Source organism: Sciurus vulgaris (genome assembly GCF_902686455.1).
Source record: "Sciurus vulgaris genome assembly, chromosome: 16".
Classification (NCBI taxonomy): Eukaryota; Metazoa; Chordata; class Mammalia; order Rodentia; family Sciuridae; genus Sciurus; species Sciurus vulgaris.
Window position 1 is genome coordinate 18,234,043 of NC_136477.1, and position 120,834 is coordinate 18,354,876.

General features: G+C 53.7%; 6 protein-coding genes across 9 annotated transcripts; 2 read left to right on the forward strand and 4 right to left on the reverse strand.

The window, feature by feature from the left end:
• The first annotated feature begins 927 nt into the window (after window positions 1–927).
• UPF1 (UPF1 RNA helicase and ATPase) lies at window positions 928–37,783 on the forward strand. 2 transcript variants are annotated; one of them, XM_079116698.1, is made up of 24 exons: window positions 928–1,445; window positions 14,332–14,471; window positions 16,036–16,125; window positions 18,224–18,391; window positions 18,790–18,970; window positions 20,481–20,642; window positions 21,301–21,418; window positions 21,571–21,669; window positions 22,238–22,346; window positions 22,507–22,666; window positions 22,768–22,886; window positions 23,440–23,604; window positions 23,708–23,822; window positions 24,420–24,563; window positions 24,955–25,168; window positions 28,351–28,468; window positions 29,102–29,258; window positions 30,372–30,514; window positions 31,454–31,628; window positions 32,283–32,364; window positions 34,422–34,583; window positions 34,747–34,964; window positions 35,297–35,419; window positions 35,975–37,783. In XM_079116698.1, the coding sequence occupies exons 1-23, from the start codon at window positions 1,215–1,217 to the stop codon at window positions 35,414–35,416; spliced, it is 3,390 nt and encodes a 1,129-aa protein (XP_078972824.1). In that variant the 5' UTR covers window positions 928–1,214; the 3' UTR covers window positions 35,417–35,419; window positions 35,975–37,783. The 2 variants fall into 2 exon arrangements, with proteins under 2 accessions (XP_078972824.1, XP_078972825.1); XM_079116699.1 differs by having other exon boundaries at window positions 21,301–21,385.
• A 283-nt stretch (window positions 37,784–38,066) lies between these two features.
• On the reverse strand, window positions 38,067–40,122 carry GDF1 (growth differentiation factor 1; the record flags this gene model as incomplete). The annotated part of the gene is made up of 2 exons (XM_079116760.1): window positions 38,067–38,929; window positions 39,519–40,122. The coding sequence occupies 2 exons, from the start codon at window positions 40,120–40,122 to the stop codon at window positions 38,130–38,132; spliced, it is 1,404 nt and encodes a 467-aa protein (XP_078972886.1). The 3' UTR covers window positions 38,067–38,129.
• CERS1 (ceramide synthase 1) lies at window positions 40,110–60,785 on the reverse strand. Of its 2 annotated transcripts, XR_013760103.1 has the most exons (8): window positions 60,426–60,785; window positions 57,861–58,020; window positions 50,742–50,922; window positions 49,625–49,786; window positions 49,130–49,277; window positions 48,821–48,930; window positions 41,288–41,452; window positions 40,112–40,250 (listed from the first exon to the last, which is right to left on the reverse strand). XR_013760103.1 is itself a non-coding variant. In XM_079116778.1 (7 exons), the coding sequence occupies exons 1-7, from the start codon at window positions 60,672–60,674 to the stop codon at window positions 40,208–40,210; spliced, it is 1,053 nt and encodes a 350-aa protein (XP_078972904.1). In that variant the 5' UTR covers window positions 60,675–60,783; the 3' UTR covers window positions 40,110–40,207. The 2 variants fall into 2 exon arrangements, 1 of the variants encoding a protein (XP_078972904.1); XM_079116778.1 differs by lacking the exon at window positions 41,288–41,452 and having other exon boundaries at window positions 40,110–40,250; window positions 60,426–60,783.
• A 3,221-nt stretch (window positions 60,786–64,006) lies between these two features.
• COPE (COPI coat complex subunit epsilon) lies at window positions 64,007–81,162 on the reverse strand. Of its 2 annotated transcripts, XM_079116782.1 has the most exons (10): window positions 80,992–81,160; window positions 74,710–74,772; window positions 72,849–72,949; window positions 71,689–71,841; window positions 69,683–69,736; window positions 68,829–68,910; window positions 67,544–67,699; window positions 65,402–65,470; window positions 64,361–64,435; window positions 64,007–64,210 (listed from the first exon to the last, which is right to left on the reverse strand). In XM_079116782.1, exons 1-10 carry the CDS (start codon window positions 81,115–81,117, stop codon window positions 64,163–64,165), a joined length of 927 nt encoding a protein of 308 aa, XP_078972908.1. In that variant the 5' UTR covers window positions 81,118–81,160; the 3' UTR covers window positions 64,007–64,162. The 2 variants fall into 2 exon arrangements, with proteins under 2 accessions (XP_078972908.1, XP_078972909.1); XM_079116783.1 differs by lacking the exon at window positions 67,544–67,699 and having other exon boundaries at window positions 80,992–81,162.
• Window positions 81,163–81,600: 438 nt separating this feature from the next.
• On the forward strand, window positions 81,601–90,679 carry DDX49 (DEAD-box helicase 49). Its single transcript, XM_079116230.1, has 13 exons — window positions 81,601–81,760; window positions 83,426–83,549; window positions 84,384–84,469; window positions 84,555–84,676; window positions 85,003–85,190; window positions 85,303–85,443; window positions 86,460–86,535; window positions 86,827–86,903; window positions 87,086–87,183; window positions 88,219–88,293; window positions 89,317–89,405; window positions 89,494–89,565; window positions 89,652–90,679. Exons 1-13 carry the CDS (start codon window positions 81,646–81,648, stop codon window positions 89,838–89,840), a joined length of 1,452 nt encoding a protein of 483 aa, XP_078972356.1. The 5' UTR covers window positions 81,601–81,645; the 3' UTR covers window positions 89,841–90,679.
• A 140-nt stretch (window positions 90,680–90,819) lies between these two features.
• Window positions 90,820–99,347, reverse strand: HOMER3 (homer scaffold protein 3). Its single transcript, XM_079116231.1, has 10 exons — window positions 99,151–99,347; window positions 97,305–97,386; window positions 97,069–97,225; window positions 96,689–96,820; window positions 94,259–94,366; window positions 93,311–93,432; window positions 92,631–92,787; window positions 92,230–92,340; window positions 92,048–92,134; window positions 90,820–91,264 (listed from the first exon to the last, which is right to left on the reverse strand). Exons 2-10 carry the CDS (start codon window positions 97,316–97,318, stop codon window positions 91,073–91,075), a joined length of 1,080 nt encoding a protein of 359 aa, XP_078972357.1. The 5' UTR covers window positions 97,319–97,386; window positions 99,151–99,347; the 3' UTR covers window positions 90,820–91,072.
• Window positions 99,348–120,834: the final 21,487 nt, after the last annotated feature.

A 120,834-nucleotide genomic window follows, 5' to 3' on the forward strand; every position in this document is an offset into this window, starting at 1 on the left:
GGATTTCAACCCAGACATATGTGCCCAATCACTTTACTCTATACTGCCTCTCAATAATCATCGTAGCAATAATAAAAAAAAGGTAGTAAGTCTCAGGGTCACCAGGAGTAGCGGCAACCACCATCTTGGCGTTCAGGGCTCAGTGCTAAGACTGTCCCACTCCCCGCTCATCTATTCAACAAATGCACACCGAGCATCTACTGTGTGCCAGGTAACCTCTATTTCAGGTGCGGAAACTGAGGCTCAAGAAGCTTCTCCCAGACTATCATGCTAAGTGAAATAAGACAATCCCAAAACCCAAAGGCCGAATGTTCTCTCTGATGTGCGGATGCTAACTCACAATAAGGGGAGGGGGAGGGAAGAACAGAGGTTCACTGGATCAGACAAAGGGGGACGAAGGGAAGGGGGGATGGGGATGGGAAAGGTAGTGGAATGAATGGGAGGTAACTGTCCTGTGTTCACAGATGAATACGCGACCAGTGACTTCGCCACAAGAACGGGAAGTTCTACTCCATGTATGTACGATATGTCAAAATGCACTCTACAGTCGTGTATATCTAAAAAGAACAAATTTTAAAAACAGAATTTTAAAAAGAATTGGGGGCGCACTGCCCCCGCAACCTCCCCAGCAGGACCACCTGTGGAGGGCACTCGGCACTCAACCGCCCGACTGCACTTGCTCAGAACACCGCATCCGCACCGCCCGCCGCCAGAGCGTCACTAAGCACCGGTTGGGGCGGGGCCAAGTCCTCGAGCAGCCCTCGCCGCGGCCGTTGGGAGCTCCTCCCCTTTGCGCGTGCGCGTTGCGCGTCTCGTCGTCCCGCTCGGCTCCGGCGTCGGGGCGCGGTTGGCAGCGTCCGAGAGGAGCGCGCGCGCTTGCGCTGGCGTCGGGCTCGCGCACGCGCACCTGCGCCGGCGTCGAGCTCGCGCACGCGCACGGCGGTGGCGGCGGTGGCGGCGGTTCCTGCCGGGGGGCTCAGAGCGGCGGACAGCTTTGAGGGGAGCTGCGGCTCTGAGGGAGTCGGCGGCGGCGGCGGCGGCTTGGCGCTCGTGGCTCTCTGTCCAGCTTGCTTCAAGGCGGGCGATTCCGTCCGAACCGGGCGCGCGGGGGCGGCGGCAGCGGCGGCAACCCGAAGCCTGCGGCCTAGGCCTCAGCGCGGCAGCGGGCTCAAGTACGCCGCTCAGCCGGCCTGAGGGCCCTACCCGGCGGCACCATGAGCGTGGAGGCGTACGGGCCCAGCTCGCAGACGCTCACCTTCCTGGACACAGAGGAGGCTGAGCTGCTTGGCGCCGACACGCAGGGCTCCGAGTTCGAGTTCACCGACTTCACCCTCCCCAGCCAGACGCAGACGCCCCCCGGTGGCCCCGGCGGCCCCGGAGGAGGCGGCGCGGGAGGCCCGGGCGGCGCGGGCGCGGGCGCTGCGGCCGGACAGCTCGACGCGCAGGTGAGGGCACATGGCGGCGCCGGAAGCCCGGGTCGGGCGTCGGCGTCCGGGACCTGCCTCAGCTCCCCCACTCCCGCCGGACCCGACCTGACCCGCCCCGGGTCCCCAGCTCTGGCCGGGCCGGCCTGACGTGCCTGGTGTCGCTCACACCGGCCAGGGCTGGAGTAACCTGCCCCGCGTCCCCCGCTTCGGCTGGATCCCAGCTGACGCGCCCCCGTTTCTTCCACTGCAGCCGGACCAGGGCTGACCTGCCGTGGGTCCCTCGCCCGCCTGTTCAGTGATCTGCCTCAGGTCCCTCCGAACGGCTGCGTCTGGTTCTTGCTCAGATCAGCTCTTAGGTGACCTGCCCTTAGTCCCCTTCCGGGTGCGTCTAGGATGACCTGTCCTAGGTCTGCCCCTGGCATAACCCAAGTTCCTTGCGCTGGGACCGTGGCCTGCGCAAGCCAGGTCGGGAGGGTTCTTCGCGGGCCTCCGTCTGGCAGGACCAGCCTCCAGGTCCTGGTATCTGTGGTCGCAGCGGTCTCAGAAGACCGCCCCCGCCGCATTTCCCGCCGGGCCATTCAGGCACACTAAGCTGCCCGCGTTTAAATTTCCCGGGGTTCAGGGACCCTGGCTAGCGGAGGGTCGAGGCTCCCGGAACAGAGACAGACTTTGTGACTCGCGTGGAAGAACCACACACTCGCTGACTCTTGAGATTATTCAAGAGGCCGGTTGCGTTTTGTTTTTCCTCCTTGCATTGCTTGTTGCTGAAACTGACCTGTTACATAACTCCACAGCCCTGCCTTGGAAAAGTTTGGGTTTGAGTTTTGTTTCTCCAGTGGGCAGTGAGAGCGGTTTTTACATAAAGAAGTGTGCCACGTCGGAAATTCATTTTTAACGAAGTGGAAGTTGAACGAAGTCTTCTTAGGTGTTTTAAATTAGGATTTAGATTGTGAAAATATCAAGTGTGCACTTCCTGGGCCTGGGGACCTGCTTGGGATTTGCGGGGGGGGGGGGGGGGGGCGGGGGGGTGATTGGTGTCTTGGGCCGGGGTCCTGAGAATGTGGTACCACCCTCTGGATCTCAGATTGCCTTCACCCACTGCTTGCTTTGTGCCTGGCACCTCCCTCAGGTTTATTTTCCTGAATTCTTCACCAGGGAGGAGCTACAAAGCTCAGCTTGTCACAGGTGTCCCTGGGCACATCCTTGTACTCCAGGTTTGGGGGAACCACCCAATCAGCTGGAGTGAGCTCAGACTGTTCTTGGGTGGGGTGGGGGGGGCCTATGTGCTAACGATTGAGTCACCCTTGTGGGTAGACCACCCACTTGGGAGTTCTTTTAGTCCCCTAATAAGAGGCTAAAACATTTGACTCATTCTAACCCCAGATTCCTTAAAATAGAAAGCTTGCTGGCTTGGGGCATCAGGAAGAGCAGGTATGCATGTGTAGATTTTTTTTTTTTCTTTTTCAGTTTTGTTTACATTTAGTGAAGGGAGGTAGGGAGAGGGAAGAGTGTGCATGGAGAAGTGAGCTGAGCTGGGTAAATCCCACCTCCTTGTAGTTTCCCTCCTTTGTGGATCTCTGCTTTCTCAGCTGTAAAATCAGGGGGTGGTAGTTTTATTTTTATTCCTTTTACATATAAGGGCATCTGGATCCATGTGTAAATTGGCCAGACAGTTGTCTCTGTAAATTGTGTCCATGTGTCAAGAAGGCTGAGGATAAAGATCTCTTGGTCCAGCAGCAAACAGTGGTGGGGCAGCTGGGGTCGGGGTGCACAGAGGGGGTAGTCATTTTATTAGGAATTCTTATAACTGTAGCTAACATAAAACAACAAACCTGCAACAGCTTTGAGTTCTGCCCTCTGTTGGCAGTCAGTCATGGGGCGTGTCCTCTTTGATTTGAAGTGATCGGTTCACTTTCCTGCACTGGAATACTGAACTATACAAAATCAGACCATTAAAATGCTCCATCAGAGGTAAACATTGCAGTTGAGCTCATTGGAGTTCTGAAGACATCAATGAGTACGTCTTTCCTTACTTTTAATTAAACTTGATGACCCACCCACCTATAACGTTACTTTGCATTCATATTTTTTTTTTTTGCGGTGCTGGGGATTGAACCCAGGGCCTTCGCAGGCACTCTACCAACTGAGCTATATTCCCGGCCCTTGGATTCATATTTAATGAAGGGGAGTACCTTCCATCTGTTTGTATCACTGGAGGACCTTAATTCTGGGGCAGGAAAATCTAAATATAATTGTAAAGCAAGAGAAAGTTGATTGTCCCCTGTGCCAGTTTGGTGGCATCAGCTGCCTAAAACATTTGGGAAGATTTTCTTTATTTGTCCTCATGAGGTGACTGTGTAACCACCCGTTCACCAGGGGCCACCAGAAGACTCAGCTTCTGATTTTTTTTCTTACTGGATGAGTGGCTGTCAACTGTCAAGGGCAGGCACTTTTGTGACATAGCTGTGTTGGAACAGAGTTCATATACTCTACAATTCACCTGTTGTACATTTACAGTTCAGTGAATTTTAGCATATTCAAAGCTGTGCAACCATCACCCAAATCCATTTTAGAACATTTTATCATCCCCAAAAGAAATTTGTGTCTCATCCCTTAGTTCCACAATCCTCCCTTCCCTAATCCCAGGCAACCATTTATTTTTAACTTTCTGTCCCTGTAGATTTGCCTTTTCTGGACATTTCATATTAATGGGATCATAAAATATGTGGTGTTTTATATCTGGCTTCATGTTTTTTCTTTTTGCTTGGTGTTGAGGCTAGAGCCCAGGGCCTCTAGCATACCAAGGCAAGTACCCTACTGCTGTGTTATAGCCCCTGCCTTGTATCTCGCTTCTTTGACTTGGTATAATGTTTTCAAAGTTCGTTCATATTATGGCATAAATTAATGCTTCATTTATTCATTCCATATTATGACTGAGTGATATTCCATTGTATGGATAGACCACATTTTGTTTACCCGCTTGTCTGTTGATGACTCTTGAGACTGTCTACCTTCGGCTATTATGGATAGTTCTGCTGTGAATGTGGGTGTACTACAAGTTTCTGTGTGGATGCATTTTTGGCGAGATCACTGGTCCTATGGTACTTCTGCATCTAACCTTTTGAGGAGTCACACTGCTTGCCTCTGTGCTGCTACTCTTGATGGCAGATCTGCTTGTGCCATTTTTGCAAAGTGGATTTTACCTTAAATTCTCCATAAAGTTGCAGTATGCGTCCTAGTCAGGGGTGGAGAGCAGCAGCAGGGGTAACTCCTGTTGAAATGGGAGCTTGTTCAAATAACATTTGTTTTGATGGTTGTCAAAGCCCCTGAGATCCAGGGATGAAGAGTGCTCACAATTCTGCCAAACATCCAGAAGATAAAGGGACAGTTTTCTTCTTTGAGTATCCGATCCTTTCCTGGGCCCTTCCCCCACTGAAGGTAATTCCTGAAGTTGTTTGCATGATAGCTGGGGTAACAAACTTTTTGGTCTGCACAGTTGGAATATTTCCTCTCAACTGTGGGTGATATCAGGTTTCCTCCAAACAGTGGATTTACAGTAAAAATGTAAGAGTTGGAAACACTACCCAGTAATAAAGAGGAATGAACTACTGATGCACCTGACAACATGATGCATCTCGGAATAATCACTCTTGAGTGGAAGAAGCGGTCAGACAAGGGTATACGCTTGGGATTTCACTCATGTGAAATTCTGGAAAGTACCATCTAACCTACAGTGATAGCAAACCAGTGGTGGGGAGGATGGAAAGAGGGTAGGGTAGGGACAGGGAATGGCAAAGGGCACTAGGAGACTTGGGGTGATAGCTGTGTTCATTATGTTGATTGTAGTGACAGTTTTGTGTTTACATATGTTGGTATATGTCAGTTTCTAAAATTATACACTTTCAACATGCCATTTATTGTGTGTCAGTTTTACCTTAGTGGGACTGTTAAAAGAAAAATCCCATAGAGATACCAGTGTGTGCCTTTTCTAGTGTTCAAGTGGCTGCACTTCTGGCGGGACAGTTCCCCACTCACCTCCCTGTGATCCAGCAGAGAAATGAAGGTGTCTGTCCACATAGGGTGGTTGGAATTTGATAGCAGCACCTTTTTTCGTGGAGAGGTCCTAAGTGGAAAAAGTCCCAAATGACCATCAACAGGTGAAGAGATAAAGTATGTACAGTCAGCTGGGGACAAGGCCTGCCTGTTGGCTTGGCTGACTTTTCTTCACTTTAAATCTCCTGGAGGGCTGGGGAGATAGCTCAGTTGGTAGAGTACTTGCCTCGCATGCACAGGGCCCTGTGTTCAATCCCCAGCACCACAAAAAAAAAAAGAAAAGAAAAGAAAAGAAAAAATCTCCTGGAAATATTAAGTTTGTGGGAAGGTGCATTCCTTTCAGAGAGGACCACAGTGTTTTGGAGCATGTGCTCCAGGTAACCCTGAAGGTACTGCTTGAGACGTGGGGAACTCGTTCCCTCATCCTCACGTTAGGCCTGTGGCAGGTGCTCCCTTTTTACTCACAGCTTCAGCCATCATCCCATACTCAGATTTTACTTTTAAGTGCAAGAACCACTTATATTTAAAAAATACACCATCTTTCTTCATTGCATGAGGGACATCATCTAGCAAAAGCTCCCAGCTGGCTTGTGGTCCAATAGAACTCGCTTTCCTTCCCACCTGCTAAGCTCTTCACTTGCATTTCCTCTCTAGTTCTAGTCTTGAGGGCATAAAATAGGGTTTCCTTTTCCTCTTCACATGGCAGAAGACTTAGGATAAAAGTTGCCTCATGTTCACAACTGTGTTCCTAACTACCTTCAGAGTTCCTGGATGGCTGTCTGGATCTGTCCCCAAGGTCAGTAAATAGACCCTTTTCTGCCTGCTGATCCCATAGTCTATGATCATTCCCCATAGTCCTAGGTTTCTTAAGAGTTGTGTATTTAAATGCACAGGTGACTTTGTCCCTTGGGGCTTTGCAAACTCTCAGTTATAGTTGTGATTCACTGGGCTATGAGAGCGTGGGAGACAAGGTGCTGCTCACCTGGAGAGGCTCTGCAGGTGCTTGGTCAAATACTTAGGACTTTCCCAAGAGAGGGAGCCAACAGTGCAGTTAGTGGGAATGTGTGAAACAACTCCTTTTTTCTTCCAATTAATTTCTTCCTCCACATTTAGGATGATTAGGGGAGAAGTTAATGCTATGCCATAATCTACAGAGTTGTGCAACCATCACGAAGTTGCTCACCGACTGATTTCACTCCACCTTCCTTCCCCTCTGTTTTGTCCTGCTGGTCCTTGTAGCCGCGCTTCCACAGCTCCAGTGTCTGTGCATGGTTTCATGGTCTGACTGCCTTATCAGATCTGTGCTCGCTGGTCATTGGTCACATGTGAGGGAGATGTGCCCACCTGAGGGGCGGGGACCTGCCTCTGAGACCTTGCACATCTGTTCATGTTTACTTTCATACTCTCCATCCAGCTGCCAGGCCAACCTCTCCCTTCTGACCCTGGACTCCAGCCCCCTGCTGAGCTTGGAAGGCTAAGGGCAATGACACCAGCTGATAGAGAATAAGATCTTGGCCAACTGCTATTTCTTTGTTAGAAAACTGCATGTGCTGCCCTGCTCAGGGAGTGAGCTTTGAAACTGAGAAGGCCCTAGAACAGGAGTGGTCTGCTCTGAAGGCAGGTGTGCAGTGGTCCTGGAGTTGTTCAGAAGGTGAACTCACCATGTGGGGAGGTGGGCATGGAGTGTGCATGGGGCTTGGCATGGAGGACAGTTGGGTGTGGAGCTCGCAGGGGTACAAGGCTGGTGTGCTGGGTTGAGGGAGTTAGATGGTATCCTAAGCCTCAAGCTGCTGAGGGAGACACGAACGAAACTGGGGGCCTGGGAAAGGACTGTGGCAAAGAGGTCAGGCAGTTTGGCCAGCCTCACAAACATGGGGGAGCTGGAAGGGTAGCTGAGACAGAAGAGGCTGCTCAGTCAGGGCTGTGTACACAAGTTATACGTATACACGTGTGAACACGTATACATGAGTGAATGTGCGTGGGGGAGGGGGCTTACCAGGGCACCAGACGTCCCTTCTCGGTGCATGTGCTCAGCATTAGGGTCATCTCTGTGAGAGGCTACCGACTAGAGCAGACCTGAGCTCCTGTTCACAGTTACTTCTGGGCTGCTGTCTCCCCTTTGGCAGAGGAGACCCTGAGAGGGCTCCCCAGGGCAGAGAGTACGGAGGCAGCAGGGGCCATATTCAGATCAGTGGTTTAAGCCAGGGGAAGTTTGTGGTTGTTACCGTGGTGGAATGCTCTCATTTTGTTGGGACTGTCGAGACTGGCAGAGAAGGGCCATGATGTGTGATTGTGCTCTGTAGAGCCCAGAGCCAAGAGGCTGTTCTGGCCAGGGAAGCCAGGTGATGACTCTGGGCCAGTTCCCAGTGCTGTCTGCAGCTCTGCTCTCATATAGTTCACAGCCTTGAATTTTTTTGTGTGGGTAGGGGGTTGGGGGGTGGTTACTGGGGATTAAACCCAGGGCACTTTACCACTGAACTACTTCTTCAGCCCCCCCCCCCTTTTTTTTTAAACTGGGGGATTGAACTCAGGGGCACTCCACCATGAGCCACATCCCCAGCCCTGTTTTGTATTTTATTTAGAGACAGGGTCTCACTGAGTTGCTTAGTGCCTTGCTTTTTACTGAGGCTGGCTTTGAACTCTTGATCCTCCTGCCTCAGCCTCCTGAGTTGTTGGGATTACACTTGTGTGCACAGCACCTATCTGCAGCCCTTTTTATTTATTTATTTTTTATTTTGAGACAGGTTTCTTTTAAGTTGCTTAGGGTTTTGGTAAATTGCTGAGGCTGACTTTGAACTTGCAATCTTCCTGCCTCAACCTCCTGAGTACCTGGGATTACAGAAGTATGCCACTGCTCCTGGCTGCCTTAAACTCTTGTTGAGCAGAGAGCTTTCTTTTGAGAGCAACATTTGGCTTCCTTCCATAGGTAGGGGACTACTGGATCCTAGGATCCCATGACTAACAACAGGTCCTTGTGTCTTTGTGTATGTGTTGGTCAAATAGCAGCTTGGGAACTGGATGTCTGAGCTGAGCTTTTCAGGATCCCTTTGACTGTTGCCAGGCCAGCATGTCATCATTCAGGTGATTTGGGTTGACTGCTAGGCTCTGGGTAGCCCTTGCCCTGACCCCAGGTAGCATTCCTCTCAAGAATCAGCAGCTTAGGGGCACAGGAGTTGGGCCACAGCAACCCAGGGAGGTGGCTCCTGGTCCTGGGTAGAGGCCAGGGCATTGGGGTTTAGTTGTACTTAACCTTCTAGCAGTTGTTGCCCGCTTTTGAGCACTGGATTCACAGAGTCTGCTGCCTTATTCTCCATATAAAAACACTGAAGACCCATATTCTAATGTAGGAGAGAGGATGAAAGTTCAGCTTATGTACCTTTTCCATCTAACAGTTGGGAAGATTTTCTTCTCCCTCTTTTTTTCACTGAAGTTCCAAGTGTCTTTGCACCCTTACTTCTAAGGTCAAGCCATTTGAATTAGCAATACTCAACTCTTTTGACCTATAATGTTTAAGATGCATATCTGGAAGTAGAAAAGGGCATCTTGCCTTCATAGCTGCACTGCTGTTGTCAGACAAACAGCATCAACAGTGTGTTTTTCAGGATCATCTAATACGTGGGGCTTCCCATTCTCCACCATCCACTTCTTCCCTTGGATTCTGTGGAGGTCCAGTCTTGAGATGATCTCTGTTCTAGGTTCCACTCTCCAAAGCAGCCCCTCTGCCTTCTTTTCATGCTACTGAACTGAGGTCCAGTCTGAGTCATCCTGTGACGTGTCCACCTTCTAGACTGGGTCTCCTCATTATACCCTAGCTTCTCCCCAGAGGTGAGGTGGGATTTATCTCAGACAGTGGCTGATCCCAGTTCTAGGCAGGCAGAGTTAAGGTGATCTGGAGATACTTTAGTCACTGCTGGCCATATGGAGGGCCCTGTGAATCAGGGTAGGCTCCAGAATCCTGTGTAGTTCAAGGATCCTTGTGCCTCATAGGTGCCCAATGGTAAGGGAGAGGAGGGAGGGGCTTCTTTTTTTGTCAAGAAGGAACATGGAAAGCCGGACTCAGGAACCACCACTTGTTGGGCAGTACTATGTGAAGTCACCCTCTTTGTAGATCAGAAATGGCCAAATTCCAGTGTATTTGTGTGGTTCAGACTAATAAATTAAAGGAGGCTAAAGACATATCATGGATCATATCCATTGTTAACTGAGTCTTGGATTTAAAAAAAATGACATGATCAGGACATTGGGAAATGCAACTGTGTATCAAGACCACAATGTCACAAGCACAGTAAATTGCCCCTGCTCACAGGAAGGGCCACAGTCTGGCTCCATACTCGGTGGTATGCTAATAGCAGGGACAGAAACTGGCCCCACCAAGTCTCCTGGTGGTGTCAGAAGACGTGCATGGGAGGAGTCCTGTAGACCAAGACCTTGAAGAACTTCAAGCCAGCCATGCTACGTTGAGGGGCAGAAAGTGCAAAGGGCCTGGGCGCTGGTAAGTGCAGAGACTAAGCAGCATGAGGTGTGGAGTAAAAGTCTGGTTTGAGAGTTTATACTAGTACATTATGGTGTAATTTATTGATTTCTGAGCTTTTTCTCTGTGGGAATGACATGATTTTTGTGATGCTGCAGTGAACAGTGTGAGTTTATTTTTTCGGGGGTAGGTAGTGGAGATTAAACCCAGGGGCACTTTACTGCTGAGCTATATCCCTGGCTCTTCCCTCTCACCCTAATTTTTTTGAGACAGGATCCCACTAAGTTGATGAGACTGGCCTGGAACTTGGAATCCTCCTGTCTCAGCCTCCTGACAGGCATGCACCACTACGGGAACTGTCTGAGTTCTGTAGCATCTTAAAGTAACTGACTCTGGGTAGAAAAGTTCCTGCAGGCCATCATTAGCATAACAGCTCTTAGGTAAACTTTGAATGTGGACTTAGTTGTGACTGGGTTCACATGTGGAGCAGAACTAAAGAACTTAGGGACCCTAGTCCTGGGGTTGTTGTATGGGGCCAGGTAGCTGGAACTTCTAGAGTATGCCTTTAGATACTGTATCTGGAGCAGAGATGAAAATGGGGACTGCTTTCTGGGCTTCTTGGCCAGTCACATGGTGCCTGGAGGGTGGGGAGTGAGGCGGGCTGCAGGGAGGTCCTGAGTCTCCCTAGTAGTATGAGGGCTTGACACATTCAGAGGCTTTCAGTTCACAGACTGGCAGGGCAGTGATCCTCTTTCTCACCCATTGTGTCACCTGCCTGTGCTCCAGGCACTTTTTGCCTATGCATCTCTTTTAACTCAATGATAGTTTCTAGAGCCAAATATATTTTTGAAATTAATGTTTAGCTGAACTTGTCAGAACGAGGGAGAAACTAACAATAGCTATAGAAATCAGCTTGTGTTGTCACCAGATCATTGCTAGGCAGCAACACGGGCACACACATGCACAGGAAGAACACACCTTTAATCCCTAACCTGGCTGGCTGGAGGGGTTGCTGGCCTTAGGGAATCTGGACTCTTCCCTGCAGCCCCCAGTCTTTCATGTGGGATGAGGGAGCATCCACCTTACCTTGTATTCATAATGCATCCCTGTTGCATTGTCTCCTGAGGGTTCCTGGAAGGGACTTTGGTTTCCTGTTCCTTTTTGTGCTTGGGGGTAATTGTAGGGTAGCTAGAAATGGGCTTACCACACTCTGCTCAGGCTCCTGTCTCTGTGTCCTCCTGCGGAGAGGAGGGAAGTGCTGTGTGCTGCAGGAATGGGCAGGACAAGGGTGCCCAGGAGGTGTTTTTTGCATCACTCCACATGCAGGAACATACAGATCCACAGGTCACTATGGATATTCCTTTTTTGTTGCTGTCATTATTGTTTTTATTTTTTTTAGTTGTAGATGAACATGATACCTTTATATATTTTTAAGTGCTGCTGAGGATTAAACCCAGTTTCTCACACATGCTAAAAAGTGCTGTACCACTGAGCCACCACCACAGCCCTAGGATGTTTCTTTGTATGTAAAGATTTTTGAAACGTGTCCTCAGAGGAAGGGCATTTGCCTAACATGCATGAAGTCCTGGGTTCCATCCCCAGTATTATAAAATACAAACCACTTGTGGAACCTGGTTGGGGATTTTAGGACCTGGTCTGGACTAAAATTCAGTGGACTTTATTTTTCCTCCCTCCCTCCCTCTTTCTTTCTTTCTTTTTTTTTTTTTTTTGACTCTACTGAGGATGGAACCCAGGGTCTCACACATGCTAGCCAAGTTCTCTATTGCTGAACTATATCCCCAGCCCTTTTTATTTTATTTTGAGGCAGAATCTCCCCAGGTCACCCAGGCTAACATCAAATTCACAATCATCCTGTCTCAGCCTTCCAAGAAGCTGGGATTACAGGTGTGTGCCACCACATTTGGCTTGCAAATATTTTCTTGAAGGACTAGATGGTAAGTATTCTAGGCTTTGGGAGACAAGGAGCAACATTGGGGCTGTTACTAGATATTTAATCCAACCATTTGAAAATGTGAATACCACACTGAATTTTTGTGGCCGGGCAGCCACAGGCTGGTGCCCATTCTAGACTGTGCTTTCAACCCTCTCTCTGCAGCATGTTTCATAACACCTCCTTCCCTGCCCTGAGGCAAGGCCTGGCTCCAGCACTTGCCAGCCCACACTTCAGAAAGCAGGCCCATGGGTGCCCAGGCACAGCCACACTGATAGACCCTTCTGATCATACTAAGTGGCAGGAGCATCTTTACGTGGAGAAGGTATGACCAACTATCCAAATTTCAAACAAGGGGCTGCAGCTGTAGCTCAGTGGTAGAGCACTTGCCTACTATGTGTGAGGCATTGGGTTCGATCCTCAGCACCACATAAACATTAATAAATAAAAGTATTGTGCCCATCTACAACTAGAAAAATTTTTTTTCAAACAAAACGCAATGGCAAAAAAGCAAATAACACAGTTTAAAAATGGGTGAGGGAGCTGAGCCTGATTGTGCATACCTGTGATCTCAGCAACGCAAGGGACTGAGGTAGGATGACCGCAAATTCTGGCCAATTTAGCCAATGCCCTATCTCAAAACTAAAAATGAGAAAGACTGGGGATGTAGCTCAGTGGTAGAGCACGCCTGGGTTCACGCCCCAGTACTAGGAGGAAGAAGGACTTCTCTCTAAAATAGATAATGATGGTGAGCAAGCACACAAACAGACACTCAGCATCTCTGTTAGGGAAGTACAAGTCAGAACAACAGTGAGATACCATATCACCCCATCTGGATGCCTGTAAGTGAGCATGTGAAGAAATGGGAAACCTTGTACACTGTTGGTGAGAATGTAGATTGATGCAAGTGTTGTAGAAAATAGTATAATGGTTCCTCAAAACATCAAACCTGGAATTACCATGTGATCCAGTCCTTCCACTGTGTATATTCAAAAGAATAATTCAGAATACGTGGAATGGAATTACTGGATTATATAAAGTATTTTTCCAAACAGCAAAGTATGCAGTTTATCCAGTGGTTGCCTTTCTCAAAAAGAGTATTTAAGTGACCACAGACAGTGAGATGATTTTGCAGTTTGTGCCCAACACTTTACATACAGGTATTCCTAAAAAAAAAAAAAAAAAAAATCCAGATGCACCTTGGCAATGTCCAGAATGTCCCCTGGGGGATCCCTGCCTCCATGAAAACCTCTGTCTTTAGTTCTTATAAATGACTGGTGAGTAGTAGTGGACAGGCTGGGTGCCTGTTTGGGCCCTGCATGGCCTGTGCCTCCACAGCCTTGGGTTTGGGTTTTGACAGATTCATACATTTCTGAGGTGGAAATACTGGGGGAGGGGGTGTGACTGGAGGGAGGGAACTTGGGGAGGTACTGAATGAGGCCCCTTCTTCACTCAGCTGTCTTGTTCCCTGCTGGAGGAGGCATCCAGGGATAGGGGGTGTCTGCTCCCATCTTAGAGATCAGAAACCTGGCCACCTGCCCTGAAGATTCCAGTCAGTCTTCCCTAGCCCAGAATTTGGTACCACCATTGTTTTCCATCTCTACAATGAGACTCCTGTTGTCTCATCTAGCCTTGCGTGGGGTTAAGTGGCCTGGGAGATTGATGGCAGGGATTGTTGATCTGTGGTTTGAGGTGGTGGTTCCTGGGGGCCACATTAGGAGCTCTTGCTTCGCTCTGCCAGCGGAGTCAGTGTGTTGTCAAATGGTGTGACCTCAGTGCCCATGTCCTGCGCAGTTCATGGATTAGTTACTTAAAATCGTCCTCTGTTGTCCTTTGCTACTATAATGAATAAAAGTATAAAGTTATATCCTGGATGAAAAGGATTCTATTAGCATTCCCTTTCTGCTCCACATCAAAACCTCTTTGTGGGAAAAGGAAGGTGGCAGTGGGTGTAGTTGAAGTTTTTCTGCATCTCCTGGCATGACAACCAGCATTCCTCTTGCTCGAAGAGCCTTTTCTGTGATGGGACTCTGGGCCTTCTGGTCTCACATTGTGTACCTGTTCCCAGGGTGGGCCAGATTGAGTTTGTAAATGTCATCTTGCTTCTTGTGACCTTCAGTGATGGGAACCAAGTGTCAGCCTCCTGGTTGTAGTGCCATGGGCATGGCTCTGTGGCCAGGCAGGGGTCAGACTGAGTGTGCAGTGAAGTGAGTAGGGAGGATGCACCAGAACCATCTTTTGTTGGGTGGGTTTGACAGGGAAGAATAACATGTGGAAAACCGACCGGTTCAGCACAACCATACTCTCAGCAGAGAGCAAACCACCTCCTGAAGAGTCACTGTGACTGCTTATTTTGGGAGAGGGCATGGGCCTGGGCCAAGTCCTGGCATCTGTGGCCTCCCTTAGGTGACACTGCCATTCTGCTGTAGGTTGGACCTGAGGGCATCCTGCAGAATGGGGCTGTGGACGACAGTGTGGCTAAGACCAGCCAGCTTTTGGCCGAGTTGAACTTTGAAGAAGATGAAGAAGATACCTATTACACAAAGGACCTCCCCATCCATGCCTGCAGGTGGGCGCTGGCACTGGGACTTGGTGGGCGGGAGGTGCCTCCATTTGGGGCCTGGGATGTTCACCTCCCAGGCATGGGAGCCCTTGTACTGTGATTGTGGCCTGCAGCACTGTTAATGTTGTCCTTGGGAGTAAGGAAGTTGCTCATAAGTTCCTTTAAAAGTTCTGCCTCCCTGAAGTTCATGATTCCAGGAAAATTGGAAGTGAATTTTCAGTGGATAGACCTGTATGCTGACCAAATTTGGAATTCTTATCTCGGGTAGGGCCATACCTTATATTTGGACTTATCTTGCTTTTTGTTTAACGTGAGGGAATTGAGACCATAAGAGAGAAAATAATTTTTGTGTACTACACCTGGCCAGTCAGTTCACACGTGGCCCTGGGCCAGGTTCAACCTGCCTGGCCCTGGGCCACACTGCCCATCAGCAAGTGATCTGTGCCCACTGCTGTAGCCTTTTTGGTTGCATGCAGGTCAGCTTTCTTGAACAGAGGGTGGCTCTTATCTCCACTTAGTGACTTACACTTTATTTTGGCTGTTATAATTCACAAAATTTTTATGAACATAGTGTTACTGCTGTGTACAGTGATGCTGGAAAATTGTCCTGCAAGTAGCAGGGGAGTAAGCTGCACAGTCCTCTCACCCTTCCTGCTGTTTCCATGGTGTGAGATGGGTGTTCCTCTCCTGCTCTTTCAGTAGCAGGAGAGGTGAGGATAAGGGAAAGAGCTTCCTAGCCTGAATGCATTCTATTTTGAAATTGACTCTTGGCTTTGTACAGAAGCAGAACTCTGTGGAGAGCCAGTGTTCTGGGGGTTTTTTGTTGGTGTTTTGTTTTTTTGATACTGAGGATCTGGGGGTTGAACCCACTTAATTACTGAGCCACATCCCCAAGCGCCCCCCCCCCCCCATTTTTAAATTTTGAAACAGGGTCTTGTTACGTGGCTGAGGCTGGCCTTGAACTTGTGATCCTCCTGCCTCAGCCTGCCAAGTCACTAGGATTACAGTCGTGTGCCACCACATCCAGCAAGAGCCAGTGTTTGGGATATGTTGATTTTCAGAAAACCCAAGCCAGGGTAGAGTAGAGGGCTGGATCCTTCTAAGTGCCCCACACTTGAGTTTCCATCTGTGGCCAGGCGCAGGAAGGCCTTCCACCTCAGGGTTGGTGCCCAGTTCCCTGGGAGCACAGTGCCCTCTGCCGGGGCCTGGAGCTCACTGCCCACAGTGTTGCACTAATTGGGATGGGATTCCTGAAACTTCAGGATAAAGGGGAGGGTCTAGAATGGCCTTGGGTATGTCACTTTCTCCTCACCTGGAAGGGGCTCTGCAGCTTGTCTGGGTGGCCCCTTCCCCCATCCCAGAGTGGCCAAGGCTCACCTGGTTCTTCCCTGTGTTACCAGCTTTGGGAAGCCAACAATTAACCTGCATGACTTTCTTACTGGGCTGGCTTTGAATATGTGCTTAATGAAAAACTTAAAAATGTTGTAAGAGGAAGGAATTTTACATTCTGCCAAATTAAAACCAGAGAGTACCCTTCCAGCTTTAACTATTGATGTTTGGACTTTTTTAGTTACTGTGGAATACACGATCCTGCTTGCGTGGTTTACTGTAATACCAGCAAGAAGTGGTTCTGTAACGGCCGCGGAAATACTTCTGGCAGGTAGATAATCAAACCGTGCATGTGTCTTTAATCAGTGATGTGCTCAGATTTGTGTGTAAATTATGGAAATGTTGAAGCGAAGCGCAATATAAAATCACACTAACAAATCTGGTTTTTTCCCTCCTCTGTGACTGGTTTAACTTGAAACAGATGGTAGTGTGTGAATGCCTTAATGTATTTACCCTTGATTTATTCTTTGTGGTTCTTTTTATTATGCAAGTAGGGTTGGCTTAATTCTCATTCCCAGTTTTTATTTCTCTTTTTCTGCAAGATGAGCCGCTGGCACGCCTGTTGGTCTTCCTTATTGGGAGGCTGTTCCCAGGGCGGTCTTGGGCATCCAGAGGAGCCGGTTCCTGAGAAGGCTCATTCTGGCCCTGGCTCATCTGAGCAGTCCTGAGGCTAATTCGGGCCAGATCCTGAATCATCGGATTAAATCAAGTTCACTTGACCGTCAGTGCTGAGCTTCCCTTCCTGCTGTTGATCAGCAGCAGCTGTGACTGGGTCCCTTGTTTTGTGTTTGGGATAAGACGAGCATCCTCCTGGTGCCGAGTTTCAGGAGTGTCTTAAGATCTTATCCATGCTCTGGGCCTCCTTGCTGGTGGGGTGGCAGCCCAGGGCTCGCTCCACTGCTGCCAAGAAATGGAGCAAAGACCTGGGGAGGCAGTGCTCCCGGAGCCAGCTAGGCGGCGGGGTCTTTTTCTGAGTATCCCATTGTGGAGGAAGTGGTCAAAGCTCGTAGGTAAGCGCATTTGCAGAGTCCTCAGACTTCTCATGTCAGCAGCAGGGACGTGGACAGAAAGGACAGATCTCCTGTTCTCACTGAGTTAGTGACTCACAACGTGGTGTTCTGAGTATGGCGAGGGAGGGTCTTCAGATTAACCAAGACATTCATGTTCCATATTCAGAGTATTGTGAATAATTCAAGTGTTGCTTTGTTGGCATGAATTCCTCTCATGCAGGAAAAGCAATTAAATAAAACTTTTCTTAGCTGGCAACCCCTGCTTCCAGTCAGCACAGCCAAGAACAGGGAAGCAAGCAAGGGCCTCTAAGGAAAAAAACAAGCCAACCACCATTGCATGTTCTGTGCGAGTCCTGGCCAGGAGTAATGGGGTAGCCACTTGGTTTCAGGGAACTTTGAATGCCATTGGGTGAAGCAGGCATAGGAAAGGCCACCGGACATCCCTGCTTCTGGTTCATTGTCCAGTGGTTGCTGCTCCAGGGAGGAGTCGGGACTTCTGGGATGCCAAGAGTGCATGAAGTTGGTAGGATAACCTCAAGGGCTTGGTGGCAGCCAGAGAGGGTAAGAAGTTGGCATTTGAGTTAAAGCGTGTGATGGAGTGGGGAAAGTAGGGCAGGGTTCCAGAGAGAGCACCTAGCAAGGAAGCCGTGGAGGCTGGCTGGCATGCCCAGCCCGTATAACCTGCCTGTGACAGGCAGCAGGAAGGCTCAGAGCAGTGCACTGGCACACTGGGGGCCTCCTGCAGTTAGATGAGGCCAGCGTGTCTCCGTATGTGGCTCACTTGGCGTGGAGCCCAGTGGAGCACAGGCCCTGTTTAGGTGAGCTGGGAGGGCTATCCTGAGCCCCACTCAGGTTTTGGGGTTTTTTGTGTGTGTTTTGTTTAAACTATACTCTAACTTCTAATATGTTCAGTTATCACATTTCCTGACTTGCAACAAATTTAGGGGCCATTGCTCCTGGAAGTAGTGATAGGGACTACAAGAAGCGACTTTTGGCAGAAGACAGAAGTGAGGCTAGAGCAGTGGCACCTCCTGGAGGCCCATCCTCTGTCCTGACAGTAGCCTCTGCCCCAGCATTGGTTAGGTTAGGCCTGAGGAGTTGGGTGGAAGAACGCAGGAACTATGTGAAATGTGTTATGGAAGTTTTCCTTAAAAGTGGTTGAAGTCGGAGATGATTTTTGTGCTCAGTGGGAGCCAGATCAGGGGAGGGCTGCTCCCAGGGGACACCAGATGGATGAGGTGTGACCGCCTCTGCTAATGGACCGTGAACGGTACCGGAACTTTTAGCAGGGGCCTGAAAATTGGAAGTGGTGAAAAGTCAAACTTTGGGTGTTAACTGTTTATCATTTCCTGGTTTCAGCCACATTGTAAATCACCTCGTGAGGGCAAAATGCAAAGAGGTGACTCTGCACAAGGACGGGCCCCTGGGGGAGACGGTCCTGGAGTGTTACAACTGCGGTTGTCGCAATGTCTTCCTCCTCGGCTTCATTCCCGCCAAGGCTGACTCAGTTGTCGTGCTGCTGTGCAGGTGAGGGGCCACTGTGGTTGGCCCTCCACCACAGCCAGGGTTCTGACCCAATGGTACTGTGCTTTAGAAAATTTTTTTTTTTTTTCTGACTGGCAGAGTATGAGAATTCTGGGGGGCTGGGGCTGGTTAGAGAATTGGGAATGTTGAGTAACTCTTTTGGGGTGTGTGCTGGTTAAATCATAAAAACAATTCTGTGAAAACAAAGTCTGTTCTGAGTTTTAAGAGTTCAGAGCTCAAGTGCACAGGGAGATGCAATTTATTACTAACAATTTAAAGGTAATGTGATCACGTAGTAGACAGCAGGGAAGTGCCTCTTTAGGTGAAAGGTCATCCCTGGGGGGTGTTGATCTTAAAGGTGGGCTCTTCTCTCTCCCCCCACCCCCCGGGGGCTTCTGCAGGCAACCCTGTGCAAGCCAGAGCAGCCTCAAGGACATCAACTGGGACAGCTCGCAGTGGCAACCCTTGATCCAGGACCGATGCTTCCTTTCCTGGCTGGTCAAGATCCCCTCTGAACAGGAACAGCTGCGGGCCCGGCAGATCACCGCCCAGCAGATCAACAAGCTAGAAGAACTTTGGAAGGTGAGCGCCTGAATGTAAAGCTAACCCTCTGACCTGCACTACCAGCTTCTGGTTGGACAGGAGGGTGGAAGAAGTGTCTTCACAAATAGCCTGACCAAATGAGGCCACCTGAGATTCTAGATGGAATTGAGCTACAGTGGCCTGGGGGCACCTGCAGGCCACAGGGGTTAACCCCTGTACGTTCCTGTTGGGCAACTCACAATGTTTAGGACCACTTCTCATCAGCAGGTTTCCCTGACTTGCTTGACCCAGGAGAGCCTAGCTCTGGGAGGGGAAGCTCTGACTGTTGGAATTTGTTTTCTTGCTGCCTGTGATTGAGGCCAGTGAGTCCCCATGTGTGTCTGGCTTAGTGTGAAGCAGAGTGCAGCCCAGGCACCGTTTAGGCAAGTTTTTGGTGGGGGATGGGAAGAAGTTTGGGGACCAACCTCGGCAGACTTACCAGTCTTGAGCAGTCAGGAAGACTGTGGATGCTACTTAAAACCAAGGGAGCAGCTGTAGGGAGGAGGTCAGCCAAGGTTAGCACAGGAGGATGTAAAGGGGAGAAGCTAGATAATAGGGTTCCTGCTATGACTGCAGACTCATGGTACACACCACCCCTTGTTTCTCCAAGGAGACCCTTCTTTTGTTCTGGCTGTTTAGGACTTTGTGATAAAGTTATTTCTAACTGGGTTAGAAATTTTAATTCAACACCCATTCAACCAGAAACCTTAAATAGGGACATTTTCGTAAGGTTCTATGGATAGAACCCAAGGCCTCACACAGGCTAGGCAAGAGCTTTACCTCTGAGCTACATCCCCAGCCCTCATTAGTTCTTATTTTGAGAAGTCACGCTAAATTACCAAGACTGGTGATTCTTATGCCTTGGCTTCCCTAGTGCACCCAGCAGTAGGATCCTATTTTTTTCAATCATTGTCTAGCACAGCACCTTTCCCTTTCAGTTTTCAGATTGCTGAAGTACTTCATTGTTCTCAGATACCATTCTGTCTATCAGTGCAGAGCTCCCCAAGAGCTCCTGGGAAAGAGCCGCAGGACCACATTGGGTCAGCTCAGAGGCAGCAGGATATGGGAGACAGGCCTCTCCTGCTGTGGACCACAGAGAGAAACCAGTGGGCTTCACGCAGGCTGAAAGAGGCCTTTGATGCTGGGTATTCTTGGAGAAGGCAGCCAGATCCAAAAGACCCCTTTATTGTAGTCCTATGTCAGGCTGTGCACCTGGAGCTCTGTAGCATATTCACGAGGGGGGTTAGAAGTGGCAGCTGAGGCACAGGCACATTACAAGCTGGCAGGGGATAGCAGCATGGAGTTCTTGCTACCAGGACTCTCCTTGCTCCTTGTGGTGTGGGCACCACTCACTACCTGAAGTGAACTTTGGTCACCTCTCTACCTGAAGTCTTCATGGACCCATTCCGAGGAGTGGGACTTGTGCTCTGTTCCTTGGGTGCCTTCCGAACTCTTGCTTATTTGCATGTGGGTGGAAATGGGGCAAGCAGTTGCTCTTCTCATCCTGTAGGAAAACCCTTCAGCCACCTTGGAGGACCTGGAGAAGCCTGGAGTGGATGAGGAGCCGCAGCATGTCCTCCTGCGGTACGAAGATGCTTACCAGTACCAGAACATCTTTGGCCCCCTGGTCAAGCTGGAGGCTGACTATGATAAGAAACTGAAAGAGTCACAGGTGATGTGGTGTGTGCAAGGGCTCGAGGTCTCTGATTCTCCTTTAACAAAGTATCTCTCCTAAGGTGGGGAGGGTGCTTTCCTCTCTAGGCTGCAGAGCTGGACAGAAATGCAGATCCCGGTCACATGCGAGTGATGAAGAACTAGTGCCCCAGTCATCGGAGTGAACACCAACCTCAGTGTTTTGTTTTAATATCCAACAAAAATCCCTTGCAGTCTGGTTTACAGCTTTGCTTACAGCTACAAGAGTTAGACCTTATGCCAGGTCACTACAAAGAACGTGCCCGCAAAATGGGAACCCCACTGCATGGCAGTCAACCTCTCTTCTCTCCCTCCTGCAGCCAATTCTCACAGCCCACGGTCCAGGAAGAAGCCTCTTCTGGAGTGAACGTTGTGTTAGGGCCCTCCTGTTGCTTGCTGCAGTCTGCCGATGGGTCACCTTATTATATGGGTTCTGGGGCTTCCTGATTGCTTCTCTCCCAGACGTGCTTTTGATGGAGTTTCAGGCTGTGGGTGTCACTTTGCACCCAGAAGCTACAGTGTGCAGCCACTGGCACAACCTTTCTGGAGGTTCACATCCTCAGGGCAAGCCAGACACATGGTGTCCAGGCCCATGTCTGTGTGCAGGCTAACCGGGCTTTTATTTTCCATGTGTTCAGACTCAAGATAACATCACGGTCAGGTGGGACCTGGGCCTTAACAAGAAGAGAATCGCCTACTTCACTTTGCCCAAGACTGACTCTGGTAATGAGGATTTAGTCATAATTTGGTTAAGAGGTGATTTTAAGTTTTAAAATATTTGTGACCATAAGTAGCATAAAATTCCTAGTTTCACCCTTGTAAAGTGTCCCTTGATTTGAACTCTTCATGGTGGAAGCCACGACATATGTTAAAAACGCTAACTCTCTTGCTGTCTCTTTCACCGCAAGACATGCGACTCATGCAGGGGGATGAGATATGTCTGCGGTACAAAGGGGACCTTGCGCCCCTTTGGAAAGGGATCGGCCACGTCATCAAGGTCCCCGATAGTATCCTTCATGTACTGAGGGCTGGGCCGTTTTGGCTGGGAAAAGATGGTTGTGGGGTCATGGGTTTAACGGGCACAGCTGTGCAGAATGGTAGGAACTGGTTGGTAGAACTCTGTTGCCCTTAGGAAAGCCACAGTCCCTTAACCTTGGCTGGGTAGGGTGGATGCAGCTGCTTCCCTTCTGCTCAAGTAGGGCATCCACAGTGGTGTCACCACATGTGCCTTGGCCAAAAGCTGGCCCCTCCCCACCTGTTCATGGGTGTGTGTGTGTGTGTGTGTGTGTGTGTGTGAAAAAGAGAGAGAGAGAGAGAGAGAACACACACAGCATGTGCACAACCTGCGCCAGCAAGTGATCATGGGCTCTCAGTGGGAAGTATCTTGGGTTCACAGCAAACGTCGTGAGTGAGAACTCTGATCTCTCTGTGTGTTGGCTCTGCATGTTTTCAGCATGTGGTACAGAGCGGGGTTCTCCTAAGTAACCAAATAAGTGTTAAAGACCAACAGCTGAGGTTCCCTAGGAGGGGGAAACCCGACTTTGGACAAGAAAGCAAACTTAACTCAGCACACAGATTATGGCGATGAGATCGCCATTGAACTCCGTAGCAGTGTGGGGGCACCCGTGGAGGTGACTCATAATTTCCAGGTGGATTTTGTGTGGAAGTCAACCTCATTTGATAGGTACGTCCACCCTCCTACCGGTTGCTTCTGCTGTCTGATTTGCAGACGCCCGCTGTTGTTAGGGTCACCGTCTGCCACCTCCAGTATCTCTGTAAATTGTCACCATGGCCAAGAATGTGGTTCACAACTGAATTTTGTTGACCGCATGCTTTCCCTACAGGATGCAGAGTGCACTGAAAACATTTGCTGTGGATGAGACCTCTGTGTCGGGCTACATCTACCACAAGTTGCTTGGTCATGAGGTAGAGGATGTGATCATCAAGTGCCAGCTGCCGAAGCGCTTCACAGCACAAGGACTCCCTGACCTCAACCACTCTCAGGTTCTTGCAGGTCCATGGGGACACGCAGGGACACCCTGCATGGCCTGTTGGGAGGGCTGCTGGGTAACTGCTGCTCCTAACTGCTGGTGCCTTACTTGAAGGTTTATGCTGTGAAGACTGTACTTCAGAGACCCCTGAGTCTGATCCAGGGCCCTCCAGGCACAGGGAAGACGGTGACGTCGGCCACTATTGTTTACCACCTGGCTCGGCAAGGCAATGGGTAGGCTGTCTGCACGGCTTGTGGATGAGACATGGAGGGTGGTGGAAATGAGGAGTTTTGTCTGCTGAGAACTTTGGATGCAGTTGTGTCCTCAGGCCCAGATAATATGAGAAGAGCAGCAGGCAGTGACCCTGCGCAGCTCGGCATTCTGCCCTTTATGTGAGTCGTGCTAGATCTGACCTTCACAAGTCCTTTTGAATAACCAAGCCTGCTGCCGTTTTAAATACACAGCTCGTCAGTGTGTCATGGGCTCTGTTGTGCCTTTGTGCTTCTGAGCACTCTGAAGGTCCCAGATAGTATATATGGACAGGAGGTGAGGATTCTGCATTCAGGCATGAGCGCGTTATTTCTTGTGAGTCAGAACTCTGAAGGCTGGGTGGGAAGCAAGAAGCTTCGACTGCTGGGGTTATAGCTCCTTCTGGATGTGTTGTTCCAGCCCAGAGCCTTAGATCCAAAGCTGGCTACACTGCCTGTTAAAAGCAATGGTCTTGGCTCATTAACATTCACTGAATTTCCTCTGGGCAAAAACTGAGATGTTCACATCTTGTTCCAGGCCTGTACTTGTCTGTGCTCCGAGTAACATAGCTGTGGATCAGCTGACAGAGAAGATCCACCAGACAGGGCTGAAAGTTGTGCGCCTCTGTGCCAAGAGTCGCGAGGCCATTGACTCCCCAGTGTCCTTCTTGGCTCTGCACAACCAAATCAGGAACATGGACAGGTGGGTGTCAGGCTGGCCCTGTGGGCGCCTCACTGGACCCTTGTACGTACTGCTGGTGCATACAGACTGCCCGCGTGCCCACTGACCTGATGTGTGATTGCAGCATGCCAGAGCTGCAGAAGCTGCAGCAGCTGAAGGATGAGACAGGGGAGCTCTCTTCTGCGGATGAGAAGCGGTACCGGGCCCTGAAGCGCACGGCTGAGAGAGAGCTACTCATGGTGAGCTTCTGGCTGGGCTCTGTTGGCTGGGAACAGCCTGTGAGCAGAGGGCTTATGTTTTGTTCCTTTGGACCAAAACGCCAGTCTGTGAAGCCTGTGATGGCACCTGTTTGTTGTTTTACTTTTGAAAAGAGAATTTTAGATACCTCTTTGTCTGCCTTCTTGCCCCAAACATGAATTCCTGGTGGTTTTCACTCCCTGCCAGACTCTGTTGTTGGGACCTTGGGAATCTGGTCCGCTGCTTGGGGGAGTGGGCCTGGAGTACTCTATTACACTCTTACAACGAATGAACCCACCAAAAGTATAATCTCAGCCCTAGTGTGGGGATTTCAGCAGCTCAGCACTGCCCCTTAGAGGTTGTCGTGAGACCTGGAGCTGTGGAAGGTTGCCTCTAAAAAGGCACAACCGTTTGGGTCATGAAGTTGCTGGTCATGGCAATCTGGACAGGAGATATTGTGGGAGGGGCGGCTTATTTAAATAATTGTCAGAGAGGGCATGGAACAACACCCTTGGCACCCCCCATTCTGCCTGCTCTCTTTCTCAGGTCTCTAGCGTTGACCATGTAGTTTTCCTGTTGCCTCTGTACCCCTTTCTCAGAATGCGGATGTCATCTGCTGCACCTGTGTGGGCGCTGGTGACCCAAGGCTCGCCAAGATGCAGTTCCGCTCCATCTTAATCGATGAGAGTACCCAAGCCACTGAGCCAGAGTGCATGGTTCCCGTGGTCCTCGGAGCCAAGCAGGTGGGATACCTCCCCTCCACTGCCAGTCTTATCTGAAATGCATGTTTTCTAAGGCCCCAGGTTTGTTTTTTAAAAACAAAATGTGCTGGGTGGTGCCCTGGCAGAGCAGCATAGAATACACAGAGGCCCCTTTGAGCATATTTGAAGAGTAGCCTGTGCCACTGTGCTCAGAGCCTCCATGTGCCAGGTCCTGAGTGCAGGTCCAGCATTGTAACCTTGTGCTGTTGGTGGCATACAATGTGCTGAGCAGTTTTCCTATCCCATGTTCTTCCTTTTGAATTTGAAAGGCCAGATGGTGTTAAATGGACCCAGAGTCCCCTAGTCCTCTGCTAATGGTGTTTAGGCCATTTCATGGTTGAGGTTTCAACTTGTGTGGCCTCTCTCACTGCAGCTGATCCTTGTGGGTGACCACTGCCAGCTGGGCCCAGTGGTGATGTGCAAGAAGGCAGCCAAGGCTGGACTGTCGCAGTCACTCTTTGAGCGCCTGGTGGTGCTGGGAATTCGTCCCATCCGCCTGCAGGTCCAGTACCGGATGCACCCCGCCCTCAGTGCCTTCCCATCCAACATCTTTTACGAGGGCTCTCTCCAAAACGGCGTCACTGCAGGTAGCAGGGGCTTTGGGAGAGAAGTGGGTCCAAGGGAATGTGGTGACCTGGGGAGAAGGATCCTGCCTGTCAGCTTCTCCCTCAGGGGCTTTGCGTAGCAGCTGGTGACAACAGGGCACTTTGTATGAGGTCTTGGGCAGGGCTCCTCACGTGGGCAGTGTGATGGTCAGAGGGACTGAGCAGTTGCCCTAGAGTGTGAGGCTTCCCCAGGGTGTGGACAGGGGAGCCTCTGTCCTCCGTGAAATTCAAAGTCACCTTCTTGGAATTCAGACCGAGGCTCACACAGCCTCATACTCAGCAGCAGAGACAGGAATTTGGGTACTCACCTTGCTTTATGCTGCGTGGCACGTTAAGTGCTTTATGGAGATCACTGGAGCCAGAGTGCATGTTCTCAAAGGCCAGAACCCCAAAGAGCCCCCGGCGGTGGAGTCCATGAGACCTTCTGCAGGCTTCCCTGAGGTCAGAACTACTCTGATATTAGCACAGAGGCAGCACTTGCCCTTTCCACCGTCCTGACACTCACACTCATGGTGATTGACCGGGATGTGACTGACCAATTATGCCAGACCCTTGGTGTCATCACTGCCACACACTGTTAGTTAAGAATGCCTTGAATGAAGAGGAGAGGATTCATCCTACTAACCCCTGAGCGCACAGCCTTTTCTCTTCAGTGTGACAAAATGGAAGTGCTTGTGAGGCCTGGCAGTGTGGGAGGCACTAAAGCGGAAGCACTTGCAGGTAGATATGTGCGGATTGTTCACACTGGGCACTGGACAGATATTTTCCTGAAAATGGTCCAAGAAAACCCATTATGGTTTCAAGGGAAAAAAACTGGCAGTGCTTGTCACCAGTGATAAAATCTAAGGATTCAAGTGAAAGTGAGAATTTTGGAGTCTTGTCACATGGGCTTGTGGTTGTCCGAGTGCCTAGAGTATTTTTTTGATGAAATCTGTGGTGGTGACAAATGGAATTCCCCTGCCTTGCCATGAAATGTGTGAATGTCGGGGCTGTTCACCACTCAGGGGTAGTTATTTCCAAGATAACTAGCATGGACTGAGGAGGTATTTCCCAGATACCAAACAGTCATGCAGAGGCCAGAGACCCGTAGTGTGAGGACAACCAGGGATGGGCATGACTGGCCTGCAGGAACCACCTCTTCTAGCTGTGGTGTAGTTTCAGGGATGGACAGCCATGTTTATCCAGAAAGTTTTAGGTTATAAAAACTTTGCCCTCCTTCCTCTCTCTGTGCCTGTGAGCCTGGCTTTCTTTGTGTCCTTGAGCATATTGCAGGAGTCTGGTGCAAAAGTTGGTCCAAAAGCAGGTCCCGGGCCTCCCGTTAAGCCACCGTACAGCGACGTATGAAAATGGAGAGCAGGACCATTCTCCTCACTCAACTCATTTTAAAATGTAGATTTTTCATTAAAAACTTCATGTGACACAAATTGGGTTTATTTTAAAAGGAATAAATGCATGTTTTAAATTTGTAAGTTTTAAAACACACTCACCCACATACACAAAAGCCTCTCAACTTTTAAGAACTCCAAGGGGTCCTGTTAAGAGCAGCATTCGAGACCCTTGCCACCTGCGGTGTCAGTGTGTCTAGCCACTTAGACACGGGGACACAAGCCCAAGCTTATGCCAAGCTGCTCCCAAAGGGCATGGGGTCCTGGCAGTTGTTGCCACTGTTCATATCACAGAGACTCTTAGGATGCTGCTATCCCATCACATGGCCATGCTAGCAAATGTGAGGCCATGAAGACCTGACCTGTGGCCTTCTGAGGTGTTTGAGCACTGATGGCTCAGAGCTGGCCCAGACCTCTTGCCAGCCCTGTTCTCACCACCATGACTGTCCCCCAGGTCATTAGCAACTTGGTTGAACACTATTTGTTGTTGTTCCCTACTTAGTTCTTATCCAATGAGTCGTGTTTTTTGTTTTCTTTTTCTTTTTTTTTTTTTTAGTTGTAGATAGACAAGTACCTTTATTTTATTTATTTATGTTTACGTGGTGCTGAGGTAGGCAAGTGCTTTAACCACTGAGCCACAACCCCAGCCCCAATGAGTTACATTTTAAGAAATTCTTTTTTCTTGGGGTTGGGGTGGACCTCAGTAGTAGAGCAGTTGCCCAGTATATGCAAGACCCTGGGTTCCATCCCAACAATTCAACAAAATAGAAAAGGGGGAAAAGCTGCTTTTCTTAAATTTATTGAACTGTAAGCATGTGCCCACGTTGTAAGAGTCCAGCTCAGTGAGGTTCATTAAGTGAACACACCTGCATAACCAGTACCCAAACCTGAAACAACCTTGCCGGCTCCTAGAAGCTGCCTGCATCCCTGAGTGGCCACCATCCGGGGCAGGGCTTTAGCGAGTCTTAACCAGCTGCTGAGGGCTGTGGTCACACGTGCAAGCTCCTGGCAGTAGCTGTGTGGGGCTGAGCATCTGCCAGTAGTCCCTGGGTTCTTGGGCCCCCAGACTCACCAGCTGACCCCTGCCCTCACTTTGACTAGATGGATGGACTGTGCTTTTTTTCACCTCAATATAAAGGTCCTTTTATGGTATGTCCTTGGTGGCCATAGTCGCTGTCAGTGTAGCTGTGGTAGCAACGTTGCTTTTCTCATGCTGATGAAAGTTCCCAAGGGAGTTGGGAACAAGCAAGTTGAGTGCATGCGAGATGACTGGCTGATGTTAAAAGTAAGGAAATGCTCAGGGCTAGGGACAGTCATGGCATCTTGAACTCAAGGACAATGGCAGTTCCCACTGTGAGGTGTTGGAGCACTGCCACTGTAGGCACTAGGGCAATATCAGACTCAGGAATGGATCCAGAGGCGGGAGTGCCTGTCCACAGGCCCAAATCAGTGACAGATGAAGCTCAGCAGTCACAGAAGTCAGTCATGGATTTATGGGTCTTCTGAAGTATGACAGTAAAACCTCTAGAAGGAAACAGAACACTTTTGAGATCCTGGTGTAGGCACACGTCTTCAGCGGATGCGAGGAAGCACAACGAGGACATGCCCGGTTAGTGCCAGCTCTGCCCCCGCATGGCCTTGCTCAGTCCTAGGTGTCAGACCCGAAACCTGGTTACCTTGCCCTGGAGCCAGTGCCCATTGTCCTCTGGGCTCACTTGAGACAACTGTGACTTTTCTTCTCAGATATGACATATCTCTTTTCTTTCCTCCTAATGTCAGCGGACCGTGTGAAAAAGGGATTTGACTTCCAATGGCCCCAGCCTGACAAGCCCATGTTCTTCTATGTGACCCAGGGCCAGGAGGAGATTGCTAGCTCAGGCACATCCTACCTGAACAGGTAAGCAGGACATATCTCCCAGCACCCATAGGCTTTGAGGCCACCTGTGGAGTGGTATTTTTCTTCCTTTCTTTTCCCCCATCTCTGCAGACTCTACCAACAGCATTTTATTTCCACCTTGTTTTCCAGTGTATTTGCTTGCTTGTTTGTTTGTTTGTTGCAGTACTGGGGATTGAACCCCCATTGGTGGTGCTCCTCCTCTGAGCTCTATCCCAAACCCATTTTACTTTTTGAGACATAGATTTCACTAAATTGCCTAGGCTGCCCTTGAACTTAGGGTGTTCCTGCTTGAGCCTTCCAAGTCACTGGGGTCACAGCCACGCGACTGCTCATGACTGTATTTATTTTTATGTTGGGCACTTTCTAAGCCTGCAGTGTGAGTTTTTTCCAGTTCTCTTGACTTCCTAGTAAAGGATGAGGGAGCCCAGCTATGGTCATGCTGGGTTTGGGGCAGGTGATGCCAGTTTGGCTTTCAGTGTCACACTCTCAGCTGTCAGCATGGCACTCATTGCCCCTGAGTTGCTGAAGGTCCATGTTACACTGGAGGTGGAGCTGCACCCTCTCCTCACAGCCTCCACCTGGGGCTGGGGATCTTGAAGGGGAGCCCTGTCACTGAGAGCCTGATTTTTGTAGGACGGAAGCTGCCAATGTGGAGAAGATCACCACAAAGCTGCTGAAGGCGGGTGCCAAGCCTGACCAGATCGGCATTATCACACCCTACGAGGGCCAGCGCTCCTACCTGGTGCAGTACATGCAGTTCAGCGGCTCTCTGCACACGAAGCTCTACCAGGTATGTCACACTGCAGGATGCCCTGCCGTGTGCCACACGCTCGGTAGAGGTTTGTTTCAGGCCTGGCCTCTGGGTCACACTATAAATGTTGACTTTTGACCTTTAAGTTTGCCAACATGAGGGGCGCCTGTCACATGCAGAGCTCAGAAGCACGAGTCTGTCTAGCCTCTCAGGAAGGGCATATGATAGCACATTGCCAGTGTCCTTGCCAGCGTCCTGGTGTCAGGCACTAGGCTGAGGCATGTCACTAACATGCTGGCACTAATCGGGCATGTTCTCGTTGTCAGTGCTTCCTTGAAGTTCACTGAAGACATGTGCCTACACCAGGATCTCAAAGATGTTCTGTTTCCTTCTAGAGGTTTTACTGTCATACCTCAGAAGACCCATATATTTCAAAGATCAGAACCATGTGTGCATGAAAATGTGTTTCTTGGGGCATTTTTTCAGAGTAAACTGAGAATCGACTCTTACGATTAGAACAGTAGGGAACAATGGGTGCCCCCGTGTGGTGGAGACAGCATTCCCACCTTTATTAACATCCCAGTACAACTCCATGTGCAAGTGATCCCAAATGCAACATCTGGGAGACGACGTTTCAGCTGGTTTCTGTCCTCTTCCTTAGGTCTTCCAGGAGCACGTGTGTGCTTTTATTATTGGGGAACAAAATAAAAAGGATGAGGGTGTAGCTCAGTGATCGAGTGCTTTCCTAGCCCTGGGTTCAGTCCCCAGCACCACACAAGAGAAGAAAGAAAACAAAAAGTAGGAAAGGCCAGAAGAGCTGGGCATGGTGGTGCACCCCTGTAATCCCAGGGACTTGGAGGCTGAAGCACAAGGATCCTAAGTTCGAGGCTTGCTCCGCAACTTAGGCCTTGTCTCTTATCTCAGGAAAAAAAATAAGACTGGGAATGTTGCTCAGCACCCCTGAGTTCAGTCCACAGAACCCCCAACCCCACCCCACCCCCACCCCCCGAATAAGAGTCAGGAGAGTGATGTGAGCAGTGCCAGGTCTTAGCTTACCAGTGGCATTTGATGGTGTGTCTTGACATGTTCCATGTGGTTTTGGGGATCCCTGGGGCAGCCTGCTGACTGACAGGACAATGCCAACCCTTTCAGGAGGTGGAGATCGCTAGCGTGGATGCCTTCCAGGGACGTGAGAAGGACTTCATCATACTCTCCTGTGTACGCGCAAATGAGCACCAAGGAATTGGTTTTTTAAATGACCCCAGACGTCTTAATGTGGCCCTGACCAGAGCTAGGTATGCTCCCCCTTGTAGCATAGGCCCAGCTTGGGTTGGCCTGACAGGGCCTGGCCAGTACTAGAGGTCATTGGGCTCCATGTCTCATCATGGGTTATCTTTGTTTCCGTGTCCTAGTTGGTTGTCTGGGGCCCACGTGTCTCAGTCCAGCCATAATTATGTGTTGGGGATTCAAGGCTGAGGTTCAAACCCTGTGGCTTAGGTTTGTGGGTGACCTTGTCGTGCCCTTTAATCCTGAGTACTTCTTAAGGTTCTAGAATGTAATTGTTCTGAGTTAATAGTAAAAAGGACCCTGAGACCAAGGTGGCCAGTGTGTCAGTCCCTGTAGCAACTACCAAGCAGCAACTGCCCACTTGTCAACCAGAAATGCAGGCATCTAGCCTATGGCTTGCCAATAACAGGAGCTGGTTGCTCGCACCTCCTGGTTCAATTTACATGGTCATGTTGGCCTTAATTTGGCACCTTACTTTCTAGGGTGCTGCCTTGTTTCGTGCCCAGTATTAGGTGGGGTTCTTGACACACAGCTTCATTTGGGTGAGCTAGAGGAGCTGGCCGTGTAAGGTGTCCCTCGGTGGCTCATGCCCCAGTGCCTGGGAAGTGACTGTTGACTGCAGACACTTGGTGTCCAAGCTCCTGTGCCGGGCAGGTGTTTGACATTGGGCTGCTTGGAGTCTGCCACAGAATGAACTTGTATGCAGGGTGGGCAGCGCGGGTGCCAGGCTCCAGGGCTTGCCTGACCTGGCTTGAGCCTGCTGCCCTCCACCCTGGGCTCCTGCTCGCTGCACGCGTGTGAAGGAGGGAGCTGCACGTTAGGTGACGAGAGCTGCCCTGTGTCCCTTTGGGTCTTGATTTGAATGTGCTCAGTCTCCCTTGGCGTGCTTTGCAGACGAGCCCCAGCCCCCTGGCACTCAGGTCCTCAGCACCAGGTTCTTGTTGCAGGTATGGTGTCATCATCGTGGGCAACCCGAAGGCTCTGTCAAAGCAGCCACTGTGGAACCACCTGCTCAACTACTACAAGGAGCAGAAGGTGCTGGTAGAGGGGCCGCTGAACAACCTGCGTGAGAGCCTCATGCAGTTCAGCAAGCCCCGGAAGCTTGTCAACACCATCAACCCGGTGAGCAGCCGGAGGCGAGCGGGCTGGGGAGAGGGCCAGCTTCTCACTTGTTCAGGGGTCTGCTTGGCCTATCTCTTGTTTTAGTGGCACCAGAACCCTGCAGAGGAGCAGGGGACACGAAACCCAGGATTTGGGAGTTAGGGTCCCCTGGCTTCACCACCTCCAGGCACGTGAGCCCAGCTCTCTGGGCCACATCACCAGATCTAGAGGGTCTCAGGGCAGGGTGAGGGCAGAGGTTGGACCGGGGATTCCTTCTCCCAGGATCCTGTCCTGGGAAGGCAGCTGTGGGTGGTGGAGATGGCGCATCAGGCAAGCATAGGCTGGGGCTGTGCCCCCCTGACAGGAGGGACTCCGCCCAGAGCGCCTCCCCGGGGAAACGCGGAACTCCAGCTGAGCTCCCGCATGGTCTCCTGAGCCTGCTGTGGCCTGTCTGGCTCTGGGATTCGTGGGCTGCTCAGTCCTGGGTGGTCTTGGGAGTCACACTTGGCCTGTAATGGGTGAGGAATCAAGCACTACAGTTAAGAAACTGAGCTGGGGCACCGAGGTCAGCAAACCCTCAGAGCTCAAGCACCTGCTACCTGAGGCCACCACATCTGTGGAGAGTTCTTCATTCTGTTGACATGATAAATTCCTCATCTGTCCACAACTTTGCAGGGGGCCCGCTTCATGACAACAGCCATGTATGATGCCCGTGAGGCTATCATCCCAGGATCCGTCTATGACCGGAGCAGCCAGGGTGAGTCTCCTGCAGAGACCAGTCTAGCCCACGTCCCTATGCCAGGATGTTGACATTCCCAAGTCTCAGCATTGGCTCTTGCTCCTTGGGTGGTCTTCACAAGCCTCAGTCCTGACAATGAGGGGCACTTTTTAGTGACCCTGGTCAGAAATTGAATGGTTGTTCTTTGTGGGCTTCTAAAAGCAAAACGTGTCGTAGACGTGCTGCTCTACTTCTCTCAGTGTCCCTCAGCCTCGCTCCCCTAGGTGCCGGTGCTCTGGCCTGCGCCTCCTGCCACAGTGGGTGCACCACAGCTCCCTTCAGTGGCCTGCAGTTAATAGGGTTTGCTGTCTTCCCGAACCTCTCTGTGCTCTATTATTGGGGAAGCTGATGGCCTCTCTGGGGTCTTTTCTTTCTTTTTTTTTTAATTAAAATATTTTTTATTTTTACAGATTGCATTTTGATTCATTATACACATGGGGTTCAACTTTTCATGTCTATGGTTGTACACAGTGTAGATCACACCATTCATGTAATCATACATGTACATAGGGTAATACTGTCTGCTTTATTCTACTCTCTTTCCGTCCCCCACCCCCTCCCACGCCATTTTCCTCTACACCATCCAAAGTTCCTTCATTCTTCTCTTCCCCCTGCCACCCCACCTCATTATATATTATCATCCACTTAACAGAGAAAACATTTGGCCTTTGGTTTTTTGGGCTTGGCCTATTTCACTTAGCATGATCTTTTTCAACTTCATCCATTTACCAGCAAATGCCATAATTTCACTCTTCTTTATGGCCGAGTAATATTCCATTGTGTATATATACCACAGTTTCTTTATCCATTCGTCAATGAAAGGGCATCTTGGTTGGTTCCACAATCTAGCCATTGTGAATTGAGTTGCTGTGAACATTGATGTGGCTGCATCACTGTAGTATGCTGATTTTAAGTCCTCTGAGTATAAACTGAGGAGTGGGATAGCTGGGTCAAATGGTGGTTCCATTCCAAGTTTTCTGAGGAATCTCCATACTGTTTTCCAGAGTGGCTGCACCAATTTGCAACCCCACCAGCAATGTATGAGTGTACTCTAGGGTTCTTTCCTAAGCAGAGTCTCTGTACACATTAAGGTCAGGCTTGCCTCTGCTGCCTGGGAACAGTCCTAACTGCCCAAAAAGTTCTGCCCCATCACCCAAAGCCTTGTCCTAGGGGCTGCCTCCTGAGGCTCCTCCCCTGTGCTAGTTGGCACCATAGATTGAGGCTGGGGCCTTCAGACATCTGGCTTCGCCCTCATCTGCCTTGTAGAACTGGACCCTGAGGTGACTCCTCACCAACCTCAGATGCCCTTGAAAGTGGCCAGCCCCTTTCCTTGCCTGAAGCATGAGGCTCAAACTATGGACTGTGTTCTTTAACAACAAAAACCATATTTCCCTTCCTGGGAAAGTCACCATTGTAGCTGAGGGTATCCAGGAATTCAGCCATCATAGAGTTCCATGGACCATGGACCTAGCTCAGACTCGCACTGGATCAGTGCTGAGCCTTGAGTCAGCCCTACAGTTCCTCTCTTCCTCTGAAGGGCGAGACCTCCTACCTGTGGCCTCCCTAGCCCCTGAGGTGCCCCAGGGCCTTTATTTGCCTCTAGCCAGAGCAAGCAGGTCTGAGTTTCTCCTACAGTGGTGCACAGGTGTTTTCTTGCTTTTTGCAAGGAGTTAGGAATGTGAGATTTGCTATTAAAAGGATTATTTTTTCCAGGGCTGGGATGGAACCTAGGTCCTTGCACATGCTGGGCAAGCACTCTTCCTCTGAGCCCAGCCCCAGTCCTGTGGTGTGGTTTTCCATTTTCAGAACCTCACTAGGTGACTCTTACCAGAATCCTCTGGGAGAGCAGGAGCACTGCCAGCTCTCAGCAGTTGGGCAGTCAGGATTAGGGATTAAGAACCTGCATTTTTTGCTTCAGTAAGGCCAGGGCAGGCAAGGAAACCAGAGCAAGACAAAGGTCCTGACTGACAGGCATACTGGCCTGCTGGGGACATAGACAAGGGAGAGACACCTGCTGTCCACTTTCTGTCTCACAGGTCGGCCTTCGAACATGTACTTCCAGACCCATGACCAGATCGGCATGATCAGTGCTGGCCCCAGCCACGTGGCCGCCATGAACATTCCCATTCCCTTCAACCTGGTTATGCCACCCATGCCGCCGCCCGGCTACTTCGGACAAGCTAACGGGCCGGCTGCAGGTGAGCACCCGGCAGCGGTGTCCTGGGGGGGCACATTGGCATCAGGATTGGAACAGTGCCAAACCCCAGTCCCTGTGGTCCTGTGGAGGCTGTGGCCGCGGCTGAGTCATGCTTGTCTCGAGGCCTAGTCCTCCTCCAGGTCACCTGAAGTGTTGTCTTTCAGGCCGGGGTGCCCCCAAGAGCAAGGCTGGTCGTGGGGGACGCCAGAAGAACCGCTTTGGGCTTCCTGGGCCCAGCCAGACCAACCTTCCCAGCAGCCAGGCCAGCCAGGACGTGGCGTCGCAGCCCTTCTCCCAGGGCGCCCTGACGCAGGGCTACGTCTCCATGAGCCAGCCCTCCCAGATGAGCCAACCTGGCCTCTCCCAGCCCGAGCTGTCCCAGGTGAGTTTGTGACACCTGTCCCTAGGACTGAGCACTGTCACAGAACAGAGGTGGCTCCTTCATGACATGAGGCACGTAGCACTGGGGCCATAAGTCTAGAACATTCCATTCAGGCACCGCTTCTCTGAAGAGTCCCAAGTAACTGGACTGGCAGTCCCCATCTGAGTTACTTGTCCCTGTGCTGTAATAACTGAATGGGTCATTCTGCCTCTCAGGCTTGAGGATGGAGTTTTGGGGCTCTTTTCTGGGGCTGGTGGGGCTAGGTGGATGTGAATGCCCTTGGGCTTCCCCAGCATTGCTCACTTCCCTGACTCCCTGATTTTGTCTTTCAGGACAGTTACCTTGGTGATGAGTTTAAATCACAGATTGATGTGGCGCTATCTCAAGACTCCACATACCAGGGAGAACGGGCGTACCAACATGGCGGGGTGACGGGGCTGTCCCAGTACTAGAAGGCAAGCAAGCCGCCCTGAGCAGACTTTAGTCCTATCCCCTCCCCTGAAAAAGTTTCTGCGGCCACTGAATAGGGTCTTCACTGGGGATCTGACTTTGAGGAAATTCTGGAAATGTTTGCTGGTCCCCAAGGGACCAAGTTGTCCTGTGATCACCACTGTGGGTCAAGGTGGCACCACATATACCCCCCATTGAAAGAAGAATCCTAGAACCCGGGAGGGAAAGGGATATGGGGCCCACAGTTGCCTGGGAAGGGAAGACAGTGGGCACCACCCTGCCAGCAGCCCTGCCTCAAGAGGGAGGGCTTCAGTTTCCTCATCTGTAACGTAGGACTAGAGGGGTGAGTGTGAGCTGGGCAAGTGGGTCGCTGCTGGGCACAGGCTGTGCTGCCAAAGCTCAGGGTTTGCTGGCCTTAGTGCTCAGCTTTGCTCACTCCTTATAAGCCACTGTCCCCGGGCACCTGTGTAGCACTCAGGTGTCTGTGGAATCTGGGCAGCAGCACGGGATCCTGGCTCCCCATGCTGCCCCTAACGGTCTCTCACCTGTCCCTCCCACAGGTGGCAGCGGAAGAGCTAAGCTACGTGGCTTAGTCCATCAGCATCTTATTCTGGGTAATAAAAAATAAAAATAAATGGATACCTGTTTTCCACTGCTAAAACTGAAGCACCACTGTGTGAGCAACAGGAGAGGGAGAGGAGCAACCGAGGGAGAGAGGAGCCGAGACAGAGCGAGCGCCCCCTGCTGGCACGCGGCGGCGGCGAGGAGAAGGAGAAGGGAGAGCGGGAGGTGGGCCGGCCGCGCAGGAGCCGCCTGGCCAGTCCCTGTCCAGCCCCGCTGCCGAGGAGGCCCAGCTCGCTGCGTCCACACCTGGGTCTGCGACCAGGGCGGAGGGAGGAAGACCCTCATCACAGAGTAGCCCTTTCCTCTGTTCTTTTTTCTTTCTTTTTTCTCTTTTATTGAAAGGGGACTACGTTTTAGCAGGAAAAAACTTCACGTTTCTGTGCCCGAGCAGACTCCTGTGAGTGGCTGCCGGCCAGGCAGGGCCGGAGAGTGTGGGTTCTGTCCACACCGGCTCCCAGACCGCCCAGGTCATGTGGCCTGTGTTCTAAGAGGGGTTTCATTTAAAGAAAATATGGTTTTGGGTTTTTCTGTTTGTTTTTTAAAGATTCTTTCAAAGGAGTACTGAAAAACACTTTCCTAAGTTTGTCTCTAAGATCTTAGTGGTGGACCTGGGAGATGCAAGAAGCTTCCAGAAACGAAGTTTATACGAGCCAGCGCAACTGGAGACTGGGATCAACACCTGTGCCACGGTCTCGAGGAGGATTTTTGTTTTAAGTTTTAGCTTCCAGAGGCTTCTTGCTGCAGGTGGCAGGTTGGTGCAGCAGTGGCCTCGCCTGGCCTGGAGGCCCCGCCTGCTCCACTGGACTCTGAGAAGCCCAGCTGCTTCCTGCGCGGTGGACTTGGCGCAGGGCTGTAGCTGCCCCATGCAGGGGACGATCGTGGCCCCACCAGGGGGCCTCAGCCAGGACTGGCCATGAGTCCAGGGGCCAGAAAGGTGGCTGTTCCTGGTCCAGCGGCTGCTTCCCCAAGGTCCTTCCCAAGGATGTGGTGGAAGGCAACAGCCAAGCAGGTCTGTCCCTGTCACTGGGGAGGCACACAGGCCCTGTGCTGGTTAACATGCCAGTACTCACCCAATTTGGAGCCCCTCTACCTGCTGGCACAGCTCACTGACATGGGCTGCTTCTGCTTTTGTGGAAGAATGAAGTTTCTTAGAAGTAAGTCGACTGTGCTAAAGGGGCTTAAGGAGCGTGTCACCTCAGGTGGTGGAGGGGGGGCCTCTGTCTGGGTTCAGGTTTATAATGCCAGAAGACGTTGGGAGGACTGCCCCCACCCAGCTCCTGGCACGTGGGTTGGGGTGGCTATCTGCCTGGTGACCGCCCGGTTGAAGACCATGTCCTGCCTGCCCAGGCCCTGGTGACCCCACCCAGCCTTCCCCTCCCCACGCGGCATCAAAGGCCCTGATCCCAAAGCCTCCACATTCTGGCTTGAAGTGGGACCGGCAGGAATGCACAGGCCACCTTCCTTCTGGCAAGGACTTATTTATTCCCATTGCTTAGGGCTTTTGGGCCCCCTTGTTTTGGTAGGCCGCGTAGAGGCGTAGATCTGGGTAGGTTCCCGTGACCCTCGCGTCCCGCCTCGGCTGGAACGCCTTGCCTCTGCCGCGTGCCCTTTGCTTTGTCCTCCACCTTCTAGCAGCATTCTGAGTTTCACAAACTGAAGAGCATCTGTACCAAGGCGATGTAACTTGATTTTTGGTCAATTTGTTTTAAGCTCTTTTGTCATCAATAAAACATTAATAAACCGCTCTTGCTTTCACGTGGGGCCTGGTGAGCTGCAGGGGCTGGTGGGAGGGCGCCTCTGGGCTGGGGAGCTGGCTGGATGGGAGGGGTTTGAGGGCTCAGCTGTCGGCACAGGGTTCTCCAGGGGAGGCCCTACTTCTGCCCCTCCTCTGGACAGCATCTGGCCTGTGGATCACTGGAGATTGGGGGCAGTTGGGACCGAGGAGGACTGGGATGACGGCACCACCATGGGACTCTTGTAGGCAGCAGAGATCGCATTCCTTCCCAGTCAGGTGACAAGACCAGCAGAGCAGACCACCAGGAGTTTATTGTTGGACCCACGCCACAGGTCCCCCTGCCCGCCTGCCCCTGGTCAGCGACAGCCACACTCATCCACCACCATATCTTCGTAGTGCCGTAGAACTACGTTGTCGCTGTTGTCGAAGAAGAGCACAGAGATGGGCGACAGGCGTGCGGGCACGCAGCAGGGCAGGCTGGCGGCACCCGGGGCGGCCGCATGCATGAGCGCGCGCAGCACCGCATGGTTCAGGGCGGGCGGCCCGCCGGGTCCCGGCAATGCGGCGGGGAGAGTGCACTGGCCCTGACAGTAGTTGGCCAGGAAGCCACGCGGCGCGATCACCCAGCGGTGCCAGCCCACCTCGCGGAAGCTCACGTAGAGCCGCCGCGCGCGGCACACGCCCCCCAGGCCATCACCCCACGTGGGTTCGGCCTCGCGCCGAGGCCGGGCCAGAGGGTGGCACAGGCGCGGGTCAAGAGTCACCAGCAGCAGGGAGGCCTCTGCCAGGCGCACGCAGGTAGCTGGCGCCGGGGGACGCAGTGCCAGCGCCAGGCGGAGGCTGTGTGGCGCCGAGGCATTAGGAGCCCAGGCGATGCCCAGCAGCTCGGCGCGCACCGGCAGCTCTAGGGCGGGCACCTCCTGGCGGAGCAGCACCGGCCCGGGACCTGCGCCAGCCTCCTCACCCGCCAGCGCCACGCTCAGCTCCCAGCGGTCGGCAGGGCCTGTCGTCCCTGTGCCCACCTCCGCGAAGCGCAGCTCCAGGCGGGCGAGCGTCGGGCGCTCGGCGGGTTCCACTGCCGACAGGTCGAAGACAACGGTCCACTCAGGGCACATCCCTGAGGCCGAGACCTGCTCTGGGATCCGTGTGGGCGCACCTGGAGAGACGAGAGAGCTCGGCTTACACGGCGACCCCGCCTGGTGCCCGGCCTGCGGCACGCACATCGGATCTCCGGGACAGGCAGGAAGGTGAGAACCTAGGGCTGGGGGCGCACCATCTGTTAGAAGGCTTTACAGGGTGCGAAGCGGCGGGGTGGGGGTGACAGTGGGGGCAGGGCATTAACTACAAGGAAGAGGCCCTGCAGGGTGCAGGCAGGCTGCCTACACTTGGGGACACTGGCAGAGAGAGATGAGCAAGCGCCCGGGGCCCCTGGGGAAGTGATGCTGGGACGCGGGCGGGGGGTCTGCAGGAGGCATCAAATGGCGGAGTGGGGGGCAGGGCTTCAGCTGCAAGCCAGGGCTGCCCGATGCAAGGGGGCCTGGCCTTGCGAAAGCCAGAGCCGGTGTCTCAGGCGCGCAGAGGACTAGGAGGGATGGGATGTGGGATGCGGAGGCCCAGTTGTAGAGGGCTGGACCGGGTGCGCGGGGGCCCTCGCGGTCACTCCGGCCTCGCCCTGCCGCTCTCAAAGCTCGCCCGGGGAAGTCTCGGCTTCCCGGACCCATGCTTCCCGCGCAGGCCCCACTCACCACGATTCGGGATGTGGCGCACGATGTTTCCGGCGACCCCCAGCTCCTCCACGTGGCACGGTCGCAGGGTAGACCCCGAGGGCGTCCGTCGCCAGCCTGCCCTGATCTGGGGGTCGCGGTGGCGGAACAGGCGCCACATGACCGGAGGCACCGGCCGGAACGTGGGAGCGCCCCTGGGCTCTTCGCGCAGCCCAAGAGCTTGGAGTAGGGCGGCAGCAGGGCCCGGGGGCGCCGGGGCGTGGGCCAGGGACGGCGAGGGCAGCAGTAGGACCAGGAAGAGGAGGAGGTGGTAGTGGCCGCAACGGCGGCGCGGTGGTTGCATCTTGTTCCCAGGCGATGACCAGAGTGGCAGGGTCTGAGGTGGCCCTGGACCTACGGGCTGGAGGCGGGGCTGGAGTGCCCGGAGGGACCCGGGTCCTGGGGGCGTGTCCACATGGGACAGATCCCAAAGGCGGGATCTGAGGGGGCGGGGCGGGGTCCCAGGATGGGTGGTCGGGAGAGCCCCGGGCCCTGGAAGGGCGGGGCTGGATGGGGCCAAGGTCCCGGGAGGCGTGGTGTGGAGGGTCCTGGGGGCGGGCCCGGGTCTCGGGAGACGGCTGGCCATGGGGCGGACCCGGGTCTCCAGGGGCGTGGTCGGTGTCCTGGGGGCGGGGCCAGATCTGGGAGGCGGGGAGCGGGGCTCAAGGGGTTCAGAAGAGCTTGTCCTTCACCAGTCCGTTCCTCAGCGGCTTCCTGGAGGCCAGACCAGTGCAGGTTAGCTTGGAAACCCCAACGTCGCCCCAGTTCCTCCCGCGCTCTCCCGATCTCTGACGACCCCACGTCTCCCCACGACCTCCCTTTACCAGCCCTGGCCCAGGTCCCGCCTGCCTGCTGCCTACTTGGCCGCCCGCTCCCCCTGCCCACAGGGACCTCCAGGTCCGCCCGGGGGGCACGTCTCCGCACCTCGTCCCCGCTCTCCCCTTCCCAATTCCCAGTCCAACCCCTCTCCTCCTCCCGCGGGGAAGAAAAGCCACGTCCAAGCTCGGGCCTGACTCCACCGCCTCCTCCTTCACAGACCGGGCCTTGATTGTACTTCCCTCCGGGGTGGTGGAACTGGCCAGAGCCCCCGCCACCCTGGGCCTCGAGGCTCGGCATCCGCGCCCTCCACCCACATCAGCCCCTCCCCGCACTTTCTATGTTCTTAGAACAAGTTACGTGCAGTTTGTTTTGCGGTGCTGCGGATGGAACCCAGGGCCTCGCACATGCTGTGAGACGTCTCTACCACTGAGCCACGTGCCCAGCTCCAGTTAAGCGTAAAACTAACCCATATGAGGGACACCTGGGGACCCAGGGAAGGACACCTAACCGCTAAACAATGGGCATGGCTTGTAAAAACGTTTTCTCTTGCAAAAGAAGCGATGTCTTCTTCTCTATGCAAAACCATGCATCGGTCCCCAAACCCAGTACTGCTTGGAGATTCCTCCTGGTGCCCGCGGCCACTCTCCAGAAATTCCCTTTTCCCAGTGGGCATTTGTGGCAGGACCCGGAGGTTTTCAAAGGGAAGGAATCCCGAAGTTTCTGCCCCTGCTTCCTAGTGGCACCTTGTTGAATTGATGTGGCCTCTCATTGCCGGTTCTTGGAGTGATGGTCAAGGTCATTAGTCATTGTGGTTTTCATTTGTGGGCACGGCTCATGGCCTCACACTTGATTTATTTGGTTGCTTCATGGACTTGGCTTGTGCGGTCAAGTTCACATACAAATATACTGAGGTTGGGGGCGGGGCCAACAACCTCATGGGCCGGAGGTCAGAAAGAGAAGAAAGGTCACAGTTCTCTGGAGCCACTCCTGCAGGTCACCCCTAGTGTCTTGCATTTGGGTGTCACAGTGCAAACACACGTGTGCATGGCTGTCCCCTCTGCACTTTCAGCTTTGTGGAGCACTCCATCTCAGAGACCCTTCCATGAAAAAAAAAACAAAAAAGGGCTGTCCTGGGGGAAAAGGTCTTGGTCACTTTAATATTTTTTAGTTGCAGATGGACACAATACCTTTATTTATTTAGTTTTATGTGGTGCTGACTATCGAACCCAGGGCGTCCCACGTGCCAGGCGGGGCTGCACCACGGAGCCACAACCCCAGCCCCTGCTTTATTTATTTTGGAGACGAGGTTTCACTATGTTGCCAGGCTGGTCCTAAACTTCTGGGCTCAAGCAATCCTGCCTCAGCTCTCCGAGTAGCAGGGACTCTGGGTCCACCACCACACTTGGCTTGGTCACTTTAGTTCACTCCTCCCCTTGGACTGAAACTCAGCCTCTGATGTCCCCTCCTGCAGCTCACCATCCTGTGCTCTGCTCTTGCTTTGGGGGAATGAGCCGCGCTTGGACCCCTCTGCTGACTAACTGTGCAGTGACCCTTTGGGCCTGGAGGGTTGAGGAGTGTGTGGTCGCATTCACCACCTGCTCTGGCTTCTCACTTTGTCCCTCAGGTAAGCTTCTTCATTCCTTGATGTCACGATCTCCCATCTTGGTTAAGGGCTGATCTCAAAGCTTTTTATGTTATGTTGACTTCTTTGATACATGGGGTGTTATGTTTTAGACATGAGGTGTCCCCCAAAAGCTCATGTGTGAGACAATGTAAGAATTTTCAGAGGCAAAATGATTCAATCATGACGCTGGACCTAATCAAGGACTGAGCCACTGACGGATTCACTGGGCACTAACTAGGCACGCAGAGTATGGGTGGAGGGATGAGGTCGCTGAAGGCGAGCCTTTGGGGGTTCTATTTTGTCTTTGGTGAATGGACTCTGTCTGCTTTCTTGGTTGCCATGTCCTGAGTGGCTTTCCTCTGCCACGCCCTTCCGCCATGATGCTCTGCCTCATCTTGGACCCACAGCTGTGGAGTCAGCTGATTGTGGACTGAATCTCTGAAACTGTAAACCAAATAAACTTTTCCTCCTCTATGTTGTTCTCGCAGGTCTTTTGGGACAGTAATGCAAAAGCTGACTAAAATGGAAATCAGCACCTGGAAGTGGGGGTGTTGCCGTGGCTAACCTGACCCCATGGTTCAGAAACCTTTGGAGCTGGTGTGCAAAGGGGAGGGATTTGGAAAGGTTAAGAGGTGCAAAGTGGGCTGGGGCTGGGGCTCGGAGGTAGAGTACACGCCTCGCGTGCGTGAGGCCCTGGGTTCAATCTTCAGCACCACGTATAAATCAATAAAATAAAGGTATTGTGTCCACATACAACTACAAAATAATATTTTAAAAAAGGTGCAAACCGGAAAAGCTTTAGAATGTTGTTTTCAGAGCTTAATGGGCAGTTCTGGTGGGAACTCAGAAGACCAGATGCCAACAGGACTGTGGAGCGAAGACTGGGGAGTGGCGTTTCAGAGGAGGAGGATGCTATTGGAAACTGGACTGGAGGCCATTCTGTTATGTTCTAGCAAAGAAGGTGTCTACATTTTGACCAAGTCCTGAGACTTTTTAGCAGGTTGCATTTAAAGGTAAGGTACTAATTAATATGACAAGAGAAAATTTCAAGGCAGCACAAAATTCAGGTGGTGGCATGAATATTGCTGGTGGCTCTCAGCCAAGTTTACTGTGATGATCAGGAACAGAAAGCAAAACAGAAATCTGGAAAACCTGCAGTTTGGCCAGAAAAGTAAGAAAAGTGCAAATAAAACTGGGGCTAAGGAAGTGTGGTTGTTAAAGACATTATCATCACTAAGGAGATGCTAAGTACTTTGCACAGAGATAATGGGACAGATGGCTTGAGGGCATCTCAGCCACTGGCAAAACTACACCCATCTCAGGCTCAAGGGGGTAAAATTAAAGACTTCCTTGAGAGAAGACCATGGGGCACCCTGCTTGCATAGAGGGGCCAGGCAACCACCAGCCAAAATCAACTCTCCCTCCTCCACGCTGTCCTTGTCAGGTCTTTTGGTCACAGCGACATAAAAGCTGACTAAAACATGGGGGGGGGGGGGGTTGAAATTGGGAACTGGAGAGAGCTAGAGATGCATCCTCACATTTCTCTGGCTGGTTCCCTACGTGACCCACCACCATGGTGACAGGCCTTCCTTTCCTCTGGGTGATCCTTAGTTGTGAAAGTTTTCATGGACTCAACTCTGCTCTTGAGCTGCAGAGTTTCTTTTTCCCTCCCTCCCTTCCCTTTTCTTCCTCTCTCTTTTTTCCTGGGCTCCAGGAATCCTTGGCCTCAGCCTCCTGAATAGCTGAGACTGTGCCTGGTTCTTGATGCCTATACTTTTACAGTAGGTTTGGTACCTTCCAGGACTGGCATCCCTGCCCCACACCATTTTATCAGAGTTCTGCTAACTCTTGCTGGTTTTTTTTTTTTTTTTTTTTTTGCACAAACATCAAAGTGCCCCTCCCCCGTCAACATTCAGACGCAGCTGCCAGCATTTTCCTTTTGGGGAGTGGGACGCCCCCAGTGTGAGGGCGGTGGCCTCTCTTCCACATAAGAGTGGTGCCTGGCAGCTCCAGCCCACCACTGTGGTGACGAGAAAGCAGGGTGGACAACCTGGGTGGCTTGCAGGGATGCCCTGGGGCTTTGCAAGGCTTTTATGGATTGCCATCGACTGCAATGGGGAAATGTTCTGGAGAGGGCGCTGAGGTGGGAATGGGTTGATTTGGGATATTTCTTTAAAAGTTAGGCACGAGCTGTTGCTGGAGACAGAACAGCGCTGGAGGGGCAGCGTGAGAAGAGACGCGGAAGTCAGCGCAGCTTAAGTGCCAGCAGAAAAGGGCCTGGGAGGGCAGGCGGGCAGCGCGGCAGCCAGGGAGACTGAGCAAGAATGTACCAGGAAATAGGGGGAAAAGGGAACACAGAGAGGAAGGGACCCAAGAAGTATGTGCGGAAAACAGGATGGCCGCTGCCCCAGCTGAGGAACAGCAGTGGCGGAGTCTGCTGATGAGTATGGACTTGTGGTGTGACGGGAATGTTCTGGAGCATGACAAACCTGTGATGCACTAAAAGCCACTGGCTTCTGTGCTGTGACTGGGTAAATGGTATGATACTTGGTTTATGTCTCAATAAAACCTATTTTTAAAAGTTGTATGTGTGCCTGTAATCCCACAGCCCTGGAGGCTGAGAGAGGAGGATGGCGAGTTCAAAGCCAGCCTCAGCAACTTAGTGAGGCGCTAAGCAACTCAGTGAGACCCTGGCTCTAAATAAAAGATTAAAAGGGCTGGGGTGGGGCTCAGTGGTAGAGTGCTTGCCTGGCATGTGTGAGGCCCTGGGTTCGATTCTCACACCACATATAAATAAATAAACAAACAAACAAATAAAACAAAAGTCCATAAAAAAAAAAAAAAGTGGTGGGGATGTGGCTCAGTGGTTCAGCACCCCTGGGTTCAACCTCCAGTACCAAAATAATAATAATAATAACAACAACAGCAATCCCTCCATGCTGTGCCAGGTGTGGTGGCACATGACTGTAATTCCAGTGACTCAGCAGGCGGAGGCAGGAAGAGAACAAGTTTGAGGCCAGCCCAGGCAACACAGTGAGACCCTGCCTTGAAGAGTAAAAATGTATGAGGATGTGGCTCAGTGACTGAGGTGCCCTGGGTTAAATCCTCAGTAACAGCGACAAGGGGGGGGGGGGCAGCGGAGGGAGAGAGAGGGAGAGAGAGAAAGGTAGAAAAAAGAAACTTAAACCAAAAGTAAAACTAAAATTTCTCAAATTAAGCCTTTAAATTTTTTTTTGTTGTTGTTCTTTTGTACCTGGGATTGAACTCAGGGGCACTCGACCACTGCGCCACATCCCCAGCCCTATTTTGTATTTTATTTAGAGACAGGGTCTCACTGAGTTGCTTAGGGCCTCGCTTTTGCTGAGGCTGACTTGCACTCTCCATCCTCCTGCCTCAGCCTCCTGAGCTGCTGGGATGACAGGCCTGTGCCACGGGCCAGCTGGTTCTGGTTTTTGAGATACGGTCTGGAACTTGTGAGCTCAGAGGGTCCTCCTGCCTCAGACTCCCACATGCTGGGACTGGATGTGCTGGCAGTACTTTGTTGGTTTGGTCTTTGCTTTTCCTGTGGGTGCCCTTTCTCCTGAGTGCTTTTAAATCGTGTACAAAGTTCTGGGCTGGTGTTACTTCTTTCCACCTTTGAAGTGACTTTTCCTTCTCGTCTCTAGTCTCTCTGAGCTGGTTTTCAGGTCATCTCTGCTTTCTCGTGGCTGCTTTCCGTTCTCGCTTTGATGGGTCGGGGACATGCCTTTTCATCCTTTTTATTTATTCTGCTTATGATTTATGTCCTGTCACTTCTGGGATGATTCTCAGCCTTCCATCTTCTCATTGTTTTTCCTCTCCCTGTCTCTTAGTAGGACTCAGCTAGACTGGACAAGTGCTATAACTCTGGCTTTCAGGTTTTCCATCTACTTATGCTGCATGCTGGGTATTTCTTCCCCACAGCTTCCCACTTACCGATCGTCTCTTCAGCCATATCTAATTGTTCAAGATTGAGCCAAGGCCGTGAGGTGAATGGGGGTCCTCACAGACATGTCCACCTCCTGATCTCTAGAATCCGTATGTATGGACCTATTTGAAAAAGGGTCTTTGCAGATGCAGCTAGTGAAGCCTTTCAGATGACATCATCCTGAGTTTAGGCTGACAAGTGTCCACATAAAGAGAAAAGATGGACAACACAGAAGACGGCTATACAGAGACAGAGGAAGAGGCTGAAGGGGCACGGCCACAAGCCAAGGAGCACACGAGCCCCCAGAAGCTACAAGAGGCAGGAGGGGGCTTACCCACTGAGCCACAGCCCCAATTCTGTTTTTGTTTTTTAGTTTGAGACAGGGTCTCACTCCTCACTAAATTCCTGAGGCTGGCCTTGAACTCGTGATTCTCATTCCGCCTCCTGAGTCCCTAGGATTATAGGCGTGGGCCACCGCTCCCAGCTGATTGCTGTTTTAAGCCAACCAGTTGTGGCTCTTTGTTACAGTAGCCCTGGGAAAGTCATATAACACCCAATGCCACTTTGGATGATCTCTCATGCCTTCTTAAAATAACTTTTTAATTTTAGAATGATTTTAAATTTGCAGAAATGTTGCAAAGGCAACACCGAGAGCCCCCATACGCCTGTCTTCCAGCTTCACTCTTGTTCCACCTTACAATTCCAAGGCACCAGGTATCTACAACTAAGAAGCCATCATTATTGCTACATTGTTATTAAACAGATCCTACATACTATTTGAATTTCACCAATTTCTTTGATAATATCTTTCGCTGGTCCAGAAGCCCATGTTGCATTTAGTTGTCACATTTCCTGGATCTCCTCATATCCGTGTTTCCTGTGATATTGACAGGGTGCCTTATTTATGTTTGTGCTGGGGGTGGAACCCAGGGCCTCGTGCATGCCAGGCAAGTCCTCTATCACGGAGTCCCGCCCACCAGCCACCGATACAGTCAATTTTGAGGCTCCTAACCAGCTTTTTATAAGATATCCCTTGGTTTAACCCTTTTTATCCCATTCTGTTTTATACCCGGCTGTGCTAACTCTAGCCTCAGCTGGAGAGTCCCATTCTGCAGGTGGTGCTATGGGGTCTACCATGACAGTGTGTTCCCTGGGACTCTGTTGCTTCTGTGCACAGTTCATGTTTTGTCATTCTAATGGAAATGCTCTCTGGTGAGGCTGGAGGGTGCTGACCACCGCCCCGCATTCAGGCTTGACGTTCTCAGGAGAAAAAGTGGGCCCTGGTGGGACTGGGGGGGGGTCTGGCTTCTGCTTGGTTTGGGCTCTTCATTAACAAGGGCATCTCCACCATGAGTTCACTGTTCTACAACAAGAAAACCTTTCTGGTTTTTAGGTTTGGCCAAGCAGTTTCCCCCTACCCTATTCTCTTTAGCTGCCACTTCCCCTGGAAGCCACTGGAAGCCTCTGGAATCTTCTGGAAGATTCCTCAGTTACACCTCACGGATCCCTCTGCAGAACTCTTGGTGTATATTCAATGGATAGCTAGAAGACGACGCATCCCAAACAAGACCCTCAAAGCCCCCATCCGCAGATGCACACGACCCAGCCACAAGTCCCTTCTCAGTGAACAGCAGCTGGAGGCGAAAGTCTGAATTCATCTTTGATTCTTTTATTTCTATTTCACCTGCATCCACATCTGATTGGTTCTCTCAGAGTCACCACCTGACCACACTCCTCCTCCAGGCCACAGCCCCCTGTGCCAGTCCATGTGCCTGGACGACGGTGACAACCTCCAGTGGTCAAGCAGCACCCCCTTGATTTTGGGGGTGGCCCAGCCTGACCGTGAGCGATCCTGCCCCCGCACGCCTTCCTGGAGCCCTCTCCACCCCGCCACTAACTCTTGGCCGTGGCACATCACGTCTGTAGCCCTGGGCTGGGCGGGTGCGGAAATGCTTCTGCTTCCTCAGTGTCTCGGAGCCGGCCCTGACTCCCGGCTCCGCTCTGGCCAGGTCTCGGCTGCCCTTTCCGGGTCCTTTGAGGAGATTTTTAAATCTCTTCATTGCTCACTCTTTACCTCCCATCAGATCGACAGAATCAAGTCTGAGTCCACTGCTTCCCTGCAACCATGACCCCCTCTGACCAAAGCAGAGGACCTGGCTGGTCAGCACCTTCTGGAACCTTCCGCAGCCTCCTGTCCTTGCTCAGACACTCCTCACGTAGCCTCAGGGCCGCTGCACACCCAGAATGCATCCCGTCCGACATCCGAACCTGCTTGGTTCACACCTGAGACCCCTGATCTCGCCCTACACGGGGCCTGCAGATGCCAGCCGACTTTCTGAGGGTGGTGACGCTCATGGTCTCTGCGTGCCAGGGCTTCACTGAGACCCCATTATTTCTTCTTCCCTAGGACTCCCTCCTGGGCAGGACTGGGTCCAGGTCACCAGCCCCAGTCTTGGCCTGCCCAACTCTGAGGCCCAGGAGCCTTGGCCAGGACAAAGCTGGACTCTCTCTGCCGCCCTTGGCTCTGGTTAGGACCTGGGTGGGAGGCTGCAGTCTGGCCTGGTCAACAGCTGCTCCTCGTGACCCTGGGACCTTGATCTACCCACTCTGGCCGGTTGCCGGACCTGAGCCTCTGCTCCCAGGGAGGAGACCCTGCTCCTCTCCTCTGCACCCCCAGACCTCTCTTTCCCCTTCTGTGGTGTTCTGTCCGTCGCAGCAGTTAAGTCTGCAGCGACATCATCCATGCCTTTATTGCAGTCTCTGTTTTGGACGCAGGCTCTGAGGACAGCATTGGCATTGCTGCATCCACCGCAGCTCCGAGGCCTGCCCACAGAGCCCACTTAGACAGATGTCACGAAAGGAAGGAATTCGGGGTGGCCACCCCTCCACACTCACTCAGCTTTGCTGGGCTTGGGGCTCTGGGCATCTGCCATGTCATACTCCCGTAGGTCTCTCAACTCACGCATCTGGCCGGTAAGCACCTTGGCAGCGAAGGCCACGATGTACTGCGGGAGGGGAAGGTGCTGGTGAGATGGAAATCCCTTTCTCCGCTGTGCACCCTGCCACAGGACCCTTGCATGTGCTATTCCCATTGCCCAACATGCCTCTCCCCAGCCCGCCTGAGACAGATCTGCCACTGGGCTGCTACGTGTGGACAGGGACAAGAATGGGACTGTGGGCAGAGGAGTGGGTGGGCGGACTCACCAGGAACCAGTAGAGGTTCATGGCAGTGAGCAACAGCAGGAGCGCATTGAAGAAGAAATAGAAGGGGATGTCGGGCACCGAGAGCAGGCTGGAGTGGCACGTGGCATACAGGACTTTGAGTGGGAACCAGTAGAGGCGGAACCAGAACCTGCGAGCAGAGAGGTGCGTCAGAACAGCTGTTGGGGAGCAGTGGACCATGGCCCCACCCAGGCCCTGTCCTGCCCCCTCGTCACCCCACCCATCCAGTTTTCCTGCTCCTCCCTCGCCAGGTCCCCATCTCCACCTCTATTCCCGTGCTTTCCCCGCTCGGACGCCCCCAGGCCGCTAGGCCCCGCCCCTTTCTCGCTGGCCCTCTCCCCTCCCTTTGCCCTTCCTCCTGGCCTGCTGTCCCCTCCCGCGCCAGGCCCTGCCCAGCAGTTTCTGGCAGCCTGACCCGGCCCTTCCTGCAGTGCCCGCCCACCCTGCCAGGCCCCGCCCCTCAGCCCACCCACTCACCAGCTGAAGCAGAAACTGAGGCAGCCCAGGTCTGCGACCACGGCGTGGAGCCGGCGGTAGGAGCCGCCGCGGGCCTTGAAGTAAATGTTGAGCTTGGTGAACTCGAGCTGCACATCGCTGATGTCGTGCAGGAAGAGCACAAGGATGCCCACGTTGTGGTACCTGGAGTTGACAAGATGGGGGCGGGTGGGGGCCACAGGGCAACTCACACTGGGCCCCGCGGACTGAGCTTATCAGGCAAAGTCAACTTTAATAACTAGACAAAGGCTGGGGGCGTAGCCAGTGGTGTCTTACGGGAGGCCCTGGGCTCCATCCCCAGATCCACGCGCGCGCACGCACACACACACACACACCAATAAACCTCATGTATAAAAGACATGATTCATACATAAATACGTATCATATATATTTGGAGAAAGAGATGAACTCAGTACATCCAAAATACTGCCATCTCAGTATGTGAGCCAAGATAACAAAAAGACTGACAGGTATTTTTCACATTCCTTTTTTTTTTAAATGTTCTAGTCGTCAGTGGACATTTATTTATTTACATGTGGTGCTGAGAACTGAACCCAGTGCCACACATGCTAGGCAAGTGCTCTACCACTGAGCCACAACCCCAGCCCACATTCTTTTTTTTTAATGGAGCCCTTTTCTTTTTGGTCCTGGGGTACTAACCCGGGGGCGGGGGGGCTTTACCACTCAGCCACGTCCCCAGCCCTTTTTATTTTTTGAGACAGGATCTCACTGAGTTGCTCAGGGCCTCGCTAGGTTGCAATCCTCCTGCCTCAGCCTCCCGAGCCATTGTGCCCAACTACCACAGGAACTGGATTCTAGAATGTCGGGATGTGTCTGTGGTGTTCACGGATGTGCCTCGGTCAAGGGTACCATCCGATGGAGATCCAGGGATGCTGGTGTGTGGCGAGGTGGCTCTCTGGGCCCATTTCGCCCATTCTCCCAGAATCTCAGTCTCCCTTCAGGCCTACTCCCGCCAGCTTGTCCCCTCCCAGGCCCCTGACCCGACCTTCCCCAGGGCCTCCCTGCGGGTCCCACGGTGGCATCAGCCTCTGACCCTGGTCTTCCGCAGGAGCTGCGAAGCCCAGCACCCTGTACTCACCGGAAGGCGTATGAGGAGACGATGAGGACCAAGGTGACCACGTGGTGGATGAGCATGACCACCGAGTCCTTGCGCCAGGTGTCCATGTACAGCGTGGCATAGATGGAGTGGCCGTAGAAACTTCCCTGCAGCAGGTAGGCAGCTGCAATGTCCCGTGGCACCGCCATGCCCGGCGTCCAGTCTGGGGACAGCCAGACCTGTGGTCAGGAACGCTCACCTCTGTGAGCCCTGATGCCCCCCTGTTGGGCACGTGTCCTCAGAGTGACCATGAGTCCTGCAGGGCACTGGCCACTGGCTCCCTGCTCCCAGCTCTCACCCGTCATGTTTTATTAACAGGTGTTGTTTTGATAGAGCAGTTAGGTCTCTAGAGACCGTGAGTGGATGGTATAGAAAGTTTTTTTTTTTTTTGGACTAGGGATTGAACTCAGGGACTCAGGGGTGCTTGACCACTGAGCCACATCCCCGGCCCTTTTTTAACGTTTTATTTAGAGGTGGCATCTCGTTAAGATGCTGAGGTCCTTGTTAAGATGCTGAGAGTGGCCTCAACCTTGCAATCCTCCTGCCTCAGCCTCCCGAGCTGCTGGCACTATAGGCAGGCATCACCCCGCCCAGCAGATGGCATCCAATTTTTAAGACAGGGTCTAAATTGCTGGCCTTGAACTTGCAGTCCTGCTGCTCCTGGCTCAGATACCCTTTTACACGTTAAAAAATGCTCCTGCCCCTGAAATTCCTCCCCTGCAGGATTTTTGTCCCTGGCTTCCCTGCCCATCTTCTTGTGCCAGCTCATGTGTCCCTGTCCCACCAGCATCCGGGGCTCTGGCTTCCTGAAAATCTCCATCTCCATGGAGGCTGCCGTCGCATGTCCAGGCTGTCTCCAGGGTCTCCCTGCGAGAAGCCCTGCCCCAGCCTCCCCTTCTCCAACGTCTTGGTCCACCTGTCCACCAGACTCTGGAGACGGTGCTCCCCCAGGCTAACGCAGGAGCCCTCAGCACGCCTGCCTCCTCCCTGGCCAGCCACAGGGCCAGGGGCCATCCGCTACTGAGGCCACTGCATGCTGGCATCAGCCATCCCTCCTCACCGGTCACCCTCTATGCCTGCCCCTCACCCCTCGAAAAGAAAGTTCTCCAGGTTCCGTCTGGAGGTTCCTGCCTCTGGCCTCTGACAGAAGCTGAACTCATGTTCTTGGGGGGATCCAGATGCACCCACATCCGCCGTGCCTCTGCCCAAGCCCCTCTGCGCTTTGTCCCCATCCTGGATCAGGCAGTGGTGTGTCCCGCCCAGGGCTGTCCAGCACCCCCTGGGTCCCTTGCAGTCAGCCCACCCCCTCGAGGACTGTGAGTCCTCAAACCAGACCACGGTGACCCAGAAGTCCGCTCCTGGGAGGTGTCCAGGTCTCACCCCAGGCGTGAACATCGCACCCACCGGGCTCCGTCCTGACAGCAGCGAGCCAGCAGCGCCCCAAGCGCCCCCCAGTGTATGAGTGGACGAACAGTGGCACCCCCGTAGGGCCAGGAGCCCCAGTCCCCGCTACAAGGTGGACGAACCCCGAACACTTGATGTGGGGTGAGGGAGGCCAGAAACAAAGGCCAGTTGGTAAGATTCCATGTACAGAAATGTCCAGAACAGAGGGGCTACGAGACAGCCTGGAGTAGAGGCTCCGACCCTTGCTTCCTTCTCCCAGAACCAGGGCCGGGACCTTGCATTTGGAGAAGATGGCCCTGGGCACACGCGGGAAAGAGAGGCAGGAGGGGAAGAACCTTCCAGATTCAGAGGCCTGCAGCTACCGTGGCAGACAGAGGAACAAAGTACCCGGTTGTGCCGTCGTGGGGGAAAGGACACCACTTCACAGGGCTGGGGTGAATGGGGGAGTCCTGGAAAACTGTCAGCAGGGGTGCCAACAATCCTAGCTACTGGAAAGTTCCACAGTGGTCACAGGCCTGCAGCCCAGTTAGGGAGTGACCTGGGGGGTGCCCACCAGCTTTGCTCTTGGAGAAGGGACTTCGGTGGTCTCCCAGAGAACCCTGGGGCTGCAGCAGCAGGGCAGTGACTTGAGGAGGGAGCTGCTGTCTGGGTCTGGGCTGTTCCAGCGTCAGAGAGCCCTGGGGGCTTCTCTCTGGGACCCAGTGGTTAAGGGCTGCAGCCTCAGGGACCCAGGGCACCCGGACCCCAGCCCCCAAGTCACTGGGTGGTGGGCACTGCAGGGGAGGGCTGTCGTGGCCCAGCGCTGACCTGGAGCACCAGGGGCGGGAGCTCGCCCTCTGAGATAGGGGTGCCCAGCCATGCCAAGGGCCCCTGGGGTCACTGCTGCCTCTGCCAGCCCACCATGACCGGGTGTGAATGCCCCAGTAGGTGTTCTCGCCCGGGGCAGGGTCTGCTGGAGGACAGGTGCTTCAGGCCCCTTCCCAATGCCAGCTGCCAGTGTCGGGAGCAGAGCTCCGTCTCCGCTGTGCCAGAGGACATCTGCAACACCTAGCAGGGGACACCATTCCACAGGGCTGGCCTGTACCACCCTTTCCTGAGCCACTAGAGTGTCCCCACCCCTTTGTGGCTCCTGGAGACAGTGGGTCTCTTTGGGCCTCTGTCCGCATGGTGTTCAAAGTCACTGATAACAGTGAAGCAGCTCTAAGGAACTGACAACGTGGCATGGTGGGAAGATAGCCCATGTTCATGGATTGGAAGAATCAACATGGTTACAGGGTCCCTGTGGTGGCCCAAAGCAATCTGCAGGCTCAGTGCTCTCCCCATCAAAATGCCAATGATATTCTTCACTGAAATAGGAAAAAAAAAAAAAAAAAAAAATCCTAAAACTAATATGGAAGCTCAAAGGACTCTGAATAGCCAAACCATTTGTGTGTGTGTGTGGTACTGGGATAGAACCCAGGTGCATGCCATCACTGAGCGAGCCCTGCCCTTTTTGTTCTTTTATTTTGAGACAGGATCTCACTAAGTTGCTGAGGCTGGCCTTGAGCTTGTGATCCTCGTGCCTCAGCCTCCAGAGTGGCTGGGAAGTGCAAATCAAAACTACAATCGTGAGTTTGAAGCAGGAGGATCACAAGTTCAAGGCCAGCCTCAGCAACTCAATGAGGCCCTGTTTAAAAAAAAAAAAAAAGAAAGAGCTAGGGATACAGCTCAGTGGTCAGCATCCCAGGTTCAATACCAAGCACCAAAAAACAAAACAAAACAAAACAAAAAGCAAACAAGCAAACCCCTCCAGTGAGATACAATCGAACCACAGTGAAAATAGGTATCATAGGAAAGCAAAAACCAAAGGAACACAAAGTAACCAATGCCGGTGAAGATGTGGCAAATAAGGAACTCCAGAACACAGCTGATGGGAAGGTGAATTAGCACAGCCCCTGTGGAGAAAAGCCGGGAAATTCCTCAAAAAACCAAAAGTAGACCTGGCGGAAATGAAATAGGAATACCAAAGAGACACCTGCATGCCCATGTTTAACTATGCACAGAGGCTCAGATGTGGAATCAACCTAGGTGCCCATCAACAGAGGCACAGACAAAGAGAACCGGACACAGACACAAGGGGGACTATTACTCAGTCCTAAAGAAGAACGAAATCCTGCCATTTGCAGCCAATTGGATATAAGTGGAGCACATGGTGTTAAGTGAACTACGCCACATACAGAAGGAACACAGTGTGGTTCTCTCTCCCAGGTGGGAACTAAGAGGAAAAGGGGAGAGACTGACCTGAGAGTAGAAGAGTAGTTACAGCGAGAGGGCGGCCAGCCGAGGGGCGTGTGGATGAGGGCGCCGGCTCGGGTGTGCCACGGTGAGCTATCTCACTGCACCCCACGTGGCGTATGGTTTAAATATTTCAATACAAAGTAAAATAAGAAAACATTTTAAGAGGAGAGAGATACCCAGCACAGGCAAATCCACAGAGACAAGAAGCAGATAAGCGGGTGCCAGGGGTCAGGAGGAACGGAGAGGGACTACTGATGGGGACAGGGTTTCTTTTGGGGTGGTGGGACTAGATAGAGCCGGTGGCTGCACAATGTTGTGAATGTGCCTCTGAACTGTTCCCCTTATTTATCTTCATTTATTTATTTTGGCACCAGGGATCGAACCCAGGGTTGCTTAACCACTGAGCCACATCCCCAGCCCTTTTTATTGTTCTTGCTGAGTTGCTGAGGCTGGCCTTGAACTCGCCATCCTCCTGCCTCAGCCTCCCGAGCTGCTGGGATTCCAGGTGTGCGCCACCACACCTGGCTCTTTATTTTGAGATGGGGTGTATCAGTCCGTTGCCCAGACTGGCCTCCAACTCCTGAGCTCAAATGATCCTCCCACCCCAGCCTCTGGAAGAGCTGGGCTCACGGACACACACCAAGGCTCAGTCTGCTCATTTACAATGGTCGACTTCTGCGAGATGTGGTGGCGGGCACCTGGGGCACCTGTGGTCCCAACCGCTTGGGAGGCTGAGGCAGGAAGGAGGATCACTTGAACAAAGGTGTTCAGGGCCAGCCTGGGCAACAGGGGGTGCCCCCTCTCCTAAAATTAAATAAGTAAATAAATACTGGTGGCCAGCTCTTTAAACACCGCGCTGACAGACACGCCACACCAGTCCCGCCATCGGTGGCCTCAGCGGCGTTAAGTGTGTTCAGATTGCTCGGGAGGCTTCATCTTGCGAAACTGAAACTCTGTCCCCACTGAGCCCTCCCCGCTCCCCTCCCCGGGCCTTGGCACCCACACTTCTACCTTCTGTGAGCGACAACTCCGGGTCCTCCTGGGAGAGGAGCCGCACAGCATTTGTCTCTGTGATGGGCTAAATGCTTCAGGTCATGTCATCTTATCTCCATAAAAAAATGCAAGAAAACATTCAGTGATCAGACCCCATCCCCAGATCCCCTCCACCAGAGGCCACCAGGGTCCCCAAAGCACAAAGCAAAAACCACACTCCTGGCCAGACCCTCACGTTGCGCTCCGGCCTTGGCCACCTGCATTCCCGCCCTTCACTTGGAAGCTGATGCCCAAGCCATGCCACTGGCACCCCGGAGTCACCTCTGCGCTGCTCCCAGGCAGCCTGGACCCTGCACCTCTCTCTGGGCTGCGACAGACCCTCCTGAGCCTGTCCTACAGGGCGGCCACCGCTGAGGCCACTAGGGGGCCTAGAAGAGAGCTGTGTCCTGCAGATCCTGCAGGTGCCAGCTGGGGACCGAGGACAGCCATCTCTGCTGCGGGCGATGCGCTCCCGGACCCGGAGCTCCCACCCGCCGGCCCCACGCTCCTGTCACTACAGCCTGTGCTACCAGCAGGGGACGCGCAGTGTACTGTTCAGCCTGGGCCGCTTCTGAGCACGACTGTCCACTCCAGCCTTCCCTGACACCCTGGGGCGTCTCGGACCATGGTCACCTCACAGGACCACAGCCCCTCTGACCCCACACAAGGGGACCACTGCATGCCCTGGTCACCCGGGAGCCTCACCCCTGCCACCAGGGATCCCGCAGCCCCTGCGCCACTTCAGCTCTCCAGGGAACCAGCGAGCTCAGAGAAGGCTCTGCCCCCGGCTCTGCCTCCTCTGCCCCCGGCTCCCCCTCCTCTGCCCCCCGTCCCCCTCCTCTGCCCGCGGCTCGGGCTCCAGAATTCGCCGCTGGGCATCTGCCGCTGGCCACCAGGAACTGACCCATCTCAGCTGACCTTCCATCTAGGGCTCCCTGGTGCCCCCTGACCTGCACCTCCCACCCAGTGGGTTCACCCAGGGGCCCCACAACTGCTCTCCCTCCCCTTGTCACCTGCGTCCACCTGCTGACCTGAACACCCAGTGCCCTCTCACCTTGTCCCCTCCACGCTTAGGGACCGGCCTTCGCTCACTCCCACTTCCGCTGGGCAGCAAAGCGAGAGGTCAGAGGTCAGCTCCACTCTGAACATTTCTCCAGTCACTTCTGTCCGCCCCTCCCCTGGGGTCCCATATGTCCTGGTGGGTGTCCCCTAGACCCCATTTTCAGTCCCCTCTGCAGCCTCTGGGGCAGATGGCCCATGCCGTCCAGATGGCAGATCCCTTAGGTCCTGCCTCTGTTCGCAGCGCTCAGGAGTGTCCCAAACCCTCATCAGGGGCTCTAAGGCCTGAAAGGCGGGGATCGCTGCCCCTCTCCCTTGGTGCCCATCAACCTGGCCACTGCGTTTCTTGCCTGTCCCACATTCTCCAGACCCTCATCCAAAGTCACCTTCAGTGAGGCCAAAACGTCCCCCTAGAGACCTGCCCTGGCCCCTGCCCGGATTCTCTCAGGGGCACTTTCTCGAGTCCCTCGCAGTCAGCACCGTGTGGACAAGGTGCGGGTCTCTACCCTCTCGCCGCGGTGTCGAGCACAGCCTCTGGGACACAGTCGGTGCTCAGTGAAGGCACACGGACACAGCCCACGTGCCAGCGTGATTGATAAGAAGCTGGAGGCAACGCTATGCCCGAACTGAGATGATTCTGGTTTAACCACAGGAGCGAAAGTGGAGCAGCGGCCAGTCCCTCCCTCCAGGACTCAGGAGGTGGAAAACCCACGTGGCACGTGCTGCCCTGGATGTGGCTTCCCACTCTGGCTTGGTGCCACTCGAAGCCCCCCAAGAAGGAAACGCTGTTCACCTGCACCTCAGAAACATGGCCGCGGGCAGCCAGAGCCCCCTGTGGATGGGCTCTTCCATGCCACATGGCCGATGCTGGCCCTGCCCTGCCTCAGTAGCCAACCTCCTGTCCAACAGCTATGATGCCCACATCAAACCCAACCAACTGGGGAAGTCACTTCTCATCATTTTATGTGCTTGCCGAGATGGTCCAAGGCACTAGGGACATTCCCATTTCTGCACGGCTGCTAGAGGAAACATTTTAGCATCCACAAAACCCTATTGGTCCATCCCTTTCTTAAATCCATCCCTTTTAGAATGAAACTCAATCTTCTCTTCTTCAAGAGCTGAAGCAACCACCCTTTTTGGCCTCAAGCAACAAGCTTGTAAGTACCCCAGGACCTTTGCATATGCTGGAACTGACTCCTGAAATGTTCACCTTGGTCCATGCAGGAATCACCTCCTCCAGGGGGTTCCTCTGACCCCCAACAGCATCTGGTGCCATTTTTTGTGTGTTTTAAGCAGAGCCCTCCCCACCCACCCCTGAAGAGTCCCTACCGTAGAAGACAGAGGGTGGGTCATAAAAGAATGGGTAGTCAGTGCCGAAGAGCAGGTAAGCGCTATAGCTCCAGCAGCCCAAGTAGAACAGAAACTTCCAGGCGCTCTCAGGCATCTTGGCAGCATCTCTGGGCTGAAGGCGGCATCGCTTGGCCAAGGGCTATGGGTGAGAAGGCAGGTGGCTGTTGGCACTGAGGACCAGAGCCACTCCATCATGGTGGGGACACAGGCCCAGCAGCTCCCCAGAAGGGCAAAGTTGGGGAGGGCCCGGCCTCCATGCCCATAACTGCCTGGAGCAACCAGAGCCCAGGTGTTTCTGCCAAGGGCTAAACTTAGCACCCAGCTGTCCAGCTGGCCCAGGCCCCAGCCCTGGGGAGGGAAGGAAGGGGGAGACCCTGTGGGAAAAGGAGAGGGAAGTTGGGCAGGTCCAGTAGGGGGACACTGGGCTTAAGTGAGGGAGACCCACGGGGTCAGTCTGGGGGAACCAGGAGGGGGCTCCGGTCACAGCGCGGGCTAGTAGTATGATCAGCGGGAGAAGGGAATTAGAAGGCATGAGAGAGTTGGGGGCCCATGAAGGGAAATCTGGGGGCATCTGGGGGAACCTGGGAGGCTGGAAAACCCAAGGGATCCCCATGGGGGAGATATGCAGGGGAGAGGAAGAAATTGCGGGGCGGGGGGAGGTGCTTGGGAAGGAGAATTGGGAGAACCAGAGAGAGAACTGAAGGTGGGCGAGGATGGGGCATGCGTTCAGAGTCCGGTGGAGCTGCGGGGACCAAAAGAGGAAAAGATGGGGCTGGAGGGATAAAGAGCGGTTAGGATGGAGAGGGGGTGTCAGAGACGGGAGGCAAACCGGGGCTTCAGGAAACCTCTGGGAGGGTACAGGAGTGTGGCCATGCAAGGCTGAGCCACCAGGAATTAGAAGGGTCGCCGACAAGGGGAGGAATCTCCAGCTCTTTGGGGGCGGGGCCCCAGAGCCACAGGCCAAGCCCCGCCCCCTCCCCCAGGACTGAGGGGGCCGGAGGAGCCCAGAGCAGTTGTCATGGAGACAGTCAGAGCCAGCTCCGGTAACCCCAGGCAACCAGGCAGCTGCCAAGAAGATGAGCTTTGGAGAACCGGGCAGCCCCTCCGCCCATTTCTGGGGAAGGGCGAGGCTGGAATTGGGGAAAACACCCCACCCAGGCTGGGGAGGGCTGCTTCAGGAGCTCAGCCTCCCAGGATTCCAAAAGTGCAGATGTGCAGGGTCCTGCTATGCCCCACCCTGGTCACTCTGGAATGTTGGGAGGAAGCACCTATTTGCCCTGGTGGTCCAAGAGGGGGCCACATTACCCTTCCCTGCCAGCCCTCACCCTCGCAGGCCTGGGACCCTGGAAATGGGCAAGCAGGGGGCACGGGGGTGTGGTGGAGCCAGATGGAGACCAGAGTTAACCTATGGAGCAGACTCCTCACCCCTCCCCCTCTCTAGAGCAGGGTGGAGCTGGGCTCTCTCCCTCCTGTGGGTGATATGGAGACGGGGGTGGGCACAGTGGCAGTCAGACAACACCCCTAACAAGGGCCAGCCTCTTCCCAGTCAGCAGAGAAAGGCCCCTTTGTTGGCACTGGGCACTCTGTCCCCCGCACCCTTTACACCACCTCCAGTCGGACTGGGGTGGGGTGACCCCCAGCCCGTCCCAGGGAAGTTGCAGCCAAGCTAGAGGCCCTGGCCTTTCTACCAGCTCCGGCCACAGACATCCCTCCCCAGGAAAGGGAGTGGGGTCAAGCGTCAATGTCACCACCTGTCACTCTGACCTGGTAGATGGCCTCCTCAGGCTTTCCAGAAACTGAGTAATGCGCTCATCGCCTCTTGGAGGCAGCATAGTCCAGCCCAAAGACCCAGGCCAAATCACCCCCAAGGCAGAGACGACAAACGTGGTCTCGACGCCCAGGCATTTGCCATCTCTGATCGGAGGGTGGCGCTGACCCCAGACAGGCGCGAGGCAGCGATCCGGCGGCCCCTGCCTCTTGCCAATAGCAGTGGGCAAGCGGGCCCCGCTGCTGCACAAACCCCGGAGGAGGCTGAGCAGCGGACCTGCCTCTGGTCCTCCAGCGCGCTCCGCAAGGCCATGCAGACGCAAGGCGCCGGCGGCTTCCGTGAGCCGAGGCCTTTTGGTCCCCAGCTCGACCCTGCCTGAAAGAGCGCGCAGAGGCCCGAACCCCCCACCACACGGGGCCCCCTTGTCTCAAACTGACCAGGAAGGGTCGTGCTTCGGTTCTCCCACGTCCGGAACACCTAACCCGCACGGGACGCCTTACGTCCTGGGATAGCCCCAGTCGGGCCACACCCCCGCATCCACCCCCACCTCCCACCCTGTCCTGATCCAAAGGGGCTCAGCGGACCAGGAACTCTGGTCCAGAGGCCAAGTCCCGGGCCCCTCCAGCCCGAGGCCCCCCACATTCCAATAACATCCCCTCTTGACCAGCATTGACAGAAAGGAACGCGTGGCGGCCCTGAATCCCTCGTCCAGGGCCCCCTCCGTACCGCTCCCTGCAGCCCCGGGTCCCCAGGTCCCGGCCCCGCGTCGCACTGACCCGAAAGAGGCGCGCGGTGGCCGCGGAGCGCAGCGCGGTCCAGCCAAGAGCGCCGAGCGCCAGCAGCAGCAGCTCGGGCGGCGCCAGGTGCGCGTGCTCGGCCAGGCCGCGGCGCGCCAGTCCCCAGCCGCAGTCCGCACAGCCCCGCGCAGCCGCTACCGCGCTGCCCCAGCTCCGTTGCACCAGCTGCGCGTAGCTCGGCATGGGCTCGGGCCCCGCCGGCCCTGCTGCGGTCCCCGCCGCCGCCATGCCGCCCGCTCGCCGGCTGTCCCCCGCCGCCTGCGCCAGCCCGCGGTGGCCGCCGGAGCCGCGCGCCCCGCGTCACGCGCCGCAGTTGGGCCGGGGGCGCGCCGGCAGGAGCGCAGAGTACGGAGGGGCGGGGTCAGCGCAAGCTCCGCCCCGGCGGGGGCGCGGAGGGGGGCGGCAGAGGGGATGCGATGCGCCTGGAGGGCGGCCCTAGCTCGCACTTTTATTCTGGCGCGGACATCCAGGCGGGACAGCGGGAGTGTGGACCTAGAACCCCAGCAGGCTCCGCGCAACCTCTTGTTGCTACCCGCGTTCCCACCCCGCGGTCCAGGACCCACCACTCAATGTCCGCGGCTTGGGGCAGCACGGTGGGCACCAGCAGGCAGTGCCTTCGGTCGGCGACACCCTCTCTTCCGGGCCTTCCAGTATGCCTCTCCTGTTCCAATACCGTCCCTCCTATCCTCAGTTTCCTAGAGCCCTCGCACCTCGTGGATTTGAGGCCTGGCATTCAAACCCAGTCTCAGGGACCATCTTGTGGCCTTCCCACTTAGAAAGGTGGGGCAAATGAAGCCTCTCATTCTCAAAAAGGACAGAGCCCACGGGAGGCCTAAGGAACAGTCCCCTCGTGGAGATTCACCCTATTTCTCACGAGGTTTCTGGCAGGCAGAGCATTGGACTGGGGACCTGTGACACTTCCTAGCTTTTGCTCCTCCAGCCAGTGGCAGATCGTTAGGGACTCAGAGGCAGACTGTGAGGTTGGGGCCGCTGGTATTAGGGGGCTCCCTGGAGGAGGAATAGAGCTGTTCAGTCTGAGGGTCATCTGCTGCTGGGCTCCCCAGTATCAGGTCAACATGGGCCTTGCTGGGAGGCCAAGGGAATGATGCCATTGTGGGGAGACTCAAGCTGGATTAAGATCACAATTTGAGACCACCCTAGGGACCGCTCTCCAGCAGCCACTGAACAGCTTCAACTATCAGTGAAGGTGTTGGTCACCTTCGCTGGAAACACCTGGCACTGCTGCTCCACCTCCCAGCTCCTAAGACTTCCCTTCCCTGGCCTTTCAGGGTCAGGAAGTAGGAATGGGCCTCACAGGAGCCAGACTGGGCTCCACAATCGCCAACCGGCCCTGACCTGCAGGTGCTCAGGGTAGACTGGGGAGGGGGCCACAGGAGCCTCCTGCCTCTCCCCGCACATCAGGTTAGCCCTAGCCTCCCATGTCCCTAATCTGGCCACTTTTCCTTCTGCTGCCCAGGACCACCTTGAGTCTCCTGTCTGCTGTCCTGCCTGAACTCCTCACCCCATACAGAGGCCAAAGGGACCTTCCAACACTAGGGTGCTTTCCTTGCAAGCCCACAGCCCTCTGGGGCTCCCATCTCCCCACAAAGCAGCCCACCTGCCCTCACACCTTCCTCCTCAGGCCACACGGCCTCCTGCTGTTCCTCCAAGGCCAAGTACAGGGCTGCCTTGGGGCCATTGCACTTATTCCCTCTTCCTGCTCACTGTCCCCTGTACCTGCAGGGCTCTTCCTTCACCTCCTTCAGGTTTTACTCAGATGTCACCTACTCAGTGCCCCTCCCTGCCCCAACTGTTCATCCTACTCTTCTATTTTTAAAGAGGTATTTTTTTAAAGAATTTTTTTGGGGTGGTACCAGGGACTGAACTCAACTGCTGAGCCACATCCCCTGCCCTATTTTGTATTTTATTTGGAGACAGGGTCTCGCTGAGTTGTTTAGCACCTCACTTTTGCTGACGCTGACTTTGAACTCGCGATTCTCCTGCCTCAGCCTGAGCCACATGTGCCACCAGGACTTTTTTTTTTTTAATAAATATTTAAGCTTTATTTTACTTATTTGTTTTTATGTGGTGCTGAGGATCAAACCCAGTGCCTCACCCGTGCTAGGTGAGCACTACCAGAGCCATGACCCCAGCCCCATCCTACTCATTCTTGAATGTGTCCTGGGTGGGCTGGGAGGTGACAGGCCCAGTGGGTGTTTTGTGTAGTGGGTAGCAGGAATTGGCCTGGTCAATTCAGGCAGCTGGAGGCCAGAAAGGTGTGACTAACATGGCAGTCTCTGAGGTAGGGGAGGGGGCTCAGGCCTGGCTGGATGTGCTCGCTAGGTCTGACCTGGCCTGGGGGCAGCCCTGGACTCTCCCCACTTCCTCCATCCACCCTCCCACCTAGCACTATCTGGTCACCATGGTGCCCATCGGTAATGGGAGAAGTGCTGCCTTCCCACTGGCCCCAGCTCAGCCTCAAGTTTCCTTCTAGTGCATTCAGTCGGGAGGCCACCAATGGGTGGGTGCAGGCAGGAATGGCAAGTGGTACCTGGTGCTGGCAGCAGGGGACAAAGACCCTAGGCACCTGAGGCCTGGCGAGAGGCTAACGTCATTCATGAGGTTGGCATCCCTTCCCTGCCTCAAGAGGACAGGCCTCCTCCCTCAGAACACGTCCCATGGAAGGCCTTTCTGCACCACCCAGCTGGGCAGGAAGGAGCTGGGGGCCGGGTGTCATCCGTTGTCATGTTCTGGCAACCAGGGACCGGGTTGTTTCAGGTGGCCACCCCCAAGGCCCGGAACCCAGGTGTCGTATCTCCTCCACAGGAGATAAGCTGAAGCCAAACCCAGATAGTGGCTCGCAGCCAAGGGGCACATTGTCCTATCCAGCTCACTACGACAGCCCAGGGAGGACTCAGGGCCCCTGCACAGGTGTGCTTTGCCCCAGAACCTGGCCTAGAAGCTGCTTATGCAGATGGACACAGCTCAAAGACCTCACCTGAGTTGCTCTCAGCCATTCCTCCCCCTGGCCCACCCTGCTGCCCACCTCCTCCTCCCATCCGGTACTCTACTGATTTCTCCCGGGAGCGTAGGGATCTTGGTGCCTGGTCACCACAGTGTCCCAGGGCCCAAGGGCCCTGACTACTGCCAAGTCTCCATGCTGGCAGGTGATTTACCACAGGGCAGCAGTGAGGAACGGGGGCCTGGGATCCTCCCTGCTCTGCTGAACGGTGGCCTGGGTGCTTTTGGCTCCTACCCCGACCTTCAGACCCCCTGGGGTTTCTGGGTTTGAATCTCAACACCCACTGTGATGGCTGCATGATGGATCTGAGTCTGTTTCCCTGAATGCCAACTGAGGCTGAGGTGTGAGGACAGCCGGGAGAGACTGGGCTCCATGAGCTGCAGCTCAGGAGTGTGGGACCTGTGGTGCACACGCAGCAGGGCAGGGCGTCCTTGCAGTAGCTTCTGTTTGCAGACCTTGGTGATGGAGGCTGGGACCCTCCCCTCCAAGCCTTGGTTCCTACCCCCTCCCACCAAAGGGATCCGAGCACAGCACTGGGTGGGGACACCTAGAATAAAGGCATTTATTGACAGGTAAGGGATGCAGGTGCCAGACCTCTGGCCCAAAGAGGGGATGAGGAGCAGATGCCATCCAGGAGGCCAGCACGGTCCCCAGCATTGCGTCTCCGTGTCCAGGACTTGATCTGGGGATGGCCTCAGGCACTGGGAGCGTACTGCAGCACCAGGCGGTCAAAGTCATTCTCCTTCAACAGGAAGGAAGGAAGTGGGAGGAGTGAGGTGGCGGGGAGAGGGGTGTGGAAGGCAGGGGAAGACGGAGAGGGAGAATGCCAGCTGCCAGTTCCGTCTTCTCCAGCCAGGCTGGGGGCTCAGCACAGTTGCGTACACAGACTCACCTTGGCCTGATACTCCTTGATGAAGGGGTGAGACCTGTGGGCATCCTTCAGCTGTGACAGGTAGCGATTGGTCACCTGTGGGGGAGGTGGGGCCGAGTTAGCCAAACATGGGGATCCCAAGGCAGCTCTGACCTGCAGGGGTCCACCGCCTTCCCAGGCAGAGGGGGGCTGCTCTCCACCTCCACGTTCCTCTGCCCCTGGGGACTCCTCACCCATCTAGAGTTGGACTGATGGTGGAGAAGCCTCAGGCAAGGAGTAGAGACACCCATGAACAGTGCCTGGCGGAGCCAGCACTCGGCACAGGGTGAGTCGCACCACAGGGTTCAGGGCAGCAGGCCAGGGAAGGCCCCAGGAGAGGGACAGTGGCCAGTCAGGGGGCAGTGAGGAAGATGGCTGTCTGGGGGGGGGGGGGGGGCTTGTTCTGAGCATGCTTTGTACCATGGCTCCCCGAGGCCTGGGGACTAGAACCTGGACCTCAAGCAGAGCCCGCTCCCAGTCTCAGCCTGAATCGTGGGCCGGGAGTGTTGTCCGGCTTGTCTCCCTGAAACTGGGGTCCAGTGCTCTCGGGATGCTTTCTCTCCTGCACCACCTCTGCCTGGCTCCTGCCGGGGATCTGTCTCAGGGACTGGTGAATGACTGTCACATGGCCCTGGGGCCAGCTGGGGCACAAGCACCTACATGAACTGGTGCCCCAGCTCCTCACTTCTCACCCTCAAATGAGGTGGGCTCAACAGTCATCTTCCTGGGTCTTCTCTGTCCTGTGCCCATGCCCACCCAGAGGGGGCACTGGCTGGGGACCCAGCCCAGTCAGCCCCACCCAGGCACCCCTGAGCCCACTCACCTCCCAGACCCTTAGGACCCACTGACCCACCACCTTGCCCAGAGGACACCCACACCATTGCCTCTTGGGGCCCCTTGGTGAGAGTCGGTTCCTGCCCCTCCTCAGGCTGACCTGAGCCCCTAACCCAACCCTGGTTGGCACTGCAGGGACTGGGACTCCTGCACCTGGCTGTGGCTGGGCTGGTGAGGAGAGGGGCCTACCTCAGGGGGTTTGCCCAGGTGCTGAGACAGGACCACGAGGTTGACCAGCGTCTCTGGATGGCTGCTGTCCTGGAATAGGCAAATCGAGGGGGCAAGGTCAGCAACTCCAGCCTGTCTGTTCACCCCTACCTCAGGCGGGATGGTGCCCTCCCCTGCCCTGGAGTGGACACTGACCCATACAAGGTCGCCCCCTAAGAGGTGGTGCTGGACCCAGAGGCCCCCTCCGGCCACTGCACAGGTGGTACTTCAGGGGTGAGACAGTGCAAGGAGCCAGCAGCCCATGCCTTCCTGACACCCTCTGCTGGCAAGGTCCTCTGCGGACCTCAGTTTTCCCACCTGGAGACCAGCCTAGGACACAGTGGCCTTGCTTGTCCAGAGGGCACATTTACCACACTAATCCACAGTCACCAAGGCCAGACCGAGATGACCTTAGCTTAATGAAATCTGCTGCTAAGAGGCAGACCCACCACCCTGTCTGCTCCCCAGGCCCTTTGGCAGGAAGCTGCTGGAAGATTCAAAGAAGCTTCCTGGCAGGTTACCTCACCCATCCCACCCACATTGGCTCACAGGCACACAAATCCTGGGAACCACTTCATCCAGGAGAGCCAGTTGACTCTTGGTGGCCACAAGGCTGGGATGGCCCTGGTTAGAGCAGATACACCACCAGGAAGCATGCAGGCCCCAGCCCACGGCTGCCCTTTGCTGACTGGGCACAGTTTTGGGATCTAACTACACCATCTTGGGCTCCTCTACTGTAACAGGGACAAGAGCTTGTGCTCACAGACAGCAGGGAGGAGGGGCAGGAGGGACAGGAGAACCTTGGGAACCTGAACAGGAGCACAGGAGGCCTCCAGGGCCACAGCACACCAAGCTAGCCCTGGCTGGCATCTCAGGACAGATCGGAGCTGGCTAACTGAGGTGTAACAAGACATGGAGCATCCCGAGGTGGGGGATAGGACCCTGCCCGCCTCACTTGTTGGGGCAAGGAGAGGGGACACACAGCCAGATGGGAGATGCCACACCTGTCTGGGAGTTCCTGAATGGCTCTGACCACAGATTGAAGGATGAACCCTGGGGCTGGGGATATAGCTCAGTTGGTAGAGTGTTTGCCTCGCAAGCACAAGGCCCTGGGTTCAATCCCCAGTACCGCAAAAAAAATAAAATTAAATAAATAAATAAATAAATAAATAAGATGAACCCTGGGGTGGGGGTGTGGCTCAGTTGTAGAGCGTGCATGGGGCCCTGGGTTCCATCCCCAGCACCACAAAATGAACAGATGGATGCATGGATGAACGGACAGACAAGGCATGAATGCAGACTCTACCTAAGAGTTGTGTCCCCACAGCCTGCCCCACTCTGCAATGATGAAAAATAGCCCAGAAGAGAATGGGGAGAAAAGTTCCTATCAGTGTATTCCCCATCAGCTGAAGATGTTCCCCGCAAACAGAAACCCACTTGACATCCTTTCTGATTATAAAAATAACACAAACTCATCCTAATGGCCTTGAGCCGGGTGCAGTGGCGCATGCCTGTAATCCCAGCAGCTTGAGAGGCTGAGACAGGAGGATATGGAGTTCAAAATCAGCCTTAGCAACAGCGAGGTGCTAAGCAACTCAGTGAGACCCTGTCTCTAAATAAAATATAAAAAGGGCTGGGGGTGTGGCTCAGTGGCTGAGTGCCCGAGTTCAATCCCCAGTATCTAAATAAATAAATAAAAGCACATAACGGCCTTGGGCTCTGTCAGGAGACATCACAGACATCTGGCAGGCAGTACTCATCCTTCCAGACAGGGACAGGCCCAGGGGACACCTCCCGCCTGTAGCCTCTTCTCTAGATCTCTACTGCTGGGCATCTCCTCAATTCCAGATTAGAATCAGATGAGGAGTTGCATTTGAAAGCCCCCAGATCAGGGAGCTGAGGTGACGCTAAGAACAGGCTAGAGCACATGTCTGCTCAGCTCAGGCCAACTATTGGCCAAGGTACCTGGATCCTCCTATTTGCCAGAGGAGCCTCAACTGGGATTTTCATTTGCAATCCCCTGATGTAGGTCTCAGGCAGCTGATGGGGCATTACAATACCCGTGGGGCCACAAGTGAAGGTCACTGCCATGCCCGACTCAGTCCCTCCTGGGAGGGTGCCTACCTTGTCCAGGGCCTCCTGCAGGACACCCTCAGCTGCCTCCCACCGGCCCTGGGCCATGTGGCAGGCCGCCTGTCCATTGAGCAGAAGCAGGGTAGATGAGCACTTGTCCGCCAGTTCCTGGAAGATGTAGTAGGCATCCTGCAGCTTCTCGCCACCCTGAGGGTATAGTGACATTACTGCTTGTCACCCTGCTGCCCAGCCTGGCCCCTGCCTACTCCCCATATAGCCCAGATGTGGCATTTTGCAGAGACAAATGTGGCAAGCTCGGCTCATGGCCCTGCCGACCCCTCCTGGCAGAGACCCTGTGTGGCCGGCAGCCTGCCGACAAGTTCTGGGACACTGGTCACACCATGCCCCATGTGACACCTGGCTCCCTGAGCACTCAGTTTATAGATGTGGAATGAAGCTTCCAGGAGATTCAGTGCACGGGGTGGGGGCAATGCCAGGGACTGTGCTGGGACCACCAGCTCAGGGCTCATCAGAGGTGATATCTGCTCCATGGATAGTATCCTAGACCTGTTCCCTCGCTAACAATACAGTGTGACACTTGCAAGGGGGGGCCTGAGACCAAAAAGGGCTGTGAAAAAATATCCAACTGAGCCAAGCATGGTAATGCACACCTACCATGCCAACTACTTGGAGACTGAGGCAGAAGTGTCTCTGGAGCCCAGGAATTCAAGGTTAGCCTGGGCAATAGAGTAAAGGCCCATTTCAAAAGATAATAAAAAATACAAAATAAATAAAACTATATCAGAAAGCTGTGTTGGGAGTTTGTCCTGGTCAACTAGACGGACTTTAGAAGTGCCTCTGAGTAAGGCTTTAGTCCCCAGAGGAGCAGAGGCAGTGAGTACATTTGGAAGGCCCAGACAAAAGAGTGACTCAAAAAGGAAGCCGAGTTCCAGAAATCAGAAAAGGTGCTGTTGCCAGGAGGGTGGGACGTGGGTAGCGTCAGGGCCAAGGACACCTCCTCAGCTTTGGTGGGAACACTAAGACCCTGCCTGGCCCAGTACCAGGAGTCTGATAAACAAAGCTGAGCGAGCCCCACAAACCCCAGGGAGACCTGGGAGGAGGACGGCTGCCAGGCTGCCTGTGGTCTGGACCCCGCCCCCCAGTTATTCACTCTGGCTCTGGCCACATCACTTGGATTCGAGAGACCTGGGAGGGGGTCAAGATAGGACATGGGCCAGGAGTGGATGAGTCCACAGAAGTGAGGTCCCCATGGCAGCAGGCAGCAGTGGGGCATCAATCCCCATCTTCCCAGACTCTGAAAGGTCAAGAGGCTCACCACAGCCAGGTTGACCCACGCGGTAGCCAGCTGGGTGAGGGTGGCATCCTCATCCTGGTCCTGCATTCTCTTCAGCTCCTTCCTAGGGGTAGAGCAGAGGACAGAGGGCCCTGAATGCCAAGGAACCCACCTGGTGCTCCCCGTGTTCCTTGTTCAAGGGTCCCCAGAGCCTAAGCACTTGCGCACTGCACACTCCCCTGCCTTGCCACACACCCACAAGGGCAGGCCAGGCCCCTCAGAGCTCTGTAGGAGGTCGGGGCTCAGGAGAAGTGAGCTCCTTCTCCATGGGGACAGACTAAGGAAGCAGTGATAGAGGTAGAGTGGCAATAAGTTCTTTTCTCTTCATAGTAGTGCTGGGGAGGAGCCCAGACCTCACACATGCCAGGCAAGTGCTCACCACTCAGCCACACCTACAGCCTGGGAACAATTCTTAGGCAAGGGCTTTGCAAAGTGCAGCAAGGGGGTCCTGAATGGCCCCCACAGCCTCTGACTCAGTGATGCTGCTTCCAGAACCTGAGTGAGGAGAGGACCTAGTGGGGGCTATGCAACACCAGCAACACCAGCAGGTTTGGTCTCCTCTATTCTCTCCGTGAAGCCCACCACACCCTGTAGGCCAGGCCCCACCACCAGCCTCCCAGAGGGAAATAGGCATGGGCAGTAATGCCCTTGACCCTGGTAATGTACTGCAGGGAAGGGTGGATAAAGGATGGAAGTCACTTCAATGCATTAGAAAGAAATAACAAAGACTGAGTAACAGAGGCTCTGGGATGTGGCCAGGCTGTGGCTCAGACACCTCCATCAAACGAACACCTGAGTGACAGCACCAGGTAGACACTGGTAGGGAGGGGACTCACCGGGCAAGGTCCAGGCGGTCCAGCTTCAGCAGGATCTGTACTGTCATGGCCATGCTGTGGAGGGGCAGGTGGGGTCAGCAGACAACCTCAGAAGCACTGCAGGCCCCCACCAGGGACTCATTCCATGTGGTAGCACCTTCCTGAACATTCCTATTTCCTCTACAAGATCTTGGGCCACCAGCCCCATCCTGCAAAGGGGGACACCCTGGCTCCTACACTTCACACCAAGCTTGCTCAGGCCCAGGATGTCCCACAGGGTCTACAGGGAGAAGGCTCCAGGCCCTGGCCCTCTTGCTGTCCACCTGTAGACGGAGCTGCATTGTTCAGGCCTGTGGATGAGAATACCTGCCCTGGACTTCCTGACACCACCCAAAACTGTGGCCCAGGATGAGGCCAAGGAGGAGGGACACAAGCCCACTCCTGTTCCCTGTGGAGGTATCTGAACATGACACCCCCACTCCCCTAAATCCTTCTGCTCCCCTCTCCTCAGTTTTCCACTCAGCCCCCTCTAGCCTGGACCACCAGTTACTCATGGCTGCTGGTCCTTGTGTTTTCCCACCTGGCAAGAGCCAGCAGACCAGTGGATGACAGCTGACTCATCAGTCCCCTGTGCCATTCCTGTTTCTTCCCTTCTTTTCTTTTTCTTTCTTGCTCTTCCCCCCTACCCCAGTAGTGAGGGTTAAACCCTGGACTGCTCTAAACCCTGAGCTACATCTCAGCCCTTTTTATTTTTTACTTTGAGACACAATCTTGCTGAATTGCCCAGGCTGGCCTTGAACTTTCGATCTTCCTGCCTTAGCCTCCCAAGTTGCCACTGGACCTTGTCCTCCCCTCCCCCCTTTTCTTTTTGGTACTGGGGATGGAACCCAGGGACTTGTGCATGCTAGGCAAGTGCTTTACCACTGAGCTTCACCCCCACCCCCCAGCCCAATTTTGGAACTGCTGTGATCCCTACTGGATAGCAATGGGACATGAATAAATACACAGTCAACATGTCAGAAATGATTAATGGAGGGAAGCAAGGTGCTAAAGAGACAGCTCAGCTCATTGGGAGGGATGAGATGACCATGACCTGGATACAATGCAGGCCCAGAAAGGCCCCTGGGGTGCAGGGTGGCCCCAGCCCAGAGTGTGCTGAAGGAGGGCTGGCTGGCCAGTCTGTGGGGCCAGAATGGCACAAGAGACCTGGATTAGGGCCCAGGACAGAGGAGTCGAAGGCTGCATGGGGGTGGAGGGACAGAAGCCGAGAGGAGAGACAAAGATGCTTTCTGCTCTGCCCTTGGGAACAGAGGGTTTTCAGGCCCCAGCGCCGTGTCCTTGGAGTGCCAGCCCAGCCATGCAGATGAGAATGTCTCCTGGCCCAAGAATGGGAGCTGGAGACTGACGGGAGGCCAGGGTCCGCTGTGCTGAGCCACCTCAATCATTTTTCCCACGACAAAAGCCAGTGAGGCCCTATTCCACCTAGAGATGGGGAGGGGTCACTCACTGCCCCTGTGCCATCCCTTCTATGGCTGGAATGTCCCCTCCCAAGCTCACGTGGAAACTTAATTGCCACTGTGAGTCTTGAGACATGGAACCTTTAAGAGGTGATCAGGCGTCACTAGCTCCTCTCTGGAGAATGGGTTGTCACAGGAGTGGGTTAACCATCGTTGGCGTGTCCTGATAAGAGGATGAGTTACCCCACCACCCTCTCTGACCTTCCCCTTCCACCACGTATGTCACGGCACAAAGGCCTTCACCAGATGCCCAAGTCCTACTCTCAGACTTCCTAGCCTCTGGAACCTTAGGCCAAGTATAATTCTGTTCTCCATAAATTCCCAGATCTGCAGTGCTCTGCAATAGCAGCAGAAAACAGACTCAGTCCCCTTGGCTGAGCACGATGGTACACAGCTGGAGTGCAGCTACTTGGGAGGCTGAGGTGGTAGGTTTGAACCCAGGAGTTCAAGGACAGCCTCAAAAAAGAAAAAAAAAGAAAAAAGTCCCCTTGGAGCAGGGCAGCAGCTCACCATTCCAGGCTGTCCCCCTGGTGCAGGGTGCGCAGAGCTGCATCTGGGTTCTGGTCGTGGAAATACACCGAGGCAGCCATGAGCAGGAAGGTGGTATTGGTCACGTCCACACTCCTGCTCATCTCCCGGTCTAGTTCAGCCACGATAGAGTCCCTGCAAGACAAGGCTGCTCAGGGCCCAAGGCCGGGCAGGTGGTAACCTCACATCTGACATGACCATGAAGGGTCCCATTCAACAGGTGTAGATAGGCCCAGAGAGGTTGGGCCAGATCCCTAGGAATGCACAGCAAGTGGTAGAATGGCCCCAGCTGTCTCTGTAGAGCACCAAGCAGCCTCAACATGCCCCAGTGGGTGCAGGCCCTCACACCTGGGTACCAACCTTGTTATCTTCCCATAAAGCACTTCTCAGCCCTCAGGCAGATTGGGAAGCTGAGGCTATGAGAAGTGGGACCAGGAACCCCAGGCCCTGTGGGAGGCCATCATCCGGGAGGGACAGAGTCTGGCTCTACCCAGAAAGCAGAAGTAACCCCTGGGGTCTCAAGTTCCCTCAGTGCTACGAGCCGTGATGCCCACGCCACTCTGGGCTCAGGAGCTCTCTGATGCCTGCTGGGCTGCGCTGAAACGGCGAGCATCACAGGAGGGTCTGGCCTCGGGCAGGGTGGGTGAGGCACAGGGGCCCACGGCCCTCTCCTGTGCTCCAGGGAAGACAACCCATAGGGGTGCAGCTGCCTCGCAGCGCAGGATGGCTGAGAGGCCCTGCTGGAGAATGGGGTGAGCAGCCCCAAGCAAAAGACAGGCGGGAAGGGCCCAATTCCCTAATGCAATGCCAAGGACTAGACATTGTCATGTTTTGCTGTGGGTTCAGAGAGTGCCTCACGCACTGAGACAGGCATCATGATCTCTGCAGTCTCCAACTCCCCAGCCCTGCCTTTCACAGTGCTGAGGATGGAACCCAAGGCCTCATGCACACTAAGCATAGGCTTTACCATTGAGTGACATCCCTAGTCCCCAGAAAGTCCTTTGAAGCAGTGCCCATTGCTACCATGCATGTGAGAGAAACTGAGGCACCAGGAGGTGAGGGAGTGAGGAGGAGGGACGCCCTGTTGGAGGGACATCAGAGAGATCCTGTGGCCCAGGGCCTCCAACGTGACTGGGCCTCACCTGCGACTCTCGCTGGCAAGGTATTCAGCAAACATGCGCACAGCCTGGAGCTCGGGGGCCGAGGAGGGCTTGATCTCATCCAGGACCACACCGTACTTCCTCTGTGGTTAGACAAATACATCAGCGTGTCAGCCCTGCCTGGCCACTGTGAAGGATGTCTGTGTCTCAGCCCAGCTACGAGTGTTGTCCTGGTGCCTCCAGACAGGAAGCCCTCACCCTGCCCGCTCTTGGTTACTTTCCCTGGAGTGCACTGCAGAAGCCAGCACAGCATCACCTGTCACAGGCAGCAGGCAGCTAGTTAGATGTGCCCTCATCTGTTACCCATGCTGCCCACTGCTCTAGCTGGAGATCCAGGAAGGCCACTGTCCCTTCCCAGCTGTCCACTCCTATCGGAGAGGGGACAGATGGAGGTGGGCATGTCACCTGGGGTAGGGCAGCTGATGGGAGGGACCAGCCCTGGGCATGTGCTTCTATAAAGTGATGTACCTCACCCAGCACAGTCTAGCAGGTCCTCCTGCTAACACCAACTGCTGCTGGTGGTCACTTGTGGAGTCAGAAGACTTGTCCTTTGCTGCACTCCTTCCCAGATGGTTTCATTTTATATTACCACATGCTAAATTTTTTCTCCCCAGTACTGGCAACTGAACCCGGGGGATGCTACCATTGAGTTACACCCCCAGCCCTTTTTTTTTTTTTTGAGACAGGAGACAGGGTCTTGCTAAATTGCCCAATGTAGCCTTAGCTTGCAATCCTCCAGCCCCAGTCTCCTGAGCAGCTAGAATTACAAGCGTGTGCCCTTGCACCCAGCTGCTAATTTTTTTTTCCTCTTTAAGACAGGGTCTCACTATCTGGCCCCGGCTAACCTCAAACTGCTGGGGTCAAGTGATCCTCCTGCTTCAGGCTCCTGAGTAGCTGAGACCACCACAGGTATGTGCCATCATGTCCAGCTTGGATGATTTTCTGAACACCAGAATACACTGTTACTGTATTATCAGGGTAATGTGCATTCAAAAAGCCTAGTGCCTGGTGTAGACTGGATGAACTCCAGGCAATAACTTCAATTAATAACAAGCCAAAATTGGTGTACCAACACCTACAGGGCTAGGGGTGTGGCTCGGTGGTGGAGCACTTGCCTAGCATGCACGGAACGTTGGGTCCATTTCCCAGCACTGTTTAAAAAAAAAAAAAAAGTGACCAGGCATGGTGGTGCATGCCTGTAACCTCAGCTACTCAGGAGGCTGAGGCAGGAGACTTGCGAGTTCAAGGTCAGCCTCAGCAACTTAGTGAGACCCCCATTTCAAAATGAAAATAAAAAAGGGGGAGCTGGGAATATAGCAATCCCTAGTTCTACTAAGAAAGAGAGGGCAGGAGAAGGGAGCTTATAGAACGCTATGTACTACTATCTGCTCATTTTATAGACCTAAAGCTGTAATAAAAGAGGGCTGGAGTTTTGGCTCAGTGGTAGCGTGCTCTCTAGCCCACGTAAGGCCCTGGGTTCAATCCTCAGCACCACGTAAAAATAAAATAAAGGCATTATGTCCACCTACAACTAAAAAATAAATATATATTAAAAAAAACTAGTAAAAGAAATAGCATCTATTAATTATCTTTTTAAAGAAAATATCTATTAATGGAGACGCAGGTTCCCTGACCTGGCTGTCCAAGGCTCAGTCACACAGGTGCATATTTATGGAGGCACACTGACTGTGGTTGTGGGTCCTGAAGGCGGGATCCTTGCTATGTCTACCAGTCCCACCATCTGCTCTGTGGCACCTTTCTGCCCCCTGGCCCCTGCCCTGGCACTCTGTAGATTACTATCCTGTTCTAAGGATCATGTCCCCATTCCTGGGCCCACACTCACCTGAGCAAGGTATGCTCTGTACAGGAAAACATCCCTTTCCACATCCCTCTCTGGACTTGACAGCTGTAGGAACAGAGGCAGGTCAGGACAAACAGATCAAGGCATAGAGCACTTTGTACAGTCACGTGACTGATGGGACCTTGGAGGAAGGAGTGGTCAGCCTCCCCAGCAGGGTCCAGGGTTTGAGTCCCAGTCCTGGACCTCAGTTGCCTGTGACCTTGGGTGTCAGGCAGGGTGCTGAGGGCAGGCAGGGTGGAAGGTGCCTGATCTTGTTCGATCTCACCACCACCATAGGAAGGAGGCTTGACTGTCACCCTAGGTGAACCCGTGGGCAGTCCCTAGTCTAAACACACATCAGGGAACCAGGGCAGAGACCACAGCTCTGACAGCTGGACACATGGCCTCTTTCTGCCTTGTTCCCGTTCTGCTTTATTTAAAGACACTTTTTAAAAACAATAAACACATCTGCCTCACTTAGATGACCTGCCCTGTCCCTGATGAGAAGACCTTTCCAAGAGGGCTTGACTTGGCTGCCCCAGTGCAGGGATCTGCCTCCACTGGCCAGCAAGAGCCTGGGGAGCAGAGGCCACATGTCTCAGCTCAGCCACTGCATGCAGTCAGGAACAGGGAGTGAGGTGACCCCTGCCACATACACTTTGGGACCATGAGGAAGCCCCTGAGCCCTGGTCAGGCAGAGAGGCAGGGGACCCTTTTTCAGGAGAGTAACTGTGGATAGGGCTCCTGGGTGCTAGCTGACTTCCTCGGAAGACCTGCAGTGCCTGGGGCATAGTGCAGCTCAGCCCATGGCTTGGGGACACTGGCATAGGCTGCCTCAGGGGCTGGGAGAAGAAGGTACAGTGAGAACAGGTCTTGGTCCTGAAGTTGCCATGCCAACAGCCTACAAACCATGGGGCCTGGGAACGCACACAGTGAGCTGGTCCGTCAGCTGCCAAAACACAGGGACAAGGACCTGGCACCCCATTGCTGGGGGCACGCCAGGACTGCTCTGTCCCCCTGAAGCCAAGAACCCAAGACCATAGATTCTAAGCTCCCTGGCCCTCTTACTTCTCCCCTGCCTGAGAGAGGCATGTGGGCAGCAAATGTGTCCTTGCTGAAGACCTTTGAAACCCTGGCCCTGTCAGACTCGGGCTGGTGTCGCTGAGGCCCTGGTGGCCAGGCTGGTCATCTAACCATGATTTAAAATGTGGAGTCTACTAAATAAGTAGCTCTCAAATGACCCTTAGAGGTGAACACTAGCAAGGACAAACAGCCTGGGGTCTCCAAACCACTTTCAGCAAGAAACAGATAAACGCCAGCTCTTAGTATCTCTGAGGTGAAGACAGTGTGACACCATGAGGGAAATGGGGTGGTCAAGGGCAGAGGCCACCCTTTGGCCTCTGCTGCCCCAGTGCAAAACAGGCAGTTCTACCAGCCCTGCAGAAGCATGAAGGCCTCTGAGATCCCCAAAAGACTCCAAGCCAGAAGTGTGGGAACAAGGGCAGATGTGCGAACTCAGGACCATGAGTAATCAAGGTGCCAGAACCTTAGGCTGGGGTAGTTCTGGAACCTTCATAATTTCCCTCAATATTCATGATTCATTGATCCCATGGAAACTGGAAGGGAAGCCTGCATCTCTCTGAGGCGGGAAAGCAAGATCTAAGGAGTCAGCTTCGAATGAAGTGAGGTTGGTGCAAGATGTTGGCTGACACGCCCACACCAGCATGAAGCCAGAAGTGACCCAAATGCCCAGCAACAGAGGAATAACAGAATAAACTCCAGTGCGTCCCCATCAGGGAAATACAATATAGCAGGTAAAGAGAATGTGGCAGATGGACAAGTACAGGCATGACCACCTGCTGTAGAGTTGGAGCCGACCCTGGCATGGTTCCTTATAGAAGATTCATCTGTCAATTACCTGGGATATCAAAACCCACAGGCTGGACCAGGCCAGCCAAGCAGAGCAGAGAAAGGAAGAAGTTTCATGGGGACTTGGGCAGAATCTATGATGCAAATGGTCAAGATCCCCAGATACATGGAAACAGGGGTGGCCTTTCTGGACAAGTGCTTCTTGGGCACCTCTTACTTACGGTCATCAGTGAGCTGAGGACCAAGAGCTTGGCCTATGCTTTACAGGGGAAGGTCCATGGCGCCACTCACCCCTGCCAGGGAAATGGCCACGCACGCAAGTACAGCCCCAGCTACTAGCCCAAGGCAGGCCAGGCTCACCACCACGCCTGGCAGTCTGCCACCAGCAGACCATCACCTGCAAGCATCTGCTGGACCGGAAGCGGCCTCTGGGAACCTGCTGTTTGGGGTGTGGCTCAGAGAGGCACTGCTAAAAACCGACTGTAGACCTAGTGCCCTTCCTGCCAAGGGACAGGGTAAGAGATGTGGTCAGACATGGTCCCCCACCCCAAGGCCTATCAGGCTGAAATGTTCCAGGAACTAGTGTACCTGCCAAGGAGCTTGCCTGAAGCCCATGCTGAGCAACCATGACACCCTGAGGCTGTAGTCTCCCCTCCAGGCAGGTCCCTACCTGTTAACTGGACTGGTAACGCCTGAGGTGGAGTTGTCAGGAGGCTTGCCTGAGGGGGTACAGGAGGGTCTGAGTGCTGTCCCTGCATGACCAAGAGTGCAGCAGAAGGGCGGAGTCTTAGGCCTGTCCCCACTCACTGACTCAGGTCCTCTGGGAATGGCCCCAGACAGCCAGGCTCATGAGTACTGTGGGGACTCAGGCATCCCAACAGGTCAGCCTCTGTCATCAACCCCAATTGCTCATTAGTCACCTGGGAGCTTAGAAACCTACAAAGTCAGTAGGTCCTTGTCCACCAAGGACACATGCCCCTGGGGTGGTCTCAGATTGGTCCCTCCATGTAGCTCAGAGGTGCAGCCAGGGTTGAGGGATCGGGGTGCTGTGTGAGAAGGTTGGTGATGGGGTGGGAACTCTGTAGCCAGAAATCTCAAGGGATGGTGTCCCCTCCCACTGTTTGTGTGACCCTGAGACACCTGAACACAGCAGACCATCAGGAACTCAAGGGTTTGTTTGTGGTTTTGGCCCCAACCGCTGGGTGGTGCCTGCCATCTTGTGGACACTTGATAAAAGTCTGACAGATGGAGAAATATGAGAGGTGACAAAGTGCTACAATCAACAAAGGGAAAGACACACCAGGTATTGTACCTGGGGTCACCTGAAGTGGCTTATCGGCCTATTTGAAATTGCTGGGGCCACTGACTGGGTGGCTTAAAACAATAACAATTTATTCTCTAGTAGTCCTAGAGGCTAGAAGTCCAAAATCAAGCAGTCACGAGGTGGAGCGCCCTCCAACGGTTCTAGAAGAAGGTCCTTCGCTTCTTCCAGTTTTTGGTGGCTTGTGACATTCCTTGGCTTGTGGCTGTGTCACTCAAATCTCTGTCTCAGTCTTTTCTGTTTTCAATTTCCCTGTTTTTCTCATAGGAAGACACCTGGTATTAGAATTAGGGCCCACCCAAAATCCTGGAGGATCTCACCTAGGGATCCTTCACTTAATTACATCCACAAAGACCCTTTTTCCAAATAAGCCACACTTACGGGCTGCAGGTAGACTATCTTTGGGGGGACACCATACAACCTAGTACATGCCCAAGAGGGGTTGAGGTGGCTTATGGAGCAGAATGAAATCATATCCAATGTCTCAAAGGGGACAGTACTCCCATTCCTCTGGATGCATCAGGGAGAGTATCTGTTTGGTGAACACATCCCTAAGGAGAGGGCACAGGTCTTGGGTTCAGTCAGAGTGACCGTCAGTCTGGTACCTATATTTCCAGTCACTATCTACATAAAGCAGGTCACACTGGTTCTCAGAAGTTTGCGTATTATGATGCAAGAAAATTCAAATGGAACAGAATTCTGGCAGAAGCTGGAAGGCAGAATGTGAGCACAATGCTCTCACAATGACCCTAATGAGCTAGGTGTCATCAGTCCTACTGGAAAGAAGGGGAAACTGAGGCTCAAAGAGCTGCAGTGCCTGGAGTTGAATTCTTGAGCCCAGGTCTGGCTGTCTCTTCTAAGTTGTCAGTACCCAGAGGGGAGGCGCACACAAGTTGTGGGTGAGTGGAAGAAGCCCCCATTGTCCCTGGAGCCTAAGAAGAGCTTCTGTTACATGGAAAAGAGACTTTGCAGATGTGATTAAGTTATAGACCCAAAGATGAGGAGACTATGCTAGGTTATCTGGGTGGGACCTGTCCAGCCACACATGCCTGGAACATCAGAAAACAGGAAAGGCAACAGGAGGGGAAATCCAAGAGACTGAGTTAAAAGGATTCAATGCCCCATGACTGGTTGAGATGGAGGGGCCACACGAGAAGCTGAGGACTGGAGAGAGGCTTCTAGGAGCTTAGGGTGGCCCCTAGTCTATAGGTGGCCATCTACTTGAACTTGCAAGTGGATTTTTTCCCAGAATCTCCAGGAAGGACACAGCCCTGGCAACAACCTGACTTTAGCCTGGTGAGAGCCTAGTTGGCTTCTGACCTCCATAAACTGTGAGATTAATAAACACACATTGCCTTCAGCAGTCATTCGTGGCAGTCACTCCCTCCATCCATATGTAGATCAAAAATATTTTAAAAAAACTGCATCTGGGGCTGGGGTTGTGGCTCAGTGGTAGTGCACTTGCCTAGCATGTGTGTCACTAGGTTCAATTCTCAGCACCACATATAGATAAATTAATAAAATAAAGGCCCATCAACAAGTAAACAAAGTTTTTAAAAATTGTATCTGTATTGAATGTGTACAGAATTTTTTCCTGTCATTATTCCCTAAATAATACAACTATTTCCATAGCATTTACTGTATTATGAACTGTAAGTCTTCTAGAGATGATTTAAAGTCAAGGGAGAATGTGCAAAGATTCTATGGAAGTACTGCATCATTTTATAAAAGGCACTTGAGCATCCTGGAATTTTGGTATCTGTGGAGGCCAGGTATCCCAAATCCACAATCCTGTGGATACTGAGGGATGACTATAATTTGACATAACAGCAAAATAAAATTAGTATTAATGCAAATGTTGCTTCAACAAATCCTAAGTTTCCTGAAGTCTGTTTGAGGTTGTTTTGTTTTTGAGACGGGGTCTCACTGTGTTGCCCAGGTTGACCTGAAACTCTGAGGCTCAAGTACTCCTTCTGCCCCAGCCTCCCAAGTAGATGGCACTAGAGATGTGCACCACTGTGCTTGGCTTTTTCCAGGTTTTATCTCCATCCCACAATGTTCAGGGTAATCAGATTCTGCCAAAGGCCAGCAACAAAGAAAGTCTTCTCGACTTCAGAGTCAAATTCTTCCCAACCCTTTGCAGGTACCAGTAAAGATGTCTACCTCTCAAAATCCAAACCCCTGCCATGGCCCTGAAGGCCCTGCCCATCCCATTCTCTGTCCTCCCCATCATTCATTCCATTTCTGCTATACTGGCTTATGTCTTTTTTATTTTTTATGTTGGAGGTTGAGTTCAAGGCCTGGCACATCCTGAGCACACACTTTAACACTGAGATTCCCTCCTAGTCCTCTGCTTTTTATGCCACGCTGGGTATGGACCCCAGAGCCTCACACATGCTAGACAAGCACTCTACCACTGAGCTACACGACCAGACATACAATTTTTAAAACATTAGGCTGTGATGCCAAGTTCACTGCACTTATACATTTTCCAACAGTTCCTCCTCAAAGTGACAGTAAAGTCCCATCCCTCTTTAAAAGATCCTGCAAGACACATCCCCTGCTGTTGCCTCTCGTCACCAGCTCCTTACTGGCTGGATCTGCCCTCAAACACCCAAACTCATTGCCAACATTCTCCTTAACCATTCCATCGTTCACTGTCTCTCTTGCTAGGCTTAAGTTCCAAGAGAGCTGGCAATTCTGTCTTTTTTGCCTCCCGCTGGATCCAGCGGGAATACAGTGCCTGATCCACGTAAATGCTCAAGGTGGAATGAATGAAAATTAAGCGAGCTTTGGGAGAAATAACCAGGCTAGTCGGGCAGAGTCACATCGGGAAAGTCATTTCCCAGTCTGAGATCTTGGTGTTGTCAAGTGTAAAGTAAGCAACAGTCGCTCAACAAATATGAATGATTTTTTTTTTTTTTTGTCATGGGCCAAAACCCAAAATGAGTATTCCTCGCCGCTCTCTGGCAAGGTGCGTAGAAAGACGATGCCGTGAAAATAGGAAAAGATTTTAGAAGCAGACGGGAGGCTGCTCCAGACCACTAGGAAGCCGCCTCCACCTCTAGCGTCCCCCCGCCCCGGCAAGTCCGCACCTTCACCCGCTGCGCCTCGTTGATACACTGCTGGTAGCTGCCGATATAGAAGGCGTTCTTCACGTCGAACAACTCGTCTACCTCTCCGGAGCCGCCGGAGGCCGGGCCGGGGACTGGAGGTGCCATATCGCGGTCCTCTCAGCCGCTTTACTTCCTGAGAGACACGTCGGCCGGAAACAGGGCCCCGCAAAGGGGCACCATGGGAAATGTAGTTAACGCCTTCGGAGTGGCACTGAATGAGCCAATAGGCGGCTCTTAAACGGAAGTAAGGGGGCGGGAGACGCAAGCGCATCTCGCCAGGCACCTCGGGAGTTGTGGTTTGGTTTGATCCTGCGAGAGTTGGGATTAGGGAAGCTCGATTAAGATGCGGTCCAGGGGCCGGGGTTGTAGCTCAGTGGTAGGGCGCTTGCCTAGCACATATGAGGCCCTGGGTTTGATCCTCAGCACCACATAAAAATAAATAAATAAAGGTGTCCATCTACAAAAAAAAAAAAAAAAAAAAAAAAGATGCGGTCCCGGCTGGGATTGGCAAAATAAACTGGAGAGGGTGGAACCACGCAGGAGGCAGAACCAATGAATGTAAAAGGCATGCTCTTTACGTCATATACACCCGCCGGAAGTGCGGTCACACGAGCCGTAAGGCTGGCAACTAGGATGGCGGGTTTCGCAGAGCTTGGGTTGTCATCGTGGCTTGTGGAACAATGTCGGCAGCTAGGTTTGAAGCAGCCCACGCCGGTTCAGCTCGGTTGTATTCCTGCCATCCTGGAGGGTGAGTGACCCCGTGGCTTCCCTCGGAGTCATCTCCGCTGTTTTCTCCACCTTTCCTTTCTTTGCCCAGGCAGGTCGTACAAGGCGAGGTGTTAGGACGAACCTGGGTTCCAGGGGCACACCGGGCACTGTTGACGTTTAGCATGCTCCACTGACTCGCTGTGTGTACACACAAGTAATGTCTGAACTTCTTAGCTTCCTAGCACACAGAAAGCTTGATGAACAAGTAATTGTAATACTGTGAAAATTTGGCAGAGGTGGCACTATTTTCACTTTGCAAGTAGAAGCTAAGATTGTCAACATTACTTAATCCAGGACTCCGTGGTCCTGTGACTGCTTTTCTTGGCCTTACGACCCCCCCCCCTTTTTTTTCCGTAGGGGAGGGGTTCTGAGGATTAAATCCAGGGGCACTTAACCACTGAGCCACATCCTCAGCCTCTTTTTGTATTTTATTTAGAGACAGGGTCTCACTGAGTTGCTGAGACTGGCTTTGAACTCGGCGATTCTCCTACCTCAACCTCCCCAGCCTCTGATATTACAGGCATGCACACCACCAACTTAGTTTTGCCATTAAAGAGATATCCACAGGCTGCTGCTCATAGCGTCACATGTCTGTAGTCCCAATCCCAATAACTGTGAAGTCCAGTGCAAGAGGATTGCAAATTCAAGGCTAGCCTGGGGAACATAGTGAGACCCCCTTCTCAAAAAGAGAGGGAGGGGGTGATTGTAGCTCCCGGTAGAGTGCCTGCCTACCACATGTGAGGCACTGGATTTCATCTTCAGCACCACATTAAAAAAGAAATAAAGGCATTGTGTCCATCTACAGCTGAAAATATTTTTTTATTTTTTATTTATTTATTTATTTATTTTGGTACTGGGGATTTGAACCCATGGCCTTGTGCTTACAAGGTAAGTACTCAACCAATTGAGCTATATCCCCAGCCCTGAAAATATTTTTTTAAAAAGAACTTGTTTTTATGGACTGAGGTTGTGGCTCAGCAGTAGAGCACTCGCCTAGCACGTGTGAGGCTCTGGGTTTGAACCTCAGCACCACGTATAAATAAAATGAAGGTAACGTTAAAGGTGTGTCCACCTACAATGTAAAAAAAAAAAAAAAACTTAAAAAAGAACTTGTTTTTAAAAAAAAGAAGCCACAGGATACCTCAGATGTGACAAATTGAGGGATTAAGTAAACAAATATTAATGAATCAATGGGGAATATAGGATGCATTTTGAGGAGGGAAATTCTGGGTTCCTCAAGCTTAGATATTTTGGAAAAGAGTCAGAATTAGGTGGTGGTTAGCAATCTTCAACATCTTGGGCCAGTGAAATGTAGGTTGATCCTGCCACTCACCACCTGTGTGTCCTGGATTAAGTCTCTGAGACTCAGTTTTCCCTTCTATTAAATAGAGACAATAGCAGCCTCTCTTTGTCAGTTCCTAGTGGAAAAGACCTAGCAGGTGCAGAGCAACTGCTCATTAAGTGTTAGCCATTGTGGGGGGACTCAGTGGTAGAGCAATTATTTGGCATGCACAAGTCCCTGGGTTCCACCCTGCCCTGTTAAATAAATGAACAAACAAACATTAGCTATTCCAAACTGTGCCTGATGTGCCCAAGGGGCTAGCTGTCTACCTAGAGTGTGTTGATACTGCTTTGCCCTCTGCAGGTCGGGACTGCTTAGGCTGTGCCAAGACAGGAAGTGGCAAGACAGCAGCATTTGTCTTGCCCATCTTGCAGAAGCTATCTGAGGATCCTTATGGCATCTTCTGCCTTGTCCTGACACCCACCAGGTGAGCCTCCCAACAAGTCCCTTGCATTTGAGTTAACCAGCTATGTTCTCTCTCTGTGCTGCACTTTACCCATGGGATGGAAGTCATGCCCACTTCTTAGGGGTGCTGCAGAAGTAAACAATAGGTTTCATAGGTGTCCATGAAAAGTTCTCAGCATAGGGCTTGGCTCAGGACAAGTACTGGCCAAATGGGAGCGGCCAGCAGTCTTACAGCCAAGGAGATAGAAAAGTATTCTAGGCAGAGGGTCTTCCATGCAGAAGTGTAAGAGAAACAGGGAATGCAAAGGGTACTAAGAGCTGGGCATGATAGAGCCAGCTTGAGGACTTAAATGCTAGGCAGGGGTTAGAATTGGTTCCCAGGGTTTGTGGACAGGAAAGGGCAAGGAAGGAGGCCAGGAAGTGGGTTCATGGGCCTAGAAAAGGCCTGAGCAGAGCAAAGGCTGGCGGACACCAAGGAGAGGCCTCAGAGACTGACTGACCCAGAGAACAGGAGGCTGCTGGTTGGGTCTCTGGCTTGGCTGATTGAACAGTGTTGAGGCCAGCATTACTGAGAAGGGGACACAGGCGAATGTGTACGTTTTGGGGAGGGGGAGATACCGAGGCCATTTTAGGTTGGGCTGGTGGGGGAATCATGGAATGTTCTGGGCTGAGCCATAGGCTCTTGTACTTGGCATCAGAGCCTTTGTCCAGAGAACAGTGGGACCCCATGGAAAGTGTATTAACAGCAGAGGGAGAGACAGGAAGCCAGGGGCTTGGGGAGGAGCCCTGGGGACAGTGTTGGGAGTGGGAGGCACAGAACTGCTACCTGACCCAGTCTGGCCCTTCCTGCCCACAGGGAGCTGGCCTACCAGATTGCAGAGCAGTTCCGGGTGCTGGGGAAGCCCCTGGGGCTGAAAGACTGCATCATCGTCGGTGGCATGGGTACTAGGGCTGGTGGGTTCTGGGCATGGAAGCCCCACAGCTACGGATCTTCCACTCAGCCTCACCTGTTGCCCTCTACCCCCAGACATGGTGGCCCAGGCGCTGGAACTCTCTCGGAAACCACATGTGGTCATTGCCACGCCAGGGCGCCTGGCTGACCACCTCCGAAGCTCCAACACTTTCCACATAAAGAAAATTCGCTTCTTGGTGAGCTGACCCAGCCCTGTGCTCCCTGGGCATGGAATGGAGCCAGGAGCACTGTCCCATCTGTTTGGGAAAGAGGGGTCCCATGAATTGTCTAGTAAAGTGCTAGAAATAGTGACAAGGCCCATTTGGGGACCAAAAAGAAGGCAGCCATACTCGTGAAGATGGTGGGGGGCAAGATCTGACTGAGGAGGTGCCTTTGCTGAGACCTGGTGGGGAGCCTCAACCTGCATCCACACCTGGGGACAAGGCAGGGCGGGGAGGCCAGGCCAGGCCTGGGGCCACAGCCAGCAGCTCACCCCACTCACCCCACCCCATGGACACTGCAGGTGATGGATGAGGCAGATCGGTTGCTGGAGCAGGGCTGCACCGACTTCACGGTGGACCTGGAGGCCATCCTGGCAGCTGTACCAGCCCGCAGGCAGACCCTGCTCTTCAGCGCCACACTGACAGACACGCTCAAGGAGCTGCAGGGCCTGGCCACCAACCAGCCTTTCTTCTGGGAGGCGCAGGCCCCGTGAGTCCGTGCCGCTGTCACTGGGGACCCTGCCCGGGCGGGGTGGGGCAGGGCAGGGCAGCAGCTCCATTTGGCAGATGGGGACGCAGGCGTGGCGGCCTTCTGTCCCCAGGGTGCGCACTGTGGAGCAGCTGGACCAGCGCTACCTGCTGGTGCCTGAGAAGGTCAAGGATGCGTACCTGGTCCACCTGATCCAGAGCTTGCAGGACGAGCACGAGGACTGGTCTGTCATCATCTTCACCAACACATGCAAGTGAGTGTGGGGGAGGGATTGCCACCCTGCCGTAGCCCCTCGCTAGAGGTGGCCCAGAGCCACAGGCTTGGGACACAGCCAGGCTTGGCACTCCCTTGCCTTAGCTCAGACCAGAGATTTTTTGAGGGAGGGGCTTAACCCCATCTTGATGGAAGGTTCAGGAAACCCCTGGGCTATCTCAGCAGCCTAATCATTATGGCCTCGGGTGTCCCTGGGCCTTCGGGCCTCCAGACCCTCTGGTGGGGAGCTGAGGCCTGCCTGGTGTGCCTTGGCACCAACAGAGGCTCCTACCCGCGATTCACATCGACTCCCGCTTTGAGCTATTTGGGGACATGGTCAGGAGGCTGTAGGCTCTTTCAACATGAGCTGGAAGAAGAGAAATCGGAAGAGTCCAAATGTACTGGCTCCCAAAAGAGAAAAGTCTGCATACAAAGTAACTGTCAGGCACAGCAGTACCGGCAGCTCACATGATAGGACCACTTTTTGTGAGGGAGGTGAGTGCTGGAGATCAAACTCAGGACCCCGTGGACAAGCATGGGCACCACCTCTGAGCAGCACCCAGAGCAGCACCCAGCCCAGGTGCCAGTTGTTTCTTTCCACCCATCTTTTAGCCATTCTCTATCAGCTCCCCTTTGGGAGCTGGGCTCTCCTTTGTGACAGTGGCTCAGTTTCTAGTTTCTCATCCCTTATGGTCCCAAGAGAAAGAACAGGAGTCTGCTTGTTCAGAAATCCGAGCAGCAGTCCCAGGACAGATTGTGCGTGTGTGGGTGTGGTCCTGGGAATGGCGAGCTCTGCCACTGAGCCACACCCCAACTCCCCAGGCCAATTATTATCACTACAGGCCCAGGGAAGGGTCAGCAGAGGGGACAGCAGGCAGGTCGGACCTCCAACCTGCGTTCCTTCTCATTTCTAAGTGGCACAGGGTTACTTTGCTTGGTGTCTCTGGGTGGGTCGGGGCAGGTCACCTTCGCTGGATCCAGAGCAGGAGGGGCTGATAGTCACATCTTTCCCACCAGAACCTGCCAGATCCTGTGCATGATGCTGCGTAAATTCAACTTCCCCGCGGTTGCTCTGCATTCCATGATGAAGCAGGTGAGGGAACGCAGTGGCCGCAGCCTCCCCACCCCAGCCTCAGGACACAGGATACCTCCCGGCCTCAAGGCCTTTGCCCACACGAAGGCGGCTGCCTTCCTTCCCTGGCCTCAGCTGCCGTTGCTTAGCAACGTCTTTCCCATCGTTCAGTCATGCAAGTCCGCCCTCAGGGTCGCCACCCTTGCTGGACTGGGAGCCCACGAGGGGCTGTCCCGTTTCCACCCTGTGCCCAGTCCTCACATAGCAGACCCTCCCCAGCCTGCTCACAAACCCCTCCCCAACACTGCGCAGAAAGAACGTTTTGCTGCTCTGGCGAGGTTCAAATCCAGCATATACCGGATCCTGATCGCAACGGACGTGGCTTCTCGGTAGGCAGCACCCAGGGCCCTCATGCTCCATCCCTGCCCAGGGTGTTCCCTCTCTGGCGGCTGCCAAGGCTCCAAGGAGGGACAGGGAGCCTAGTCTTGGTCGTGGGTGACCCTGGGGGTGGGTTTCAGCCTCGGTTTCCCCACTTGGGCAGTGGAGATGACGGGCCTCCGCCTCCCCACAGTGGCCTGGACATCCCCACAGTGCAGGTGGTCATCAACCACAACACCCCTGGACTTCCCAAGATCTACATCCACCGAGTCGGACGGACGGCCCGTGCAGGTGAGCAGGGCTGGTGGGGTTGGGCGGCCTGTGGGCACTGTCCCCTGGCCTCCCAGATGCTGAGGAGCAGAGTGCTTGTGGGTGGGATGCGGGTGAGTAGGGCCCACGGGCCAGGCGCTGCGGGCCGTGTCTGCAGGCTGGAGCATCTTTCCTTCGAGGGCCGAGGCAGGCTGGTTGTGGCTCGGTGGTGGAGCTCTTGCCTCCACATGTGAGGCCCCAATTCTAACCCAGCCCCACAGAACAAAAAGGCAACAGCAGAAGTACATGCCATCCCTGTCCCTGGCACCTCTGTGGCCGCACCCGGGCCCCTTTCCTGTCAGGGCTGCCGTTTGGGGCCCACCAGCAGTAGGTGAAGAGCGCTGGCAGTCTGAGGTCGGCCCTCGCAGCGACCCTGGCTGAAGGACCAAGGAGACAGCGTGTCTGCTTCCCAGCTCCCTCAGGGAGGGGCACCACGTTTGTGGGATTCTCTCACTCCTGGAGCTAGCAGAGATGTCATTCCTGGGGTCGGTCTGCGCCTGGCCCTTCCCTCCTGACCTGTGGCCGGGGCAGGTTGCATCCGCTGCCCGGGTCTCACCGCCTCATCAAATGACGGGTAATGAGGATGGTGACACCTGTATGAAGCTGCTGTGAGGGTGATGGACCTTACCAACCAACAGTTCAACCCTAGTCACCATCATCGATCCGGGAAACAGAAACTGGAGTGCAGAGATCTAGGCTGAGGCTCATCAGGGTGAATATTTGACATGACTTAACCTGAGCTCCCTGGCAGCCAAGCTGAAAAGGGAAAGCAGCCATGTCACCTGCCCTCGTGTGAAGCCAGGCTGGCGGTAGAACCACCTCTCCCATGTCCTGTGGCTCTTCTAGGACATCCCACCCCCACACAGGCCCAGCCACAGGATGAGCCCTTGTGCTCTGAGCTGGTCCTTCCCCACTGAGCTCTTATTCTGCACCTTGCAAGGGGACCCCAGAGTTGTCTGGCTGTCAAGACCTGCCTTGGTTGGTTCCATGTCCTATAACTGTGATATGTCTCCACAGGGCGGCAGGGACAGGCCATCACGCTGGTGACACAGTATGACATCCACCTGGTACACGCCATCGAGGAACAAATCAGTGAGTGGGACAGGGGCTTGGGTGCCCCCGTCCTTCCCTGCAGGCTGCTTCCAGAGTAGGGTGGAGCTGGGCTTCCCTTTCTGTGCAGCCCAGATGTTTCCGTTGCCATTATCCTCACAGGGGCCATGGTCTGCTGGAGCCATGTCCAGTGGGATGGACTTCAGTTTCTCAGACCAGAGTATGAACAGGGTCCCTGAGACCACCCAGTGCCATCAGATGCCATGGAGGCAGGGCCTGGGCGTGCTACAGTCCCCTCCAGTGGTTTAATGTGTAGCTGAGACAGCCACTGTCTGCAGCATCAGCAGGCCCTGCACAGACTGTCCTAAAAGTCGGAAACCTTCACTTTTGTTTATTTTTGATGAGGCGGGATCTCACCATGTTGCCCAGGCTGGCCATGAACTCCTGGGCTCCAGTGATCCTCCTGCATGTAGATGTATGTTGTCACCCCGTCTCTGACTTTAAAGGACATTGTGTCCAAGAAATGAATCCAGTGGGCCCTTGGTGTCTGTGGGAGGGGCCAATGAGTTCCTGGACCCCCATGGATGCCAGCATGCACGGATGCTCCAGTCCCGTCTAGACGGCCTCCCGTAGACTTCTCTAGACGACCTGGAGCCCCCAGTGCAACCTGGAAGCTGTGGAAGTGTCGCTACTGTATTATTCAGGGACTAAGGACAAGGAGTAAAGTCTGGTCTGGGGTGTGGCTCGGGCAGAGCGCTTGCTTAGCATGTGCAAGGCCCGGGCTTCACCAGCACCACAAAAAGAAGTCCATGTGTGTCCAGTGCAGATCCAGTTGTCTTGTTTTTGAATATGTTCCCTCCATGATTGGTTGATCTGCAGAGGCGCAGCCAAGGCCACTGTGCTCCAATTCAGAGTGTTGCTAACACCAGAAAAGTAAAAGGTCCCCACCTTCCCGAGGTCTGAAATCCCTGGTCTGACCCACCAGACCTGTCGTCGCGACACCCTGGCTAGCCTGGCACGCCCCTCACGGGGAACTCGCGGCCTCCCCACCCGCTGTCCCCACAGAGAAGCAGCTGGAGGAGCTGGTAGTGGAGGAGGCCAGGGTGCTGCAGATCCTCACCCAGGTCAACGTTGTACGGAGGGAGTGCGAGATCGTGAGTGTCGGTGGGGCTGCCCAAACCTCAGGGCCCAGCTGTGCCCTTAAGATGGGAGCTGTGACCAGCCTGTCCCTTCCCCCACTAGAAACTGGAGGCGGCCCACTTTGATGAGAAGAAGGAGATCAACAAGCGGAAGCAGCTGATTCTGGAGGGGAAGGTGAGTGTGGGCTGACAGGCTGGGAATGAGGGTCCCCAGGTTGAGGGACATCCAGCTCAGCTGCTTTGTGGCCCTTCCTGTGCCAGGACCCCGACCTGGAGGCCAAGCGCAAGGCCGAGCTAGCCAAGATCAAGCAGAAGAACCGGCGCTTCAAGGAGAAGGTGGAACACACGTTGCAGCAACAGAAGGCCAGCAGGGCTGGCCACAGGGCACGTCCACCCAGGGCCCAGCCTGGGTCCCACACAGCCCCGGCACCGACCCAAGGCCCAGCCTGAGTTCAGCACAGCCCTTCCTGCCCAGCTTGGGACTCCTTATTGGGCTGAGGGGTGAGGGACCTCCCCTCCGGCCGGCACTGTCCTCAGTGGAATCCAGGGACACCCACATCATGAAGTCCCCACTCTGTCCTGAAGCCCCAGCTGGCCTTTCCAAGGGCCCTGGCCCAGAGTCAGACTGCAGAGGTGGAACAAGCACGGGCGTGAGGTGGGGCCCCACTCCACGCAACCCCCGAGGGTGGCACGGGGCCCCGGGCACAGCATTCCATGGGTAGCTGGCACTCAATAAATGGGCCTTCGACTTTCTTGGTCTGACTTAGAAATGGGAGCAGGACAGGTGGGGTGCCTCTGCCTGCCCTTCTCAAGTTCCCAAAACTTGGTGCACCATCCCAGTTCTCCAGCCCTTCAGGCCCAGAGCTCCCTACACAACACCAGCACGGCCCACCACTCCAGCCACTTGACCTGGTCTGTGAAGCCCCTTCTCTGTCCTCAGTCTCCTGATCCAGAAAATGGGCTTACAATTGCACCATTTCAATTCTAGCCAGGAGATTTTGGTGTGATTCCCTGTGCCTGGTGAGCACAGCTGTGTTCTAGGAGTTTCCCTGCCTCCCTACATCTGGGGGTTGTGGCCAGAGTGAAGGAGATTTAACCAGGGGCCAGCAACTCAAGAGGCTGAGGCAGGAGGATCACAAATTTGAGGTCAGCCTCAGCAACTTACTAAGACCCAGTCCTAAAGTAAAAAAAGGACTGGGGATATAGCTCAGTGGTAAAGCCCCGCTGGGTTCAATCCCGTATACAAAGAAAACAACAAAGTTGGCCAAGCAATATGACTAAGCCCCCCACAGCCTGAGGCGGAGGCACCAGGCACAGCCAGGCTCAGGGACATATGACCTGGACGTGCCACACAGGGCAGCCAAGGTCCATCCCAGAGGAGGCAGGTAAGGGGCCGACGATCTGGTGCCTACACACCACACACGCAGAGTCACACTTAGAAATATAATCTGGGCACCAGCACATGCCCGCGGGTCCTAGAAATTCTACACAATGGAAAGCTCAGAAACAGGCCCAAGCTGTGAGTGGCTGTGGCCAGGCCCACCCCAGGCTGTCGGGCTCCCTGGTCCCTGCCAGGGCCAACAGGCCCGACTGTGCCGCCTGCGGCCCCAGCCCGCACCCGGGCGGGAATCATTCCTAGAACCGGTCCTGAGGGCCCGGCTCCCGCTCAGGCCTCGGCAGGCTCAGGGTGTGGCCTCCGCCAGGCGGGCCAGGCCTTCTCGAAGTTCGCTCAGCTCAAACAGCCTGACGTCCAGCAGCTGTGCGGCCCGGCCCACCTCCGCCCGCGCTCGCTCCCTCTCGGCTCGCGCTTCCTCCAGGCTGCGCTCCGTGGCCCGCAGCTGGTGCTCCAACTCTGCGTTGCGTGTCTCCAGGTCCTGCAGGGAGAAGACGGCAGGGCTGGGGGTCCCAACGAGGCTCAAGGGTCGCCAGCCCTGAGGGACACTCAGCCTCTGCACCATCCCGTGGCCTGTCATCCAGCCTCCTCTCTGTGCCTCTGCTCTGCCCAACACTCCCTGTTCCCCAGCCATTTTGAGCATCATAGAACCGATCATGTTCTTCCCACATGCAAAGCCCTCCTGTGACTGATTACCACAACACTGGTGGTAAATGCACACCCCTAGGTGGTGGGGGGGGCTCTCCTTGCTCATTCCACTCAGTGTCCCTTGCCTTGCAATTCTACACATTCTGGCTTTCTTCACACCTCAGGGCCTTTGCACATGCTGTACCCTCTGCCCAGGAGACAATAGGGACCATTTCCCCAACTTTTCTCCCCAGGAATCTTTGGGACCCAAGTCCTCGAATATCTCCATGTACTGGGCACACAGGAAGTGCCCTATGAGTATTTCTCAAAGACTCCAAGGAAAGCTAAGCCGGCCAGACCTAGATTCAAATGCAGGCTCTGTGAACTCAGGCCAGAACGTGTGAAGATTTGATGCGGTCGAGGACCAGAATTGGCAAGGACTGAAAAAGCGCTTGCTGAATGAAAGATGGATAGGAAACTGTACTGTTGTTTACAAAGCACCTTCGAAGTATCAGGATTTCTGAGGGCCAGTCCTCCCAATTCTTCATGACCTTAGGTAGATATTGTCCTGATCCGTTTACAGACGAAGAAATTGAGGCTCAGGGAGACGAACTCCCATGCTGGCACCCACACACACCTGCACCTTCTGTTGGGTCTCCTCCCGCTCTGCAGCATCCGGGGTCTCTCGAGGACCACCTGTCTGATTCTTCAGCGTCTGGATCTCCTAGAGGGGAAGGGTTCCCAGGGTCTGTTCTGGGGTCCTGGGTCCCCAGGGGGAGCTGATGGATGGCAGGCTCCAGGACCACACTTGGTGCTCACCTGGTCCTTGGTTTGCACTAGGGCTTCCAGCTGCTCCAGTGACTGACTGGGCACCTCCTTCTCGATTACCGGAGCTGTCTCTGCAGCTGCCTGGGCTTCCAGCTCAGCCACCTACACCCACAGGAAGCTCAGCACAACACCCCAGCCTGTGCTTCCCATTGCTTCCAAGGCCCTAGAGAATCTGCTCCCTACTCCTTGGTTGATGGTACCACCCTTCCTGTGGGCAACTTGGACTTTGAAAGCATGACCGACCCTCTGAGGCTTTCACTGTCTCAGTCCCATTTTACAAAGCATGAAACTGAATCCAGGAAGTGCTCTGCTGAAATCACACGGCCATCCTGGGAACCCCTCTGCAGTTGCCAGGACCAGACAGTGTCTCTGGGAGGGAAGGCTGCCCTCACCCGCTGCCGCAGCCGCTCAGCCTCTGCACGCTGGGCCTCCAGCTGCTGCCTCCACTGTGCTGCAGCGGCGTTTGCCTCTCGCAGGGCACCTGCCAGTTTATTGTTGCTGTCCTGCAGTGCGAAGAACTCGGCCTCCCACTGCACCTCGCCCACGGAGCTGTGAAGAAACTGGGGTCGGCGTGAGGGCACACTGGGCTGGGGGCGGGGCCAGACCGGGGCGGGTCGGGACCAAAATTGCTCGGAGCTAGGAAAGGGGGCGGTGACGGGCAGGCTTAGTCAAAATAGGCACATAACCGTAGCCTTGGAGACCTCGTCTGAATGGAGACTAGAAGCATCCACGGGGGCGTGGTCAGACGGGGCAGGGGGAAGGCGCGAATGTGGGAGGTATGACTCCAGGAGCGGATGACAGAGGGGCGGAGCCTGCCCTGGGGAGGCGTGGTTAACGCAGGGGGTGTGTTCTCGGTGCGGTTCTGCTCCGGATCCGGCAGGATCTGGGTCAGCCTCCTTCGCTTCCCCAGATCTTGGGTCCACAGTCCGGGCGCCCCCTCCCCTTCCCCAATCTTGGGTCCACAGTCCGGGCGCCCCCTCCCCTTCCCCAGATCTTGGGTCCACAGTCCGGGCGCCCCCTCCCCTTCCCCAGATCTTGGGTCCAGTCCGGGCGCCTCCACCCTGTCCCTCACCCCTCCGACAGCATCTTCTTTAGCCGCTCCCGCTCCGTGGGGCCCGGGGCGTCCGCGCTCTGGCTGCGGAACAGTTTCTCTTCGCCGGGGCCATTGGCGCTGACGAGAGGGCTTGGGGGCACCTGCCAGTGAGGATGAAAGCGGTGGCTTCAGTCAAAAAACAATTTAGAAAGTCATGGTTGAGAGCGGATGTCACTGTGGTCATGACCGGTCAGAAGGTCTGAATGGACCTGTGGACCCCAGTAGGTCCTTCCCAGTACTGGCATCCCTCCCGTCCTCACCCACCCTCTATGGCTCCCTGTGACCCCTGGACTGGATTTCGGAGCCTCCCACCTTGCCTGGCTGGGCTTTCACCAACTTCTCAGGGGCAGACCTGATACACAATCTGCAAAGCTAAACCCTGCCCAGCCTCTAAATGCTCCAAGCTGCTCCCTCTAACACGGCTCTTCCCTGGGACAGAATTTCAACACACTATTAAGATGGACCACAGGAAGCCCGCCCCAGGCTGAGTTTGCATCTTTGGAGCAACCTCGCTGCCTGCAGCCCTGAGGGCAGAGGCAGCAACTTTCTCATTTCTGTAAGCCCTGTGCCCAGCCCTGGGCCTGGCACACGGCGGGTGCTCAATAAATTATGCTGAAAATAAATGAATGGGGGTAGTGCCCAGAGACGGATCGCTGTTCTGCGCCCCTCCCCCACCCACTCTCTTAGCTATTTCAACTTCCAGTCTTCAGTTCTGTCATCTGAGCTGATTTGAGCCCAAGCCAGGCTAGACCTCCTACGGTGTGCCCCATGGCCCAAGCCCTGCCTCCACAGTCCATGCCACAGGCCTACTTTTAGGTCATCTGTGAGCATTTTCCTCTAGGTGCCGCTCAGTGCCTGGACCCCCAAGTGCAGGGCTCATTCTGAGATGCTGGGGTGGGGTGGGAGGGAGGGGCAGGGAGTGCTGACCTGGTGGGAGACAAGCCCCAGGGCAGGGCTGGTAAGCTCCCCTCCATCCTGAGATTTCTCCCGAGCCAACCTCGCTGCTTCCTTCACTTCCTGGAACTTCTCAGCAAACTGGGGGAAGAGGGGAGCAGTCAGTGAACAAACCCTCCAGCCTTCCAACAGGTCACCCCCCACCACTGCCAGCCCTGTTCCCTTGTAAGGGACCTTAGAAATTCTGCCTACCTCCTTATCTCACCAACTGAAAGGGGGAGGTTGGAAAATGATGTCCCCATGAGCAGAATGGGTATCCTGGTGGGAGGGATGTTCGCGGAGGTGGCAGTAAGAACACTAAGCGGTATTAAGAAAGGGATTCCCTCTTCCTCTCTATCAGGCTTGTTTCAACAGGGAGAGCCAAGGCTGGCGCTGATGGGTCTTTAACATCTGATAACGTCCCTTCACAACAGAGAGAGGAGGTCTTGGACCTGAGCCTCTGAGAGGCATCAAAAATCAGATAATTACCGCCTTCCGGTTTTCACGGGCCAAGTGTTGACATTTACCACCTGTCTCTGGCAATTTACTGGTTCTCCAGTTAAAGATAGAAAGCGTTTTTTGTTTTTTTCTTTTTTTACTTTAAAATAAATTCCCTTTGTTTAAAACTAATTGTTTAGCAAGATTTGATGGCTGTGCCCTGTATTCTGAGCTACGTGGGAGGCTGAAGCAGGAGGATCACTTAAGCCCAGAAGTTTGGGCAACACAGACAGACCCCATCTCAATAAATAAATAAATAAATATATAAATAAAAATGTTTAGGTCATGGGTGTGGCTCAGTGGTAGAGCACCTGCTTAGCATGGACAAGGCCCTGGGCTCAATCCCCAACACCTCCAAACAAAAACTTTTTTAAAAAGAACTCATTTACAGTCACACTAGTAGATTGGTATAAAGGTATTCAGTGTAATTCACTGGGGGGAAATAATCTTTTCAAACCCCACCTCCATCAGCGCTCAGTGGTGAGCGCGTGCCCAGCACATGTGAGGCCCTAGGTTAGGGTTAGGGTTAGGGTTATTTTTACTTATCACATAAAAATGGGTAAATGAAAGAGAGGTATTGTGTCCATCTACAACTGAAAAAAAAAAAAAACCCACAACAAAACCAGCCCCCTGAGCCGGGCACGGGTGCAGGGGCGCATGCCTGTAATCCCAGTGGCTGGGGAGGCCGAGGAAGGAGGATGAAGGAGGATGGAGAGTTCAAAGCCAGCCTCAGCAACTTAGTTGAGACCCCGCCTCTAAATAAAATATAAAAAAGGCTGGGAATGTGGCTCAGTGGTTAACCCCCAGTACCAAAAAACAGAACAAAAAAAGACCCTGGGTTCAATTCCCTAGCAATGCAAACAGAATAAAACAAAAATTAAAAAAAAAAAAATACCCACACACATCAGAAACAACTTAATATTCATTTGGGGATAAAATAAACCTCAGGCCCTACCTTGTGCCACCCACAGAAATTAATTCAAGACCTAACTTTGAAAAGAACATTATAATGCTTCTAGAATAAAACAGAGGAGAAAATCATCAGGGTACAGGAAGCACTAATCAAAAAAAAAAAAAAAAAAAAAAAAAAAGAAAAGAAAAGAAACAATGGATACAGACAATATTGAAGTAGAGCGAAGGGAGGTGACAGCTGAGGTGCTGCTGAGGAGGTGGGGAGTGCCGCCAGCCCAGGGGCCAGTGTGATGACCTAAAGGGCAAGGGTGTGCCTAAACTTAAAGCAAGTGGCCAGCAGAACTGGGATTCAATTCAGGGAACAGAAGGGGCTCCCTGCTCTTTTTTTTTTTTTTTTTTTTTTCCCAGAACTGGGGATTGAACCAGGTGCTCGACCCTGAGCTACCTCCTTCTTCTTCTTCTTCTTTTTTTAGTTTTGAGACAGGCTGTCACCTAGTTGCTGAAACTGGCCTCAAATTTGTGATTCTGCTGCCTCAGCCTCTCCAGCAACCAGGATTACTGGCATGTGCCACCTGCCTATCTAATTCTGTGTGCCCCTTCTTTTTTTTTTTTTTTTTTTTTTGTATCAGGATGGAAGCCAGGGACACTTAACCACTGAGCCACATCTCCAGCCCCTATATATGTGTGTGTGTGTGTGTGTGTGTGTGTGTGTGTGTGTGTGTTTCTTTTTTCTTTTTCTTTTTTCTTTTTTTTTTTTTTTTTTTTGAGACAGGGTCTTGCTAAGCTGCTTAGGGCCTGGCTAAGTTGCTGAGGCTGGCTCTGAACTTGAGATATTCCTGCCTCAGCCTCCTGAGCTGCTGGGATCACAGGGGTGCACCACTGTACCTGGCTCTGTGTGCCCATTCTGCAGCTGGGTAGATGGAGGCCCAGGTCCTGTGCACTATGCCCTGGTGAGACCAGGTGAAGACTTAGGCCCAGGCCTCTCTCTCCCCTCATCTCCCCCATGCTACCTACCTGAGTCAGATGCTGTTCAGAGGCAAAGCCAAGGCCGTAGACTGTGTTGGCACGACTGTCCGCCCACTGCCCAAATTTCTGAGAGGTTTTGGTAAAGGTCATGTTGGGGGTAACGGTACTGTTGATGATGGCCTGTGGAGGGCACAAAGTTCAAGGCTGAAGGGCCTGATGATAATGAGCATGAGTCCCTGAACCAATGAGTACCACTTTGTCTTGGTGCCTCAGAGGTCACTGCTCTGAACCATGTCAGGAGGAAGAGACGAAAGCTGAGACAGGGTCAGGGTTCATTGTTTCCCAGAGTACCCAGCAAGGCAGCGACCAGACCCAGGTCTGTCGCCTGGACCCCTGGCACCTACATTCCACCCAGGCCCTGCCCAGACCTTAGCGCCCCCAATGCTGATGATGCGGTAGACATTGCGGGTGGCATCGTAGAAATAGGAGACGGTAAGTGCATGCTTGCCCGCAGGGATCCAGTTCCTCTTGGTTGTCGGGTCAATCTGGAACACGTGTGCCCGTGTACTGAAGATTGGCTGCTCCCTAAACGGGGACAGGGCACTCAGTGGGTGGCAAGCACCTCCAAGGAGCTCAGGGCTGGGCAAGGTAGGTGGGAGCTTACCTGGCTGTGGACATTGGTCAGGCTGGGCTGGGTGGGCTCCAAGGAGCAGCCAGAGGGGTAGCAAGAGTGGCTGGCTTGGCCCCTGGGGAGGGAGGGGTCCTGTGAGTGTCCCTCAGGTCAGGCTGAGGAGGCCAAAGACATCCAATCTCAGGACACCACCAGGTGTACCATTTATAGAACTTCAATCAAAAAGACAAGACAACCAGTAGGGACCAGAGAATAAGGACCTTGTCATTCTCCGTTGGGGGAAGTCCCACAACATCCTGGGCAGGAGACTCTGGAGGAGGCAGGTGGCCCCTAACGTGTAATGTAAACTCCTTATCATCTGGTCACTGGGTGCCTCCCCTGGAGCCTCCTCCATCCGGGGTCTGGGGGGCAAGACCAAGGCCAACTCTGGAATGTACTTTCCAGCACATTCACCTACCAAAATGCCTGCTGGGAGACCAGGCCCTCACTATACCCTCAGAGGGACCCTTCAGCTCCCACCCTAGGGAGAGTACACCTGGGAGTCAGAATCCAAATCCCCAGGAGCCCAGAGCAAGAAGTGCTCCGGTGGGCACCTGGAGCCCCATCACTGGGAGGCTGGGGCATGGCTGGAGCCCAGGAATCAAGAGACCAGCCTCGGAAACAGCCGAGATCCCATCTTCAAAAAGAGATGTAACCCAACAGCCAATCCCGGGTGCCCCGGGCAGGGTAGGATTCAAGATTGGGAGAAGGGGGCTCCACAGCCTCCCAGTTGGTTCCAACAGCCACCACCCCAGGAAGCCAGCAAGCTGATGGGAGGAGACTTCCTGGTCCTCAGGCGTCCCGAACCTACATCCCAGGGACTCGCGGGGGATCCCGTAGGGGCTGGAGGAGCAGGACTCCGGGTGGGGGCTGGGCGGCCCTGACCCGGTGCCTCCGAGGTCAGAGCGGGGAATGCCCCCCCATCCTGCCCCGGGCAGCTGCAGTCCCGGTCACAGGGTCTGAAACCGGAGCCCCTAGGTGGGGGAGGAGCGGCAGCTCAGGCCTGGGTTGGGGGCGGATCCTGAGTCTGACCGGGGTTGAGGATTGAAGGGGTCCCCAGAACCCAAGCCCTTCCGGCCCGGCTGCTCCTGCCGCGACTTGCAGCGTTTGGGGAAAGTTACTCACCAACTAGTCATGCGCCTAGGACGCAGCCGGCCGCGGGGTTCCCCAAGGGGGGTCCAACACCTCGCAGCGCCCAGGAACCCCCAATCAGGCCGGGGGCGAGGCCTCATCCCAAGCGCCCCAGTCCAAAGGCCTGATATTCATTCAGGATCCAGTCCCACCCGCGTCAGGAGGGCACCCCGTATGCGCCCCAACTTCGTAACGCGCCGCCCAGACCCTGGAACTTCCCAGATCCGCGCAACGCTGCCCTGACTCCGGGTCCAGAACTTTGGGGACATCTCCTCTGCCTCCTCCAACCCCAGGTCCGAAACTTCGGGGACCTCCCTCCATCGCCCCGCGCTACGGGACTTAGGAGACCTTAGCACTTATCCTGATCCCAGAGCTTCAGGGGCCTCTGCCAACCCTCCAGTCCCCGGTCTGGAACTTCGAGGACCCCCTCTGCGCCGCTCTCCCACCCCAGGTCCGGAACTTCAGGGACCGGTTCGCGGATTTCTCCAATGCCGGGTCCGGAACTTTTGGAACCTCTCGCGCTGTCCCCTCCCCGACTCCGACTCCGGAACTTCGGGACCCCCGTGGTCCCCCCAGCCCTGGAACTTCAGAGCTCCTCGCGCCGCCCCCAGGCCCCGAGTCCAGAACTTGGGGATCCCCGCGCCCTCTCCACGGCCCTGCTGTCGGCGGCCGCTGCGCTCGCGGCGCAGGATCGGCCGGCCCGGCTCACCCTGCTGGGTCGGCGCCCGCCAGTGTCCGGGCGCGCGTCGGGTGCGGCCCCCGTGGCGGCGCTGACTCGGCGCAGCCCGGCGCCCCGCTCACTCCCTGGCTCCCGGGCCCGCGCCCTCCGCGCCGCCCTCCGCGCCGCCCGCGCCTTTGTCTGCGCCGCCGCCGCCGCCCGCGCCGCCTCCGGTCCCATCGCGGCCGGTCCCGACGCGGACGCGGCCCGCCCCGCCTCCCGGGGCCGCGGAGGCCGCCCCGCTGCGCCCCCTGCCGGCCCTCGGCGGCGGGCAGGAGGGGGAGGGAGGGGAGGGAGGGCTGGGGTAAGGAGGCAGGGGAACCCCGGGGGCTGAGGCGCAGCAGCGAAGGGGGACTGGGGTGGGAGTGGGGGCGGGGAAGGTGGGGGATGGGAGCAGGAGTAGGAGTTGGAGATACGGAGACAGAGGGACGGACATCCGGGACGAGACAGAGACCCAGAGACTGGGGGAGGCACAGGAAGCAGGTGGACAAACAGTTGGAAAGACAGAGATGTGGCCTCACCCTCCTATTGCCTTCCAAGGGTCAGCCTTCATCCTTGAGGTCGTTGCTGCCCGGTATCATCACCTGCCAACTGTGATGGGGGTCAGGTCCCTCCCCGACCCGTGGAGTTTGGGAGGATAGGGTACAGGTAAGAGTTCCCAGGGTCTGCATACAATAGGTGCTCAAGGGGTGTTGCCGGGAAACTGAAGAGACCTGGGTAGGGAGATGGCTGGAAGTAGGACCAAGTGAGAAGCCGCCCTTTCAGCCCAGATTCTTTGGGTTGAGTATCTGTCCACCTCTGTCTCCCCGCAAGACAGCAGTAAAAAATACCAGCTATGGAGCTGGGGGCATAGTGCAGTGTAGATCCCTGGCCTAGCAGGCAAGGCCCTGGAATCCATCCTCCTGGGGGAAAAAAATTTTAAAAAATAGTTCCAACTACTGGGGAGGCTGAGCCAGGTTGGAGGGCAGCCTGAAAGCCTATTGCCCAGCCCCCGAAAGAAAAGAATGGCTGGATCATTATTAAGGTTAAATGATGTTAGTGAACCAGAATCCAAGCACTGGGGGAACGTGCTACCCAGTTCCCACCCAATGGGGATCCACCCATTGGGTGGATCCCCTAGACCCCCTAAGGCCTGACCTTGTCACAGGGAGCCCTCTCTTGCCACACATGCCAGGAAAGTGTCCTTCTAGAACTTAAACAGGATCTGCCTCCTCAGTCCTGAGCCTGCCTGTGGGCCCCACTTGTGAATTCTATTGTTGGACATTTCTCCAAAGTCACACAGTGCCTTTGGGTTGGAGGGCAAAGTCCCTACAGTTCCTCAGGGCCATTCTGCACCTAGAGCTCTGAGCCTCACTCTTGAATTTCCTGACTTTGATCTCAGAGACCTCTGAGGAGTCTCCTTTCCCTCTTCCTTTATTCCTATATCCTCCCAACGTGAGTCACATCCCTGAGCTGGTAGCCACCTTCCAATCACTTGAAGGTGAATTCCAGGTCGTCTCTCTTTGGAGACTTACTCCCAAGCCACGGCCTGAGTTTTCCTCCCTCCAGGCTGTTCCCTCCACCTGGAATGCCCTCTGCAAGCATCTATTCCTTCTGTCCGTCCAGCTCAACTCCTACGTCTCCAGGAAGCCCTCCCAGGGGTTGGGAGGGCTCTCAATCTGAGTCTCCCTTCCTTTCTGGGGCCATGATGTGTGTTACCTGTCTAGGTGCTTCTCTAGGGCTGCCCATCCTACAGTCCCAGCTTTGCTGAGCACAAGAACTCAGAGCATTGAGCACAAGAATTCATCTCTGTGCCTCAGTTTCCTCACCTGCTTCTAACTCCACGAGGCATGTGCAGAAGCAAAGGATTTGGCTTCATTCTCAGGCCTGAAGCCATGAAATGCCTGAACATTGTGGGGAACAAAGAAAATACCGTCTGTTCTGTTCAGAGAGTGACTTTTTCTTATTACCAACAAAATGTTTAAAAAAAAAAAATAAGTATCTGGGATAGGGGCTGGAAGGGCCCAGTCTTCTGGAAACTGCTCACAGTTTGCCAAGTACCGGGCTGGCTGCAGAGCTGGGGCCATGTGGCTATTCTAGGGGGGTGGTTGGGCAAGGGGCCCAGGCAGACTGCTCCTTGTGTGGGCAGAAACAAGAATGTGAGAGTGTGCCGAGTTGAGTTGCTTCCCTGGACGCCCCTCTCGGGCCTCTGGGAGGTGTTGAGACCAGGCTGGCCTGGAGCAAACTCAACCTGAAGCTGTCCCAGGCAAGTGCAGTGCAGGCTGAGGGAGTAGCTTCCTCAGTGTAACCCACAGTTTTCTAGCCTGGAGAATGGGCTGATGGTTTCAGGGCTGGAGGTGGGGGGAAGGGCAGGGAAGGGCCAGGCAATGCCAGCAACTTCTCTGTCCCCTGGGTATAGACAGGTAGTGGGCCGCCCAGAGCTCAGCCTAAGCCCTCTTCCTGGGCCTTGAGGCCTCTCTTCCAGGGATGGAAATGTCCTTGAAGGGCACCACCCGAAGGCAGCTGACCAGATGTGACAGCTTTCCCTTGGGGCTCAGGAGTGGTGCTTGTGAATGAGCTTCCTGTCACAGGAGGGACCAAGAAGGGACCAGGACAGCTCTGTCAGCTCGAGCGAGGCCATATTTGCAGGGTGAGTGCTGTGATCACAGGCTCTGTCTCTGCCTGGATAAATCTGACTCAATAGTAGGACCGAAGCTAAATTGCCTCTCCTTTCTGGAGGGTTCCTGTCCCGCCAGAGTAGAAGAGGTTCAGTTACTCTTCCCCAGTGCTGTGTGTCCAGCCTCCGAGTATTAGCCTCAGTGACCACTTTAGACCTGATTACTATTCATGTTGTACATGGCTCTGTCTCAACACCTAGAACAAGCCTGACCTGCAGCAGATCTCCATAAATGCTTTCAAAAAGTGGCAATCCCCAGACCCCAGTCTTGGACCTCACTGGCCTCCAGAGTCACATGAGCCAGCCTTGCCTCTTATTAGCAGTGCATCTCTGAAGAAGTCACTTTCCTCTCTGTGTGCCTCAGTTTTCCCACCTATAAATCAGTCAAGTATACATGGTACCCAATTCCGAGGTTTACAGTAAGAAACCAATGAGTCCTTATGTGAAAAGAGCATGACTATGGGTGCTTAATAAATGCTTGCTGTTGTCAACATGATACTTACCTGCGATATGTGGATTTGAACCTGAACCAAATTCTTAAGATTTTCATTTTCAGGCCTTAAAGGGCCCTAACAAGGTATGAGTTCTTGAGGACAGAAATGGATCCAGCCTGCATTATATCCTTGAAATCTATAACTTCCATCCCCTCGTGTGTCCCTTCCACCAACCCCCCAGTCCCCTAGCCACAGCTAGTTGGGCCAGCCTGCAGACCATAGCCTCCTGACAAACTCCTATTCATCCCTCGAAGTCCTGCTACCCTTGCCCCCATCTCCAGAAAGCCCTCCCTCTTCCTCCTCCAGACCCTCCCCAGGCCCTTTCCCTTCTAACTCGGCCCCCACCCCCTGGGTCTGGCAGTATCTGTGTCCACCTCTGCCTTCCCCGGCCTATGTGTGCCTCAGTATACAGACTGGACCCTGAGGGTCTTGGGGAAGGGGAGTCTGATGACTTGGTCACATTGGTGATTTCACATTTCCTGGTGGAATTTCTTGCCTTCAATTCAGAATTTGTCTTCTGCCCAAGGTCAAAGTTAACTCATTCAGTGACCAGCCCCGTAGTGACAGAGCCAGGATCCTCCTTAATCCCGGGCAAGAAGGGGTGAGATGGTGGGCTCTGGGACTGGGTTGTGGACTGACGTCCCAGGACCAGGGTGGGCTGGGGTGTGAGGAGGCAGTGCTGAAGCCCCCCTAAAGCTGGATCCCAAGTTCAGTTCCCGCAGACCTAATTACCCTAATTTGCCACATGCACTAATTACCTCCTGGGTGCCAGGTGGCTGGGCGGGGCTGCCCCATTTTTGGGAGGTAGGTCGGCCTGATTATTTTTGGATTCATTGTCCTTGAAGGCTCCAACATCCACCCTCACGAAGGGCAGAAAGTGGGGCGGAGAAATTTCGGACACAACAGGAGGGACACCAGGGCCTTGGGGTTCTGGTGGCCTTGGCGCGCTCGAGCAGAGGGGCAGGGACTGGAGGCCCGAGGGTCTCTGGCACCTGGCCAGCAGCAGCAGATCAGTCAGCTCCACGGCGCCTTGGCCTGAACATTTACTTCCGGCCTCGCTCTGTGGCGAGAGAGGGGCTGGGCTCCAGGTGGGCCTGGGTTCCAATCCCGACTCCCACTGGCTTGCTGTGTCCCTGGTCGTGTGACCTTTCATGACGTCTTTGTGTCATGATTCACAACGAGTGCTCTGGGCAGAAGCATCTGCAAAGGTCCGAGGTGGGAACAAGCCAGACCTGTTGGAGGGACACGGAGAAGGCTGGGTGACCAGGTGGAATAGGGTGGGGAGGTGGCTGAGACCTGCGGAAGCTGTCACAGTAGCTGAGCAGGGCTTCGTGGGCTGTGGTGAGGTGCGTGGGTTTTGTGCTGAAGGTGCTGGGGAGCCATGGGAGAGTTTGGAGCCAGGGAGGGGGCATGTTCAGGTTCCCCACAGGCCTAGGCAGGGAGGCAGATCGTATGAGGGAACAGGATGTCTGTACATGTGCAGAACATGGACAGACCATGCCTCTCTCTGGGCCCCGGTTTCTGAGTCTGAACAGTCCTAAGACCAAGGTAACCCTGGGTGACTCTGGGCCCTCAGCCAGGGAGGCCCACCCCACCTGGAAGCTCCCGGATGCTGGTTGAGCAGCCTCCAGCCTCCAGCCTCCAGCCTCCAGCCTCTTCTCCGCCTATCCCCCCACCTCCCACGCTCCTTCTGTGGCCTTGAGGGAACAGCTGTGGGAACAGAGAGCGGGAGGCCGCGGGGAAGGCGGCGTGGAGGGGCTCCGGGGGCCGTGTTCCTGCTTGGGGACGGCCCACGCGGGGCCTCTGGGTGCCGAATGTTCTTCCAGCAGCGGGTGACTCAGACACCATAGGCCCCCTCCCAGTCTGCCAGAAGGAGGCTGTTCCTGGTCCTTGGCGCAGTCCCCATTGGCCACCAGCAGCCTGGCTGTGCCCCGGGATGCCAGCACCAGCCCCCTCACCAGGGACGCCTCTACCAGCTGCGCTGCTCTTTCCTCTGCCCAGCACCTTCCCTGGTTTTCCTGAGTCCTCGCAGAGACTCGGGCTCCCTGCTGCCTGGTGGTGGGGCTGCTCAGTCCCTCCCTGGCCTAGAATGCCGATGTGGAGACCCCTCCTCCAGGAAGCCTTCCTAGCTCTCCTGCCAACTCCACCAGCTCTGGCTCCTCAAGAAGCAGGGGTCGCGGGGTCTGTGTCTGACTTTGCCTCTACCCCAGACTGGGGTCTTCTTGGAGCCCAGGCCAAGACAGACCTCTCGGAGGCCACGTCGTTGTCCAGTGTGGGAGTGCTCAGAGGGGAAGCTGGAACGAAGACACCCACGGTGGCAGCTCAAGGCCAACGCTGGGCCCATAATCGGCCTTGTGGCCTGACCTTTAACCTCCCCTGCTTTGTGTGTGTGTGTGTGTGTGTGTGTGTGTGTGTGTGGCTCCAGGATGGAACCCAGGGCCTCACACTTCCTAGGCAAGCACTCTACACTGAGCCACACCCCCAGCCCTTATTATTTTTTATTTTGAGACAGGGTCTCTCAAAGTTGCTGAGGCTGGCCTTGAACTTGTGATCCTCCTGCCTCAGCCTCCTAAGTCACTGGGATTTCAGGTGTGGGCCTCTGTGTCCGGCTAAATAAGAACTTCTGACAGCATCTTATGAGGAGAAAATTAGGCAAAACAACAGACCAAGACTAGAGTGGTGTTGAAGGACCCCTGAGGAGGAGCGGACTGAGGGAGAATGTGCTCCAGCCCCTGAGGCAGCGTGGGATGGGTGTGTCTGGAGCAGAGTGAAGGAGAGAGTGGGAGGCATGTGGGCAGAGAGGGTCACAGGCTGGGGCATAAGGGGTCCTTAGCCCCAGTGAGGGATGTAGACTTTAGAGTCAGAGTACTGGGGAGCCACAGAAGGCTGCTTAGCAGGAGAGAAGCATGACCGGCTTTTCCTTGTTGATTTAAGATTGACCAGGCAGCTGCATAATGAACAGACCAAGGAGGGTGACTCTAACAGCCCTCACTGGTTACTGCAGTACAGCGGGTACCCTGGGCCACGCTTGATAAACACATGACGTCGTTATTACCACTTCCATTATTTTTAGGGACGACCACAGGCTCAGAACTCATACCCCTCCCAGTGCCTTGGGGAGGAAGCCCATCTCAGTGACCCCCTTCCTGTCCTGCCCTGCCTTCCTCTCTCTCACAGGCCCTGACCGCTGACCCTAGGCCTTATCTCTGAGATGCCAGGCACCCATAGGAGGAAAACATCTGCTTCCGGAAGCAGGGAGGTCTCCAGCCCTGGAGGAGGTCACAGGGATCCTGCTGTCCCCAGGCTGGGGAAGGAGGACTTCTACAGGAAGGGTTACACACAAGCTTGGCGTGGTGGCCCACACCACAATCCTGGTGACTCAGGGGACTGAGGCAGGAGGATCACAAGTTCAAGGTCAGCCTCAACAATTTTGGGGGACCCTGCCTCAAAATAAAATTATATAAAAAGGACTGGAGGTGTAGTTCAGTGGTAGAGCACTTGCCTAGCATGTGCAAGGGTCCTGGGCTCCATCCCCAGCACCAAAAAAAAAATGGGCCCCACTTCTCAAAACCCTTTAACTCTCTATTAGATAAATAAGTCCCAAAAGTAAACAGAGACCAAAAGGTCAGAGTTGAGGAAGGGGTGTCAGTACCCCCAGCTGTCTGCCCTCCACCATCCCCTCACATCCTTCAGTTTTGGGGGTTCTCCTGGGCCAGTGCTAGGCTGAGCCCTTGGGGACACTGCTGTTCTAGCGGGCATCTTCAAAGGAGGTAATGAGCAGACGCAGGAGGGAGTGGAAATACAGGTGGCAGGTGCTCAGCAGTCAGCAGTCAGCATCCTTGGTTTGCAGGGAGGTGGGGCCTTCCTGGGGACCGGGGTGCTCAAGTGAGCGAGGAACACAAAGGCAAACAGACATATCGGCCTTGGATGCAGCCACTCAGGTCGAGGCTCATTCAGACAAGATTGGGCACATTCTGGGTGGTAGAGATTGGGGGGACCATTCAGAGTGCAACTGGGACACTGTGGTGATGCTGGAGCCCATGTCACGCATTGTGTAACTGGTCACAGTGACTTCCAAGTCACGCCTGCTGGAGCCCTCCTCCCACTGGCAGCTGTGGCACCTGACCAGTGTGGGTCTCCGTGGTGTGGAGCAGTACCAGGCCCTGGTCCAGAGTCTGGCAGGAGGAGGGCCCTGGGAAGCACCTGTGGAGGGTGACAATGCTCAGGGATGCTGGAGTCCCCACCATGGGGACCGTCTACAGGACCCTCTGGGGGTCATCAGTGTGCTTAGAAAGCATTACAGTCCAGGCCCCACCCTTCCAATCCAGCACTTGTTTGTTCATTCACACATTCCCCCATCTACCCATCCATCCACCCATCCACCCATCCATCCATCCACCCATCCATCCACCCTCCATCCATCTATCCATCCATCCATCCATCCATCCATCCTCCATCCATCTATCCATCCATCCATCCATCCATCCATCCACCCTCCATCCATCTATCCATCCGTCCATCCATCATCCATCCACCCATCCATCCGTCATCCATCCATCCATCCATTCATGCATCCATCCATTCATCCACCCATTCATCCATTCACCTATCCATCCATACATCATCCATCTACCCATCCACCCATACATCCATCCATCCACCCACCCGTCCATCCATCATCCATCCATCCATTAATCATTCACCCATCCATCCATCCATCCATTCATTCATCCATGTATCCATCCATCCACCCATCCATCCATACATCATCCATCTACCCATCCACCTATACATTCATCCATCCATCCACCCATCCACCCACTTGTCCATCCACCTATCCATCCATCCATCCATCATCCATCCACCCATTCATCCATCCATCTATCCATCCATCCATTCATCCATCCACCCATCCATCCATCATCCATCCATCCATCCACTCATCATCCATCCATCCATCCATTGATCATCCATCCATCCATCCACCCATCCATTCACCCATCCATCCGCCCATCCATCCACCATCTATCCATCCGTCCATCCGTCTATCCATCCATCCATCCATCTATCCATCCATCTGTCCATTCATCCATCCACCCACCCATCCATCCATCCATCCATCTATTCATCCACCCATCCATTCATCCATTCGTCTATCCATCTGTCCATCATCTGTCCATCTGTCCATCCATCCATCCATCTATTCATCAAAACGTCTATGCGTCTGTCCATTCATCTGTCCATCCATCCATCCATCTATCTGTCAAAATGTCTATCCATCTGCCATCCATCCATCCATTTGTCCGTCATCCATCCATTATCCATCCACCCATCTATCTGTCCATCCATCCATCCATCCATCCAGCCAGCCAGCCAGCCAGCCACCCATCTCCCACCCGTCTCTCACCCGTCATCCCTGGGTCTTCCTTTTCATTTCCTCCATCCGTTATTCTGCCCACCCATCTATCCACCTCCCGCCTCCTACCCCCAGCCCCACAGTCCCTGCTGCTCCGTCCACTCGTCTTCCTCTCCATCCACCCTCCCACACATGCAGACATCACCAACCATCCACCCAGCTCCTTTGTCCTTGTGTCCACCCCTCAGCCCAGCCTACGTCCACTCATTCTTCAAGCCCAGCTCACATCCCCTCCTCTGGGCAGCCCTCTGGGCTCATGCAGTTCTCCCTTCCAGCCCAGGCCTGATCCCATGGTGGTAAGAGTAAACATGGCATCTGGTTCTGCCTCCAGACTGGGGACTCCTGGAGGACCAGGCCTGAGGACGGGGCTGCTTGGAACCCAATAGCACAGTGCAAGGCGTGTGCCAGGAAGTGGAGTAATTTCTGGTGTGGCCATTGAGGAACTCGATATGGCTCCTGTGTGTGTGTGTGTGTGTGTGTGTGTGTGTGTGTGTCAGGGGCAGGGGATACAATCTTGTGAACCCACCAAAAGGGTCCTAGGAAAGGAGTCTGAACTCAGCTGGAGTCCACTCCAGGGGGCAGCAAGAGCAGAGAGGGTGTGTCACTGTGTGACACTGGACGGGTCGCTTCACCTCACTGAGCTTGTTTCCCCACTTGGAAATCAGTTATGTCTCATCTTAATCCCAGGAGCCCAGCCCTGCACTAGGCCCCATGAGCAGGGGCTGGAGGAACCAGCATGGAGGCTGTGAAGGCAGGTGGCACTGACGGGTGCAGGGAGAGGGACGGGACCTGCGTGCACACATTCTCTAGTGGATGCAGCATTACAAGTTTTTTTCTCTTTACTTGCGGTGCCCAGGACGGCATCAGCCCTGGAGCCTCGCATGTTCTAAGCAGATCTCTGCCACCGAGCTTCAGCCCCAGCCCATTTTCTTTCCTGGTTGCCAGAGTAATGTGTGTTCAGTGTAGAAACAATTTCAGAAAATCCTGGCATGTGTAATGGAAATGATCTAAATAGATCCCTTGCAGGAGCATTTAATTCCCTCAATGAATTTTTTTTACTTATTTACTTTGCCAGCTTGTTCCTGGCACTTGAAAGCTTCAGAAGAGGAGCAAGTGGCCACCTTGCTGCTGTCCTGTAGGGTGCAAAGCCAGCCTAGCCTGCCTGTCCTTAGAGGGACCCCTGCCTGCTCTGTGCCTCTGCCTCCCAGAGCCACCTCCTGGGCACCCCTCAACCTGTTCCTGGGAGGTGTCCCTGAGACCAGGGTGTCACTCAGGCGACCCCAGCCTCAGATCCCTTCTCTCTGTCACTGTGAGGTGCAGGGTCTGGAGGATGGATGCTCCTTCAGTGGGGATGAGGAGGAGTCCTGAGGCCCACACTGCCTATCTTCTCTTCAATCGTTTAGGAAATAAGACAAAGAAACAAATTTAGTGTAGATGCAATTCCGTAGAGATGCATTTTTTTGCCCACATTTTTGAACCATGGGTTGATTGAATCCACAGATGTGGAACCTGGGGATCCAGAGAACCAGCTGTATATAAACAAGGCGGAGCTGAAGGGCAATCTGAACCCAGAAGGAAATCAAACAGGGAACTGGGTTGGTCTGAGTGACATGGTGGGGAGGTTACTCTCTGTGGGAAGGGCAGAGACACCGAGAAGTGACGTTTGAGCTGAGATCCCAAAGAGCTGAAGCCTAGGTAGGAGGTATAGCATGCACAAAGGCCCTGAGGTGGGCAGGAACTGGGTGTGTTTGAAGAACAACGAGGGTGATGGGACTGGAGCAGGGGAATGAGGGGGGCCTCAGGGCTGCAAGAGGATGGGGGCAGATTCCCTTACAGGATGATGGGAGCCACAGGCACATTTTGAACTTAGTTGGAATTCTTAAGTTCTGGAATGCTCCCCGTGGCTGCCACAGGGAGAAGGCACTATGGGATAGAAGTATCAGGGAGGCCAAGAATGGCCAGGGACAGCCTCCAGGGAAAGATGGCCTGTCTTGGCTGTGGTTGAGCCCTGAGAAGCTGGTGAAGTGAGAAAATGTTCTGGAGGCTCAGGGAGGAGTCTAGGGAGATTCCTGAATTTTCTGGGTGCATAAAGCCTCTCCCTGATTAGGGAGATTTGAGTTAACTGGGCAAGTTTGTGAGTGGCCGAAGGGCTGACCACACCGTGCAGTCCTGGCCCTTGGTGGCAGGCAGGGATTGCAGCATGGACCTCACATTGGGGCAATTCTGCTTGGAACGACTCCAGTTGTCAAGGCGCTGGCCTTGAGCATCAGCTTGAACTTCTTCTTAGTGGAGATGTTCTGCAAGGGCAATGTTTGCATGGCTTTCTGGGAAGAGGGCAGGAAAAGGAAAAAATATAGCAAGGTGAGGTCAGGGTGGGCAGCAGGCAGAAGGGGCACTTCACTGTCCCTGCAGGAAGGAAGCTGGCCTATATCTCTCCACCCTGCTTCCCGTGGCAAATGCTTGTGACCTTAAAAAATACTCTGGCTAACAGGGCAAAGCTTGCTTAACTGGCCCTGAGGACAGACACACTGAAGACCTGGAGAATGTTCCTGATTGGGTCAGATGGACAAGAGTTGGAATTCCTGCTCTGTCTCTGGTTACCTGCACAAGGTCCAGCAAGGATGGGCTCTTTCAGTTCTGAAACAACTGGATGTCTGCATGGGATAAAATGAATTTGATTCTTACCTCACACCATATACAAAAATCCAATCTGGGGGAGAATGTCTGTTCTTACTCTGAGCCCTAATCCTCAGAGCTATGTGGGATTCAGTTCCAGAAGACTTGCCCAATACCTGGAAAACAATTTTCATTGTTGTTGTTGTGATTTTCATTAGTCCATTTTTCATTACTATAATGAAATACCTGAAACAGTCTAATGTTATAAAGAAGAAATTTGTTCGACTCCCAGCTCTAGAGATTCAACGACATGGTTCTGGCATCAGCTTAACTCCAGTGAGGACCACACAGCAGGTGGTAGGAGTGTACAAGAGGGAGGAAGGGATGGAGAGAGAGAAAAAAGAGAGGGGCAGGGGAGAGAGAGAGAGAGAAATTACATTACCAAGCCGGAAGCCAGAAAATCATTCAGGGGTTGAGTTTTTTTCTTGTAACAACTCTGAAGAGAACTTGGGGTCTCATGAGAACTACCTTAAAACCTTACTTCCTTCCAAGTGCAGAGTCCTCAATGACCTAATACCTCTCATGAGGCTCCACCTCTTAAAGGTCCCACTACCACATGAAAGACCAAGCTTCTAACACATGAATCTTTGGGGGACAAACCACATCTAAACTGTAGTATTGTTTTTTTAAAATCCTATAGCATGAACATGAGTGCATGTATAACTGGAGAAATCTGAACAAAGGCTGTAGGTTGTATTGATGCTAATTTCCTGGTAGTGATGATATACTATAACCATGTAAGATGTTTCCATTGGGGAAGGCAAGGTGAGGATACTTGGGATCTCTATCATTTCTTACAACTGCATGTGAATCTGTATTTCAAAATAAGCCAGGTTAATACAAGGGCAAGCATGACTTGCTAAGCTGAGGGATTAAATTGCATGTTGAAGCCAGGTACGGTGGTGCACACCTGTAATCCCAGCAACTCAGGAGATGGAGGCAAAAGGATTGTTTGAGCCTGGGAGTTTGGGGCCAGCCTGTGCAACACAGCATGACCTTGTTTGACTAGTAAATGGTGAATAATAAGACAAAATAGCAAAAGGAAAAAAGTTTTAACAAGTATTAGCTTCTTTCGTAATAACCTGACACCTTCGTTCATGTTGTGGTTTGAGTCTGGACTCTGGAGTAGTCACCTCTCCCTTTCTGTGCCTCAGTGTCTTGTGTTAAACTAGAGAATAGTAGACCCTGTGAGGGTTGATTTGGATATGTGGCTGTCCACTAGCATCTGAAGAGCATTCCAGGACCCCTCAGGGATACCAAAATCCACAGATGCTCAGTCCTTCTACAACACAGTGCAGTGTTTGCATGGAATCTAGGCACATCCTCCCATAGACTTTGGATCATCTCTAAATACTTAAAACGCCTAATGCAACATGAATGCGAGGCACATAGTTGTTATATAGTTTAGGCAATAAGGAAAAGAAAAAAGTCTATGTGTTCTTTTCAAATATTTTCAGAGTTTCATCGAATCCACGGACTTAGATCCGTGGCTATGGAGGGCTGGTGGTACTACCCAGTCCCCACCTGTTCATGCTCCAGGGCTCCAGGCTGAGGCTGAGCTTTGCCTCCTGTCCTAACCTGCCTCAGGAAGGGCTCTGCTGTGGCGACTGGCAGCCCTCCCTTCCTGCATTCCCAGTTGCTCTGTGTGATGTGTGAGCAGAGGAAAGAAGTGTAAATGTTAAGTTGCCGGCTGGGACTGGGGCTGCGGCTCAGTGGTGGAGCCCTTGCCTAGCATGTGTGAGGCACTGGGTTCGATCCTCAGCACCGCATAAAAATAAATAAAATAAAGGTATCATGTCCATCTACAACAAAAAATATTTTAAAAAAACCCCAAACACTAGGTTTCCTGTGTGTATGTGTTGTTTTAAGACCGGGTCTCACTCCGTTGCCCAGGCTGGTCTTGAACTGCTTGGTCAAAGTGAACCTCTTGCCTCAGCCCCCGAAATAGCTGGAACTCCAGACGTGCACCACCACTCCAGCCTCAACATTACATTTTTAAAAAATATCGTAGTTGTAGATGGACACAATACCTTTATTTAATTTTATTTATTTTTATGTGGTGCTGAGGATCAAATCCAGTGCCTCACGCATGCCAGGCAAGCGCTCTGCCACTGAGCCACAACCCCAGCCCTCAACATTATGTTTTTTAAAAAATGTCCTGGGTGCAGTAAGTGCATTACGGTAGTCCTCAGTTATCTGAGGTTTCATTCTCCATAGTCAACTATGGACTGAAAATATTAAATGGTAAATTCCAGGAAAAAAATACAATTTGTAAGTTTCAGATAGTCACTCTGAGTAGTGTGACAAAATCTCAGGCCATTCTACTCTATCCTGAATGGGACAGGAATCATCCCTCTATCCAGTGTATCCATACTGTATATGCTGCTCTCCCATCAGTCTTTTAGTTGCTGTCTCAGTTATTGGTACACTCAAAGAATTGCAGTGCTTCTATTCAAGTAGCCCTTATTTCACGAAATAACAGTTCCAAATGCAAGAGTAGCAATGCTGGCACTTTGGTTTTGCCAAAGAGAAGCTGTAAAGTGCTTCATTTAAGTAAAAAGGCAGAAGTTTATCATACTTTTGTAAGCAGAAGAAAGAAATATAAACATTAAATTGTGCGTTCTTTTGTTTTGTTTTAGATGAGGTTTCACTGTGTTGTAAAGGTTGACCCAAGACTCCTGTGCTCCAGAAATCCTCCTGTCTCAGCTTTCCAAATAGTTGGGATAACAAGCGTGTACCGCCACACTTGGCTCGACATTGTTTTTAAAAACACCTGTCACTGCAACAAATACCGGAAATAATCAACTGCTAAAAAGAAAAGGTTTATTTTGGCTCATAGTCTTGGAAGCTTCAGTCCATGATGAATTAGCCCCCTTGCTTTGGGCCTGTGTCAACATAGAACATCGTGGCAGGAAGTATGTGATAGACATGGCTGTTTACCTCGTGGTGCCAGGAAACAAAGAGAAAGAGAACGGAGGTCAGGGTCCCAATGTGCCCTTCAAGGGCAGGCCCCCAGTGACCTAACTTCCTCCCATTAGGCTCCGCCTCTAAAAGAGTCTCCTACCTCCCAATAGTGCCACAGGTTAGGAATCAAACGTTTATCATTTGAACCTTTGGGGGACCATAGCTTATGTAGGGTTCGGTACTGTCTACAGTTTTGGGTATCCACTGGGTCTTGGAAGATATCTCCCTGGATAGAAGATTACTGTACCTCAGCCCTCATAATATACTTGGAAATCCCCCAAATTATCATTCTGTTGTACAGACCAGGAAATAGGCTGAGAGAGGCAAAGCAACTTGTTTAAGGTCACACAGACAGCAAGCGGTGCAGTTGAAATTTGGACATGGGTTATCTGGGTCCAGAGTCACTTGCTATTCATCTTGTGAATATTCATAGTCTGGAAATCTATAGGCCTAGAGGTTAATAGACTCAAATCTGGGTGGAGGAACGAGAAGGAATTACAGTCATCTCTTGGTATTCATGGGGGATTGGTTCCAACCTGTTGCAGGATGCTCAAGTCTATAGAAAACAGCACAGTATTCGCAGAGAACCTAAGCAAACCTTTAGATAACTTATAGGGAATAATATCAAGGAAAAAAGTCTGTGCATATTCAGTACAGATGCAATTTTCCCCCAAATAGTTTCAATCTGGTTGAACCCACGATGTGGGATCCATGAATTTGGAGGCCCACAGTACTCTGGCCCTTTATCTTCATTTTCTCAATTGTCTACATGAAGCAGTTGATACCAAGAAAAAGAAGAATTTGTTCTGAAAGATCAGCAGTTCTTGTGTTGGGAGTGACAGGTAATTTTTTTCCTGCTTATCTTGTTGACTGTTTTTTTCTCCGATAGAGTCAGATTACTGAGCTAACAAGAAAAATAAAATAAAAGAATTTTTTTAAAGAAATGCAGGCAAAGAAATGGTGGCAGGCTATAGTTGAAGCTGCCCGTGGGATTGTGTGCAGAGTGACGGCAGGAGGGGTTGTGGTTTCTGTGTTTTCTTTTCTGCTTTTTCAATTCTTCATCAGGAAATTGCCCAATAGTTTTATAATTAGGGGAAAATGATAATGTGAAACCTGGGTGGGGCGGTTACCCTGGGTTCACCCACAGGTTGGGGCTCAGGTCTCGGCCTAGTCTGAGCTAGAGGGGACAGTTTCTCGGGCCATCTGCAGGGGCTCTGGGCCCCGGGGACAGGTGGAGAAGCCACATGCTCTGCTCTCCTCTCCTCCGAGGATCCCACACTGAGCCCTTGAGCCAGGTTCCACTCTCCCAGAAGCTCAAGTCTGGAGTTCAAGTTCAAGTTCAAGTTCAAACCTCCCTTCCCCGAGGAAGCCATCACAGAGGGGCAGGTCCACCTGCCCAGAAGCAAGAAAGAGCGGTCCCCACCTGCAGGTGAAGTTTCAAATCCCAAATCCTGACCCTGCCTGAGTTGCCGTTTCTCTGCTGCTGGCTTGAGGCTGGTATGCAGTAGATGCTAAGTTACTGTTCCCAGAAGCACCCAGGCCTTCCCATTGCACCATCAGGATCCCAAAAAAGACGGTTTCTCCCGGGTCTTCAGCCCTGGACGTTTTCCTGCAGGGTGTTGAAGTGGAGGCTAGTCTGGGGGATGGGGCAGCTGTGACTGGTCTTAAGGAAGGACCTCCATCGCCTTTGCTGCAGCTACTGCCCCTAAAGCTCAGCGACAGCTGAGGTGCCTGGGCAGTGTCCCTGGCTGCCTCTGTGTGCCCACCTTGCTCCACACCCTTAGACGCTTGCCCTCGCCTACCTATTTTGACCGAGGTTCCTTTTGCACAGAGGACTGCAGTGTTGCCGCCTGCAGCACCGAGACCGCGGGAAAGAATGAAGGCGGACTGGGAACGAACAACTTCTTTATTTTTCTTTAGTGATGCTTCCTTGCTCGCTTCCTTGCTTGCCTCTCTTTGCCTTGTAGACGCCTTGGTGCCAACACCAGCTCTGCCTTCCAGGATGGTTAAGGCCTCTCCTTGCCTTGTGGGACAAGATACGGGTGGCGTCACCCAGTCCAAGTGCAGGTCTTGCGGGCTGAAGTGCGGGCTGAAGTGCAGGTCTCGTGTAGAGCGGCGCCCAGAAGAGCGCGACATTCCCGCGTGCTCCCACGCCCGAGGCCTCCGGGAGGTTGTTGGGCCCGCAACGCAAGCGCAGCCCAGCCAGGCCAATTGCGCTTAAGGGCCGGGAGGAGGCGTCGCGTGCCAGCAGGTGGGCCCCCACGGAGGTCACCACAGCACCCAGGCTGGGACCCTGCTCTCCGGACTCCTCCTCCTGGGCTCACCCACCTGAGGGGCACCATGGGGTGGCCTGAGTGCCCCCAACTCTTTCTGTAAGATGCAGAAGGCACTGTGAGGCCACAAGCGCGGTGCCTGGGTACTTCTTGGGGCAAGATCCTCTGTCATAGGTGCTCCAGGCTTCCCTGACACCCGTCTTCCCGCAGAACAACTGAGGTCCAAAAGAGTGTCCCCAGTAGGGGGTGGGTCCCCACAACTCCTCAGCATCCCTTTCACTCAGGCAGGCCTTTTAAGCTTTGTCACATGACCTGGGGGGAGAGTGCCGAATCCCAGCCAACCAGAGAAGCACGCGTCCTAGAAGAATCTGGAGGCTTCTTGGGAGGGTGCGGTTGGAAAGTCAGACAGAGACACGCCCAGGTCTGCAGCAGCTGTGGAAGACGGACTCTGAGTCCGTGGCTCTAGCATGCAGGAGGCCCTGCATGGTCCAGCCCCAGCACCACAAGAAAACCAAAGCAGTGACAAGAACAATAGCAACAAAACTCAGGAAAACTGAGCATGGCTAGACATTTCTTTCTTCTCATTATTCCATAAACGATGCAAGATCACAACTATTGACACGGCATTTCCATTGTATCAGGTATTATTTGTCATCTCTAGAAGGTTGAAGTCCCCTGGAGGATCAGTTTCTATGCTATTTTCTAAAGGAGACTAGAACTTCTGCAGATGTTGGTATTGGCAACATCTGGAACCAGGGTCCTGCGGATCCCAAGGGACGGCAGACATGCTCAAGTATGGGTAGAAATGTCACATGGGAAAAGAGACCACCATACTGCAGGGCAGGGTGGAAGGGGCACCGGCCCCAGCTCCTGTGGCTTAGCCAGCCTGACACATGTCCACACGGTTGACAATCTGAAACACCCGACATGGAAACATCAGACCATGCAATCGCCAGCATTGGTGATAAGATATGTACTGGTCTTTTTGTTAAATAAATGATAAGAACACGGTCATCTCTTCTCAGGAAAGGCCAGGAACCCCAGCAACCTTAGCCATAGGTAACAAAACTGGATAAAAACACCGCAGAGGGGCATGGGAGCTCTCTCTGAGGGAGAGGAAGGACTAGCTGAAGGAAGGGGCCGTTGGAGTGGGGTTTTGAAGGACGAATAGGAATTCATCAAAGAGGGGCGAGAGGCCCCCCCGGGCAACGGAGGAACTTACAGCTGGCAAAGGGTGAGACGGCTGCGCTGAGACCCCCGGACCGGGGGGGAAGGAAGGCCTGAAGTGGTCTCCAAAGGGAAGGTGAGAGCCATAGAGTTTGGGAGCAGGAAGGCCTGTGGCCAGAATCCGGGGCTCCCCCGAGGCTGTTATGGGGGCTGCAGGGTGATGGTTCAGGTGGCCACTTGGAGGACAAAGAAGGCAACAGACCAGTGTCTCCACAGTGGCATGGACACTCCAGGTGAGGAGGAGGAATCCGCACAGCCAGGCTCGTGGCTCCAAGGTGATGGGAGGGGACAGCAAGGCAGTCCCCCATTCACAAACTCAGCAGTTCCCCAGAGGCAAGGAGAATCCCACTGTCCAGACCCCACACTCCAGAGGGAGAAGCACAGAAGAAAGAAAGTCATTTCACATCACAGTAGGTGAAGCAGGAATTGCACACAGACCCAGGAAGGTGGAGAGAGCCGGGTGGAGGAAGCCGTGGTCACGCCGAGCAGGGAGTCAGGAGGAGCTGGGAAGCCGGGAAGAGCATTCCAGGCAGAGGGAACCACAGAGCAAGGGCCTTGGGGAGCGGGACTTGGCACGTTTGGCAAATGGAAAGATGGCGCCCTGCAGGGTCCTGCTGGATTGTCTGCCAGGACAGGGCGGCATGTCGCCTCAGCAGCTCCCGGGGGTTGCATGGGGAAGCAGGGACATTGGCCTCAGATGCACAGGGTCAGCTCACAGACCCTGGGCAGCCCACGCAGGCAGTTCTGGGCAGTGCCTGGGAGAGATGGGAGTCCTGTGCATGGACTGGCATCTCCTGGACGCAGGGCTCCGTGCCTGGGTAGGAACTGCCACACAGCCCAAGCTGACCCACTCTGCTCCTAGAATCTTCCAAATCTTCCTCACCCTCCTACACTTAGTCCAGGCCTTGCCATCTCCTGCTTGGACTGTGGCCCTGACCCCCTCTACCCTACATCTGCATGAGCTGAAGGACTCGTAACTCCCAGTTAGAAGTCTCACAGTGGTTTGTGAGCTTAACCATTGTCCTCTCCTATCCTGACACCTACTGTCACTCCTCATTGCTCTAGTGCAAAGGTGAGCTCTGTGGCTGGTGTTGTGTCTTTCATCCCTGCTGCTATCCTCCCGGGTGCCCCACAGGTACCTCGCCCCCATCTGTCCTGATGCTCCTCATCTGGCACCGCTCCTCATCTGGCACCAGGGCCTTTGCACATGCCATTTTCTCTGCCCAGAAGCAGTTAGTCAACACACCTCTGTTCTCTCACTTGGGGTAGGGCACATCATGGAAGGCTTCTCAGAGAAGGTGACATTCTAGCAAGTATGATTATAAGGGGAAGGGAACAGGGGATGACACTGATGGTTAAAATTAGTTGGGTGGTGGGCTGGGGATATAGCTCAGTTGGTAGAGTGCTTGCCTCACAAGCACAAGGCCCTGGGTTCAATCCCCAGCACCGCAAAAAAAAAAAAAAAAAAAAAAAAAAATTGAATGGTAAGAGGAGCTGAGTGGTTGAGTGATTGCCTAGTAGATATGAGGTACTGGGTTCCGTCTTCAGCACTGAAAAAAATGTGTCCTCTTAACCAGGCTACATTGCCCAATTATTTGGTCAAACACACACTCACACACACTCCTTTCCCTCAGATCAGTTGGCCAAATACTAGCCTAGATGATGTGCAAGTATTTTGTGTCTTGTGGATGTGGTTAACATTTCTAGTCAGTCGACCTGAAGTAAAGGAATTTATCCTGGATACCCCAGGTGGTCCTGATCTAATCAGTTGAAGACTTTTGGGACCAAAACAGAGCTTCTTGGGGAAGAAGGAATGCCCAAGGCTACAACACAGAAATCCTCTTTCAGTGTCCAGCCTGCCAGAGTGCCCTATGGATTTTAGTATTATTAGCCCCACAATTGCATAAGTCAATTGCTTAAAATAAACCCATTATACATATATAATTAACATCCATATATCCTATCTGTTCTGTTTCTCTGGTGAACTGTGAGGCCTGGAGGTAGATGGGAGGCAGGGAGATCTTCGCTTTCCAGAAGGAATTTCTGACATAAAATGAGGGCTTCTAGCTGCCAGGCCTCAGCCACTTACCTTGGCTTTTGACAGCTGGACAAAGGCCAGGTTCCCAGCCCCAGATGTGTCTCAGGACACCTGCAGGCCAAGGACATGAGTTTTAGAGGCCCCTGGTTTCACAGTCCTGTCAGAGGCAGGTCAGAGGTGCTGACCAAGCCGGCTACTCTCAGTCAAAATAAACCCAGGGCAGGGAGCTGCCAGACCTGCCGCTCCCAGAGCCCTGTGGCCTGATCTTGGTCACACATCTGGGTGTGGCCTGGAAGGCCTGAGAGGTGGACACAATGGATTTTGAAGAGCAAAACTTTCAGTTTGGAGTGGGTGCAGTGGCCTGTGATCCCAGCCACTGAGGAGGCTGAGGCAGGAGGACGGCAAGATCAAGATCCAGGCCAGGGGAGGGATCATAGCAGCTCTCAGAAAGATGGCACATCCCACTTACAGAATCCTCGTGTCCTTCAAGGGAGTCTGGCCATCTCTGAGATGCACTGGCCCTCTTCCCAGAGGAGTGAGGGGAGGCTTGATTTCGAAGGCTGCAGGAACTGATCTTTAGCCTGCACAAGCCAGGTGACTTGGGCTACAGGGTAGAGGATCCAAAATCACCACTAAAAATTAACTGGCACTCCTCGGTATGAACGAAAGAGAAAAAGAAAACAAAACCAACTATGTCTCTTCCAACACTTGTCCATTAAGTTCACAGTGGCTTGATTCACAACAGCCAAAAGGTGGAAATGACACAAATGATCATCAGCGGATGAGGGGTAAGTGATCTGCCCATCATGTGACCATAAGGAATGAGGCATGGACAGGCTACGAGCTGGGGACCCAGAAAACATGATGCCAGGCGAAGGTCAGACACAAGCGGCCACGTGCGCGTGATTCCACCGCAGGGGAATCCACAGGACAAGGAGGTGGACTCGCACCTGCCAGGGCTGGGGGAGGGGTGCGGGGGTGACTGCTGGTGGGGGCAGGGTCTCTTTTCAGGGGGATGAAAATGTTTGAAACCTGGCTGCAGTGACGTCCGCACGGCTGTGAAGCTGTGGGGTCAAGACCATCAGGAGTCTGGGGTGGTGGCTCAGTGGCAGGTACCACATAGAAACAAATAAATAAAGGTATGGTGTCCATTAAAAACCAAGCCACTAGGGGCCGGGGTGGAGCTCAGTGGTGGAGGCCGAGGCCCTGGGTTTCATCCGGGCTCCGTACCCCTTTTGTCCCCTTGGGTCCTGGAAATGGAGCCCAGGGCCTCACAGGTTAGGCAAGTGCCCTACTCCCCAGTCCTTGAAGTAAACTTCGAAAGCATGAATTGAATACCACGCAAATTATATTTTAATGTAATCTGCATACTATTTTATACTTTCTAAAATTTCTTTTAAATTAAAAAGAAAATATATTTACCAAGTGTCCACTGTGGTGCTAATATGGGAGCTAGAACAAGCCCAGGGCAGGAGAAGCAGTCATAATCAGGTGACCTCAGTGCCAGGGGATTCCTCTCTTATGGCCCAGAGAGGAGAATAACCTGGCAGTGGCGTGGATAGATGAAGGATGGAGGAGAGCATTTGGGTGTTGGGTTTGAAGGATGAATAGAAGTTTGCTGAGCTGAGGGTGGGGGAGGGGCCGACCATGAACTCAGCTTTCTATGATCTCATCAGCTGAATAAAATAAATCTGATTTTGAAACTGAAACTGAAAACAAAAACAAGGACATCTTCCTTTGGGTGAAATGAAGACGTGTTCAAGCTTGAACACGTCAAGCCAGTCTGAACCATGCCCAGCTCATGCTGCAGCTGTTGGCGTCCCCGGCAAAGCCAGCTCTGCACACAGCCTATCAGTTTCTTCCATTCATTAGAAGACTGAAAAAATTGGAGCGTTCAGGCTGCTGGGTCTGTTGGTGGCCGTTTATGAGGA

Coding starts and splice junctions, on each gene's coding strand:
- UPF1 (XM_079116698.1), top strand. CDS start 1,215: ATGAGCGTGGAGGCGTACGGGCCCAGCTCGCAGACGCTCACCTTCCTG. Junction 32,365..34,421: donor CTATGACCGGAGCAGCCAGG/GTGAGTCTCCTG, acceptor TCTGTCTCACAG/GTCGGCCTTCGAACATGTAC. Junction 34,584..34,746: donor AGCTAACGGGCCGGCTGCAG/GTGAGCACCCGG, acceptor GTTGTCTTTCAG/GCCGGGGTGCCCCCAAGAGC.
- DDX49 (XM_079116230.1), top strand. CDS start 81,646: ATGGCGGGTTTCGCAGAGCTTGGGTTGTCATCGTGGCTTGTGGAACAA. Junction 84,677..85,002: donor TAAAGAAAATTCGCTTCTTG/GTGAGCTGACCC, acceptor TGGACACTGCAG/GTGATGGATGAGGCAGATCG. Junction 85,444..86,459: donor ATCTTCACCAACACATGCAA/GTGAGTGTGGGG, acceptor CTTTCCCACCAG/AACCTGCCAGATCCTGTGCA.
- COPE (XM_079116782.1), bottom strand. CDS start 81,117: ATGGCACCTCCAGTCCCCGGCCCGGCCTCCGGCGGCTCCGGAGAGGTA. Junction 71,842..72,848: donor CTTGCCAGCGAGAGTCGCAG/GTGAGGCCCAGT, acceptor CTTGTCTTGCAG/GGACTCTATCGTGGCTGAAC. Junction 64,211..64,360: donor TCAAGGAGTATCAGGCCAAG/GTGAGTCTGTGT, acceptor TTCCTGTTGAAG/GAGAATGACTTTGACCGCCT.
- CERS1 (XM_079116778.1), bottom strand. CDS start 60,674: ATGGCGGCGGCGGGGACCGCAGCAGGGCCGGCGGGGCCCGAGCCCATG. Junction 49,787..50,741: donor GTCTCCTCATACGCCTTCCG/GTGAGTACAGGG, acceptor TGTCAACTCCAG/GTACCACAACGTGGGCATCC. Junction 40,251..48,820: donor CCCAAGCCCAGCAAAGCTGA/GTGAGTGTGGAG, acceptor TCTGGCCTCCAG/GAAGCCGCTGAGGAACGGAC.
- HOMER3 (XM_079116231.1), bottom strand. Junction 96,821..97,068: donor TCAGCATTGGGGGCGCTAAG/GTCTGGGCAGGG, acceptor TGCCCTCCACAG/GCCATCATCAACAGTACCGT. Junction 91,265..92,047: donor AGACCCAACAGAAGGTGCAG/GTGTGTGTGGGT, acceptor TTCTCCCTGCAG/GACCTGGAGACACGCAACGC.